This window comes from Oncorhynchus nerka, linkage group LG7, assembly GCF_034236695.1.
Source record: "Oncorhynchus nerka isolate Pitt River linkage group LG7, Oner_Uvic_2.0, whole genome shotgun sequence".
Taxonomy (NCBI): Eukaryota; Metazoa; Chordata; class Actinopteri; order Salmoniformes; family Salmonidae; genus Oncorhynchus; species Oncorhynchus nerka.
In genome coordinates this window covers 56021831-56160566 of record NC_088402.1, presented here as the reverse complement: position 1 = coordinate 56160566, position 138736 = coordinate 56021831, and the positions used below count along the sequence as shown (strand labels likewise).

Genomic DNA, 138736 nt, shown 5'->3' with positions numbered 1-138736 from the left:
ATTGATCATTAGAAAACCCTTTTGCAATTATGTTAGCACAGCTGAAAACTGTTGTGCTGATTTTAAAGAAGCAATACAACTGGCCATCTTTAGACTAGTTGAGTATCTGGAGCATCAGCATTTGTGGGTTTGATTACAGGCTCAAAATGGCCAGAAACAAAGAACTTTCTTCTGAAACTCGTCCGTTTATTCTTGTTCTGAGGAATGAAGGTTATTCCATGCGGGAAATTGTAAAAAAAAAACTGAAGATCTTGTACAACGCTGTGTACTACTCAATTCACAAAACAGCGCGAACTGGCGCTAACCAGAATAGAAAGAGGAGTGGGAGGCCCCGGTGCACAACTGAGCAAGAGGACAAGTACATTAGAGTGTCTAGTTTGAGAAACAGACACCTTACAAGTCCTCAACTGGCAGCTTCATTAAATAGTACCCGCAAAACACCAGTCTCAACGTCAACAGTGAAGAAGCGACTTCTAGGCAGAGTTGCAAAGAAAAAGCCATATCTCAGACTGGCCAATAAAAAGAAAAGAATAAGATAGGCAAAAGAACACAGACACTGGACAGAGGAACTCTGCCTAGAAGGCCAGCATCCCGGAGTCGCCTCTTTACTGTTGACGTTGAGACTAGTGTTTTGCGGGTACTATTTAATGAAGCTGCCAGTTGCTAATGATTTACAGGCCTCCCTGAGTTTTAATTCAGCATCTTCTTCTTTTTTTACTGCTTAAGATGGGGTTTGACGTGGTAGCAGACAGTGTTTCATCGCCATTTTGTATTTTGTTTGTGAAGAATTTCGTACCAGAACCCTTCTCACTGCAAGGTACCAGGGCATTCTTTTGGCTTGCTGCTTGGTTTGGGGTGTGAACTGTCTGCACTCTGCAGATGGTTGTTTTATGGACTTTCATGGTTTACAGTGTTTGTATGTTTGCTATCCTGAACCTCTTGAATCAATTGCTTGGATGTTTATTTATATGTTTGTATGTATATTCTGTGTTTCCCTGGCCATCTAGTTCATCTTAAAGTGATCGTTCAAATTCACTGTTTAGGCTGGGCATAGCAATTGCACCAGTTCCTTCCCATAGTATAATAGGGAAACACTAGCTAAGTAACAAGCTGTGCTGCTTATTGTTTCGTCAGATGTGAAATAATAAGAGAAAGGTCACGTCAATGGCTTTTCCAGATGTTAGTTTATGTTCATTAAGCAGTTAATTTTCCATCACTTGGCTAACGTTTCATCTTGTTCCCAAAGGATTGTGTAAGGGAGAGCCAGTCACGTACTGGACCAGCGACGATTAGTGAGGGGGAGGAGAAAAAGGAGCCGTCGGCTGAGAAGCCCAAAACTTCTTCCACCTCCTCTTCATCTGGCTTCTCCCTGGGCAGGCCCCAGGCCCAGCCCACTGCTGGGAGAATCTCTGGTGTTAATAATAGTCCTGTGTTCTGATGACTTGGGAATCCCAAGTGAAAGAAAAATATTATATTTATTGATTGACTAGTGCGCTGAGCCATACGGTATCAGATATGTCCATCCACGGCGGCCTGTCCTCGGTGCACTGCTCACTGGACCGGGAGGCTACCAGCTGATCCGAGGCCTGCTGGACAACAACCTGGGAGAGCCAATCAAGGAGTTAATTTGCGCATACAACCTACAGGACCCCAGTAACTATGTGAGTAAACACACACTCTACACTGTGGCCGACTGTCAATGAAAGACTATTAATTGACTAACAATGTTGAGAGGGATTCTTCCGAGTGACTCCACGTGTACACCAGCCTGTCCATCCTGGCGGATATGATGAACGTCAGTCTGGAGTTGCTGGACAGCCCCAAGGCCACTGGACAGAAACCATGCTCACTAGCCAGGTTGGTATTAACACCTCATTTTGACCACGGAGATATCAAGTGTTTGCTCTGTAGTTACTTTAGCAAATTACCAGGGTTGGGGACAAATCCTATTTATATTCAGTCGATTCAGGAAGTACATGGACAGTCCCAATTGCAACGTTCCTCACTGACGCGCTCTTCTCCTTCTCTGCAGGTTTGATTTCATAAAGTCCATGCTGCTGTTTGAGAGTTTCTCTTAACGGTTCCAAGTCTGTGAATCTGGTGTCTCACTCCATCTTGGCATATGACACCCGTAACACCTGGCCTGGCATGGATGCGGGCAGCAGTGCCAGGGACAAGCACAATGCATCCTGCAGCCAAGACAGGTGTCAATCGGGCCACCCTCCAGCTGGAGCTGCATTACAGGTATGTGACATGTCTGCAGATAACATTTCTCTGTGGTAACATGTATAAAGAAAATAACAGCAGTCTAAGCAATCTGTACCTGTATTGGCAAATGGGTCTTTCTATAAATTAGGGTACCCGTGAGGATTTCCTATACTGGACAACTTGTTACAATTATTGAAAAGTCATTGATAGTAATCTGCCACTTTTTTCATTTCATTATATTAAGATATAAGGGGGAACATAGCGATATTCAATACAATTCAAGAGTTGATATAAAACTATGTTTAACCGTTTCTCATGGTTGGTGTTTTGACGGACTAGTCCACAATCGTGTGACATACAAACATTAATTTTCTGTCCCTGCATGTATGGCAGTGTAAGTTGTCATTATGTCAAATACAGATGAAGTCAGAAGTTTACATACACATTAGCCAAATACAACTCCGTCTTTCACAATTCCTGACATTTAATCCTAGAAAAAATTCACTGTTTTAGACCCGTTAGGATCACCACTTTATTTTAAGAATGTGAAATGTAAGAATAATAGTAGAGAGAATGATTTATTTGAGCTTTTATTTATTTCATCACATTCCCAGTGGGTCAGAAGTTTACATACACTCCATTAGTATTTGGTAGCATAGCCTTTAAATTGTTTAACTTGGGTCAAACTTTTTGGGTAGAAGCTTCCACAAGCTTCCCACAATAAGTTGGGTGAATTTTGGCCCATTCCTCCTGACAGAGCTGGTGTAATTGAGTCAGGTTTGTAGGCCTCCTTGCTTGCACACGCTTCAGTTCTGCCCACAACTTTTCCATGGGATTGAGGTCAGGGCTTTGTGATGGCCACTCCAATACCTTGACTATGTTGTTCTTAAGCCATTTTGCCACAACTTTGGAAGTATGCTTGGGGTCATTGGAAGACCCATTTGCGACCAAGCTTTAACTTCCTGACTGATGTCTTGAGATGTTGCTTCAATATATCCACATAATTTTCTTTCCCCTGTCACGCCCTGACCTTAGAGATCCTTTTTATGTCTCTATTTTGGTTTGGTCAGGGTGTGAGTTGGGGTGGGCATTCTATGTTTTGTGTTCTATGTTTTCTATTTCTTTGTGTTTGGCCGGGTATGGTTCTCAATCAGGGACAGCTGTCTATCGTTGACTCTGATTGGGAACCATACTTTTCCCCAATTGTGTTTGTGGGAGGTTGACTTTGTTTAGGGCACTTAGCCTTTGAGCTTCACGGTTTGGTAGTGTTTATTGTACGGCGTCATTTTGATCATTAAAAGATCATGTACGCTCACCACGCTGCACCTTGGTCCTCTCCTTTCATCAACCATGACATCCTCATGAAGCCATCTATTTTGTGAAATGCACCAGTCCCTCCTGCAGCAAAGCACCCCCACAACATGATGCTGCCACCCCCGTGCTTCACGGTTGGGAGGATGTTCTTCGGCTTGCAAGCCTCCCCCTTTTTCCTCCAAACATAACGATGGTCATTATGGCCAAACAGTTATATTTTTGTTTCATCAGACCAGGGGACATTTCTCCAAAAAGTATGGTCTTTGTCCCCATGCACAATTGCAACCTGTAGTCTGGCTTTTTTATGGCGGTTTTGGAGCAGTGGATTCTTCCTTGATGAGCGGCCTGTCAGGTTATGTCGATATAGGATTAGTTTTACTGTGGATATAGATACTTTTGTACCTGTTTCCTCCAGCATCTTCACAAGGTCCTTTGCTGTTGTTCTGGGATTGATTTGCACTTTTCGAACCAAGGTACGTTCATCTCTAGCAGACAGAACGCGTCTCCTTCCTGAGCAGTATGATGGCTGCGTGGTCCCGAGGTGTTTATACTTGCGTACTATTGTTTGTACAGATGAACGTGGTACCTTCAGGCGTATGGAAATTGCTCCCAAGGATGAACCAGACTTGTGGAGGTCTACAATTGTTTTTCTGAGGTCTTGGCTGATTTTCTTTTGATTTTAGTGTAGTGTAACTACGTAACATTTCGAGTCTCCTTATGTTGCGTGGTGAAAACAGGTTTCATGGGCACACAAATCCCCCAAAATGTATGCCAGGGCACAAATAATAATAATAATCAATAATTTTACATATACAACTTCATCTGTTCATTTAAAAATTGTGAATAACTCAACACAGGTTAATGAGAAGGGTGTTTGAAAGGATGTAATAACTCTGCAATGTTGGGATGTATTGGAGAGAGTCTCAGTCTTAAATCATTTTCCACACACAGTCTGTGTGTGGTTGCAAAGGGCATCAGTGTCTTAACAGCGCGATTTGCCAATGCAGGATACTCTGAGCGCAGCCCAATCCAGAAGTCTGGATTGGTGTTCATCTCTTACACTGAGAAAGTGTAACAGCGTCAGCACTAAGCAAACTTAGTTTTAGTTTTTTCTAAAGTGTGTTATTTCCCACTGTAGATGTTGCGTATTACTCTACAGTAGAGCTATGTAAACACCATAATCAAGTTCAATTTAAGAGTTGTATGGGGAAGACTGCGACAGAGTTAAATCTTTAACACTTTCAAGTGTTCTTTTAACACCAGTTTAGAGGGGCTCATGTTAACTGAAAGTAGTGTACATTTAACACTTTCAGAGTTAAATATACACCATTGATTTTGCTGTGTGCTTAAAGGATGTCTAGTCCTAGGCCTATGTTGTTGTTTTCTGTAGGTGGAGTTGTGGGCCAATTTGCATATTCTTCTTAAGTACACATGTGGAACTGCATAAAAATCTTGATTTTTGTTTCAAACCATTTAGAAATGTTGATCCCAATGTCACATATAGGCCCCATTATTTATACAGTACCAGTCAAACGTTTGGATCCACCTACTCATTCAAGGGTTTTTCTTTATTTTTACTATTTTCTACATTATAGTATAATAGTGAAGACATCAACTATGAAATGACACATATGGTATCATGTAGTATCCAAAAAGGTGTTAGACAAATCAAAATAGATTTTTTACTTGAGATTCTTCAAAGTAGCCACCCTTTGCCTTGATGACAGCTTTACACTATAAAATGGCACCCTTTTCCCTATTAGCTAGGGCCTAGGGCTGTAATGATGGGCTCTGGCCAAAAGTAGTGAACTACATAAGGAATAAGGTGCCATTTTAGACATTACTCTTTAGGCCTCATGTAGACACAGGCACACACTTACTAATCATTCGCTTCTCCTCCCTCCTTCTTTCTCTCCTGTCAGGTCCACTAGGGACTCTTCCTGTTTCACGATTGTCCTCAACAACCTGTGTGTGTTTCTCATCTTTGATTGGCTCCAGTTGGTTCGGGACTTCCTGCGCATGCACTTGAGTAGGGGTGTGTGGTCCACCTCGCCAGCTCTGGCCCAGCGGCAGCAGTAACCCAGGCACCACGGGTGCTGTCATGCACTAGACAGTCAAGGGTGGCGTGTTCACCAAGAGGTCTACTGTGCCTGTCATGCAGGATCGGTACCCGGAGGTCAAGATCAACCTGGCGGGTGATAAGGAGCTACAACAGACACACACACACACACACACTGTCATATGTCTCTGGGGGTTTTTCTTAATTAAAAAAAATAATAATAATTTGAAAAGTAACTAACTGTAATTAGTCAAACTCTTAAACTCTCATTTTAATACATGTACAAAATTACCCTCTTTCCCTAAACATGATGGTCATGACATTTTGTACATGAAAGGGGAGGTTAACTTGGCCCCGCAGACAATCAATCTGAGATCGACTTACGTCTTTTGCTTTAACCCGTGTTGTACAACAGAGATGTCAATATTGTCAGGCACACATCAAGATACAAGAATCATTTGAATTGTCTCTCATAATCATGATTTTTCTAGTTGTATTTTATGCTACAATGTCACCACTAGTTAATAGCATTCATTGTAATAATAGCCATAATGATTATATAATGTATAATACATGTTTTGCTGTTCCCCAGGCACTGAGTTTGTGGTGGTGAAGGATTCGTCTTGTCTGGACACCAATGCCATCATTCTGAAGGGCACCACTGTACTCACCTACAAACCCTGTCTGCTTGACAGACCATTCTCTGCCAGCCTGGCCGGCATCGAGGTATCTGACCAATACTTTTCAGAACTGTCCTGAAACCGCTGGACTACTAACTCAATACAGAGCCCTTTGTCAATTTGAGTCCGTTTGTGTCACTATGGGTGTAAGTAACGTACAGTTAGAGGGCACAGAAGCTGTCACAGAAGTGATCATGGAAAAGATGGGGTTGGGCCCTCTTTCCAACTCTATGGTATACACAAGGCTGTTTGAAGCTGTGTTGTCATGTTTTGTGTCCTCCTTTCCATATCAAAGTGTTTTCCTGTCGGCTGGGCAGCGAGCAGCAGACTGCCTTGTCCATCATCGACCCGGTCAACGTGCAGGTGGAGCTGTGTGGCAGTCCCACCTACCAGAGCAGCTTTGGCCTCCTAGATGTCTTCAAAATGGCGGACCTCCCACCACTACTGGAGGTAAGGGTTCTGTCAATGGTGGGGATTGCAGAAAGGCCATATAAAGCACCTGTTTATTTTCTGTTTCGACACATTTTGCCCCATTTCATGCCTACTGAACATCACAGGAAGGCCAAAAAGATCATCAAGGACAACAACCAACCCGAGCCACTGCCTGTTCATCCCGCCATCATCCAGAAGGCGAGGTCAGTACAGGTGCATCAAAGCTGGGGACCGAGAGACTGAAAAACAGCTTATATCTCAAGGCCATCAGACTGGTAAACAGCCATCACTAGCACAGAGTGTCACGATCGTCATAAGGAGCGGACCAAAATGCAGCGTGGTATGTGTTCATGATGATTTTTTTATTAAAGAAAGCACTGAACACTGAATACAAACTATACAAAACAATAAATGAATAACAACCGTGACGCTATAATGAGAACTGTGCTGACACAAGCATCTAACATAGACAATCACCCACAAATAAACAGTGAAACCCAGGCTACCTAAGTATGATTCTCAATCAGAGACAACTAATGACACCTGCCTCTAATTGAGAACCATACTAGGCCGAAACATAGAAATCCCCAAAATCATAGAAAAAATAACTTAGACTGCCCACCCCAACTCACGCCCTGACCATCCTAAATCATGACAAAACAAAGGAAATAAAGGTCAGAACGTGGCACAGAGAGGCGGCTGCCATCATACAGACTGAAATATCTGGCCACTTAAATTAATGGACTTAATAAAGGTATCACTAGTCACCTTAAATAACGCCACTTTAATAATGTTTACATATCCTACATTACTCATCTCATGTGAATATACTGTTCTACACCATCTACTGCATCTTGCCAATGCCTATCATTGGTCACTTGAAATAACGGAACTTTAATAATGTCGACATATCCTACATTACTCATCTCGTATGTATATACTGTATTCTATACCATCTACTGCATCTTGCCTATGCTGCACGGCCATCACTCATCCATATAGTTATATGTACATATTCTTATTTCATCCCTTTACATTTGTGTGTGTATAAGGTAGTTGTTGTGAATTTGTTAGATTACTTGTTAGATATTACTGCACCTATGAGAAAGACACCTTCAGGCACAAGACAGAGGTCCTGCCAGGTATATCACCTCAGATGCCTACAGGGGTGTCGTAAAGTTATATGGTGAATAGTGTCCCATGATGCCCCCCCCCACACACACACTTTTAAAAAAGTACAACAAATGAGCTTTTCCTACTAGCACTGACTTTGCTGATAACTACACTGAGCAAATATAAACACAACATGTAATGTGTTGGTCCCATGTTTCATGAACTGAAATAAAAGTTACTAGAAATTGTCCATACACACAAAAAGCTTATTTCTATCGAATTGTGTATACAAATTTGTTTACAACCATGTTAGTGAGCATTTATCCTTTGCCAAGATAAGCTATCCACTTGAGAGGTGTAGCATATCAAAAAGCTGATTTAAAGAGCACGATCATTACACAGGTGCACCTTGTGTTGGGGACAATAAAAGGCCACTCTAAAAGGTGCAGTTTGGTCATACAAGAGTACAATTGGCATGCTGACAGCAGGAATCTCCACCAGAGCTGTTGCCAGGGAATTGAATGTTAATTTCTCTACCATAATCCGTCTCCAATGTTGTTTTAGAGAATTTGGCAGTACGTCCACCCGACCTCACAACCGCAGTATGATGATGTCGTGTGGGCGAGCGGTTTGCTGACATCAACATTGTGAACAGAGTGCCCCATGGTGGCAGTGGGGTTATGGTATGGCATTTTATCGATGGCAATTTGAATGCACAGAGATACTGTGACAAGATCCTGAGGCCCATTGTCATGCCATTCATCCGCCGCCATCACCTCATGTTTCAGCATGATAAGGCCACAGTCAACAGCCTGATTAACTCTATGCGAAGGAGATACTGACTGGTTTTCTGATCCACGCCCCTACAGGTACACGTAAGTGACCAACAGATGCATATCTGTATTCCCAGTCATGTGAAATCCATAGATTAGGACCTAATGAATTTATTTCAATTGACTGATTTCCTTATATGAACTTATATGACGTTTTTTATATGACATTTTTGTTCAATATACTTTAATGAGGGAAAATGTACTTGCTACGACTCTGTTGTCTCACCTAGCTATCCTAAGATGAATGCAGTAATTGTAAGTCGCTCTAGATAAGAGCATCTGCTATAGCTATTATGCTAAAATATTAATGTTAGCATTTCTATTTTTTTTACCACTACCTCCCTAGAAGCCTCTTTCTGTTTTTGTTCCTTGCCACATCCTGACCCATGAGTGTTCAAATAACACTGTTATAACTCAACAAGCAGATATAAGTCGCTCTGGATAAGAGCGTCTGCTAAATGACTTAAATGTAAATGTAAATATACATCACAGCTTGTTACCATAACCCTGGTATGATGTGATATGTTTTGTCCTCAGAGGGTCAGCTGACTCGGTTACAGGATCTAGGCTTCAGGAAGCAGGACTGCAAACGAGCCCTGATCCACTGCAACGGTGAGGAGGCTCTAGCTACCATCCTCTAACAATCTCCTCTCAGTAGGAATCAACGTGTATCTGCTTCTGTTATATCCCATTGGCCGAGTTCACCTTCTCGTGTCAGTTTGAGTCCCTTGCCCTTTATATATGCGGAAGTCATTTTCAGTCTGTATTTTTGGAGTTTGGATGAAAGCAACAGACAATCTGAAAACTCTGTCTGTTTTTATAGCTACATTCAAATACCATATTGTGTAATATAATGTTAGTGGTATATACTGTAGTATTAGTACTATAACAACAACTATATAGTATCTTCTGAGACCTCATTCTCCGTTGAACTCCAATGGCAGGGCTCTATGTGCTGCAGTGGATCGGCTCGACCCATGAGGGCAACAACAGCTTCACTTTGTCAGTGGGACTACGACCACAGAGAACTGTCAGGTGAGCATGCTGGTGATGAACACCAGGGGGCAGTCAGTCACAACATTTTGCTTTAACCCACGAGAGATCATGTAAAGATCTTAACCACTGTTCCATTGTGTGTGTGTGTCCATATCTCTGTGTGTGTCCGTTTTCATTTGCGTCTTTGTGTGTGTCAGGTTGGGGGCCCTTCATCGAGCCCTGGCCCTATGTCAGTCTGCAGGGTGCCTCCAGCCATCGCACCTCAAGATGGGCATCCACGCCAAGCAGACTGGACGTCAACATCACCTCTGTCCTTTTGGGTATGACCTGCACTGCCCACTATTTGGACACAGCGGATGCTTCTGACACGGCAGCCTATTCCCTATGTCGTGCACTACTCTTGACCCCCTGGTAAAAAGTATTGCACTATGTCGTGAATAGGGTGCCATTTTGGGCACACGAGTGTCTTTGCCTTCTTCACACCTTGTTTAACTACAGTGGGTTAGTCCCGGATATATGTAAGCGATGTATGTGTGATCTGTAGTGGTGGACTTGGATTTGAGCACAGATCAACCATTATATTGACCAGATATTCTAGTGGCCGCTCTAATAATTAAAATAAATATCTTACAAGATGGAAGGCAGTCAGGATGAGGCAAGATCAGGTGGTATCATTCTAGCCAATGAGAGGGCAGATGTGTGTGAACAGCTGGCACAACAGTTTCGTCTAGTTACCACAGCCACAAAGTCAGTATTTAAAAATTTGTTTTGGTTATATCCTAAAAATTCATTAAAACTAAAATGAGCTTTTTAGTTGTAATTTAAGGTTAGTCATAAGATTAGCAGTGTGGTTGAAGTTAAAATTGCAATCACATTTTAAGAAGACTAATTGTAGAAATAGTTAGTGTTTATGGCTTTGGCTGTGGTAACTAGTAACGACCAGTCACAACTCCGATATAAATAGTTTTTTTTCTCAAAGTTGTCGGTATGTCACATGGCCTACTTATATCACTGGTGACAACCTACTCATTACGTAACTTCTATTTGATCAAATAAGCCACAAATAGCAAATAAGTCACTATCATTTTTTTGTTAGCCAAAGTCAACACTCATTGACCTCCATGTAAAAACTCCTTGCTCACCAAAAAAACAAAAACCGCTCCACTTGCTGGAGAAGACAGATTTTTGGCCCAGTCATGGCTCTCACTTGGCTTCTTCCGCTCTGATTTGAGTTTCCTTCCTTGTTACTGCCCTCTTCTGGCTACACAGAGCAGTACAGCCTCGCCAAGAGCATCTTGGCTGTCTGACGACTGCAAGAAAGAGGAGCAGCCTCCCCAACCCTCGGCAGCCCTATCCTGGATGGGCTCCTCAGTGGACCCCCCCCCCCCCCCCCCTTAGATCCAGGTCTTTTGCTTGGTAGTATGACCACATAATATAAAATAAAACACACTTGTCATGGTTGGTATTAAAACATGTTTTTTTAGTACACCCTGACCTTTGCCCTCTCTTCTGACCCCAAGCACGCCTCTCCTCTCTGTGGTAACTGTCTCTCTCTGCTGTCAGGTATCCCTCTTGCCTACCACAGTCAGTTTGACTTGCCTTGAGCAGCACATTGACTCCAGAGGTACAGTCCATAGATCAGAGAGGGCAGCAGGTTGGCCTCCACCATAGAAATAGAATTACAAGAATAGTAATCTCTAAGTAGAATGGGTGGACCGGTGGCCAGGAAGTAGTCACATTATATTTATATGGTATCCACACCATGGCTTTTCCCATCTCAATGCTTTTCCTTTATCATGTGTGTCATTGCTATCCTTACTTAAGCACAGCGTTAATGCAACGTTATCACAGAGTGTTTTGTGTAACACTAGTGTTTCACGATTTTGTGACAATATTGGCAAATTTGATCCACTGTTAAACTGAAGTCAGTATAATCAGCATCCACGGAGACAGTATTTTATTGACCCCCCACTCCCCTCCCCTCCCCTCCCCCCCTTAGTTAGAACAGAGCTATTGTGTCTGGTGGTGCCGGAGTCGTGTTAGAAATATAGATCTGTTTATTCTCAGACTTTCCTTCTCTTTTCTTTTACTCTCTCTCTGTTTGTGTCATGTTGTTTCACCTCCCCCCCATTCAATGTCAATCTATATGAATCCAATCCATTGTGATTATCATTGTTTACCCGGTTTATGTTTGGAGCCAGGGTGTGCCTCCATCTCTGATCTAGGCACTGCTCTATGCTAACTGGAGACCAAAACTGAACGTGCAAGGTGAGATTGAGAGAACAAGAAATGTAGGGAGTTGGAGAGGTTTATCTTCTTGGTTGCAAAAAATACCATGGACCAAAGAGTAGGATTTAAGTGTAAATAAATATTTCTGCTTTATCCATGTGAACTGCTTGGTGACAGGTATGGTCATGTTGGTTGGCTAAACAGCATGCCTCCAGCTGTACAACACATAATGGAAAACTAACATTCGGAAATACGGACATTTGGCCTTGACTAATTATGTTAGTTTAATAGGGATTGTTGTGCATTCCATAAATGACATGTTGATGTGGATATCTGCATAAAAACACAAAAACATAATGTCATTGTGTTATATCATTTTAAATGCAATAGAAGGAATTCAAGTGAACACTATATTAGTTGTTTTTCGTTTTTTTATATTGTGAATTTCAGAGTCCAATCTATTGTTTAACATATAGGAAAGTGGATGAATGACAGTTTGAAGTTATAGGCCCGGTAGTAAAGAATACCTCTCTTTCCTCATCTGCTTCATAGTCAATAACACAGGTTCGCCACCCTCACCACCAACCCTACAAGATCAGTGGAGCAGTCTTCCCACTGATAATGTCATATTGCAATGTCATATTGCTGAGTCTACCATTAAAAATGTGCAGCCCAGGCATCCTACATTTGATCGGTGCGCCTTCCTGAATCATTGCATGTTGGTAACCAGAGTCCTCAGTTTCCCCACAGGGTGGCGCTGTCTCACAGTGGCAGTGCCGACCCCATATCCCACGTGCACAGCTCTGTCAGATGACAACCACATCTTCAGCCAGTGGCAAGAGGTGCTGCCTGGAGAGGTGATTTCCTTTGAGTTTGAAGCTCGAGAAAAACTCAGGCATAGGTATGGTTTGTGACACATCCCTGTTATTTTCATATAGGGAATAAAACCTAAAACAAAGAACAAAAAAGTCAAAGGACAAGAGAGCAAATAAGACTTTAAACTGGTGATCGCACACAATTCAAAATCCATAGCTATGAATGCCAACGCGAGAAACAAACTGCCTTAGACTGCACTGACTAAGTCACTCTGGATGTAAATGTAAAAATGAATGTGAACCTAGACTGGATATCTGTCTATATTTGGATTCTAAACTGTTGTTGGTTGTGTTTCTCTCTGCAGACATACTCACGAGCTGAAGCTGCTCCTCGTGCGGGTGGGGGGCTGGGAGCAAGTCAAACTCGTGTCCGTGGACAAAGTGGTCGTGTTCTATCGCTACGCCACCCTTCTTACACGGTGAGTCCTCAGGTCAAAGGTCAAGGGCTGTGGTCTTACTCAATTGTTTAAAAAACAGTATAGTTTATTCCGTCAACATTGCTCTCACGTTTCCTATACGGCAGTATCAGAATGCTGCTTTGTGCTTATGTTTTGCTGCTTTGTGCTTATGATTTATGATGTTTATTTTCTTTCTGTGGGCAGCCCTATCAGCAGGCCCAGCATCATACACCCACATGTCTATGTAAGTGTGCAAGCCAACAATTTTTTCCCATGTATTCCCTGCTCGGATATACAGTTGAAGTCGGAAGTTTACATACACCTTAGCCAAAATACATTTAAAATCAGTTTTTTCACAATTTCTGACATTTAATCCTTGTAAAAGATTCCCTGTTTTAGGTCCGTTAGGATCAGCACTTTATTTTAAGAATGTGAAATATCAGAATAATAGTAGAGAGAATGATTTATTTCAGCTTTTATTTATTTCATCACATTTCCAGTGGGTCAGAAGTGTATAAACACTCAATTAGTATTTGGTAGCATTGCCTTTAAATTGTTTAATTTGGGCCAAAGATTTCAGGTAGCCTCCCACAAGCTCCCCACAATAAGTTGGGTGAATTTAGCCCATTCCTCCTGACAGAGCTGGTGTAACCGAGTCAGGTTTGTAGGCCTCCTTGCTCGCACACGCTTTTTCAGTTCCCATTTGCGACCAAGCTTTAACTTCCTGACTGATGTCTTGAGATGTTGCTTCAATATATCCGCATCATTTTCCCACCTCATGATGCCATCTATTTTGTGAAGTGCACCAGGCTCTTCTGCAGCAAAGCACCCGTACAACATGATGCTGCCACCCCCGTGCTTCACGGTTGGGATGGTGTTCTTTGGTTTGCAAACCTCCCCTTTTTTCCTCCAAACATAACAATGGTCATTATGGCCAAACAGTTCCATTTTTGTTTCATCAGACCAGAGGACATTTCTCCAAAAAGTACAATCTTTGTCCCCATGTGCAGTTGCAAACCGTAGTCTGGCTTTTTTATGGCGGTTTTGGAGCAGTGGCTTCTTCCTTGCTGAGTGGCCTTTTAGGTTATGTCGATATAGGACTCGTTTTACTGTGGATATAGATACTTTTGTACCTGTTTCCTCCAGCATCTTCACAAGGTACTTTGCTGTTGTTCTGGGATTGATTTGCACTTTTCGAACCAAGGTACGTTCATCTCTAGGAAACAGAACGCGTCTCCTTCCTGAGCGGTATGACGGCTGCGTGGTCCCATGGTGTTTATACTTGCGTACTATTGTTTGTACAGATGAACATGGTACCTTCAAGCATTTGGAAAATTCTCCCAAGGATGAACCAGACTTGTGGAGGTCTACAATTTTTTTCTGAGGTCTTGGCTGATTTCTTTTGATTTTCCCTTGATGTCAAGCAAAAAGGCACTGAGTTTGAAGGTAAGCCTTGAAATACATCCACAGGTACACCTCCAATTTACTGAAATGATGTCAATTATCCTATCAGAAGCTTCTAAAGCCATGACATCATTTTCTGGAATTTTCCAAGCTGTTTAAAGGCACATTCAACTTAGTGTATATAAACTTCTCACTCACTGGAATTGTGATACAGTGAATTATAAGTGAAGTAATCTTTCTGTAAACAATTGTTGGAAAAATTACTTGTGTCATTCACAATAGTTTGTTAACAAGAAATTTGTGAAGTGGTTGAAAAACAAGTTTTAATGACTCCAACCTAAGTGTTTGTAAACTTCCGACTTCAACTCTATGTGTGGTTCCAGGCTCTAATATGCGTGTGATTCAAGGCCAGCATTTCCCAAACTAGTGGTCCTGATTTGAAAATGGGGTCGCAAGAGCAACTGAAATACAATTTGGTTCATAGAACCGGGGTTATGTCAGTAACCTCCGGTAGTTGCCAGATGCAGTTGTACTAAACAGAGCGGTTTCTGTTTTCTTCCGACAAATGTGCCTCTAATCTTTTGAACGGTGTAAGCTACAAAATATTATGACCCCATCACTGAAAGATAAGACTCTCAGGAACACATATGCGTCTGTTTCCCTCTGCCCACAAGCCTCATTAGAACAGAGTGGACAAGACTAGTCACTAAATCAGACTGGGGGGAAAAGATTATCAATAACGATGTTTTCTACTGAGATCATACAAAAGTATTGCCTGATGATCTTCTGAACTTCTCAATACCTTTGATGCATTTCTGTCAATTCAAGCCATACTTCCTTCAGCTTGAAATACATGTGGTTCTAGGCTCTGGTATGTGTGTGGTTCTAGGCTCTGGTATGTGTGTGGTTCTAGGCTCTGGTATGCGTGTGTGGTTCTGGGCTCTGATATGTGTGTGGTTCTAGGCTCTGGTATGTGTGTGGTTCTAGGCTCTGGTATGTGTGTGGTTCTAGGCTCTGGTATGTGTGTGTGGTTCTAGGCTCTGGTATGTGTGGTTCTAGGCTCTGGTATGTGTGTGGTTCTAGGCTCTGGTATGTGTGTGTGGTTCTAGGCTCTGGTATGTGTGGTTCTAGGCTCTGGTATGTGTGTGGTTCTAGGCTCTGGTATGTGTGTGTGGTTCTGGGCTCTGATATGTGTGTGGTTGTAGTTCTCAGCACTGCCACCAGTGCGCGTGGTCTTCTCCATCACCATGGAGCAGGTCCCGTACTGGGGGTACGCGCAATGGCATCGGAGTTACGCCAAATAAAAATGTGATTCGCATGTTTTTTTTATACAAAAAAATTCTTCACACTTTCAAACAGTCTATTTATATTTTCCAACAGGGCTATACGTCTGGGTGAGGTTTTTGTCTCGCCTGAGTAGCCTCGTTTCACTGCCCCCCAATTTTGTTTTACCATCTAGTGTTCAGTGAAATCACAACACAATGTCAAATACAGGTAGCCTAGTCAAATCATTTACATCCAGTCACATTAACTGTTACTATCTCGCGGGAATTCCACTAACGGTCCTTATGTAGCCAAACGTAGCTGCTGCTCATTCTGTTTGCTCGAAAATGGATAAATGGTTAAAAAAAAGTAAGGCTCGCGTCCATAGAGACACATACCACCTCTACTGGTAGTACTGCTACTACCAGCAGTACTACTACACCTGCACCTGTCGAAGACACAAGTGTTTCTGCTTCCACGAGCACATCCAATGCTAGCATCAGTTATTCTAAATTTGTTAGCCCAGCTAGCATGGACACTGACAGTTGTGAATCTGATGCAGCCTAAGAGCTACTGCCCCCTTACGCGGGAAAGAACCGATCAACAGACAGGGACGTTGGGCCATCAAACAGGCGCAAATATGTTAACTACATTGATTTGGGGTTCACTTATATTGGGAGTATTGCCTTTCCTCAGCCACAGTGTGTTATATGTGCAAAAGTACTATCTCACAACTCGTTGAAACCTTCACTCTTGCGCAGACATTTAATAAGCCACGGGAGTCTTTTGAGCGAGAATTAAGATGATTTTCAGGTAGTAAGACATGTATAAAAGCAACAGATACCATTAATAAGAAGGGTCCAGAAACATCTTATATGGTGAGCTACCGAGTGGCTAGGACAGGCAAGCCCCATACTATTGTGGGGCACTTAATTCTTCCTGCTGCCGCGGATATGGCTGGGACAATGCTGGGGGAAAAGGCAAAAAAATATATACAGACAATGTCTTCATCAAACAACACGGTTTTACGACGCATCAGTGGTATGGCAGGAGATGTTTTAAACCAATTACTGCTTTGCATACAAGCAAACCACTGGAAACCAGGACAACAGGAGAGGATATTTTTAAAGTACTGGACAGCTTTGTGACATCAAATGGACTTGTGGTCAAGATGTGTTGGTATCTGTACTGATGGCGCAAAAACCATGACGGGGAGACATAGTGGAGTGGTAATGCGCGTGCAAGCAGTTGCTCCCAATGGCACTTGGGTACACTGCAGCATCCACCGAGGGGCTCTTGCTGCCTAGGGAATGCCTGACAGCCTGAAAGACGTTTTGGACACTACAGTGACAATGGTTAACTTTGTTAAAGCAAGGCCCATGAACTCTCGTGTATTTTCTGCATTATGCAATGACATCGGCAGCGACCATGTAACACTTTTACAGCATACGGAAGTGCGCTAATTATCAAGGGGAAAAGTATAGACACGTTTTTAGAATTGAGAGACGAGCTTAAAGTTTTCTTTACTGACCATAATTTTCACTTGTCTGACCGCTTGCATTATGACGAGTTTCTCACACGACTGGCCTATCTGGGTGATGTTTTTTCTCGCCTGAATGATCTTAATCTAGGACTACAGGGACTCTCCGCAACTATATTCAATGTGCGGGACAAAATTGAGGCTAAAATTGAGGCTAAGAAGTTGGAGCTCTTCTCTATCTGCATTAACAAGGGCAACAGACTTGTGTCTTTCCATCATTGTATGATTTTTTTTGTGTGCAAATGAACTCAAGCTTACGGACAATGTCAAAAGGGATATAGTGAATCACCTGAGTGAGCTGGGTGCGCAATTACGCAGGTACTTTCCCGAAATGGACGACAGAAACAACTGAATTTGTTATCCCTTTCATGCCCTGCCTCCAGTCTAGTTACTGATATCTGAACAAGAGAGCCTCATCGAAATTGCGACAAGCGGTTCTGTGAAAATGGAATATAATCAGAATCCACAGACAGATTTCTGGATTGGGCTGTGCTCAGAGTATCCTGCCTTGGCAAATCGCACTGTTGGACTGATGCCCAACCATGTACAGTGCCTATGTGAGAGTGGATTTTCAGCCCTCACTAGCATGAAAACTAAATACAGGCACAGACTGTGTGTGGAAAATGATTTAAGACTGAGCTAGAAAAAAATGGCCACAAATTAATAAACATGGAGGAAGAGGATAGCTAGCTAGCAAACTAACGTTATATCCTGTCTTTTCAACAAGATGCAACTGTGACCACATTGATCATATGATAAAAAACGTAACTTTCCTATGCAGCAAAATGAACAATACACCCCTCCAAGAAAACATTGCTCCGGGGCATCTCTGAAATGTCACCCGATCTGCGATCAGATCCATGGCCAAAGCTTTGCATTTCAGTTTAGTCCGCACTCAGCTGACATAGAAATCTTCCCCAGAGCCACAGAATTACTTAACGCGCAGCCCCCCACAAACACCTTGAAAATTACTTGTTCCCATAGGCTTGACCTATTTATGACAGCATCAGTAGTTAGCTACCAACAGCTGGTAGACATGTTTACATCTATACTGTAGCTAGTTAATTTTATGATAGATGTAGCAAGCTAGCACTTTCACTTACCCGGTTCATTTCCATGCCAGTGATAATGCTCGGTCTCTGCTGGTTTCAGATACTTTAGAAGCCATGTTAAAACCTCTTAAGGATCGCACCCTTAAGGATCGGGTCTCTCCACGCTGGTCCAGTAGATGGGAACCTTGCAGAAAAACAGGCCCAGGCCTTTAGGCTGCGCTTGCAGCCGGCTTGAGGTCAGGTGGAGGTGCACCGTTTCTGCGTGGTGATCAAGAAGGAGAACTACCTGGACCAGCAGCCTGCCAAGATGGTGTCGAGTTTAAGCAGCGCTAAGCAGATATCCCGGCAGCCGGGCCACACCATTTACCTGCTGCTCACACTGGTGCTGGCCATCCTGATGCCCTGAGACCTTAACTACTACATCAAGGGTACCTCCAAGGGCTCCCTGAAGCCAGGCAAGGAGGCCATGCTGCACGCTGCAGACACCTCCCAGAACTTGGAGCTAGGTCAGTCACACCTCTGCCATTCTCATCTGATCACCTCTACACCTATTAAGAATCTCAATGGAATTAATAATATATCAAAGCCATATAATATAGGTTCACCAGTGCCAAGGCCCTGGGCGTTTGTGGGCCTTGAAGGTGTAAAGGATTGGTCAAAAAATCCTATAGAGGAAATGCAGCATAAATGTAATATATACACGGAACAAAAATATAAACGCACCATTTAAAGTGTTGGTCCCATGTTTTATGAGCTGAAAATAATTTTTTCTCTCCAATTTTGTACACATCCCTGTAAGTGAGCATTTCTTCCATCCACCTTAATCCATCCACCTGACCGGTGTGTAACGGTTTTCTTGGGTCGAAGGAGAGGCGGACCAAAACGCAGCGTGGTGATTATTCATGGTTCTTTAATAAAGACACTATACATGAATAGACTAACAAAACAAGAAATGTGAAAAACCAAAACAGCCCTATCTGGTGCAAACACAGAGACCGGAACAATCACCCACAAAACCCAACACCAAACAGGCTACCTAAATATGGTTCCCAATCAGAGACAATGACTAACACCTGCCTCTGATTGAGAACCATATCAGGCCAAACATAGAAATAGACAAACTAGACATGTAACATAGAATGCCCACTCAGATCACACCCTGACCAAACAAAACATAGAAACATACAAAGCAAACTATGGTCAGGGTGTGACACGGTGTGGCATATCAATAAACTGATTAAACAGCATTAACATTACACAGGTGCACCTTGTGCTGGGGAGCAATAAAATGCCACTTTAAAATGTGCAGTTTTGTCACAGAACACAATGCCACAGATGTCTTAAGTTTTGAGGGAGCGTGCATTTGGCATGCTAACTTCAGGAATGTCCACCAGAGCTCTTGCCAGATAATAGAATGTTAATTTCTCTACCATAAGCTGCCTCCAACATCGTTTTATAGAATTTGGCAGTACATCCAACTGGCCTCACAACCACAAACCACGTGTAACCACGCCAGCTCAGGACCTCCACATCCGGTTTCTTCACCGGCGGGATCGTCTGAGGGGCACTGGAGGGGTGCTGAGGAGTATTTCTCTCTGTAATAAAGCCCTTTTATAGGGAAAAACTCTATCTAATTGTCTGGGCCTGGCTCTCCAGTGGGTGGGCCTGGCACCCCCATCGCTGCACCCTTGCTCAGCCATGTGAAATCCATAGATTAGGGCCTAATGATTTTATTATATCAACTGAAATCAGTCAAATCTTCATCTTGCGTTTATACCTTTGTTCATTAACGTATAATAATATATATAGTGCCTTGAAAAAGTATTCACCCCCTTGTTCCGTTATCATAATTTGTTGCCTAGAGCCTGAAATCACACACTAGATGTTTTCCATTGTTCTATACGGCCTACTCCAAATGTTTTCACCCTGACCATGTCTGTGCCCCCCTCCTTCTCCTACTAGGTGGGCTGCCGGAGAACTTCCCTGTGTGTAAGGAGCTGCTTATTCCCCCTGGTACCCAGAACTATGTGGTGCTATACAACGTCAACAAACGCTTGTTCTGTCTCACCATCCACATCATCACAGGAGGCGCTCAAGATCCTCATCTCAGCGCCTTATTGGCTCTTCAACAAGACCGGTACTTACTCTATGCCTCCTTACAGACAGAACACGCACACATACACCCCGAAAAAACATATACATGCATTCATGTGCACGGTCCCACACACACTCACAGTGAATGGAATTACAAATATACAGTACCAGTCAAAAGTTTGGACACACCTAGTCATTCAAGGGTTTTTCTTTATTTTGACTATTTCCTACATTGTAGAATAATAGTGAAGACATCAAAACTTATTTGAGCTGTTCTTGTCATAATATGGACTTGGTCTTTTACCAAATAGGGCTATCTTCTGTATACTACCTTGTCACAACACAACTGATTGGCTCAAATGCAATAAGAAGGAAAGAAATTCCACAAATTGACTTTTAACAAGGCACACCTGTTAATTGAAATGTATTCCAGGTGACTTCCTCATGAAGCTGATTGAGAGAATGCCAAGAGTGTGCAAAGATGTCATCAAGGCAAAGGGTGGCCACTTTGAAGAATCTAAAATATATTTGAATTTGTTTCACACTTTTTTAGTTGCTATATGAGTCCATATGTGTTATTTCATAGTTGTAAAAAATAAAGTAAAACCCTTGAATGAGTAGGGTCTGTCCACACGTTTGACTGGTACTGTAGCTGCAAGCAGCAATGAACAGGGTACACAGGATGACAGAAAGGACACAAGATCAGTAGGATAACAAAGCGAGCACTCTGTCATGTAGGAACATTCATCCTTTATGTTCAATCAGTGAACGCATTACCATGTTTATCTCTCAATACCACAAGTGGCGGGAGAAGGAGAGCTTTGTACACGTCTCTGTGTTTTTTTTCCTCTGGTTGCACATGTGATATGCTGGTAGAAATGAGGTAAAATGGATTTGTTTCCCTGCATTAAAGTCCCCAGCCACTAGAAGCGCCACCTGGATTAGCATTTTCTTGTTTGCTTATGGCCTTATACAGTTTGAGTGCGGTCTTAGTGCCAGCATCGGTTTATGGTGGTAAATAGACAGCTCTGAAAAATATAGATTAATGCTCTCTTGGTACATAGTGTGGTCTACAGCTTATCATGAGATACTCTACCTCAGGTGAGCAAAACCTTGAGACATCCTTAATATTAGATTTTGCTCACCAGCTGTTATTGACAAATAGACACAGACCACCTCCCCTCGTCTTACTGGAGGCAGCTGTTCTGCCTGGCCGATGCACGGAAAACCCAGCCAACTGTATATTATTAATGTCGTCGTTCAGCCACGACTTGGTGAAACATAAGATATTACAGTTTTTAATGACCCGTTAGTACTGTAGGATAGTCTTAAACAGAGCTCATCCAGTTTATTCTCCAATGATTACACGTTGGCCCAAGGATGGATGGTAGAGGCAGGTTACCCGCTCGCCTACAAATAATCACAAGGCACCCGGGCCTGCGTCTTCTGTATCGGGGTCTCTTCATGCAAATAACGGGGATTTGGGCCTGGTTCGGTATCAGCAGTAAATCCTTTGCATCCGACGGATTAAAGGAAAAAAATCTTTATCTAGTTTGAGGTGAGTAATCGCTGTTCTGATATCCAGACGCTATTTTCTGTCATAAGTGATGGTGGCAGAGACATTATGTACAAAATAAGTTAAACAATGCGAGAAATAAACCCCACACAAAATAGCACAATTGGTCAAACGGAAGCCATCTCCTCCGGCACCATTACATGACGTAGTAGTCCTCCTTAATTACGTTGTCTCGCTGTTTCTCTCTGCATTCGATAGACTATGAGTATGACCTGAAGGCTACGCCTAATTGTTTTATGCATGGCTTTCACCCGATCAAACAATGAGTTGAACAGTGTTCTATCTCAAAGGGTTATTTGAAGCCTAAAAACGGTCACCAGAGGACTAATAATGAGAGAGAACAAACAATATCGATAGCCTATAGAAAAATCTAGTTTAAGCTAAACAAATTATCCATTCGGGCCGGGAAAATCCCTCCTTTCGAGGTTGAATACCAAATGGCCAATAACCTATCCTCCTAAAAGCTTTAAGATAAGTTCAAGTTATGAACAGTAGCTTATTTCCCAAATATTATATATGAAGGTATTATCCTAAAGTTGTTGTGACTTTCAAAAACAACAAGAATGTACGTTTTATAGGGGCTATATCATCGTATATCACAGTGCTTTATGGGTACATAGTCACGATAGGACAAAGGTTGATATCGCCCAACCCTTGTTCCCTTTTTTATGTTTGTATAATGTTTGCATTATAAAATGACAGTAGGTGTCGCAGTTTCAATACTACTAAGCTGAAATGAGGCAGGGCTAAGGTCTCCTCTCCATTGACGTGACACTCACACACACACACACACACCCACTCACGAGTTGTTCTGTGCGCTGAGGCTTTTCAATCACTTTTCATGAAAATTGGCCTCTGCTTGCTTTGATGGATCAGTGTGTATGTCTCAATGTTCTGTGGTTTCCAGGAAAGAACAAGGAACAGCCCAAAGGTCAGGAGCATTACAGTTGTATAACGACCTGATATAACTACTAGCTGATTCTAGGGCTGACCAACTCATTGATTGGCATTGAAAACATCTTAAGGGGGGGAATAAAGGAAAATAATGTACAGTTGGTATATTTAAAGGATACTACTGGGTATACAGAGTATAATGTCGATTTTTATAACAGCTCAGTAGATGTTCTATATGTTTTACATTTAGATATAAGTCATTTAGCAGATGCTCTTATCCAGAACAACTTACAGTTAGTGCATTCATCTTAAGATAGCTAGGTGAGACAACCACATATCACAGTCGTAAGCAAGGACATTTTTCCTCAAAGTAGCAAATTAATTAGCAACGTCCGAGCTAGTAAGGGGGAAAAGAGTCAAGTGTGAGTGCTAGTTTGCGAAAGGCTTTTACATTTTTTTTATGTACCTTCCAAAGACCAGTCTAATGCCCCAACCCTGTGGGCACTCTGCCCCTGAACAGTAATTAGTTGGTCTACATTACAATCAGATATGTCCTGGGGGGCACTGTTCCAAGCTAAAAGACTCATTCTCGTTTTGGAACAATGTATTGACCCACCCAGTCCAGAACCCAGGCATGCTGCCCCAGTCTTTTTCGCTCCCCTATCCTCAGCCAGCTCTCAGCAGGCCCCTGAAAGAGACAGACCACCACACTCCACCCTGCCAAACTGTGTCAACCAGCTTAGTTTCAGTCAGCTCTCTCTCTTTCTCTCTGTCTCTCGCTCTCCTCCCTCCCCCCCTCTCTGTGCTCTGTCCACTCTCACTGCACGGCAATTTACTCGGATTTGTCCCGCGGTATTGATGTCATAAGTGTCAGACAGCCAGTAAACCCGGTCACACAGCCCCTTTCCTAGCCCATGACCAGCTCATGGCACCAGGCCCCAACACCACACACACACACACACACACACACACACACACCGCTCGCCTCCTGGACCAGATTTCAGCTCTGCTCTGCAACTAACTTGCTGTTGCATATAGAAAATGGAATCACTGTGTCAGTCTATGCTTGGGAACACACACACAATGTGGCTGTGAGATCCTTACACTACAACGTTTCATATTAAGGCTTATCCACTCTTCTATTTCAATTCTGTTGACTGGTTGTAAACTTTGTAACTACACTGATAAAGGTTTCATCACAGCTACTCTCTTGGCAGTGTCTTGCAATGTTTGCTTTCCTTAAAATCAAGGATGACTTTTTCTCCCCCACTGACTTGACATAGTCCTCCCTCTGAAAGAAGACAAAGTGTTTTTAGCAAAGTCTTTCTTCCAATCAAAATGGTTTCCCTTGTAACCACTCGCTCTGTTTGCTGAATACAAACAAAGTAGGAGCCCCTGTGCGTGCGCACACACACACACACACACACACACACACCGTGTCCAGCTTCGAATAAAATTAAATAAAAAGCTTGCCTCCTAAAAATGATGTTAAACCAGTCATCTAATTATGCATCATTTCTCACTTGTGGCATTATCATCATATAGTTTATGTTGGGTGAGCAAGGCATCGACAGCCATGAACCATTGGCCTTACTGCTTCTTCATTCCCACTTGATGGTTTAACTCCTTTCTTTATGGATATATACACTGCTCAAAAAAATAAAGGGAACACTAAAATAACACATCCTAGATCTGAATGAATGAAATATTCTTATTAAATACTTTTTTCTTTACATAGTTGAATGTGCTGACAACAAAATCATACAAAAATTATCAATGGAAATCAAATTTATCAACCCATGGAGGTCTGGATTTGGAGTCACACTCAAAATTAAAGTGGAAAAGGCTGATCCAACTTTGATGTAATGTCCTTAAAACAAGTCCAAATGAGGCTCAGTAGTGTGTGTGGCCTCCACGTGCCTGTATGACCTCCCTACAACGCCTGGGCATGCTCCTGATGAGGTGGCGGATGGTCTCCTGAGGGATCTCCTCCCAGACCTGGACTAAAGCATCCGCCAACTCCTGGACAGTCTGTGGTGCAACGTGGCGTTGGTGGATGGAGCGAGACATGATGTCCCAGATGTGCCTTGCATTGTCTTGCATTAGGAGAAACCCAGGGCCAACCCCACTAGCATATGGTCTCACAGGGCGTCTGAGGATCTCATCTCGGTACCTAATGGCAGTCAGGCTACCTCTGGCGAGCACATGGAGGGTTGTGCAGCCCCCAAAGAAATGCCACCCCACACCATGACTGACCCACCGCCAAACCTGTCATGCTGGAGGATGTTTCAGGCAGCAGAACGTTCTCCACGGCATCTCCAGACTGTCACATCTGTCACATGTGCTCAGTGTGAACCTGCTTTCATCTGTGAAGAGCACAGGGCGCCAGTGGTGAATTTACCAATCGTTGTGTTCTCTGGCAAATGCACAACCCCCACCTGTGGACGTCGGGCCCTCATACCACCCTCATGGAGTCCGTTTCTGGCCGTTTGAGCAGACACATGCACATTTGTGGCCTACTGGAGGTCATTTTGCAGGGCTCTGGCAGTGCTCCTCCTGCTCCTCCTTGCACAAATGTGGAGGTAGCGGTCCTGCTGCTGGGTTGTTGCCCTCCTACGGCCTCCTCCACGTCTCCTAATGTACTGGCCTGTCTCCTGGTAGCGCCTCCATGCTCTGGACACTACGCTGACAGACACAGCAAACCTTCTTGCCACAGCTCGCATTGATGTCCCATCCTGGATGAGCTGCACTACCTGAGCCACTTGTGTGGGTTGTAGACTCCGTCTCATGCTACCACTAGAGTGAAAGCACCGCCAGCATTCAAAAGTGACCAAAACATCAGCCAGGAAGCATAGGAACTGAGAAGTGGTCTGTGGTCACCACCTGCAGAACCACTCCTTTATTGGGGGTGTCTTGCTAATTGCCTATAATTTCCACCTGTTGTCTATTCCATTTGCACAACAGCATGTGAAATGTATTGTCAATCAGTGTTGCTTCCTAAGTGGACAGTTTGATTTCACAGAAGTGTGCTTGACTTGGAGTTACATTGTGTTGTTTAAGTGTTCCCTTTTATTTTTTTTAGCAGTATTTTTTTTTAGCAGGTCTGCAACCCGGGCCAGGGAATGAGTTGAGCAGATTGGCCTGCTCAACTCATTCCCTGGCCCGGGTTGCAGACCTGCTACTGAGAACTATAGGTCTATTTGACCCGTTCCACATACATACCTAGTGCACATTGAGAACATTTATACCGTTTCTTTTATTGAGAGCTGTTAAAATTATTATGACAGCAAAATGTCAGAAAGGTGCGAATTGAACTCGGTCCAAGAAAATGTCGGTGTGCAAGTGTCATGTTGCAGCAGGTCACCTACACCTCATGTAAACCACCACTGAATATTTCCCCTGTTTCCTGCTGGTCTCGTTTCACCTGGTGAACCTTCACGCCTTGATCACACCAACGACATCATTGCACAAAATGGTACGCAGCCTTATCTGGATATGTGTGCCGCAAAAGTTCAACATTCACCTTCTGCCACCATTTCTGTCAAGTATACAGTTTGATAAATACGTTCGATAAATCCAACGTATGCACCACACAGAACACGGTCTCGTGTCCAATGGAACGCTGCGTTTGCCTCGCAGCATTGCGCTGCAGAAGCAGATGCAGCGTTACATTGGACACGAATGTACTTCTGGTGTACTAAAATGCAATGACGCTGTCGGTGTGATCGAGGCATCACCCACGTAGTGACTGACACGCCATAGGCCTTTTCACACTGCATTGTCCTTAGCCCCGGGATATCCTTATCCCAGGGCCAGTCAAAGCCTGGGGCTTTCTTAGCTTGTGTTCACACAAGCAGGTCTAACTGAAACCAACGGTCACTTTTCTGGAGTAGAATATTCAAATTAGGTAACGATGGAACTTTGTGATTGGCTAGCCCTGAAAAGTCGGTGCTAACCCTACTCCAGAGCAGGGCTAGCTAGACCTGGGCTAAGGTTGGTGCTAACCCATTTTAGAATCTGCAAGTGTGAACACTCTCTCTAAGCCCTGTGCTAAAAGCTCCCTTAGGCCAGGACTAATGAGACTCTTAGCCCTGGGCTAAATGCAGTGTAAACGCGGTTCATGTAATCTCTGAAAGCCCCCAAAACGTTCCTTTATCAACCCTCACCAACAGCCCCAGTTTCACATTATGTGTGTGTGTGTGTGTACTGTGCTCCTTCAGCATAGTAAGGGGGGGTGTAAACTTGAAAGCATCCTTCATCTTCTCACTCCCATAGGACACAGGTCTGGTAAGTGTATTTGTTTAGTTTCACAAAGAGTGGGAAGATAAGAGAGGAGGAGGAGAAAGTTGGCGCTGGCCTTCCAATGAACTCGCCGGGGACTTTGCTCGGTGGGGTCATCCCAAGTTCAGGCCTGGCGCTGGCTGCAGAGCGCAATGCGGCGCGGCGGAGGGCCCGGGTGTGTTTACACAGAACCCAGCCTCCTCTAGGGAGCTCCCTCACACTGCCTGTAACACAAACCCACTTCCATCAGGCACCTGCTGGGTGGAAGGGGGAATAGGGGAGGAGGGGAGCCTGGCTGGGCAGAGACAGGTCAGCGCTGGGGGAAGACGGGGGTGGGAAGGCACTTCATTCCACTCCACTCTAGCTGACAAATGACTCGCTGATGTATTGGCCAGATGGATGAGGCAGGCGCTGTGTAAAATCAGTTCTCTTCTCTCTCTATCTGTCTCCCCCAGGGATGAGATCCCCACAGCTACTGTAGAAATGTTTCACTCTGTGAGCTTGGGCACTCATATGTGACACTCATTTTGACTGTCTTTTAATATTGCCACTCAGCAGCAGCACATCTCAGGGAGATCACTGGTAATTATTGGTAATTATTTGACAAGGAAAGAAATAGGGCTTGGAATTTTCAGGGACCTCACAATACAATATTATCTCGATACTTAGGTGACAATACAATATCTATTGCGATTCTATATGTATCGCTATTCTATGTATTGCGATTTAAAACTGAGATTTTATTACGATTTGATGTTCCAAACAAATAGAAGATGGAAAACAAGCTATGGAAAGAGAAAAAACGAGTTTTGGCGCAGGTATGGCCGACTAACGCTAGCAAACGTTAACTAAATATCATTTTTTTAGTCGATACTTGAAGTCATATTATCAATATAATATTGTCAAAAATAATATTGCTATACTCTACTGTATCGATCCCTCCCCATCTTTAGAAAGAAATTGTTGACATTTTCAGTATGAGTTAGATCAGAGATGGGCAACTGGATTGCGGCCTTGTTTTAATAAAACATGTTTTTTAACTCAGTTGAGGTCTCAACTTACTGTTGCAAGTTAGAATAGTAGAATATACCAGGTACAATTTGGAAATTTGGTTGTGCATCAGCAATTTTTCTCTTGTTATGTCAGTCACTGATAGTCACTCAATTATCCCATGTCAGCTAACATTTTTTAGCTTGGTAAGTTAGTGGCGCGTCCAGCTATCTAAATTTAGTAATCATGGTCTAATTACCGGCCGGGGGCCACTATTGATTTGGTTAGTCCTGCTCACTCATGTATTTAAGAACTGCAAACATTTCTCTCCACCCTATGGCATAATTTGTAAAATTGCAGGAAATTGGCTGTAAAACAGCAACATTTTCTCTACTCCCCATGGCGAAATGTGTAGAATTGCACAAAATGAAGTCTAAAACCAAAACAATTTACTCTGCTGTCAAGGGTGCTGCTAAAATCTTTTACTTACAACTGCGTTTTCTCGCAGAGAAACTGCGGCCCCTCGTGATGAATTAAGATTTTTTTGTGGCTCCCCACCCCCATCAAAGTTGCACATCTGGTTTTGTTGGATGGCTTATTTGTCTTGTTGAGTTAGTATTTTTATAAGTTTGAAAGCGAGAGAGCCATCATGCCTGTGTGAATTGAAAGGTATTTGACTGAGATAAATGAGAGCCATTCATCATTCCACTGCAAGGCTGAGTCTGTGCAGACTGGAATGGCCAGCCAAAGTACACACTCAGCCAGAGTGCCCTGTGTGAGGGCTGCACTGGTCTAATGGCAGGCTACCTAGCGCATGGGCGCAAAGAGCTGTACTGTGTGGTCAACCTGAATCAGATTAGACTGCAGTGATAAAAGGTACATATTTTGAATACCTTTAAATCCTTTATGAATATAGAAAAAAAGAAGGGGGTTCCAAACTGAGCCCTGAGATACACCTTTTCTAAGAGGTGATACAGACATGATGCTGCATTTTCCAAGACTATTTCCAAATACTGCAATATAATATTGCAATACAAGCTTGAAATGAAGTGTGCTGTTATGCTTGCTATATAGCCTACCCTGTGAGTTTCTTCCTTCTCCGTAGTGTTATCTTGAAGGGCCACCATATTTCAGCTAAACAGTTGTTGTTATGCTAGCTAACAAACATGAGTATGTTAGAGTTGTATCTAATAAACCCCAGCTGTTTATAAAGAACAATGTCTCATTCTTTCAACACAACATTGACAACGAGGATAGCTATTCCTGCACCCGTCATCACCACCTACTGTATCTCTCTGCCTCTTCCGGACCGCTTTCAACACAACAGGTGAGAAAGACTTACTAGAATGACTCTATCTTCTTAGTTTGCAGGGACCTTGTCGGATGGGTGGAGCAAGACTATCAACAACCGACATCAGAGCAAACAAGAGTACATTCGTTACCAGGGAGCCACCAGCGGAGAGCATCTGGTGGCCGGGAATCATGAATTGGCTCATGGTATGTACTAATAATGTAGTAATACCACCACTGACTGTAGCTCGTATTTCACTTTCAATATGGGACTTGTATTTTATTAATCTAACATCAGATAGTCACAGTGGATCTATAATCTGTCAGAATGTGTAGTGCTGATCAGAGTCCCATTGTGCTGTTTGCGAGGAATCACACCTGGTTCTTCTCTGGTGTTCCACAGGTATCATCTGTGTTTTGACCAGCGTCATCACATCCACACTGGATGGGGTGAAGACCGAGGGAAGGGTCAGTGGCTTCTTCTCAGGCTTGGGGAAAGGCCTGGTTGGTATGGTAACCAAGCCGGTGGCTGTAGCGCTGGACTTTGCCTCGGAGCCAGCACAGACGGTCCGAGACATGTCCAGCCTCAGTAACCACAGATAGGTGCTTAAACCCAGGGAGACAACATATGTCATTAAAACATCCTTATAATGAGGCAGATTCAGACGCCCCTTTGCTACTATAACAGCATCCAGTCAGCTGGGAAGGGATTCCACTAGATGTTGCTGAGGGGAATTCCGTGGGACTTCCATTCAGCCGCAAGGGCATTAGTGAGGTCGGCCACTGATGTTGGGCGTTTAGGCCTGGCTCACAGTCGGCGTTTCAATTCATCCCAAAGGTGTTCAATGGGATTGAGGCCAGGGTTCTGTGCAGGCCAGTCAAGGTATTCCACAACAATCTCGACAAATACTTTCTGTATTTGTATCTGTACCTCACTTTGTGCATTGGTGCCTTGTCATGCTGAAACAGGAAAGAGCCTTCCCCAAACTGTTGCCACAAAGTTGGAAGCACAGAATCGTCTAGAATGTCAGTGTATGCTGTAGTGTAAAGATTTCCCTTCACTGGAACTAAGGGGCCTAGCCCGAACCATGAAAAACAGCCTCAGAATCATTATTCCCCATCCACCAAACTTTACAGTTGCCAGTATGCATTCGGGCAGGTAGTGTTCTCCTGGCTACCTCTAAACCAGATTTTTCCGTCGGATTACCAGATGGTGAAGCGTAATTCATCACTCCAGAGAACGCATTTCCACTGCTCCAGAGTCCCATTGCAGCGAGCTTTACACCACTCCACTTTACACTACACCACTCCACGCCGACACTTGGCTTTGCAAATGGTGATCTTAGGCTTCTGTGCGGCTGCTCAGCCATGGCAACCCATTTCATGAAGCTCTTGACGAACAGTTCTTGTGCTGAAGTTACTTCCAGAGGCAGTTTTGAACTCGGTAGTGAGTATTGCAACCGAGGACAGACAATTTTTTGCTAGCAGGACTGTTTTGCTAGCACAGACTGGAATATGTTCCGGGATTCATCCAATGGCATTGAGGAGTGTACCACCTCAGTCACCGGCTTCATCAACAACAATGTCATCCCCACTTTGACTGTACGTACATATCCCAACCAGAAGCCATGGATTAAAGGCAACATCCTCACAGAGCTAAAGGCTAGAGCTGCTGCTTTCAAGGAGCGGGACACTAATCCGGATGCTTATAAGAAATCCCGCTATGCCCTCAGATGAACCATCTAACAGGCAATAACACATGATTCCATATGTGTTATTTCATAGTTTTGACATCTTCACTATTATTCTACAATGTAGAAATTGTAAAAAAAAATAAGAAAAACCCTGGAATGAGTAGGTGTGTCCAAACTTTCGACTGGTACTGTACATAATTTGAAGAAAAACATAATTGTGGCAATTCATATCTTGCAGTAAAACTGCAAATAAGATTTACATTTCAAGAGAAGGCAGGTTAAATGTTAAGGCTTTAATGTTCTTTCACTTAGAAAATAGTCTGGATCATATAGTCCTAGTCCTAGACGATAACCAAAATGACTAACAATGCACTGAATTCATATAACTTCACAAATGTAAATTGTAAAGTCAAATCCTTCTTGCTTATGATAGTCCATCGTATTTGATGATGACTTCCAATCCTGAGTTAACAGTGAATTCGTTGGTGACTGTAGAGTCCAATCCGAGATCCACTGACTTTATATGCAGTCTGTGGTGGCGGGGGCAGGCATGGTTGCATGTCTCCTGAGCTGTTTTTGCTGTCTCTTTGTGCTCCTCTCCTCTTCCCACCTCTGTACACCGCTCTGGTAGAGCTGCCGCCAGGTGGAACGGTTGGCAGCAGCATCCTCCAGGTCTGTGGGTTCGATGTTGCACTTCTTCAGCAACAATTTTAGCTGGTCCTTGTAGTGCTTCATCTGCCCGCCTACAGACCGCCGGGCGCGATGTAGCTGGCCATACAGGATCTTCCGCTGCAAGTGCTCCTGAGATATTCTAATGACATGCCCAAGCCAGCACAGTTGGTGTTGGGTGACCATGGCCTCCATACTCTTGCAGGTGGTCTTAGCAAGTATTGCACCAGGTGATTAGCACAGGGTTGCACCAGGTGATTCCCAGGATGCGCTGCAGGCATCTTATGTGGAATTGCTTCACAGCTGTAAAGTGTGGGGATGCAGACAGCTTGATAGACAGTGACTTTGGTGGGGAGGATGAGATCCCTGTTTTGGAAGACCCTGCATCTGAGTTTCCCGAAGGCAGCTGATGCTTGCTTGATGCTATTTTGAATTTCGAGGTTGTTGCTGCCCAGGTATTTGAAGGACGGAACTATTGCCATTGATTTGTGTTCAATGGTGAAGACCGGCATGGTGGGTGGAGGACTACCACCTCTGTCTTGCTGGTGTTGATAGACAGGCCCATCTTGCTATAGACCCTCACAGCCTCTACAAGGATGGACTGAAGGTCTTCCGGAGTGTGGGTAACAAGAGCAGAGTCATCAACATACTGCAACTCAAGAACCCGCTCCGTCAAAACCTTGGTTGTTGCTTGAAGCCTCCTGATGTTGAATAGGTTTCCATCCAGCGTGAAGTCCACCGCAACACCACTGCTGTCCTCAAGATCCTTGTGGAGAAGCTGGGTGACACATAGGAGAAAGATCTTAGAGTACCGGTGCCTTCACACACCCCTGCCTCTCACCGACGCTTACTCCAAAGGGCACTGACTCCTGCCCTCCTATAGCCACCCAAGCCATCATGGAACTGGCAAAGGATGTTGACAAATTTGTCTGGACAGGCAAATGTTAGTAGAATGACCCATAGTAGTTCCCTGCTCACAGTGTTGAAGGCCTTGGAGAGGTCGACAAAGGCCATGAAAAGGTCCTGATGTTGTTCACGGCACTTCACCTGGAGTTACCTTACTACTCCTGTTCTTTCTGAAGCCGCATTGTGACTCTGGCAGCAGATTCTCTGTGATGTTGTTCACCAGCCTGTGTAGCATCACCTTGGCCAGGACCTTGCTGGAAAAAAACAGAAGGGATATCTCCTGGCTGTTGCTGCAGATGGACTTATCACCCTTGTTCTTATAGATGGTGACAATGTTTGCTTCCTGCCACTGTTGGGGAACGATCTCCCGGTCCCAAACCGGGAGATGTACTGGTGGGGCATTCTGGTGCAGAAGTAACCTCCCTTCTTAAGTAGTTCTGCTGGGCTGCTGTCAGCGCCAGGAGTCTTGTTGTTCTTGAGGGAACGGATAGCTGATAACACCTCTTGGAAGGTTGCGAATGGGTGGACGGACAGGCAGTTCTTCCAGGATGGAGTGGTCTGTAGAAGAATGCTGATTGAGTAGTGCTTCAAAGTGGTCAGCCCACCTCATCAGGATCTGGTTTTGGTCCTTCAAGAAAGTCAGACCATCAGCGGGTTTCATGGGGGTGATGGAGAGACTTCTAGGGCCATAGATAGCTTTAGTTGAGTTGTAGAAATTGTGCATGTCATTTTGTCAGCATAAATTTGGATTTTACTGTGCCTTATTCATCCACCATTCGTTCTGCAGAGCATGCAAAGTTGTTTGTACTTCCTTGCGCGATGCCCGCCATTGCTTGCGAAGGGTAGCAGATGTGGGGCTGTTGAGAGTAGTGCTTTGTTGCCTTTGTGCATATTGTCCAGTAAGGCTGTGATGGTGTCAGAGTTGTCATCGAAACAGTCCTAATGTTTCCTACCTCTGTAGCCAATGGAGTGAGCCACTGCCTGATAGAGCACTGAGCTAATAGATCCATGGGGTGCTCTGCGCTCAGAAGAGGCTCAGTCCCCTCAGCGTTTCAGCGACAGAGCGACAGAACTCGTCCCCTACTGCAGCTTTCTCAAGCGGGATACAGTGCAGACGCCTCTTACTGGACATCTGCAGGCATTGGGGGGGGGGGGGCGTATTCTCACCTGGAGTTTAGACGGTATCATACGGGATCCGTCCAGCATTCTGCGCCCCTAATGGCACATCGTATCAAATCAAATGTATTTATATAGCCCTTCGTACATCAGCTGATATCTCAAAGTGCTGTACAGAAACCCAGCCTAACCTAAAACCCCAAACAGCAAGCAATGCAGGTGTAGAAGCACGGTGGCTAGGAAGAACTCCCTAGAAAGGCCAAAACCTAGGAAGAAACCTAGAGAGGAACCAGGCTATGTGGGGTGGCCAGTCCTCTTCCGGCTGTGCCGGATGGCACATGTCAGCAGGACGTCATTAGTGTCAGAACGTCTCACTATGACGTAGTCAATCAGGTGCCAGTGTTTGGAGCGTGGGTCTATCCATGATGATTTACATTTGTTCTTCTGTTGGAACAAGGTTTAGTGACAATGAGATTGTGCGCATCACAGAGTTAGCAATCTCATTGACCTGGCCAACTCCATACCTACTCAGCACTCCACTCCATATCCTGTTGTTCTGTCCCACCCTAGTGTTGAAGTCACCCAGCAGAAAGATCTTGTAATTCCTGGGGATGCGGTGAAGGGCCTCATCTAGTGACTGGTAGAAGCAGTCCTTTGCCTCATTTTCAGATGGTTTGGGGTTTTAGGCTGGGTTTCTGTACAGCACTTTGTGACATCAGCTGATGTAAGAAGGGTGTTATAAATACATTTGATAGATTGAATTTGATTGATATGCACTGAGAAGACTAGCATAACACATCTTGGCTAGGGGGATACGGAGAGATATGAGTCTTTCACATATGCCGACAGGTGTTTCAGTGAGGCTTGGTAGGAGTCTGTTCTTAATTGCCATTCCCACACCGTGCCGATGTTGTCCACCAGGAGGGTAACCTTTCCAGAAGAAGGTGTAACCTTCTCCCACAATACCACAACGAATTTTCCAATCTGGGAGGTACATTTTTATAAGGTATTAATTCATTTCGCTGTGCATTTTCGATGGAATCAAGCCATTTAGAATGTACCAGAGGCCACCAAAATATAGGTAGTTTGGCAAAAATGATATAACCCAGGGGGCCAAACTCCTCTGGAACCCCCCATCAATCTAAACATCAATCTCAACCCCCCCCCCCCCCCCCCGAGCACTATACAGCTGATTCAAATAATCAAAGCTGATGATGAGTTGTGTATTTGAATCAGCTGTGTAGTGCTAAGGCAAAAAACGAATCGTGCACCCAGGGGGGGCCCAGGACTGAGTTTGGGAAACCCTGACCAAACGTAGCCGGCGTTTCTTTCTTTCTGGTCCTGACAAGAAAACAATACTGTCAGTAGAGGTTCTCTTCTCTACTGTTCAACCAGTCAAGCAAATGTGGAAGAGGAGTTGCGATGGAGTGTCGCCTTGTTAACGTCCAAAAGCGGAAGTCGCGTCACAGGCTCTCTTTTCCTTTCCCCTGAAAACCAGATGCATCCGGTTGTAAGATGCCCCGCTAAGGGTCGAGCAATTGTTAAATTTGACATAGAAAGGGTTTGAATCTTGCGGATGGTGCAGGGTTTCATCTATTTCTTCAGGATTTTGTGTGACCTCTCCGAGACCCTCTTGTGCTGTGAGAGGCTGCATTATAAAGCTCTGCCTTGAGACCAAAATTCACACATACTGCTGTGTGTGCACACCAACTAAACCCACCAGATGTGCTTGTAAATGCCACCTGCTGTTTTTAAAGGGGTCGGCTGGCTCGACGCTGGGTCAAGCCTCTCCCCCAATTAGACTCTATAGCGGCGCGGCAGGGCAGGTAACGGTCCTCACAGCCACTCTCTTTAGCTCACACATACACACAGTGTGACATCTACTGAGTGGGCTCAGCACTGTTACAGTGGAGCCTTTCTCTGCCCTCAATTTCCAGCTCTCACTGGTTTTAAAGCCACAGGCAGGTCATATTACACAGGCGGTCTGGGAGTTCAAGCCTTTTGTTCAGCATTTGCGTACAGTGTGTGTATACATTAGGCAGGCCAGGCAGACGGTACTATTTGTGTACTTGGAATGGTAAAGATAACAGATGGCACTCATGCGTGTCTCTGTGGGAGGTGTGTGTGGAGGGGGGGGACACGTGCATGTATAGGCTTGTTGACTATGAAAGGGTGTGTGTGTTTCTGTGTGTGTGGGAGGTGTGTGTGCTCGCATGTGAGGGGTTGATTAGTGACGCGGGTGTGTGTGTGTGTGTGTACAGGGAAAGCGAAGAGACCTGCAGATGAACTGTTTCTGTACTAGCGAGGCGCTATTCAGGAGAGGAGGGGAGGTATGGGAGAAGAGAGGGAAAGGACAGGAGTAGAGAGGAGAGAAAGGGGGGGATGAGGGAGGGGGAATCCGAAGCGTGCCTACCACAGTGTGTCCACGAGTTCAGCCAGAGTTCACCCGAGAGAATGTGCTAGAATCATGGGTCACAAAGGACACTCTGACCACTCTATCACACCCACTCATAACACACTCACACACAGGTAGAGACTAAACACACACACACACACTTACGTTTTCACACACACATTTATACTTACACTCTCACTTGCACATACCAACAGACTTGCATAGTCTCACACACACATATGCTCCCCCCGACACTATCATGCCTATTAATCAAGCAGTGATATTGATGTGATACCATCGCGTACAGAAGAAAAGCTGTGAAATTATCTAAGGGAATGATGGGGAGTTTACAGACAGTTCTCCCTACTGTAGTTGAGTTTCTCATCACATAACCTTCTTCACTGTGGCCATTGGCGTGGGATTTTAGAGGCCCTCCTGTTGGCTGCAGTGAATTTTCTTTGCTGTTTGAAAGCAAATTTCCTGCAATTCTACACATTTTTTCATGTAACGGAGAGAAAAGTGTGCAGTTTTAAATCTAATTTCAATGGCTAATTTCCATGGCTTATGCTATGAGGGACTCAAACATTTTAGAATAAAATCAACGAGGGCCCGGCGCATGCCATGACAAAAATACTCCTGAATGCATCATTTTTGAAATGATAGATTTTCCCTGACTGTCTAGCTTTTATTTCGTTGATTGTTAGTTCTAATAGATGGTCTTATTTAAATAAATAAAAATATATAGCTCCATTCTCTTTTCTACATACTTTATATCTGGTTTGTCATTTAAGTTTACACTGAAAACGTCCCCCCAAAATATATAGATTTGTACTTCATCACCGGTTGGACATAGGCAGTCCGGAAAAACATAGACAGCCAGCAGTACATGAAGCTCTCTCCCTTTACCCTCTGTATGACTGCTCAGACCACGTCTCCAGGAACACACACACACCAGGAAACAAACAAGTCAATGAGAAGCAGAAGTTGTTGGATGATCTGCGCTCCCCTGCTCTCCTGCCTCCTGCCTTGCTCATGAACCCCCCCCCACACACACACACACACACACTCTCTCTCTCACTCTCTCACTCACTCACTCACTCACACTCCCCTTCCCTCGGTCCTGGCAGCCCTCTAGAGCCAGCTCAATTACAATTCCCAAACAAAGGGGGAGAGAAGCACTCCTCACACCCCCTCAGCACACTGTCAACCCAGTCCCAGACATTCCTTCACTACAAATACACTACACTGCAATGAGAAGAAACAGAACATTTTCAAAACCCACAAATGGGAACTATATACAGTCATAATTGACCTAGGTAGCGTTGTTGGTGATCTGTTAGAGATGTTATTCATTTATTATCCAATGTCCAGAGTCATGGCATCAGATTTAGACACTTATTCAATCTATTCAACTGAACCAGGGCAAAATCTACAGTATGCACAAAGCAAACACAAGTTCACCTATTCTCTTTCTATCCCAACATTGAAAATGAGCATGGCAATAGCAGAGATTTGACAGTGAAACCACAGGGATGGAAAGTGAGAGGAGAGGAATTGTTTTATTTTGTCAACCCTGCGTAAGAAATACCAGACAGACATGCTAATGAGGTGTCTCGCCACAAGCCATCTACACACTGGTACGGAATGTGTTTTAGCATGATCACCATTCCACATCTCTAAGAGGATGGGGGTTATTCCACCAGCATTGCAAGTTATAAACTTCTGTATCTTCTAGACCAGGTATTCCCCCAGGGGTACGTGCAATTCAATTCAGAGTTGCAGAGAAAAAGCCATATCTCAGACTGGCCAATAAAAATAAAAGATTAAGATGGGCAAAAGAACATCCCGGACTCGCCTCTTCACTGTTGACATTGAGACTGGTGTTTTGCGGGTACTATTTAATGCTGCCAGTTGAGGACTTGAGGCGTCTGTTTCTCAAACTAGACACTCTAATGTACTTGTCCTATTGCTCAGTTGTGCACCGGGGCCTCCCACTCCTCTTTCTATTCTGTTTAGAGACAGTTTGCGCTGTTCTGTGACGGGAGTAGTACACAGCATTGTACGAGATCTTCAGTTTCTTGGCAATTTCTCACATGGAATAGTGTTCATTTCTCAGAACAAGAATATACTGACGAGTTTCAGAAGAAAGTCTGTTCCTGGCCATTTTGAGCCTGTAATTGAACCCACAAATGCTGATACTCCAGATACTTAACTAGTCTAAAGAAGGCCATTTTTATTGCTTCTTTATTTAAACAACAGTTTTCAGCTGTGCTAACATAATTGCAAAAGGGTTTTCTAATGAAAAGGCAATTAGCCTTTTAAAATTATAAACTTGGATTAGCTAACACAACGTGGCATTGGAACACAGGAGTGATGGTTGCTGATAACGGGCCTCTGTATGCCTATGTAGATATTACATTAAAATTCAGCTGTTTCCAGCTACAATAGTCATTTATAAATGTTGTAACTTCTTAGGGATAGCGGGCAGTATTCGGAAGTTTGGATGACTGAGGTGCTGAGGTTCAAAATAGAAGCCACTTCCTGGTTTGATTTTCCTCAGGGTTTCGTCTGCAATATCAGTTTTGTTATACTCACAGACAATATTTTGACAGTTTTGGAAACTTTCGAGTGTTTTCTATCCTAATCTGTCAATTATATGCATATTCTAGCATCTGGTCCTGAGAAATAGGCCGTTTACTTTGGGAACATTATTTAAACATAAAAACATAAAAATAGTGCCCCCTAGCTTCGAGGTTAACAAGAAGTTAAGCTTTTAAACGATGTAAGACACTCGTATTTTAATGAATGTTTAATATTATGAATTTTGAATTTCGGGCTCTGCAATTTCACCGGATGTTGTCGAGGTGGAGCGCTAACCAACTATACCTCTCTATCATGCATGCCATAACAAAACACACTTGAGCCTAATGCTGTTCAGTGTTCATCTTGCCCAGACCACACTTCTTTCTGCCCAATCCCACCAATACCCCTAGCCTCCTAGGCACTTGAGAGAATGGGAGAAGTGTGTAACTAATACAGCACAAATTCCACCCAGCCTTCTAGATGGCATAGTGGAGTTATTAGCATATGCATGAATTATCCATCCGATCCTCTCTGAACTACATGAAGTGCCTATGGCCAGGGGCAATGTGGGAGACTGGGCAGTGCTGTCTCCTGGAGGAAAACGACTGGAGTTGGTTAGTGTGTGTTTTTGTGCTGGGCTAGGGCCTGAACTCCTGACAGCAGGCTGGTCCTCCTCCAGGCCCCTGAGCCTGAACCAAAGCTACACTGCCATTCTAGTCGACCTGGCTTGTCCTAAGCTATTCACACTGATATGAAGCTGTTGAGCTGTGGTTTTTCCCCCCAATTTTTCACCTGTGGCTGACATCGGCCGGCGCCTCTCTCCGTCTCTTTGTCCACACACACCCACCTACCTACCCAGCCAGCCAGCCAAAGGAGCCCTACAGCCCCCTGGTTCCCGGCGCCCAGCCTTCCCACAAGCTCCCATTCCACCTTAGCAGCGGCTCCAGCTGCAGACATCCTGGAACCTGTCTCGCCCCAAGAAAAGCAAACCCCCGCAGCCCAGCCCAGTAGAGCAGAGCAGCACAGTGCCGTCTTTGTAAATTCACTGAGCCCCATTGGTCCCTAATCAAAAGACTGCAGCCCGGGAAGATTCAAGCCAGATGTGGGAATTCCAGCCGGGCCTGGGCTGACTCTGGCAGCCAGGAAAAAGAGGGGGTGATGAGGGGGGGTCGTCTGAAGGGGAAGTGAGACCAGACCTGGGCCTGGCACCGGCCGGCTGGTACTAAGGCACTGTATGACCTCTTCACCTCTCAACAGCCTCACAGGTCCTTTCCAGTCGGAATCAGTCTCAACTAGTGCTCTATATACCACCTTACGCACTGTGTTGAGCTGCCATGTTGACCTAACATATTGATACTCTGTATTTGACTGCTATGTAACGCTGCTGTGCTAAGCTGTTATGTTGATGCTGTGTATTTGGTTAAAGCTGCTATGCTGAGCTTTTCTTATATTGATCCTCTGTATTTAGCAGCTACACTGACTACTGCTGACGATGCTCTGTGTTCCCACAGAAGGTGGAGAGTGCTGCGGGTGAGGAAGCCGCGCTGCTGTAAGGGACCCCAGGGCCTGCAGGCCCGCTCCTCCACCCAAGCCTACGGACAGGAGCAGCTCTTCCACCTCACTGACAACATCCACTCTGAGTTGTGAGTCACACTCCTGCTCTGAGCTCCCAGTTAAGCCACTATCTGGCCAGTCACAGTGGCCACAGTGTGTGCAGGATTTTGTTTCCAGCCCAGCTCTAACACACTTGATTCCACTCATCATAGTATTTCATTTAGACCACGATGAGTTGGTGAGTCAGGTGGGTTAGTGATGGGCTGGAACAAAAGCCTGCTAAAGGTGTTTGAAAAAGACAGCTGAAGGTTTGGAGAAACAGCCATCTCTGATTAATATTGCGTCACATGGAAAAAAGTTGAGTTATATTTCGAATGAAATGTACGTTTTAAGTTCATTAATACATATTTAGTTTTTCTAGAGTGAGAAAGAGACATGAAATCCCTGGCACAGACGGGGCACTAGCCTGTATCCAGTATCTCCGCTGGGCCTGAGAGCATTTGTCACCTCACAGGCTAATAAATCCAGAGAGCCAACAGAACCCTGTCTCTAGCCCCTTACCTCTGACCCTAGAGGTGTTAACCAGCCAAATACTCAGCTCAGCCTCTGGGCTTTCTGGCCCACACTTCACTCTTCCAATGGGACTGCTGCTCACACCATGTTTGTTTACGTTAGCATGTGTGTGTGCATGTATTTTACACGGCTCATGCATGTGTGCTAGGGTATGTGGCAGGGTCTACAGACAGTCACGGACGACAAAGGGAAAACCAGACACGTCGCGGACACAGACGTCTTGCTTCCAGACAAGCTAAACACCTTTCTTCGCCCGCTTTGAGGATAACACAGTGCCACCGACACGGCCCGCTACCAAGGACTGTGAGCTCTCCTTCTCTGTGGCCGACGTCAGTAAGACATTTACACGTGTTAACCTTCGCCCAGACGGCATCCCTAGCCGTGTCCTCAGAGCATGCGCAGACCAGCTGGCAGGAGTGTTTACGGACATATTCAATCTCTCCCTCTCCCAGTCTGTTGTCTCTACTTGCTTCCAGAAGTCCACCATTTTTCCTGTACCCAAGAAAGCCAAGGTAACTGAACGAATTGACAATCGCCTCGTAGCACTCCTGTCATAATGAAGTGCATTAGGGCTCCCGAGTGGGTCAGCGGTGTAAGGCACTGTATCTCAGTGCAAGTGGCGTCACTACAGTCCCTGCTTCAAATACAGGCTGTATCACATCCGAACGTGATTGGGAGTCCCATAGGGCGGCGCACAACTGGCCCAGCGTCGTCCAGGGTAGGCCGTCATTGTAAATAAGAATTTATTCTTCATTGACTTGGCAGAGTAAATGTTTTATTTTAGTTTTTATTGTCAAGGGTCATATCACCTCTACCTTACCTGACACCCTAGACCCACTTCAATTTTCTTACCACCCAAATGGATCCACAGACGATATAATCGCCATCGCACTACACACTGCCCTCTCTCATCTGAACAAGAGGAATTCCTATGTAAGAATGTTGTTCATTGACTATAGCTCAGCATTCAACACCATAGTACTCTCCAAGCTCATCATTAAGCTCGAGGCCCTGGGTCTGAACCCTGCCCTGTGCAACTGCGTCCTGGACTTCCTGACAGGCTGCTCCCAGGTGGTGAAGGTAGGAAAAAACACCTCCACTTCGCTGATCCTCAACACTGGGGCCCCACAAGGATGCGTGCTCAGCCCCCACCTGTACTCAGGATGCATGCTCAGCATCAGCAGTGGCGTAGCCATGCCCTTCCCAACAGAAGCCTATGGTAAGGCTTCCACAACCCTATAAGAACTCTTCTGTAGTGTTAATACAATTATTAAGACCATAATTCATTATTATTTCATTCATTTATGCACATTCTAGCCTATAATGTCCAAGAATTATGTATTTGTTTTACTTTTTCCCTCAGAAACAAAAGTATTTACTTTGCTAATATTGCTAAGGATTTTCATAGGTTGCCACAATGCTAAATCAGTCAAATTTTCCCTAATGTCCTCATAGGTTCATGTGAAGAGCGAGAATCTTGCTGCGAAAATCTCTCAAGAAATCAACTATGCCAAGAGACTTTACTATGAGCAGCAACTTATGAGACTGAAGACTGCATTCTATTGCACTCATAAATGACTCATGTAAAGAGTGGCACATACACATATTCTTCCTGTTTCTGCCCACTAAAGTATGGTCGTCTTTAATTGGTTGCGATAACGTCTGAAGATATGATCCACTAGAGCAGTGGTTCCCAAACTTTTTATAGTCCCGTACCCCTTCGAATATTGAACCTCCAACTGTGTACCCTCTAGCACCAGGGTCAGTACACTCTCAAATGTTGTTTGCCATCATTGTAAGCCTGCCACACACTATACGATACATTTATTAAACATAAGAATGAGTGTGAGTTTTGCCACAACCTGGCCCGTGGGAAGTGACAAAGAGCTCTTATAGGACCAGGGCACAAATAATAATATAATAATCAATAATTTTGCTCTTTATGTAGCCATCTTACATACAAAACCTTATTTGTTCATCAGAAATGGTGAATAACTCACCACAGGTTAGTGAGAAGGGTGTGCTTGAACGGATGCACAGAACTCTGTTGGGTTGTATTGGAGAGAGTCTCCGTCTTAAACAATTTCCCACACAGCCTGTGCCTGTATTTAGTTTTCATGCTAGTGAGGGCCGAGAATCCACTCTCACATAGGTGGTTGCAAAGGGCATCAGTGTCTTAACAGCGAGATTTGCCAAGGCAAGAAACTCTTATCGAGTCCAGAAATCTGGCTGTGGCTTCTGATTTAAATTACATTTTCACAGAACCGCTTGTCGTAATTTCAATGAGGTTCTCTTGTTCAGATATCAGTAAGTGGACTGGAGGCACGTTATCATGCAAGCGGTCAGACAAGTGAAAATTATGCTCAGTTAAAGAAAACTTTAAGCTCATCTCTCAATTTAAAAAAATGTGTCTATACTTTTCCCCTTGATAATTAGCGCACTTCTGTATGTTGTAAAAGTGTTACATGGTTGCTGCCCATATCATTGCAAAATGCATAAAATACACGAGAGTTCAGGGGCCTTGCTTTAACAAAGTTAACCATTTTCACTGTAGTGTCCAAAACGTCTTTCAAGCTGTCAGGTATTCCCTTTGGCAGTGAAATGAGGCTACTCAGGCGAGGAAATAATCAGGTCCGGATTGGCCACCGCTGCACCTCTTTCAGTAGCACAACATAGTTTAGACTTAGAGGGTCCAACATCCCAAGAAGCACACAATTTTAACAGTACTTTTATTTTTCTTTGCAAACGGGTGTTTTAATGACTGTATATTTAGAGCACAATATGATGAATGTAAGATGGTGCTGGAGCAGAAGGCAGATGATTTACGTCCCACAAACCAATTGTGTTTTTTTGTTCGTTTATCTGGATTGTTTATTACTTTATTTTGTACATAATGTTGCCGCTACCGTCTCTTATGACCGAAAATAACTTCTAGACATCAGAACTGCGATCACTCACCACGGACTAGCAGAATCCTTTTTCTTCTTTCACGACTCTGACGAGCCCAAAGCGGAGGATATACGGCTCCCTCGAGAACAGACCCCGACCCCCGTGATCTCTGTGAAGAGGAGGCAGAGAAAGAGGGGCTGCCTTCTGAGAATTCGAAGGCGATCGAATAAACCCCGACTTCCCTCAATTCTGCTAGCAAATGTGCAATCTTTGGACAATAAAATTGAGTTACGTGGAAGATTACACTACCAACGGGACATTAAACACTGTAACATCTTATGCTTCACGGGGTCGTGGCTGAACGTTGACAATATCAACATACAGCTGCTGTCTGGTTATACGATGTACCGACAGGATAGAACAGCGGTGTCTCGTAAGACAAGGGACGGCGGACTATGTATTTTTGTAAATAACAGCTGAAGTCTCGAGCTATTGCTCGCCTGAGGTAGACTATATTATGATAAGCTGTAGACCACACTACCTACCGAGAGAGTTCTCATCTGTACTCTTCGTAGCTGTTTTACATACCACCTCAGTCAGAGGTTGGCACTAATACAGCATTGAATGAGCTGTATTACGCCATAAGCAAACAAGAAAACGCTCACCCAGAGGCGGCACTCCTAGTAGCCAGGGACTTTAATGCAGGGAAACTTACATCAGTTTTACAAATTTTCTATCAACATTAAATGTGCAACCAGAGGAAAAATAACTCTGGACCACCTATACTGCAGACACAGAGACTCATACAAAGCTCTCCCTCGCCCTCCATTTGGCAAATCTGACCATTATTCTATCCTCCTGATTCCTGCTTACAAGCAAAAATTAATGCAGGAAGCACCAGTGACGAGATCAGTAAAAAAGTGGTCAGATGAAGCAGATGCTAATCTACAGGAGGACTGTTTTGCGATCAAGATTGTGTGATCACGCTCTCCGCAGCCGATGTGAGTAAGACCTTTAGACAGGTCAACATTCACAAGGCCGCTGGGCCAGACGGATTACCAGGATGTGTACTCCGAGCATGCGCAAACCAACTGGCAAGTGTCTTCACTGATATTTTCAACCTCTCCCTGTCTGAGTCTGTAATACCAACATGTTTTAAGCAGACCACCATAGTCCCTGTGCCCAAGAACACTAACGTAACCTGCCTAAATGACTACTGATGCAATCTCTTGCACTCCACACTGCCCTTTCCTACCTGGACAAAAGGAACACCTATGTGAGAATGCTATTCATTGACTACAGCTTAGCGTTCAACACCATAGTGCCCTCAAAGCTCATCAATAAGCTAAGGACCCTGGGACTAAACACCTCCCTCTGCAACTGGATACTGAACTTCCTGATGGGCCGCCCCCAGGTGGTAAGGGTAGGTAACAACACATCCGCCATACTGATCCTCAACACAGGGCCCCCCCCGGGGTGCGTGCTCAGCCCTCTCCTGTACTCCCTGTTCACTCCTGACTGCACGGCCAGGCACGACTCGATGACACAACAGTGGGCCTGATCACCGACAACAACAAGATAGCCTATAGGGAGGAGGTCAGAGACCTGGTCGTGTGATGCCAGGACAACAACGTCTCTCTCAACGTGATCAAGACAAAGGAGGTGATTGTGGACTACAGGAAAAAGAGGACCGAGCATGCCCACATTCTCATCGACGGGGCTGCAGTGAAGCAGGTTGAGAGCTTCAAGTTCATTGGTTTCCACATTACCAACAAACTAACATGGTCCAAGCACACCAAGACAGTCGTGAATAGGACAAAACCTATTCCCCCTCAGGAGACTGAAAAGATTTGGCATGGATCCTCAGATGCTCAAAAGGTTCTACAGCTGCACCATCGAGAGCATCCTGACTGGTTGCATCACTGCCTGGTATGGCAACTGCACAGCCTCCGACCGCAAGGCAATACTATAGCTATGTACATATCGAGGGTGGAGAAAAAATATAATAACAATTATGGAGGTTTACTTGAAGTGAAATGCTGTACAAAACTGCCATTAAAATGTTTTTTATTTTGTGTATAAAAGGATTTTCGAGTTGAATTAATTGCACTGACACTTAGTTGGGACACACTGGCTGCTCTCGCTCTCCAACTGGGCCACACCCACCACACAGGGAAGGCAGTCGGGAGAGCTGCCACTCAAGTCCCTAGGCTTTTACAATCATGGGTATCTGTATGGTTTTGGTCACCCTTTTATTGAATAAATGACCTTGTACTTTTTATCCTATTTCTTCTGAGAGCTCTAGGTGTTGGGAATGTGTTCCTAAAACATTGAGTTTCTATCTACTGTCATCAGACCAGGGGCCTTACACTTCAAAGCTTGTGAAAGGTGGAGGACTTGAACCTATGGAGGAGGAAGGAGAGTGAATGGATGACTTTGCTTATAATAAAGCACCACAACTGCAGTACTCAATACTATGGACCGTCTGTGCTTGTCACTGAACCAAATGTCACAATTTCCATATCTAGTGCACCCTTATTGTTTATTCACCCAAATTAAAGGCACAATCTAACTTTCATTTGCAGTCAAAAGTGCTGTCTCTGCACAAATTAAAGACCCACCCCAGCCTCTAGGACCTCATTTATCACCTGATTTACTTAATAAATGGCACATCTCAATAGGGGGTCCAGGTATCTCATGACATGGCACAAGTGAGGGGCTGGGCCTTCCCTTTTATGTCCTCTATTTTTTGTAATTTTTTAAAACTAGGCAAGTCAGTTAAAGAACAAATTCTTATTTACAATGACGGCCTACCAAAAGGCCTCCTGCGGGGACGGGGTCCTGGGATAAAAAATATTGGACAAAACACACATCACAACAAGAGAGACAACACAACATTACATAGTACAACAGTACACAACAGACCAAAGACAACAAAACATGGTACAAGAATATTGGGGCACAGACAACATCACAAAGAGCAAGAAGGTAGCGACAGCAATACATGGCGCCTCTATCGTTCCAGCCAATGACATCAGTGTGCACCCATCAGACCAACTTCTTGAATTGCAATCTCCTTGAATTTTGCAGTTGTGTCTAAAAAACACTTGCTCACTAATAGCTTTTTTAGGGCTTTTAACAGCACCTCCCCCAGTTTCATAGTAGCAGTGATATGTTTGGGGGCTTTCAGCCCACCCAGAAGGGAGTACTTCATTATTCAATCATTTCAATGCAATAATAACAAAATTCAAAAGGCACTCGTACATCTGAGCAATTTCTTTTGCAGGTGCATGGTAACAGTTGGACAAGATGAGGGAAAAAGGAAACCTCACACGGCTCTTGATAGTATCACTGATCTTTAATAAGCTTATGTATCGGCCTCACGTAAGCTTATTAAACATCAGTGATGCTATCAAGAGCAGTGTGTGGTTTCCTTTTTCCCTCATCTAATACAACAATAACGCAAAGAGACAATTTGACCCTATTCAAATGATGACTATAGGTTGTGCTCTCCAACCTCAGTCTCCGTTAAGCTGTTACTGAAGTCGACTCCTCTGAAGTCCTTGGCCTGTGCTCCACCATCCCTCTTCTTGATTGACAAGTCGGTGGAGGCATGCCGTCTCCCCCTTGCTGGGGGCTAGTAGCTTGTTTGTCTCCTTGACTCCCTCCCAAGGGGACATGCTCTGCCTTTGTGATGGAGCAGTCGCCATGCCAACAAGGTGAATGGTTCTGAAGTTCTTTATGGTGGAGTTAACGTAGAGATCCTATTATGTTACTGATATTCTAATTCCTAATTCTATGGGTGTTATTGTACATTGTTTATATTTGGGTCACAGAACAATAAGGGCCCATTCCCTGAAATTAAAAATGATATATGCCTTTTAGCAGATATACAGTTCCTTCAGAAAGTATTTATATCTCTTGGCTTATTCCACATTTTGTTGTGTTACAGCCTGAATTCAAAATGGATTAAATCGATTTTTTTCAACGCCATCTACACACAATACCCCATAATTACAAAACTAAAACATGTTTTTAGACATTTCAGCAATTTTATTGAAAATGAAATGCATAAATATTTAATTTACATAAGTATCCACACCTTGGGCAGCGATTACAGCTGTGAGTCTTTTCACGCCTTTTGCCCATTATTCTTTTCAGAATTCTTCAAGCTCTGTCAAATTGGTTGTTGATCATTGCTAGACAACAATTTTCAGGTCTTGCCATAGATTTTCAAGTAGAATTAGGTCTCTCAGGAACATTCACTGTGTTCTTGGTAAGCAACTCCAGTGTAGATTTGGCCTTGTGTTTTGGGTCCTGCTGAAAGGTGAATTCATCTCCCAGTGTCTGGTGGAAAGCAGACGGAACCAGGTTTTCCTCTAGGATTTTGCCTGTATTTCCGTTTCTCCACAACTCCTCAGTTTTCTCCTATCACAGCCATTAAACTATTTTAACTGTTTTAAAGTCACCATTGGCCTCATTGATTTCATTGAGAAATCTGAATTAGGAAGTTCTCCTTTATCTTTGTAGGAACTGGGTGTAATTGATACACCATCCAAAGTGTAATTAATAACTTCACCATTCTGAAAGGGATATTCAGTGTCAGCTTTTTTTAAATATAGGTGTCCTTATTTGTGAGGCATCGGAAAACCTCCCTGGTCTTTGTGGTTGAATCTGTGTTTGAAATTCACTACTCAACTGAGGTAGTCATTCAAAAATCACATTAAACACTATTGTTGCACACAGAGTGAGTCCATGCAACTTATTATTTGACTTGTTAAGAAGATTTTTACTCATGAACTTAATTAGGCTTGCCTTAACAAAGGGGTTGAATACTTATTGACTCAAGACATTTCAGCCTTTAATTTTTAAATAATAATAAAAATGTATAAAAACGAAATTACACTGACATTGCGAGTTGAGAAAAAAATCTAAATTGAATCCATTTTAAATCCAAGCTGGAACACAACAGAATGTGGGAAAAGTCAAGGGGTGTGAACAGTGGCGATGTGTCATTCAACGCAAAAAAAAAAAAAATGTGTTGTTGCCTGTTTTGCATGTTATTTTGGCATTAGTCACATCAGTTTGCAAACAACGTAAAAGAATAAAAGAATAATTAGTTAATAAAGCAGCATACAAACATGGTCTCTTTTTTTCTTTCTTGATCAAGGCAGCTCCAAAATGTAGGTGTTTCAGCCTAACTCAATGCTTTCTGTGGTGGTGGGGCAGCCAGCTGAAAATATGGAGTGCAGGGGTTGGTAATCTTCTCTAGTTGTGCTGTGATTTGGCACAGTGTTCAGTCAGTCATGGGTCACTACTTCACCTCAAAATCTACGGGGAGAGCTCGAAAATTAGACTTACATTAGAAGTGCCCTTCCAAGAAGGCTCAAGGTCATTGGCAACAGATAGAATTATGTCAAATCACGTTATATGTACCATAGCTTTGAATGGACTGATCATGTCAACATCATACTTTCAGACTGATCATGTCAACATCATACTTTGAAAATCTTATCTAGCAAGCTAGCAGTCATCATGAATGAAGTTGACAATCTACTGGCAAATCCTTTTCAACCCTTGTCATGAAAATAAATTATAGATAAAACATGTTGGTGCTCATCGGTCATTGGACATAAACATTACACAACAAGTTGGAAATCGCAAATTCAACAATGAGTGGTTTGGAGGAATCAGTGACTAACTGCAAGCATTGCAAAGCAATGACTAGCCTGCTATTTAGTGGAGCGGGTGTGTGGTGCACGTCTGGGTTTAAGGGTCTCTTTTCCAAGCTTAAAAGGATAAACATTCAACATTGGCCATGCTGTCAATCCAGCATGACTTCTGCCACATTCGAAACAACTAGAAACTCTGAACTGGGAAATCTCAGACTTTAGTGAGTTCAAGACAACTGGGAACACTGAAAAAAACTAGATCCGACTGGGAAAATAGGTTTTGAAAGGTCATCCAACTCGGAATTCCAAGTTGGGAACTCGTGCCTCTTTCTAGAGCTCTGACCTGAAGATCACTGACATCATGGTGCAGCATTATTTTTTTCAGAGGTCCCAGTTGTCTTGAAAGCATCATAAATCAAGAGAATGACAGACTTTTATGATAACATTTCCCATGAAGGGCCTCCGTGCCACCTTCCTGTTCAAGTGAGCACAGCACAACAAAGTCCAAAAATGTATTGTATGCTGCTGCATAAATTATGTAATATTCCCGGGAGATATGTATATTGTAACTAAGAAAGTAATCCTAAGTGTATGTTGTGTAGTAAGCTGTTAGTAGCCCATGTGCCTCACCCTAATAATTTGGTCCCTTTCCCCCTCATAACTTAGCCTACTGTTCTGACTTGGTGGTGCACATTTAGCCTATAGCCTGTTGTAGTGAAATGTCATCATCGAATATTGTACGAGCTTTCATTGTCTTCTTATATTCCCCCTTTATTTATCGCATGGTTCTGACTTGGTGTACAGGGAGAATACTGGAAGAACGGCTCATGTTCTGAATTCTGTCGCTGTACATTTCAAAAGTGCTGAACAAAGGTGCTGAACAATAGTTATATTGACTATGTCTGTCCTAGCTCGCTTATTAATGTCTTAATCAAAATTATGGATTGCCTCTTATCCAGTGGTCGTCCCCTTATGCCATAGTTTGTACATCTAAATTGTTGGTAGAAACAACACTTGTTTAGGCAAGTCAGCCATATCAGCTATGTTTTTTAAAGGGAAGTAAATGAGGCTGAATGAACTGTTTTGCTGCCAGACAAGGCTCTGCTGATAGCCAGGTGTAGCAGTGGTAAGGTGTTGGTACTGCTGTTGGGATAGCTTTATGTAGGCCCTAACAGTTTGCGGGCACCATTTGTCACCGTTATAGTGCAATTTATGTATTGTTTAGTGTTGTGTTGTGTATTGGCTTTTCTGGGATGCATAAACATTTTTGTGGGGGAGCTTGCCCCACCAAGATTTACATGCTAAAATCGCCAATTGGTGTGAATACTGTATAATGGATCTATATATATATATATATATATATATTCAAATAAATGCAATTTTTCTGGCTCGCAAATTGAATTGGACAGGAGGCTAAAGCACTGGTATACAGTCTTTGTTCAGTCGCTGCTGTCCTTGTCTCTTCCTAAGGTTAGAAACTGAGATGGGGAAAGGACTGCCCCTTCCATGATCTCGCCATCACGGTTGACAACTCCATTGTGTCCTCCTCCCAGAGCGCTAAGAACCTTGGCGTGATCCTGGACAACACCCTGTCGTTCTCAAATAACATCAAGGCGGTGGCCCGTTCCTGTAGGTTCATGCTCTACAACATCCGCAGAGTACGACCCTGCCTCACACAGGAAGCGGCGCAGGTCCTAATCCAGGCACTTGTCATCTCCCGTCTGGATTACTGCAACTCGCTGTTGGCTGGGCTCCCTGCCTGTGCCATTAAACCCCTACAGCTCATCCAGAACGCCGCAGCCCGTCTGGTGTTCAACCTTCCCAAGTTCTCTCACGTCACCCCGCTCCTCCGCTCTCTCCACTGGCTTCCAGTTGAAGCTCGCATCCGCTACAAGACCATGGTGCTTGCCTACGGAGCTGTGAGGGGAACGGCACCTCAGTACCTCCAGGCTCTGATCAGGCCCTACACCCAAACAAGGGCACTGCGTTCATCCACCTCTGGCATGCTCGCCTCCCTACCACTGAGGAAGTACAGTTCCCGCTCAGCCCAGTCAAAACTGTTCGCTGCTCTGGCCCCCCAATGGTGGAACAAACTCCCTCACGACGCCAGGACAGCGGAGTCAATCACCACCTTCCGGAGACACCTGAAACCCCACCTCTTTAAGGAATACCTAGGATAGGATAAAGTAATCCTTCCCCACCCCCTTAAAAGATTTAGATGCACTATTGTAAAGTGGCAGTTCCACCGGATGTCATAAGGTGAACGCACCAATTTGTAAGTCGCTCTGGATAAGAGCGTCTGCTAAATGACTTAAATGTTAAATGGGAAACAATCTTTTTCCCATAATGCCCTTCATCCTGGAACATGCTTCAAAAGATATTAAAGTTAGGGGAGTTAGTGTCCTTGCCTGTTTTGATAGCTGCAGTTGTTTCTAATCTTCAATTGTATCTGTAACTTGTAACACATTGTCTTTTGTGTGTATTTTGTATTTTTTCTGTAATATTTTATGTACACGCTGCTATTTCCCTGTTTTGCCTCTTCTTGCCAGGTCGCCCTCACAAAATAGGTTTTTAACCTCAAGGGGTCTTACCTGATTAAATAAAGGTAAAAAATATACATAAAAATCTCTGCGGCCGTCCATTAAATGTCAAAATCCTGTTGTGGCCCTCCAGACAAAAAAGTTTGCCCACTCCTGGCCTAATTTTTAATAAGTCAAAGGTTAAGCTCGACTTTCTAGGGGGGTGGCCCATAGAGAGAATTGCGCAGCACAAGTTCCAGAAAAACAGTTGCTTTCAAACTATGGATTTTGTCGCTAATAGAGATAAGACAGTAATTCTGCTCATAAATTATGCATGTATGAACTACACGTGGACACATCCAGCCCAAAGTGGGAGGTTTAAAAAATACTTAGTAGTCGCCAAAGTTCCGGAGCATGTCTTTAAGGAGGTTTAGAAAGAGTCTTTGCAACGGATCAGACCGCAAACCCCTATTGAGCCCCCATGAAGCTGCGGTGATCTAAAACAGACAGAAAATGTTGAATTAAAAGATTCCCGGAACTGTGAGACACGATCCTTTGCTCGTTTGGACTTCCCTGCCTCTTTTGCTGGAGTTGCTGAAGTCTTTTAAAGCCAGCTCAATCAAATCCACGGCCAGGGTTTCAGTGTGTTTGAGCAATAATTGGATGCAGGCTCTGAAGTCTGTCTGATTCCAGAAGCCATGTGATCATGAAAATGTATACAAATAGATCTTGGACAATTACGAGGACAAGTTTTCATTACATTTGAATATCAGATGAATGTTGTAAGAGAACCTGTGTTACGGAGAGAGAGAGAGAGAGAGAGAGAGGCCCTGAGTTCAGTGCCTCGCTTTCTCACATGAAGGCTGCTAGGAGCCTTTGCATACCGAGGTAATTGGTAGTAATGGAGGGGTTTCACAAATCATTTGCATCAACAGAGAAATTGAGGTAGTGGCAAGCAAAATCTCTCTCTCTTTACAGAGGGCAGCAGCACCAACTTTAGAAGAACCCAAGTCAATGTATCTAAAGCCTAACTTGGAGGATGGACATTTTTTATTGGTGCATTGTCTGTCACGTGCCACGGTGTATGCTGTTTGCTCCCTTCCTTGCACACAGCAGCATCCCCCTTCTCTAGTTTCACAAGTCGGACAAGACTTTTGTGAATGTTAAAGACTGGTAATTGATGCACCTCTCGTCCACCTGAGTCTCCACTCAAGAGAGCTGCCTGCCTTCCAAGGCCTCAGGGTGAAGAGTTCAGGACAGGGGGAATCTTCGGTCTGTCCAACCACCTCCTCAAATCTGTCTGCTGTTTGGCTAACCTTGCTATGAACTCACCCCCTGAGATTTGACTAGTCTTCTCCAACACACACTCAGAGGTTGGGCCATTACATTCTGAAACTTTTCTAGTCTAAAACAATCACTTTATCACTTTTGTATCTAATTGGCCAAAGTAGTATTATAGTAATGGATGAGCCTCCCCTGCATTTGTGCACATAAATATAACCAAGTGAATTTGTTTTATCAAATAACTTTGACAGTTTTTTGCCCACAAGAATTCTTTGAACAAGATTTGGATACATCATTGTGCGTAAATTTTAATGTTCAACATCTACACCTGAATGCTAACCACAATAACCACTAACGCGTAACCTGAATGACTGCCCTTACCCAGCAAAGGCAAGTTATTAACAGAACGTAGAAAAACTGATATTATTGGTCTCTGTGTTCCAGATTGATAACCGCACTAAAGAAGATTAAAAGATGGAGCTGAGAGGGAAGTGTGTTCAGGAGGCACGGTATAGGATCAAATACATTTTCTCCTGTTGGTCAGATGAATGATGATTCTCAAAATGTTGATTGTATTGCCTGTGTCCCCCTTCAACCATGGGTCTTCCAATGGAAGGAGCTTCTCCGGTACGCTTTCCTATGGAGCTGAGAGAGTGTTATGACAACCCTAACAAAGCGAACAATGAGCTCACAATTGGCAGGGCTGCAGCACAGGAATGTTGACCATGAGATGGCTGGAGGCTTTGGCAGAACACGAACAAGCACACGGAGAAGACTGGATCTGTCTACACACACACAGACATCACACAATAATAAATGTATAATAAGTATTTAATACAGCATTTTACACTATAGGGGAGAACCTGCATCCCACTGCTGGCTTGCCAAAGCAGTGATTGGGGACATCGTCCTATGTAGGGTGCTGTCGTTTGTTGGGGTGTTAAAACGGGTGTCCTGACTCTCTGAGTTCATTAAAGAGCCCGTGGCACTTATTGTAAGAATAGGGGTGTAAACCCCAGTGTCCTGGATAAATTCCCAATCTGTCTGTCATACCATCATGGCCACCTAATCATCCCCGGCTTCCAATTGGCTCATTCATCCTCCTTCCTCTCCTCTGTCACTATTCCCAAGGTCATTGCTGTAAATGAATATGTTCTAAGTCAACCAACCTGGTAAAATAAGGATTAAATATAAATGAACTGAGGGGAAAGTAACACTTTTGACTAATTACCCAGAGATCGATAGAAGTAGAGAGACCCTTTATGACAACCAGCACCTTTAGACATGATTCATGCCCTTGACTTATTCCCACACGTTGTGTTGCAGCCTGGATTTTAAATGGATTTAATTGAGATTTGCCACTGGCCTACACACAATACCCCCTATTGTCAACATGGGAATTCTGTTTTTGTTAAGGCAAGCCTAAGTATGTTCAGGAGTAAAAATTTGCATGGACTAACCCTGTAGGCAATAATAGTGTTGAACATGATTTTTGAATGACTACCTCCGTAAGGTCCCTCAGTCGCTACAAAGATACAGGCGTCCTTCCTAACTCAGTTGTCAGAGAGGACAGAATCCGCACAGGGATTTCATCATAAGTGCAATGACTTAAACGGTTTAATGGCTGTGATAGGAGAAGCCAGGATGGATCAACAACATTGTAGTTACTCCACAATACTAACCTAAATGACAGAGTGAAAAGACAAAAGCCTGTACAGGATTAAAAAATATTTCAAAATATGCATCCTGTTTACAATAAGGCACTAAAGTAAAACTTCAAAATATGTGGCAAATTAATGAACTTTATGTCCTGAATACAACGCATTGTGTTTGGGGCAAATACAACACATCACTGATTACCACTCTTATTTTCAATCATGGCGGCGGCTGCATCATGTTATGGGTATGCTTTAAAAATAAACTAAATAGAGCTAAGCACAGGCAAAATCCTAGAGGAAAACCTGGTTCAGTCTGCCTTTCCACAGACACTGGGAGACAAATTCACCTTTCAGCAGGACAATAACATAAAACACAAGGCCAAACATACACTGGAGTGGCTTACCAAGATAACATTGAATGTTCCTGAGTGGCCTAGTTACAGTATTGACTTAAACAAAAACAAAAATTGGCTTGAACATCTATGGCAAGACTTTAAAATAGCTGTCTAGCGATCAACAACCAACTTGAAAAGAGCTTGAAGAATTTTTTTAAAGAATGTGCAAATATTTTACAATCCAGGTGAGCAAAGCTTTTGGAGCGACTTACCCAGAAAGACACGCAGCTGTAATCGCTGCCAAAGATGATTCTAACACGTATTGACTCAGGGGTGTGAATACTTATGTAAATTAGATATTTAATTTTCAATACATTGTCAAACAGGTCTAAAAACATGTTGTTTTCACTTTGCCATTATGGGGTATTGTGTAGATGCGTGAGCGAGAATATTTGAGATGTAATCCATTTTGAATTCAGGCTGTGGAATAAGTCAAGGGTGTGAATACTTTCTGAAGGCCCCGTCTGTGCTCTACCATTAGCAACTGTAATTTCATTTTTAGACGGCACTAAGAGCTACACAACAGGTGCTCAAGCTGCGACGTTAATGTTTCTAATGTGCAGGTTATTCTTGAATTACAGTGGCATTTGGCCAAGGCATTGGAGAAAATTAACTTCATTTTTCTAGTTTAATGTATTTGGGTACATTTTCCCCATTCTAAATAAATTAACATGGTAGATTTTACAAATTTTACCATCACGTTAACATTGTGCCATCAGGTGGATTATTAACACCAAGGATGGTAAAACCAATGAGACATTTTAGGTAAATAAGGATTTTCTGACATGGAGGCCACAAATGCTCAAATCTAAAGTGAACAATCCTTTAAAAATAATATGATTAATTATTTTGCTCACAATGTTTTTTCCCCCTTCATCTAAACACCAACTGACACTGGATTTAGACACACCAAGTTAACAATGGAATCCGTCAATTTATGACATACTATAAGGGTGTGATTAGCTAAGAGTTCTCTTTAATATAGACCCTTCCCCGATAACAGTTTGCCACTGAAGTCCTTGTTAATCTTTGTAATGAGTGATTTTCAAGGCGGTAACACCAATGACATGAAACTGAGTGACACGTTATACTAGTAAAGAAAATAGGTATTTAAATAGCCTTTGTTTTAATTGATCTATACAATATATTAAATAGTTTAGTTCACTTTCTAGCATTCATAATAATAGATAGATACAGCATCTCTAAAACACTACAATTCTACACATCACTAGTGGGACAAGCCAATTTGCATACACAAAGTACTTTAAACAATGCCTAAACCCACAGTTCTGCAGGATAAAGGACTTGCATTATGTTCTACCATTTATAAACAGTTCAGTATATACAAAAACATTTATGATGTGTAACTATGTCATTTTATATGTGTTTTTCATGGTTGCAAAGGCAAGCGATGCAAATGCCACCGCAATTCAAGAACGACCAGGGCAGTACTCGTGCCTGGCTTCCATTCCTATGTCCGTCCCTTGAAGGTGTCCATGCAGGTGTAGCACCCTGAGAAGCGATGGATCTCCTCCAGGGCCGCCTGAGGCAGGAGGCTGTTGGAGAAGAGAATGGAGCATGTTTATCTAACAGAGATAGATCATTGAACCACACTTAGATGAAGGTGAACTTTGTCTGAGACCTGAAGACTTGTGTTAGCTCCCCAAGCTAATCCCTAGGGCTTTAGTTCAGAGGGCTAACACAGATGTTGGCACTCAGAAGACCCAGTGTCACCGCCTCATCTAACTTAGTAGTAGGCTACTCTGGTGTCGTGCCTGGGATTCGGTTCCCCTACCTCTTGAGGATAACGAGAGCGTGCATGGTCCATGGTAAGTAGACGAACGGCGTGTTGGTCCGGACGGCATCCACCGTCCGCTGGGCCACCAGCTCAGGATTCAGCGGTGGGAAGAGCTGAGGGAATCTGGGGGATGAACACATTACAACACTTTACCTTCACTTCACTTTTATTTAACCCTGTAAGTCATATTGTCAAATGTGTCTTGGTGTATTTCTTTCACAATATCGATTCATTCTTCCTGTTACTGATGTGTGAATGGGATTGGTCCGTGTAGACATTCCATTCATTGCTTTCTATGGAACCTCTGAGTCCATGTGTCAATTCTGTGTGCTGACTGTGCTTACTGGCTGACCCACTGTAAAACAACTAGAGTGCCATATATGGTAGACTCAATATATGGTAGTACCAATGTATGGTATCCCATGGTGGGCACACTCACCTGACTTTCATGCCCTGAAACATGTCTGTGTTGGTGTGGAAGGGGAGCACGGTGGTGCAGCCCACCCCTGGGCAGTCCAGCAGGCCCAGGGTCAGGCTCTCCATGAAGGCCAGGGATGATGCCTTGGAGGTGCAATAATCTATGGCCCCCGGGATGGAGGACAGGGACAGGATGGAGTTGATGCACACCACGTGGCCATGGCAAAGTTCCAGAATGCGGGGTAGGAAAGCTTTGGTGGTCTGGAGAGAGGGAGAGAGAAAGAGAGAAACATGACCGTCTGCACATTGTTCTGCTCCACTCACTACTATTCCCAAGCCATTCATTCACACTTCTCTCAAAATGAGTTCCCTTCCTACCTTTAGGAATTCGCAAGAGGAGGAGAGGAGTTGGAGCACTCAGAGGGAATTGGGGAACCGAACCTGTTCCACATCCCATCAGAGCAAATCAGAAGACAAACTCCAACATCATGAGATCCTTCTAACAGTGTCAGCAAGCTTTCTCAGGTACCAGCATTTGATTTCAGATCTATTGATTCTTTAATTATTTTTATTTAACCTTCATTTCAAACAGGGAGTCATATTGAGACCAGTAGTAGATAGAGTTCTAAAAACATAACTTCTCCCCTTCATATATTGTGGTATCAACATAGTGGGGCAAAAAAGTATTTAGTCAGCCACCAATTGCGCAAGTTCTCCCACTTAAAAAGATGAGGCCTGTAATTTTCATCATAGGTACACTTCAACTATGACAGACAAAATGAGAGAAAAAAATCCAGAAAAATCACATTGTAGGATTTTTAATGTGACTGGTACTGTATGTATATATATATACACTGCTCAAAACAATAAAGGGAACACTAAAATAACACATCCTAGATCTGAATGAATGAAATATTCTTATTAAATACTTTTTTCTTTACATACAGTGCCTTGCGAAAGTATTCGGCCCCCTTGAACTTTGCGACATTTCAGGCTTCAAACATAAAGATATAAAACTGTATTTTTTGGTGAAGAATCAACAACAAGTGGGACACAATCATGAAGTGGAACGACATTTATTGGATATTTCAAACTTTTTTAACAAATCAAAAACTGAAAAATTGGGCGTGCAAAATTATTCAGCCCCTTTACTTTCAGTGCAGCAAACTCTCCAGAAGTTCAGTGAGGATCTCTGAATGATCCAATGTTGACCTAAATGACTAATGATGATAAATACAATCCACCTGTGTGTAATCAAGTCTCCGTATAAATGCACCTGCACTGTGATAGGTCCGTTAAAAGCGCAGAGAGCATCATGAAGAACAAGGAACACACCAGGCAGGTCCGAGATACTGTTGTGAAGAAGTTTAAAGCCGGATTTGGATACAAAAAGATTTCCCAAGCTTTAAACATCCCAAGGAGCACTGTGCAAGCGATAATATTGAAATGGAAGGAGTATCAGACCACTGCAAATCTACCAAGACCTGGCCGTCCCTCTAAACTTTCAACTCATACAAGGAGAAGACTGATCAGAGATGCAGCCAAGAGGCCCATGATCACTCTGGATGAACTGCAGAGATCTACAGCTGAGGTGGGAGACTCTGTCCATAGGACAACAATCAGTCGTATATTGCACAAATCTGGCCTTTATGGAAGAGTGGCAAGAAGAAAGACATTTCTTAAAGATATCCATAAAAAGTGTTGTTTAAAGTTTGCCACAAGCCACCTGGGAGACACACCAAACATGTGGAAGACGGTGCTCTGGTCAGATGAAACCAAAATTGAACTTTTTGGCAACAATGCAAAACGTTATGTTTGGCGTAAAAGCAACACAGCTCATCACCCTGAACACACCATCCCCACTGTCAAACATGGTGGTGGCAGCATCATGGTTTGGGCCTGCTTTTCTTCAGCAGGGACAGGGAAGATGGTTAAAATTGATGGGAAGATGGATGGAGCCAAATACAGGACCATTCTGGAAGAAAACCTGATGGAGTCTGCAAAAGACCTGAGACTGGGACGGAGATTTGTCTTCCAACAAGACAATGATCCAAAACATAAAGCAAAATCTACAATGGAATGGTTCAAAAATAAACATATCCAGGTGTTAGAATGGCCAAGTCAAAGTCCAGACCTGAATCCAATTGAGAATCTGTGGAAAGAACTGAAAACTGCTGTTCACAAATGCTCTCCATCCAACCTCACTGAGCTCGAGCTGTTTTGCAAGGAGGAATGGGAAAACAATTCAGTCTCTCAATGTGCAAAACTGATAGACATACCCCAAGCGACTTACAGCTGTAATCGCAGCAAAAGGTGGCGCTACAAAGTATTAACTTAAGGGGGCTGAATAATTTTGCACGCCCAATTTTTCAGTTTTTGATTTGTTAAAAAAGTTTGAAATATCCAATAAATGTCGTTCCACTTCATGATTGTGTCCCACTTGTTGTTGATTCTTCACAAAAAAAATACAGTTTTATATCTTTATGTTTGAAGCCTGAAATGTGGCAAAAGGTCGCAAAGTTCAAGGGGACCGAATACTTTCGCAAGGCACTGTAGTTGAATGTGCTGACAACAAAATCACACATTTGATTTCCATTGATAATTTTTGTATCAACCCATGGAGGTCTGGATTTGGAGTCACACAAAATTAAAGTGGAAACCCACACTACAGGCTGATCTAACTTTGATGTAATGTCCTTAAAACAAGTCGAAATGAGGCTCAGTAGTGTGTGTGGCCTCCACGTGCCTGTATGACCTCCCTACAACGCCTGGGGATGCTCCTGATGAGGTGGCGGATGGTCTCCTGAGGGATCTCCTCCCAGACCTGGACTAAAGCATCCGCCAACTCCTGGACAGTCTGTGGTGCAATGTGGTGTTGGTGGATGGACCGAGACATGATGTCCCAGATGTGCTCAATTGGATTCAGGTCTGGGGAACGGGCGGGCCAGTCCATAGCATCAATGCCTTCCTCTTGCAGGAACTGCTGACACTCCAGCCACATGAGTTCTAGCATTGTCTTGCATTAGGAGGAACCCAGGGCCAACCGCACCAGCATATGGTCTCACAAGGGTCTGAGGATCTCATCTCGGTACCTAATGGCAGTCAGGCTACCTCTGGCGAGCACATGGAGGGCTGTGCGGCCCCCCCAAAGAAATGCCACCCCACGACTAACCCACCGCCAAACCGGTCATGCTGGAGGATGTTGCAGGCAGCAGAACGTTCTCCATGGCGTCTCCAGACTCTGTCACGTATGTCACATGTGCTCAGTGTGAACCTGCTTTCATCTGTGAAGAGCACAGGGTGCCCGTGGCGAATTTGCCAATCTTGGTGTTCTCTAGCAAATGCCAAACGTCCTGCATGGTGTTGGGCTGTGAGCACAACCCACCTGTGGACGTCAGGCCCTCATAGAGTCTGTTTCTGACCGTTTGAGCAGACACATGCACATTTGTGGCCTGCTGGAGGTCATTTTGCAGGGCTCTGGCAGTGCTCCTCCTGGTCCTCATTGCACAAAGAAGGAGGTAGCGGTCCTGCTGCTGGGTTGTTGCCCTCCTACAGCCTCCTCCACGTCTCCTGATGTACTGGCCTGTCTCCTGGTAGCGCCTCCATTCTCTGGACACTACGCTGACAGACACAGAAAACCTTCTTGCCACAGCTCGCATTGATGTCCCATCCTGGATGAGCTGCACTACCTGAGCCACTTGTGTGGGTTGTAGACTCCGTCTCATGCTACCACTAGAGTGAAAGCACCGCCAGCATTCAAAAGTGACCAAAACATCAGCCAGGAAGCATAGGAACTGAGAAGTTGTCACCACCTGCAGAACCACTCCTTTATTGGGGGTGTCTTGCTAATTGCCTATAATTTCCACCTATTGTCTATTCCATTTGCACAACAGCATGTGAAATTTATTGTCAATCAGTGTTGCTTCTTAAGTGGACAGTTTGATTTCACAGAAGTGTGATTGACTTGGAGTTACATTGTGTTGTTTAAGTGTTCCCTTTTTTTGAGCAGTGTACTTTTTTGCCCCATTGTAATGTGGAAAGATGACTCTTATATTTCAAATAACTGAAACATATCCAAATTCATAAAATGCTTCAATACATAAAACAAGCCATAACGAATTAGTACTTTCCTGTATCAACATACAGTACTAAAGGAAATATATTTTTCAACACTCACCCAGAACTGGCCCAGTGTGTTGATGTGTTGAGTCTTCATCAGGGCATCATCGTCACTGTCCATCAGACTCTTCCCATGAACCACTGCTGCATTATTCACCAGAATGGTGACGTCACCTACCTAAGAGACAAAAATAAACATTCTGTTAAAAGGCTTACCTCAGTTTTATTACTTTGTTTCCCTTTGTATTAAATTGCAAGACTGATAAGTGAGCGATAATTATGTCTTATTTGAATCCTTGTTAAGCCTATCGAACAAGTGGGACAGTAGCGTCCCACCTCGACAACAGTCAGTGAAATTGCAGGGCGCCAAATTCAAAACAGAAATCCCATCATTAAAATTCCTCAAACATACAAGTATTATACACCATTTTGAAGTTAATCTTCTCCTTAATGCAACTGTGTCAGATTTCAAAAAGGCTTTACGGCAAAAGCACACCATGCGATTATGTTAGGTCAGCACCTAGCCACAGAAAAACATTTTCCAGCAAAGGAGAGGTGTCACAAAAGTCAGAACTAGCGTTAAAATGAATCACTTACCTTTGATGATCTTCATCTGATGGCACTCCCAGGTCTCCATGTTAGACAACAAATGTTTGTTTTGTTCGATAAATTTCAGCTTTATGTCCAAATACCTCCTTTTTGTTTGCGCGTTTAGTCCTGTAATCCAAATGCACAATGCGCGGGCACTTAGTCCAGACAAAAAGTCAAAATAGTTCCATTACAGTTCGTAGAAATATGTCAAACAATGTATAGAATCAATCTTTAGGCTGTTTTTATCATAAATCTTCAATAATATTCCAACCGGACAATTCCTTTGTCTTTAGAAATGAAAGGGAACTCGCGCTCACGGCCTCACGCGTGACTAAACTAAAGGCTTTACAACCAGACCACTGGTTCAAACAGCTCTTATTCGCTCCCCCTTCACAGTAGAAGCCTGAAACAACGTTCTAAAGACAGTTGACATTAGTGGACGCTTTAGGAAGTGCAATATGACCCTATAGACAAGGTATAATGGTTAGGAAATTACTTGAAAAACTACAAACCTCAGATTTCCCACTTCCTGGATGGATTTGTCAGGTTTTCGCCTGCCATATCAGTTCTGTTATACACAGACATTATTTTAACAGTTTTGGAAACTTTAGAGTGTTTTCTATCCAAATATATATATTATACGCATATCATAGCTTCTGGGCCTGGGTAGCAGGCAGTGTAAATTGGGCACGCTTTTCATCCAAAATTCCAAATGCTGCCCCCTACCCTAGTGAAGTTAGACATGCTCTGGAACTTTGGTGACTAAGTGTTTTTTTTAAACCTCCAGCTTTGGGCTGAATGTGTCACTGTGTAGTTCATACATGCATAATCTATGAGCAGAATTGCTGTCTTACCTCAATTAGCCACAAAATCCCTAGTTTGAAAGCGACTTTTTTTGGAAGCTGTGACATTTTTTATTTTATTTTCTAGCCCTCGCCATTTGAGTGACAGGTAGGAAGATGCACACATAGCAGAGAGAGCCATGACGTGGTGCATATATCTGCACATACCTGACTGACGTAGTACACAATTTTCATGGACTACTTTGGTCGTGAGCTCTACTTTCAGAACTACTGGCTAAAAAGTATACAAAGTACCAGAAAATCTAGTGACTCCCCATCCCGCATGCAGGAGCGTAATCGTCGCCTGACACTAATTAGCATAACGCAGCGGACATAAATATCCCTAGAAAATACTCCTATTCATGAAAATCACATGAAAATCACAAATTAAATATATTGAGACACAGCTTAGCCTTTTGTTAATCACCTTGTCATCTCAGATTTTCAAAATATGCTTTACAGCCAAAGCTAGACAAGCATTTGTGTAAGTTTATCGATAGCCTAGCATAGCATTTTGTCCAGCTAGCAGCAGGTAACTTGGTCACGGAAATCAGAAAAGCAATCAAATTAAATCGTTTATCTTTGATGAGCTTCGGATGTTTTCACTCACGAGACTCCCAGTTAGATAGCAAATGTTCCTTTTTTCCAAAAATAATATTTTTGTAGGCGAAATAGCTCCATTTGTTCTTCACGTTTGGCTGAGAAATCGCCGGGAAATTGCAGTCACGAAAACAGAAAAAAATATTCCAAATTAGCTCAATAGCAACAGAAACATGGCAAACGTTATTTATAATCAATCCTCAAGGTATTTTTCAAATATCTATTCAATAATATCCATCGCAACAATTAGTTTTTCAGTAGGACCGATTGGAGTAATGGCTACCTCTGTATTTTACGAGAGAATCTCTCTGGCAGTATCAAGTGACCACTTGCGCAATGTAGCCGCTTACGGGTATTCTTCAACATAAATGCGTAAAACTACGTCACAATGCTGTAGACACCTTCGGGAATACGGAGAAAGAGTAATCTGGTTGATAGCCCATTCACAGCTCAATAGGGACTCATTGGAACGCAACGCTTTCAAAACATGGGGCACTTCCGGATTGGATTTTTCTCAGGCTTTCGCCTGCAACATCAGTTCTGTTATACTCAGACAATATTTTCACCGTTTTGGAAACTTTAGAGTGTTTTCTATCCTAAGCTGTCAATTATATGCATATTCTAGCATCTTGTCCTGACAAAATATCCCGTTTACTACGGGAACGTTTTTTTTCCAAAAATGAAAATACTGCCCCCGGGTCACAACAGGTTTTAAAGCTGATACATCATACATCCCTGTAAAACACTGTACAGTGGAAGATCCCAAAGGCAACCTTCGAAAGACTGGTTGGACTAAATGATATAGGAACTGGGTTGTTCATTTGGCTGGGGCTACAGGATATCGGAGGTTCTCTACAGTACCTTCTCTCGGACCACCTTGGCCTGCTTGTACACCTCCTCGCGATTGGCCACGTCACACAGGAAGTAGTGGCACTCAACTCCGGTGGTGAGAGAGATCTCCTCGCAGGTCTCCTTCAGGCACCTCTCAGTGCGGCCCCACAGGATCACCTGACAACAGGCAGACAGGGGCGAAAGGTCAAAAAGAACAGTCTATTGGCCTGAGACTGGGAATGCATATTTGGACTTCTTTTCCCCCCCTTTTCTCCCCAATTTTCATGGTATCCAATTGTTAGTAGTTACGATCTTGTCTCATCGCTACAACACCCATGCGTCCTCTGAAACACAACCCAACCAAGCCACACTGCTTCTTAGTACAGCACGCATCCATCCCGGAAGCCAGCCGCACCAATGTGTCGGAGGAAACACCGTGCACCTGGTGACCTGGTTAGCGTGCACTGCACCCGGCCCGCCACGAGTCACTAGTGTGCGATGAGACAAGGATATCCCTACCGGCCAAACCCTCCCTAACTCAGACGACGCTTGGCCAATTGTGCGTCGCCTCATGGACCTCCCGGTCGCGGTTGGCTGCGACAGAGCCTGGCCGCGAACCCAGTCTCTCTGGTGGCACAGCCCTAGACCACTGCGCCACCCGGGAGGCCACTTGTGTCATCTTGTAGGAATCACAAATAAAACAGGCTTTCTAGGCGGCAAGAAAAGTGTGTTTTGTAGATTAATGATCATTGCATGCATTTCTTAAACCAGTGCTCAGGTAGTTCAAGGTATGAAATTATATTCTATTACGTTAACATCTTTCCCATCTGTCTGAGATTGCTGTGCATTGTAAAGTGCTATATCTTGAATGGCTCATGGAGGAGGCATTGGCTAGAGATTTTGAGCAGACACAAGTTCTTTGATTTGCAGTTTGAGTGAAAACCAGAGACAAAGATCTAATATCCGTCCCCAGAGGGACCCCGTACACTGATAACCTTGGATGTCTAACTACTGGCCCCACTACACACACACACGACACGCATGCACAGACACATTCACCAGACTCTCACACAGACACATAGACAGAGATAACCATCAGATCATTTTACAACAATGACAAATGCGTCGGTGATAAAAGGAATATTTTCACTGAACCGAACTGTGCCTTCCACTACCCTGTCAGTGAACTTTCTTGTACAGTCACTGGGGACCCGGAGAGGCTAGAGTTGAGGTTAAAAAGTCAAATATCATTGTAGCACTACGGAGCCAACCGCCCAACCTGTCATCAACCCATTGTAAAGCACAGGGACTGAGGAAACACCTGTGTTTGTGTGCCTTTACAATCAGGGACTGAGGAAACACCTGTGTTTGTGTGCCTTTACAATTAAATGAATGGGGAAGGGAACACACTACACATCATACATCCACCAGGTCAGCTAGGGGGCGAGAGGAGTTCAGGCTCCGTTCCACTAGCCTACTTTAGTGAGTACTTGTGCTTTCCCAATTACATTTCACATGGAAAACAAACACACCGAGAGAGACTGATAGACACGTTTTTAATAGAACTGAAGCTATCCAACAATACAATAGGTTTTGAAGTTGTGCTTGCATCAAATAGAGTATAAATTATAAAACATCTCCAAACAGCTCTTTCTTCTCCCCAACTTTCACATGAGGTAAAATGTTAATGGATTCTTGTTCATATTCTATTTTTTTTTAAACAAGATTACATAAACTGTACAAAGTGATGTGAGCACGCTACAGTGGTGGATGACTGTTTTGCAGTAGATTGCTTTTCCATTGTGCGTTTATCATATTGATGATATGCGCAATGACGCACAAATGCATAATAGCGCACAGGGATTGTTTACCTTTTTTGCCCCATGTTTTGCGAACTCTTTCCCCAAATGCCGACCGATGCCCCGTCCACCGCCGGTGATCAGCACCACCTCTCCACGTAGGTCCTTCCGTCTGCTCGGGAGCAACAACCCAAAGCATGCTTTTAATATGCAGAAGAGGATGTTGAACGGGAAAATCAAAGCGTGTCCCAAGTTATTTAGTTCCATTACGACTTTGAGGTATAAAGATGCCTTTTTCTGAGAATACAATTGGACTATCCACATAGGCAATGTACACCTTCCCAAAGTGCGTGGATGCCAGATGTTGGAATTTTAAGTCTTCTCCATAACACTACCCCTCTACGACAGAATTATCATCACTCCAGTTTGAGGTTGACACATAAGTCTCTGTTATAATAGGCACAGTACGAACATGCAGTGACAATAGCTGACATTGAGTGCCAATGCCAACCATGCGTGCGCCAAACAACCAACAATATTTGGATTTTACGTCTTCGACTATGTTTAGCCTTTTCAATCCCAGCACTGTCTGACTACGGGTATGACTACAATATGGCTTTATATAGCCCATTAATGTTGATTGACAGTTGTTGGAGATTAAAGTCCCTCCGATTTAACTGTGAGTTAACGGCTGTTGCTCATTTTCCTTCTCTCCACCCCCAAGAGAGCTGCGAGAGGAGAAAGTCGCATGGGGAAAAAGTATGAATTGCAGAGGACAGGGGTTGCATGATCAAGTTTACAACCACCACTGTATTTATGTTGTGAATTGCCAATAGGCTGTCATAACTATATAGAAGTTGCCTATGTGTTATCTGTAGCCTATAATTGAAATTGCCTTGTGTTTGAATACACTGGTGATTATCCTGATGAAAACAGCTTGGCTGTCGAAACGTTGGTAATTACATTTTTGCATCTGAGGTCCTAGAGTGTGAGTCTCTCTAATTTTCAAGTTTTCTACTCCGCTAGCCAGCACCTCGCCTAAATAGGTGTGCGTTTATTTTTCTTCTAGATATCAGTAATGCCATAAAGATCGTGTTTTAAGGTGACAATATTCAACATGAGATCATTTTGAAATCTCATCTGATTGTAGGCTCAAGTTCCATCATATATCTCTATTCCCAGGACAGCACATATTCAAACAATACCTGTTTGGTCACATTGGCACCTTAACTCAGATTTGGTGTCGGTAAAATAAACTGGGCTGTGTATTCAAGTAGGGACCATTACCGCAGACTGTACATTTCTCTTAAAAGAATTGCAAGCATTTCAGCAAATCGAGAAAAAAAAAAACATATCGCTCCTTATCTATGACTCTGAACAAAAATACATTTCAAGGACATTTCTTCCAACCAAACATTTATTTTATCCAAGGACTTGCTGACCAAGATATGTCAAAACATGTCATAATGTATGTGTTCTGACCTTCAAATAACAGGAAGATGGGGAAAAAGCATCTAATGTGGGCCAGCCCACATAAACTTGGTTAAAATTACCTCTAACACAGGTTGGGGTCTACTATAAAACATAACCACTGTGATAGTTGGTCATTGGATGTTGAAAAAACCAAAAGGGAAGAAGCAGTTAGGCAGGCAGAATGACAACATAAAAGCCTAGAGAGTTAGAATGTATGTAGTTCTCATCTTCTTTCTGACAATGTTTTTCTTTTCCTAAGCTGCTTTTATGAAAAGAGAACAGTGCCTCAGCTCCAGTAGCTGGAACTGCAGATGGGGAAGTGAGCGACAGAGGAGAAACTCAAGAGACTAGTGAGACTGGAGAAGGGCAGGGGTCCATTTAGCTGTTCACGTCATCTCCCATGTCACGGCTAACATTAACAGCATGGTGGTCAGCTCCAGTGCCTCATTGCAATAGGCTGCATCTGCTAATAGAAATAAATAAGCGTTAGTTCATCTTTAGTAGAAGGACTTATGTTGACCTTGCAAAGAATTGAGTTTCCTTTTGTCCATTCTCTCTATGCATACCGACAAAATGTTGTCTCCCCTTCTTAAGTCTTGGGTTTTCTGTAAAAACAGAGAGAATAAAGTAAGTCATATGGATGAGGAGAGGGGGTAACTTGACATAGAGAACCCTTGACATAGAGAACCCACACACCAAACACGATGAGCCGCGTGTGTGTGTCAGTGGATCCCAGAGGGTTCTGGGCAGTGCATCGGAACATGGAGCCGTTGAGCTCGGCTGGTACTCTCTCAAGCACCAGCTCCCTCCCATTATGGTCCTCTCTCCCGTCCAGCAAATTACCTCCCACCCTGGTCCAGGTGAACAGTGGCTCGGGGAACACCATATTCTGAAGAGTGCATGGGGAAAAGCATCCTTTGTAAATAATGTGTGTATGAGATTGACTACACTATAGAAGGACTGCACATAATCACTGATGCACAAATCACCTTGCATCCCAAATAATTACTCTGTGATCAAGATTATCGATTATGTGCCTTGCCAGCTCATCTTACTCAAACTGATCCCATCAAACACGCTGAATGACTTTCACCAGTTAGCTGTATTCTATAGTCATAGAGCGACACCTGTTGGTGAAATGTTATACTTTTGAAGAAGATTCGCTTTCAATGATTGTGATATGTGGTTGTCTTTCCTACTACAGTTGAATGCACTTATTGGTGCAAATAGCACTTCTCATGTACTCACCCCTGTGGAAGAGATCTGGAGGCCCTGAACTGTAATGCGGACAGTGTCTCCTACTTTAGCCTTACCAGGCGACATGGAGAGTTTGGGGCCCCTGGGAGCAGCTAAAGGGAAATAAAATATAAACAATCAATGTTTTTATCTGATCTAATCTTTAATATTTTAACAAAATTGTCACCTCTACATTTTGGTCATTTAGCAGACGCTCTTATCCGGAGCGACTTACAGTCGTTGCAGTCAGTAACAAATCACTTCTATTCTTTTTTCCTTATTTGTCACAAACTATTTATAAAGAAATAAATGCAACAAGTCATCTATACTGAACAAAAATATAAATGCAAGATGCAATTTCAATGAGTTACAGTTCATATAAGGAAATAAATAAATTAGGCCCTAATCTATGGATTTCATGACTGGGCAAGGGCATAGCCATGGGTGGGCCTGGGAGGGCATAGGCCCACCTACTTGGGAGACAGGCCCAGCAAATCTTTTTCCACACAAGAGGGCTTTATTACAGACAGAAATACTCCTCAGTTTTATCAGCTGTCAGGGTGGCTGGTCTCAGACAATTCCGTAGGTGAAGAAACCGGATGTCCTGGGCTGGCGTGGTTACACATGGTCTGTGGTTTTGAGGCTGGTTGGACGTACTGCCAAATTCTCTAAAATGACGTTGGAGGTGGCTTATGGTGGAGAAATTAACATTCAATTCTCTGACAACAGCTCTGGTGGACATTCTTGAAATCAGCATGCCAATTGCGAGCACCCTCAAAACGTGAGACCTCTGTGGCATTATGTTGTGTGACAAAACTGCACATTTTAGAGTGGCCTTTCAAGGCCCCCAGCACAAGGTGCACCTGTGTAATGATCATGCTGTTTAATCAGCTTCTTTATATGCCACACCTTTCAAGTGGATGAATTATCTTGGCCAAGGAGAAATCCTCACTAACAGAGATGTAGACAAATTTGTGCACAACATTTGAGTTTTTTTCCAATGTGCATATGGAAAATTTCGAGGATATTTTATCAGCTTATGAAACATGTGACACTTTACATGTTGCATTCATATTTTTGTTCAGTATATATTCTCTGTATAACGTGCACAAAGCTTTCAGCAAATGAGTCCATTTTGTATATGAGCATGACAGTCTTGGAATAGCTGTTTTTGATGATGAAAAATCTCCACTATATCTAGTAATCCACTCATACTTACGGATATGAGGTTTGCCATGAATTCATCATAAACTGATGCCCGTGACTGTACTGCATACAGAACATATTGTGGGTAGGTGTGTGTGTGTGTGTGTGCTTATGTGATTACATATGTAACGGTGTAAAAAAATAGCTGATCTGCCGTGAAATTTCTAATGCGTTTCTAAGGAGAACTAATGGATGCTCTGAACAAATACTCCATTAAGGATCATCCTCATTACGTGAGTCATCACCTCAAAATAGTCGCTCGCTGCTGCTGGATCCTGAGCTAAAGCATATGAGTACCGTATACTCCTGTAGTTAGCTGATGCTTTGGGCTGGGAAGTGATTGTTTTCTGTCATTACTGAATGCATTACCTCTGAGTATGGTTGTGTGCGTATATATATATATATATATATATATATATATATATACACACACACAGTGGGAAGAACAAGTATTTGATACACTGCCGATTTTGCAGGTTTTCCTACTTACAAAGCATGTAGAGGTCTGTAATTTGTATCATAGGTACACTTCAACTGTGAGAGACAATCCAGAAAATCATAGTGTATGATTTCTTTAGTAATTAATTTGCATTTTATTGCATGACATAAGTATTTGACACATCAGAAAAGCAGAACTTACAATTTGGTACAGAAACCTTTGTTTGCAATTACAGAGATCATATGTTTCCTCTAGTTCTTGACCAGGTTTGCACACACTGCAGCAGCGATTTTGGCCCACTCCTCCATACAGACCTTCTCCAGATCCTTCAGGTTTCGGGGCTTCGTTGGGCAATACGGACTTTCAGCTACCTCCAAAGATGTTCTATTGGGTTCAGGTCTGGAGACTGGCTAGGCCACTCCAGGACCTTGAGATGCTTCTTATGGAGCCACTCCTTAGTTGCCCTGGCTGTGTGTTTCGGGTCATTGTCATGCTGGAAGACCCAGCCACGACCCATCTTCAATGCTCTTACTGAGGGAAGGAGGTTGTTGGCCAAGATCTCGCGATACATGGCCCCATCCATCCTCCCCTCAATACGGTGTAGTCGTCCTGTCCCCTTTGCAGAAAAGCATCCCCCAAAGAATGATGTTTCCACCTCCATGCTTCACTGTTGGGATGGTGTTCTTGGGGTTGTACTTTAGACCAAAAAGCTCTATTTTTGTCTCATCAGACCACATGACCTTCTCCCATTCCTCCTCTGGATCATCCAGATGGTCATTGGCAAACTTCAGACGGGCCTAGACATGCGCTGGCTTGAGTAGGGGGACCTTGCGTACGCTGCAAGATTTTAATCCATGACGGCTTAGTGTGTTACTAATGGTTTTCAATGAGACTGTGGTCCCAGCTCTCTTCAGGTCATTGACCAGGTCCTGCCGTGTAGTTCTGGGCTGATCCCTCACCTTCCTCATGATCATTGATGCCCCACGAGGTGAGATCTTGCATGGAGCCCCAGACCGTGGGTGATTGACCGTCATCTTGAACTTCTTCCATTTTCGAATAATTGCGCCAACAGTTGTTGCCTTCTCACCAAGCTGCTTGCCTATTGTCCTGTAGCCCATCCCAGCCTTGTGCAGGTCTACAATTTTATCCCTGATGTCCTTACACCCTCTCTGGTCTTGGCCATTGTGGAGAGGTTGGAGTCTCTTTGATTGAGTGTGTGGACAGTTGTCTTTTATACAGGTAACGAGTTCAAACAGGTGCAGTTAATACAGGTAATGAGTAGAGAACAGGAGGGCTTCTTTAAGAAAAACTAACAGGTCTGTGAGAGACCGAATTCTTACTGGTTGGTAGGTGATCAAATACTTATGTCATGCAATAAAATGCAAATCAATTACTTAAAAAATCATACAATAAAATGCAAATTAATTACTTAATCATACAATGGGATTTTCTGGATTTTTGTTTTAGATTCCATCTCTCACAGTTGAAGTGTACCTATGATAAAAAATTACAGACCTCTACATGCTTTGTAAGTAGAAAAACCTGCAAAATCGGCAGTGTATCAAATACTTGTTCTCCCCATTGTGTGTGTGTGTGTGTGTGTGTATATATATATATGATGTATTATTTATTTATTTAACCTTTATTTATCTAGGCAAGTCAGTTAAGAACAAATTCTTATTTACAATGACAACCTACTGTCACGCCCTGACCTTAGTTATCTTTGTTTTCTTTATTATTTTGGTTAGGTCAGGGTGTGACGAGGATGGTATGTGTGTTTTTGTCTTCTCTAGGGTTTTTGTACATCTATGGGGTTTTGGTATGTTTAGGTAAATGTAGGTCTATGGTGGCCTGAATTGGTTCCTAATCAGAGGCAGCTGTTTATCGTTGTCTCTGATTGGGAATCATATTAGGTTGCCATTTCCCATTTTGGTTTTCTGGGTTATTGTCTGTGTAGTTGCATGTCAGCACTTGTTGTAATTAGCTTCAAGGTTGTTTGGTTATTTTGTTTAGTGTTCTTCGTTTATTAAAGAAGAATGCATTCTTATCACACTGCGCCTTGGTCTCCTCTATATGACGAACGTGACAGAATAACCCACCAAAAAAGGACCAAGCAGCGTGAAAGGGAGGAACAGCGCTTTGTGGAAAAATGGACCTGGGATGAAATACTGGACGATAAAGGATCTGGACTTGGGAGATTTTGGCAGGAGAGGATCGCCTATCACGGAGGCAGGTGGAAACTGTGCAGGAGGAACGGTGAAGTAAGAGCAACAACGTCGGGGAGGTAGGACACAGAAATCCCAAGAATATTTGTTTTGGGGGGGGCACATGGAGCAGTAGGCGAAGTTGAGGGGTGAGTCTGAGATTGTCAAGGAGTTATTGGACAGATTGGAGGAGAGTGAACGGAGGGGAGATTATGAGACATTTGAGGAGTTGTCGATGAAATTGGAGGAGAGTGAAGAGAGAGAGCTGTTGGTTTGGCGTAGTATGCACGGCATTCGCCCTGAGGAGTGTGTTAGCTGTCCGATGCCACCTGTGTCAGTTCCTCGTACTCATCCTGAAACATGTGTTAAAGTTTCGGAACAATTGATGCCGGCTATACACACCAGGTCTCCAGTGTACCCTCACAACCCGGTGTGTCCTGTTCCTCCTCCCCGCACTCGTCCTGAGGTGCATGTCACCAGCCCGGTACCACCAGTGCCGGCACCACACACACCAGGACTCCAGTGTGCCTCCAGGGTCCAGTACGCCCTGTTCCTGCTCCTCGCACTAAGGTGCGTGTCCCCAGCCCGGTACCACCAGTGCCGGCCCCACGCACCAGGCCTACAGTGCGCCTCCCCAGTCCGGGGCCTCCGGCGACGGTCCACACTCCGGGGCCTCCGGCGACGGTCCACACTCCGGGGCCTCCGGCGACGGTTCACAGTCCGGGGTCTCCGGCGACGGTCCACAGTCCGGAACCTCCGGCGACGGTACACAGTCCGGGGTCTCGGCGACGGTACACAGTCCGGGGTCTCCGGTGACGGTCTACAGTCCAGAACATCCGGCAATGATCCACGCAGCGAGGGTCCCCAGCCCGGGGCCTACGGCGAGGGTCCGCAGTCCAGAGCCTTCGACGATGATCCACGGGTCAGTGCTACAAGAGCGGACTCAGTGTAAAGAAGGGGGGCAGCGTCCAGAACCAGAGCCGCCACCGAGGTTAGATTTTGTTATTTTGTTAGTTTGTTTAGTGTTCTTCGTTTATTAAAGAAGAATGTATTCATATCACGCTGCGCCTTGGTCTCCTCTATACGACGAACGTGACACCTACCCCGGCCAAACCCTAACCCGGAAGGCGCTGGGCCAATTGTGCGCCGCCCTATGGGACTCCCAATCACTGCCGTTGTGATATAGCCTGGAATCGAATTGCACCACTCGGGAGCCATAATCCCTCAATTCAGAGTTTTCAGACAGCATGGACATTTTCCATGAATTCAGGAAATAATGTAATCCTATAGTGAATTTGGACTTTAACTAATATTTTGGAAATGTCTTGGAATATAAACCGGGTGGTTCGAGCCTGAATACTGAAAGCCATGGAATGCTACGAGTATGATTTTTTTTTTTTAAAATACTTTTTACTGTTTCAATTATGTTGGTAACCAGTTTATAATAGCAATAGGGCGGGGGTTTGTGCTATATAGCCAATCTACCACTGCTAAGGGCTGTTCTTACGCGCAACGCAGAGTGCCTGGATACAGACCCTCGAGCCTTATTGCTTAAATATACCATGGCGTTGTTGAATATTTATTTCTGATTGGTTTGAAGGGCATTCAAGAGTGCATTATTTTCCTATTATGCACAGTATATTTGCACGGTATAATTCAATGGCTATAGTTCATTCTTACATGTTCTATGTTTGAGCTGCTTTTGAAAGCAAAAGTCATATTGAAAACATTGGTATTGTTGAATTAGATTTTCATAATGGCAAGCTAGGACTGATGGTTTGATTTGTTAAACTCTCAAGTCTGTTTGTTTGGTTACCACGGCAACTACTGTAGCTGTCTAGTAAACGTGTAACGCTAGTAACACCTAGCTACTTCAGTGGATGTTGAACACATTTCTACCGGAAAATGAACACATTCTAGCTGCAAATTTATTAAATTATAGCCATGGTATATTAGGGATAATCAACTCTGGGCTCTATGTGTTCTCTGTAAAATAATGCAACTCCGTGCAAGGTCAGTCTACAGTCTTGTCCAAAAGTTTTGAGAATGACACAAATATGAATTTTCACAGTCTACTGCCTCAGTTTGTATGATGGCAATTTGCATATACTCCAGAATGTTATGAAGAGTGATCAGATGAATTGCAATTAATTGCAGTCTCTCTTTGCATGCAAATGAACTGAATCCCCCAAAAACATTTCCACTGCATTTCAGCTATGCCACAAAAGGACCAGCTGACATGTCTGTGATTCTCTCGTTAACACAGGTGTGAGTGTTGACGAGAACAAGGCTAGAGATCACTCTCATGCTGATTGAGTTTGAATAACAGACTGGAAGCTTCAAATGGAGGGTGGTGCTTGGTATCATTGTTCTTCCTCTGTTAACCATGGTTACCTGCAAGGAAACACGTGCCGTCATCATTGCTTTGCACAGAAAGGGCTTCACAGGCAAGGATATTCCTGCCAGTAAGATTGCACCTAAATCAACCATTTATCAGATCATCAAGAACTTCAAGGAGAGCGGTTCAATTATTGTGAAGAAGGCTTCAGGGTGCCCAAGACAGTCCAGCAAGCGCCAGGACCATCTCCTAAAGTTGATTCAGCTGCGGGATCGGGGCACCACCAGTACAGAGCTTGCTCAGGAATGGCAGCAGGCAGGTGTGAGTGCATCTGCACGCACAGTGAGGCAAAGACTTTGAGGATGGCCTGGTGTCAAGAAGGGCAGCAAAGAAGCCACTTCTCTCCAGGAAAAACATCAGGGACAGACTGATATTCTGCAAAAGGTACAGGGATTGGACTGCTGAGGACTGGGGTAAAGTAATTTTCTCTGATGAATCCCCTTTCCGATTGTTTGGGGCATCTGGGGAAAAAAGCTTGTCCGGAGAAGACAAGGTGAGCGCTACCATCAGTCCTGTGTCATGCCAACAGTAAAGCATCCTGAGGCCATTCATGTGTGGGGTTGTTTCTCAGCTCACTCACAATTTTGCCTAAGAACACAGTCATGAATAAAGAATGGTACCAACACATCCTCCGAAAGCAACTTCCCCCAACCATCCAGGAATAGTTTGGTGACGAACAATGCCTTTTCCAGAATGATGGAGCACCTTGCCATAAGGCAAACGTGGTAACTAAGTGGCTCGGGGAACAAAACATCAATATTTTGGGTCCAAGGCCAGGAAACTCCCCAGACCTTAATCCCATTGAGAACTTGTGGTCAATCCTCAAGAGGCGGGTGGACAAACAAAACCCCACAAATTCTGACAAACTCCAAGCATTGATTATGCAAGAAAGGGCTGCCATCAGTCAGGATGCGGCCCAGAAGTTAATTGACAGCATGCCAGGGCAAATTGCAGAGGTCTTGAAAAAGAAGGGTCAACACTGCAAATATGGACTCTTTTCATCAACTTCATGTAATTGTCAATAAAAGCCTTTGACACTTATGAAATGCTTGTAATTATACTTCAGTATTCCATAGTAGCATCTGACAAAAATATCTAAAGACACTGAAGCAGCAAACTTTGTGAAAATTAATATTTGTGTCAAACTTTTGGCCACGACTGTAAATATTGTTTCTGTTTTCAAGGAGACATTAGTATTTGGTATCCAGCTGATTTTCATGGTCAAACCAGTTTGGGAGCCTGGTATCTGAGTAAGGTAGAAGGGCATGCTCTGGTCTGGTACCCACACAGAGTGACCTCAGCCTGCATGGGCATGGACAGAGCTGGATGCTTGACCTCGCAGCTGAACAGGGCGTCGTTGTCCAGTTGGGGGTTGAGGCTCCAGGTGAGCATGGCTCTGACCTCCATGGTGCCATCGCTGGAGACCTGCCGCCTGTGCTGGAAGTAGTAGAGTGGGTCTGTGCTCTGTACCCAGCGGGGGAACTCCCGGCTTACCACCGTCTCTGGGATCACCTCCGTGGTGGTGGGGCTGGGCTCAGACCCCTCCACACCGCCACGCTCTCCCAGGGCCCCTGGTCCCTCCCCGGCCCCTCCTGTCTTCCCTGTCCCTCTGGTCCCAGGGGTGTCATGGTCCAGATGGGGGGGCTTCCCCTGGTCCTGGTCCAGCAGGGAGAGGGACTTCTTCAGCTTGGTGTCATCCAGATCTCTGCTGATCAGGGGCCTAGAGCCCCGTAGACCTGCCAGGCCCCTTCCCTGGGACTGGCCCCCACCACCCTCCATAATAGAGGGGAACACGTCGATCAGCTCGCTGTCACGCTTGAAGTACACCTGAGAGGGGAACAACATCGTAAGAGCCCGTAACAACCAAGAACACTAATAATTTCAACAGTGCAGTGACTGTTCTTACTTCAAAATATATTCTAGTGGGAGTACTTTTGAGTAGTTTGCATGTGGGTAACCGAGGAACTCAACTCTTCTTTTATATCGAGGCCATCAGTCGATTCTTGTAAAAATGTCAATTCTGAAAACGCTTACCTGTACCTATGTTCGTCCTTTAAAACTGCAGTCCTTTCGCGGGGTCCTGAAATTCATACTTTTAATAAAAACATTTATCAAATACAACCATCAACTTTTTCCTCATTGCTCGTACTACTTAAACTGAGATTCAGTTAGACTTGTGCTATCCAGTATCCTTGGGAAGTCCCTACCCCATTGAAGTTGACATTTTAAGTGGTTAAGGTAAGAGTTTAAGTTAGGGTTAGGTAAGGTTATGGTTATTGATAACTACTTAGGGAAGACATTCCAAATACTGTTCTGGTTCTTAATATACTTCAACATTCTATTCCTATTTATTTTGAAAGTGTTACAGTTGAAGTCGGAAGTTTACATACACCTTAGCCAAATACATTTAAACTCCGTTTTTCAGAATTATTTATTTCAGCTTTTATTTATTTCATCACATTCCCAGTGGGTCAGAAGTGTACATACACTCAATTAGTATTTGGTAGCATTGCCTTTAAATTATTTAACTTGGGTCAAACGTTTCAGGTAGTCTTCCACAAGCTTCCCACAATAAGTTGGGTGAATTTTGGCACATTCCTCCTGACAGAGCTGGAGTAACTGAGTCAGGTTTGTAGACCTCCTTGCTCGCACACACCTTTTCAGTTCTGCCCACATATTTTCTACAGGATTGAGGTCAGGATTTGTGATGGCCACTCCAATACCTTGACTTTGTTGTCCTTAAGCCATTTTGCCACAACTTTGGAAGTATGCTTGGGATCGGTCCATTTGGAAGACCCATTTCAAATCAAATCTGATGTCTTGAGATGTTGCTTCAATATATCCACAATTTTCCTACCTAATGATGTCATCTATTTTGTGAAGTGCACCAGTCCCTCCTGCAGCAAAGCACCCCCACAACATGATGCTGCCACGCCCGTGCTTCACGGTTGGGATGTTGTTCTTCGGCTTGCAAGCCTCCCGCTTTTTCCTCCAAACATAACAATGGTCATTATGGCCAAACAGTTCCATTTTTGTTTCATCAGACCAGGGGATATTTCTCCAAAAAGTACGGTCTTTGTCACCATGTGCAGTTGCAAACCGTAGTCTGGCTTTTTTATGGCGGTTTTGGAGCAGTGGCTTCTTCCTTGCTGAGCGGCCTTTCAGGTTATGTCGATATAGGACTCAAATGATTTCAATAAGCCTATCAGAAGCTTCTAAAGCCATGACATCATTTTTGGGAATTTTCCAAGCTGTTTAAAGGCACAGTCAACTTAGTGTATGTAAACTTCTGACCCACTGGAATTGTGATACAGTGAATAATAAGTGAAATAATCTGTCTGTAAACAATTGTAGGAAAAATGACTTGTGTCATGCACACAGTATTTGTCCTAACCGACTAGGCAAAACTATAGTTGGAAATCTGTGGAGTGGTTGAAAAACAAGTTTTAATGACTCCAACCTAAGTGTATGTAAACGTCCGAATTCAACTGTAGTTAGAATATTGAAATCAGTCCTCCTTGTTCTTGGGTATTACTGAGAATATCTTTCCGTAGATGGTGAGGCTTGTTCCTCCAAATAAGATGATAAAGAATCTTATCTAAGTCCTTTAACATTTTAGGGGGTAAGTCAAGTGATAGAGAGACATAAACCGACCTGGATAAACAGACCTGGATAACCATCAGCTTTGGACAATAAAACCTGACCATATTATGAAATATCTCTCAGTAACCAGAGTTTCAATTTCTTTTGTTTACTCAATAATTGGGTTAAAGTTTAAATTACTCCTTTGTTTTTCATCATTGCATATAACAATTCCCCAGATAAATTACCTTATCTTTAACTGGGATACCATTTACTTCCTGTAAAACACAGTCCTTGAGTGGAAATAAGACTGACTAATTGATATATATTTTCAAGTCTGAAACCAATAACAACTCTTCAATACAGGAAACTGCTTTAGAAAACTCCTTCCTGTCTCTCAAAAATATGGTGATATCATCCAAGAGCCATAATTTGAGTAACCAATAAAAATACAAATGGACTAATTGGCCAGCCCTGCCTAATGCCACACCCAATATCAAATCTTTGGGATGTCCAGTGAGCTAATTTCACAGATCTAGTACAACTACGGTATAGTTTGGACTACTTATTCTTTTTAAAGTCACTAAACCAAACCCAATAAAAAGATTGCTTTGAACATAAACTCATATGCTACAGTGTCAAAAGCTTTATAAAAATCAACAAACATGAGAAAACTATCAAGGATGAGGTCTTAATAGTCAATCATATCTAAGATCAAACTGAGGTTACTTCTAATGTGTCAGCCATGCATAAAACCATATTGTTCTTCATCAATTATATGATGTAAGCCTTGTTTCAACCTCTTAGCAAATACATTGGCAAATAACTTTCCATCATTATTCAACAGGCTAATACTTATTAGGTTTGGGAATCAAACTAATTACATTGTGCTTTAAGGAAGCCGGTCACTCCCCTTTTTCTTGGAACATAGCACGAATGAAATCAATCAATCAATCATTGAATGTTTTATAGAACTTGCTTGTTAAACCATACTTTCCAGGGGATCTATTGTCCTTAAGGCTTTAAAATTCAATATTTTATCAAAATTTTTATAACTCATCACAAATATCCCTGAAATCATGATCTATCTTCTGAGCAGTGTTTGCTACATTGTCTAAGAAAGAATCCATATTGGAAGTTGACTGGGCTGATGTATAAATATTCTGATAAAACTTGGCAACAAACTGAGATTTCTTTTGGATTTTCATTGGGAGAATTATTGATCATTCATTAACATTTACATTTCGCCTGCCATTTTAAAAAATTAATTCAATATTTTGCATTTTTCTCTCCCTCTTCCATCCATTTTTGTCTTGATCTTACAAACCCCCCTGGGCCTTTTCCTTGTAGATACAGTAACTGCATTTGCAGTGATGATAGCTCCAGTAATTCCTGATTAGTTAGATCATTTTTGTTGTTGTTGTATAATCCATTATTCCCTTGATGTTATATTCTTTCTCTCTCTTGTCACAAGTAATTTCTTTCCCCATTGAAAAAGCCAAAAACCCTTATCAAATTTCATCAGTTCCCAGTAACTTCCAAACGTATTCATAACACACGCACGGTTCTAATATTTATCAAATACAATTGTATTAGTCACATGCGCCCAATACAACAGGTGTAGTAGAAATGCTTACTTACGAGCCCCCAACGAACAATGCAGTTTCAAAAAAATACAGATAAGAATAAGAGATAAAAGTAACAAGTAATTAAAGAGCAGCAGTAAAATCGCAATAGTGAGACTATATACAGGGGAGTACCGATACCGAGTCAGTGTGCGGGGGTACAGGTTAGTTGAGGTAGTATGTACACATAGGTAGAGTTATTAAAGTGACTACGCACAGATGACAACAGAGAGTAGCAGTGGTGTAAAGATGGGGTGAGAGTGGGTGGAGCACTGCAAATAGTCTGGGTAGCCATTTGACTAGATGTTCAGGAGTCTTATGGCTTGGGGGTAGAAGCTGTTTAGAAGCTTCTTGGACCTACACTTGGCGCTCCGGTACCTCTTGCCGTGCAGTAGCATAGAGAACAGTCTATGACTAGGATTGCTGGAGTCTTTGACAATTATAGGGCCTTCCTCTGACACCGCCTGGTATAGAGGTCCTGGCTGGCAGGAAGCATGGCCCCAGTGATGTACTAGGCTGTTCGCACTACCCTCTGTAGTGCCTTGCGGTCGGAGGCCAAGAAGTTGCCATACCAAGCAGTGATCTGAGGACCCATGACAAATATTTTCAGTCTCCTGAGGGGGAATCGGTATTGTACTGCCCTCTTCATGACTGTCTTGGTGTGCTTGGACCATTTTAGTTTGTTGGTGATGTGGACACCAAGGAATATTAAGCTCTCAACCTGCTTCACTACAGCCCCGTCAAGGAGAATGGGGGAGTGCTCGGTCCTCATTTTCCTGTAGTCCACAATCATCTCCTTTGTCTTGATCACATTGAAGGTGAGGTTGTTGTCCTGGCACCACACGGCCAGGTCTCTGACCTCCTCCCTATAGGCTGTCTCATCATTGTCGGTGATCAGGCCTAACACTGTTGTGTCATCTGCAAATTTAATGATGGCGTTGGAGTCGTGCCTGGCCATGCGGTCATGAGTGAACAGGGAGTACAGGAGGGGACTGAGCTCGCACACCTGAGGGACCCCCGTGTTGAGGATCAGCGTGGCAGATGTGTTGTTACCTACCCTTACCACCTGGGGGAGACCCATCAGGAAGTCCAGGATCCAGTTGCAGAGGGAGGCGTTTAGTCCCAGGGTCCTTAGTGGGAAAGGGCAGTGTGGAGTGCAATAGAGATTGCATCATCTGTGGATCTGTTGGGGCGTAATGCAAATTGGAGTGGGTCTAGAGTTTCTGGGATGATGGTGTTGATGTGAGCCATGACCAGCCTTTCAAAGCACTTCATGGCTACAGACGTGAGTGCTATGGGTCGGTAGTCATTTAGGCAGGTTACCTTAGTGTTCTTGGGCACAGGGACTATGGTGGTCTGCTTGAAACATGTTGGTATTACAGACTCGGACAGGGAGTTTGAAAATGTCAGTGAAGACACTTGCCAGTTGGTTTGCACATGCTCGTAGTACACGTCCTGGTAATCCGTCTGGCCCCGCGGCCTTGTGAATATTGACCTGTTTAAACTTCTTATGGCTGCAATCCCGTTACGGGAGCGATTTGACAATAGCCAGTCAAAGTGTAGGGTGCCATTTTCAAAACATCAAAAATCTCACATTTAACATTCCTCAAACATACATGTATCTCATACCATTTTAAAGCTATTCCCGTTGTTAATCCCACCACAGTGTTTGATTTCAAATATGCTTTACAGCAAAAGCACCACAAACGATTGTTAGGTCACCACATAGCCACAGAAAAACACAGCCATTTTTTTCAGCGAAAGAGGAGTTTCAAAAGCAGAAAATAGATAAAATTAATCACTAACTTTTGATGATCTTCATCAGATGACACTAATAGGACTTCATGTTACACAATACATGTATGTTTTGTTTGATAAAGTTCATATTTATCAAAATGAGTTTACATTGGCGCGTTACATTCACTAGTTCCAAAAACATCCAGTGATTTTACATAGCCACATCATTCAACAGAAATACTCGTCATAAATGTAGATGATAATACAAGTTATACACATGGAATTATAGATATACCTCTCCTTAATGCAACCGCTGTGTCTGATTTCAAAAAAACTTTACGGAATAAACCAGCCATGCAATAATCTGAGATGACGTCAACATAAACAAGAAATTACATGATAAATATTCCCTTACCTTTGATGATCTACATCAGAAAGCACTCCAGGAATCCACAGGTCCACAATGTTTGTTTTGTTTGAAAATGTCCGTTATTTATGTCCAAATACCTTGTTTTGTTAGCAAATTTGGTATACATATCCAAACGCTCATACTGGTCAGCGTTATATCAGACAAAAACTTCAAAAAGTTATATTACCGGTCGAAGAAACATTTCAAACTAAGTACAGAATCAATCATTAGGGAGTTTTTAACATATAGCTTCAATAAAGTTCTGCTATCATTCACTCCCACAACACCATAGATGTCTCATTATAATTTCTATTGATGGTTGACATCTAGTGGAACCCCTAGGCGGTGCAACATCATTAATATCTCAAGGGGATTTCATTGGGGACTCTGGTGAATACATACAAAGCTCAGATTTTTCATTTCCTGTTTTGATTTCAACTCAGGGTTTTGCCTGCCATATGAGTTCTGTTATACTCACAGACATCATTCAAACAGTTTTAGAAACTTTAGAGTGTTTTCTATCCAATACTACTAATAATATGCATATATTAGCAACTGGGACTGAGGAGCAGGCCATTTACTTTAGGCACCTTATTCATCCAAGCTACTCAATACTACTCCCCAGCCATAATAAGTTTTAAAGGTCTTACTCACATTGGCCCACGGAGAGGGTGATCACCAGCTGTTCCAGAAGACTGTGTGTTCTCATTCATGTTTCAGTGTTATTTGTCGCGAAGTGAGCATATAAGTAGTTTAGCTCGCCTGGTAGGCTCGTGTCACTGGGCAGCTCTCGGCTGTGCTTCCCTTTGTACTGGGTAATGGTTTGCAAACTCTGCCACATCCAACGAGCGTCAGAGCCGGTGTAGTACGACTTGATCTTAATCCTGTATTGACGCTTTGCCTGTTTGATGGTTCGTTGGAGGGCATAGCGGGATTCCTTATAAGCTTCCGGGTTAGAGTCCCGCTCCTTGAAAGCGGCAGCTCTAGCCTTTAGCTCAGTGCGGATGCTGCCTGTAATCAATGGCTTCTGGTTGGGGTATGTACCTACAGTCACTGTGGGGACAACGTCATTGATACACTTGTTGATGAAGCCAATGACTGATGTTGCGTACTTCTCAATGCCATCGGAGGAATCCCGGAACATATTCTAGTCTGTGCTAGCAAAACAGTCCTGTAGCTCAGCATCTGCTTCCTCTGACCACTTTTTATTGATCGGGTCACTGGTGCTTCCTGCTTTAATTTTTGCTTGTAAGCAGGAGTCAGGCAGATAGAATAATGGTCAGATTTGCCAAATGGAGGGCGAGGGAGGGCTTGTATGCGTCTCTGTGTGCGGAGTATAGGTGGGCCAGAGTTATTTTTCCTCTGGTTGCACATTTAACATGTTGATAGAAATTTGGTAAAACAGAATTAAGTTTCCCTGCAATAAAGTCCCCGGCTACTAGGAGTGCCGCATCTGGGTGAGTGTTTTCTTGTTTGCTTATGGCGGAATACAGCTCATTCAACGTTGTCTTAGTGCCAGCCTCTGACTGTGGTGGTATTTAAACAGCTATGAAGAATACAGAAAAACTCTCTTGGTAGGTAGTGTGGTCTACAGCTTATCATGAGATACTCTACCCCAGGCGAGCAATAGCTCTAGACCTCCTTAGATATCATGCACCAGCTGTTGTTTACAAAAGTACATAGACTGTCGCCCCTTGTCTTACCAGACGTCGCTGTTCTATCCTGCCGGTACATTGTATAACCATCCAGCTGTATTTTGATATTGTTGTCGTTCAGCCACGACTCCGTGAAGCATACGATGTTATTTGGTTTAATGTCCCGTTGGTAGTTTAATCCACTGAGTAACTCGTCAATTATATTCTCCAAAGAGTGCACGTTTGCTAGCATAATGGAGGGAAGTGGGGTTTTATTCGATCACCTACGAATTGTCAGAAGACAGCCCGACCTTTGATCTCTCTTTCTCCACCTTCTCTTCACGCAGATCACAGGGATCGGGGCCTGTTCCAGAGGAAGCAGTATATCCTTTGCGTCGGGCTCGTCAGAGTCATGAAAGGAAAAAAAGGTCCTTGGTGAGTAATCGCAGTCCTGATGTCTAGAATTATTTTTGGTCATAAGAGACAGTAGCGGCAACATTCTGTACAAAATCAGTTTTAATAAATGTTACAAACAACGCAAACAAACTAACAAAAAAACACAATTTGCCGGGGGCACGTAAAACGTCTGCCTTATTCTCCAGCGCCATCTGGGGAAGTAAATACTCTGAAGCAGCAGTTACACAACACTGAAAACGCAAGTCGCAAAGCTGCAACAACCTTCCGCTCGGCCTCCGGGACTGTTGGTCTGCAAATGTCCTTCACCTTTGCTTTGATGTTCTCTTTTTGTGATTCCATAAATTTGAAGATTCCATCTCTGACTGTACCGGTCAGTCTCGTTAACCTTTGACTCTATTTCTGTGAATTTCTTCTCCTGCTTTGCAACCTGTTTTCAGTGTTGCGTACTGCTGCTTCAGAGTATTTACTTTCTCAGCATGGTAATCAATCGTTTTCTTCAGGTTAACGATGGTGACAGTGTTCTTTTTCACAAAGTCCATGATGTCATCTGCATTCTATTTGATGTTAGCCGTGAGGATGCAGACGATAATGTCCTGTAGCTGGCTCATTGATGGTTCACTCTCTGCCTCTTTGGAAGTTGCTCCTTGTTAGTGGTATTCGGGTATGAATCACATTCACCCCCCTTTTCTACACTACAACCATATGAATGAGTTTCAGCAATGCCTTTTTCTCCTTGAAAGTCGCAGCATCCATTATCTCAGCGACAGTTTGGTTATGTCCTGACTCCATGCTGCTAGCTGAAACTTTTCGACAGCTACTATAGTTAACTTGTTCGTTGGAAATCATCAAATTATTTACATGACTTGATTAATTCAACTTATTTGAAATAGCTACACTGTATGGCTATATATATTTATTGAGTTTAGCAACTGCAGCCTACATTTATAAACTTTGTGTGAGAACCCTAAAATTGTTCCTTAGCTAGACATTTTGTAAGGGACAAACATAGTGTAACGACCCTGGGTTTATAAGAGCGCATATCAACTCTGCCACTTGAGCATGTTTTTTGTGGCACAGTCGATAGCGCGCTGGACTTCGGGCTAGAAGGTGCTCCCAGCTGTTTCATTACAATAGGTACAGGTAACTGTTTTCAGAATTTACATTTTTACAAGAATTGACTGATGGTGGCTCAATGTTGTTGCTAGCAAATCGCAGTACCAGTTATCAAAACACAACACCGCCTCGATATAAGAAGAGAACGTAGTTGAGCGTTCCTCAGCTAGCATGTGGGCAAACTCACCATAGGGGCTGGCTTTCCTCCCATGACGATGCAGATTAGAGTGAAGTTCTGGGCCTCGTAGCGATTGAAGGGGGCCGGGCAGTCTGCTGCCACTACAGAGATGGATTTAGGAGGCACTATGGAGGAAAAGAAGGAGCCTGGGACTAAAACGACAAAACCATCCACAAATAGGCAAAGTTTGTCTAGTATTTTCAGTTACCACCCCCCAGTTTTTTCCCGAAGGGCAACTTTAAAAAAAAAACTAAACTAAAACATGTTTTTCATGTCTGTACTTGATGACAGAAAGTCGTCTTCTGTGCATTTCCTACATCTCAACAGTAGAGGGAGGCAGGTGATAAAAATGCTGCTAGTGGTGGTAATGAAAACGGCTAAAACACAAAAGAATCGTGGATGCAGGAGAAAGTCTACAAAACCTTCCATCCACAAAATCCTATCCAATACCACATGATCATATCTATATAACACGAATTCTCTTGAATTGTACCCATGACAGTGAGCACAATGGTGCCTGAGGCTAAGACCACCCTGTCTCTAGAGGCCTTGTCGTAGATCCCCACATGGCACTCATATGGTCCATCATCTTCCATCTGCACCTCAGGAAGCCTGGCAACACAACAGCAAACCCAGAAAGATAACACAAGTACAAGATAGGGGTTTTACAGCACTTTTCCATACACTCAAAGCCTTTATAAGATCAAATAAAAAAGGCAAGATAAGCCTACACTTGCATGTGAAAACACTGACCAATGCTCTTTTTCTTGAGGCTGCAGACTACTGGTCAAGCTTACCGGACAGTTGATTGGTAGACCAGGTCTTCTCGTCTGCGGAAGTCCTCCATATGGGAGAAGTTGCTGTTGTACATGGCATCGTAGGTGAAGATCTTCTGCTTGGCACTGCCACCCTCTGTCACCTAGAAAGTGAAAGAATACATCACACACCCTGGGCATGTCAATAATAAACAAGCTTTCTATACAAAACTATCAATGCACACAGTTATTATTTTCCAATTCATGAAGCCCAGAGAGCTTTGAAGCCTCTTCTTTTATCCGTTTAGTTAGTTGTTACAAGATGTGAATTTCACAGTGTGGAGTTAATGGGAATTTGAAGTGAATTTTCACAAGGAGCTTATAATAATAATTTAACAAACCTTATCAAACCTAATAGCTCTTCAGAAGTCAGATAGCTTGCTATGTACTGTATCTAATGCTCTGTCTCTTCTGAACAAAGCTTTGACGCATGTGTCAGCGTTTTTAATTGAATTGTCAATGGAAAACGGTAGATAACAATGTCGGTCTAGTCAAAAGCGTCTCATGTAAGTAAACACACCATACGGTTCATTCGGGGACATCGAGGCAACCCTACTCACCCGAAACCACACAATCTCTCGCAGGTTGCCATCTGTCCTGAAATTGCACTTGAGTGTCACCGTGTCTCCAATGACAATGGGAGGGAGGGACTCAAGAGTGACCGTTAAATAGCCTGTGGTTCAAAGACGACAAGTAAAATATCTGTTACACACATTTCTCCCCACAATGTGTAGTCCACTCCCTTCTGTGAAACCCATAGCATAGACCAGCGCAAAACATGCTATAGGCATTCATTAGACATAGAATAGAACAACTTTATGATTCCTGATGGCAAAATCAAAGATTGTTACTATACTTCTCAAATGACCATAGCTCCCTCTCTCAGTAACACTGGGAATCAAACCTTACCGGCTAGCTGTAATGGATTATTAATAGTGCATTATCAAGGTTATGTGGCCAAAGCATAATCTGTTTTTGTCTCATGAGGGCAATTACAGGTTGGGATAGCAATATAATGTGCACCCTTTTTCCCCCTTTACTTTAATGATTCATTATTGGCTTGTTCATTCATTAATTGCAGTGCTGATTTTACACACATTTTCAGAAATGTGTCTTCACATGGTATTAAAATGTTTATCTTACCCGTCCACTGTGTCTGCATTGTGACCACATTTCATGGTCCCTCCCTGTATGCAAATGATTTCACAGCTATTCTTTCAAAAATATGATTTATTTGAAGACATATTGGCATAAGTCAATGGTAACACCTGTCAATGATTTTATAGGGCGGGATAATGGTGAGTTAAATGGTTTCACTGTCCAGATCTGTCTACACTTGTAAGATATCCAGAGGTGGTCAGGAAGATCTAATCACAATAAGATCATAATGCGTCTCTTAATCATCTACACCTGTCTAAAAATGTTGGCACAATCAGAATGTGGACAAGAGCAGGACAAAGGATGCATGTTAAAACCAGTGGCACCACTAGTGCATGTTGATGGTACTCTTTTTTTCTCCCATTGGTGTGGTCTTAGTGTGTGCTAAGTGCTGTGGCTCTGTCGGGGTAAAAAGGTCAGAATGATGAATTAAAAGCCAACCTGTCTCCTAAACAAGTCAAGAGAGGATATAGTGCTTAGAAGCACTAATCTCTATCTCTACCCTGCACAGGCATCTGAGGCCACAGAAACCTAGTAGCGACCTCATTCTCTGAGAATATATACACTGTAATGAATGATATGTTTTCATTTGCACTTTCATAAGCGCATTCTGTGGCAGAAAGAATCACAACTAGCTTTACATTAAGTAAATATTGTGAGTGTTGTAGGCTGCGTTTAGACAGGCAGCACAATTTTGATACTTTTTTTCACTAATTGGTCTTTTGACCAATCAGATAATCTCTGAAAAAAGAGCTGATGTGAAAAGATCTGATGTGATTGGTCAAAAGACCAAATAGGCTGCTTTTATATAGGGAGCCCAATTCAGATTTTTTTTTTTTTAATCCCACTAATTGGTCCTTTCACAATCAGATATTTTTCAAAACTGATCTGGTTGGTCAAAAGACTAATTAGTGAAAAAAATATCAGAATTGGTGCTGCCTGTATAAACGTAGCCACGGTGTTATATAATAATGCCAGTGTAGCATTCCAGCCCCTCCCTCCCACCTTGGCCTCTACACCCTGACATCATGGTGGATTATTTTTCACCATGTTTTTCCCGCTAATCCCCCAGCTTTTCATCTACAGACCCAGCCATTCGGCACATCGCTCTGCCGTCCTGCTCCAGATACTACATGGATGGGAGGAGAGGGCTGGAGGGTCTTGTGCTACATACTCACATTAAAAACATAAAAAAATAAACAGCTGCTCCTTGGAGAAAAGAGTGCTGACACTCAACTCTGTAAGCGTGAGTCCTGTAGGTGAAGGCAAATATTTTTTAAATCGGGTGTTTTCATGATGTCCGTCAACAACATTTCCTAAAGCGGCCATTCCACTAAGAATCTACAATCCAAATCATGGTCGTATTCGATTATATGGTGATCGGAGAATTAGAGCCTGGCGTTGTTGTGAGTCTTGATTCTTCTGAAAATGGGCTCACTCAAGGCATAATGTGGTTGATCCCAACAAGCATTAACTCAACTACTGGCAATGGGAAGGGAGGGGTGAATAAAGAACAGAAAGAAAGGCAGCAAGGAGATGACTATCTCTCTCTTTCTCTCTCCCACTCACAGACCAAGTTGATCTCACGAGCCGCTGGAGGTGGAGTGCCATTCGTCTGGCAAGCAAGACTAAAGACCCAGACACACACACACACACACACACACACACACACACACACACACAGATGCTTGAAATAGTACATATCCTCAGTGTTTTTGTTGCTGGCATTGTGTTAGGGCCTAGAGAGCCTTGGGGCAGTGGAATTTAATCATTTTAGAGGACAGATTACCTGTAAAATGGGTCAGCCAAACAAACAGCCTTTATCCCTCAGATAATCAATCAAAAAAATCTAGATTGAGTAACTAGGATTGTGACATCATAGCCTCACTGGCAGCAGGCAACGTTTGTTTACATCAAACATGTATTAATATGAGCACTCAATGTACAGACACTGAAGCAAATCTCCTCAAAGACAAAGATCTTCAACTAATCCTTTTGGATGGCTGTCAATGCCTTGACACTGTTTGCAGTCAATCTAGGCTACTGTGTAATGAGTTTCAAACATGTAATCAAAGAACATCTACACCCTATAATCATTGGAAAGTTAATTCTGCAGAGAGCTATAGCCTATCACATAAGTATGTGTCTGTCCTGCATGTGTGAACAAAAATATAAATGCAACATGCAACAATTTCAAAGATTTCACATGACTGGGCAGGGGTGCAGCCATGGGTGGGTTTTGGAGGGTATAGGCCCACCCACCTGGCAGCCAGGCCCAGCCAATCAACAACAAAAAAATTGACAACAGAGGGGCTTTATTACAGAAAGAAATACTCCTCAGCACCCCCGCCAGACCCCCCCACCCCCTCCCTTCAGATAGGAAACCGGATGTGGAGACCTGAGCTGGCGTGGTTACATGTGGTCTGCGGTTGTGAGGCTGGTTGGAAGTAATGCCAAATTCTCTAAAACAACGTTAGAGGCAGCTTATGATACAGAAAATGAACATTACATTCTCTGGCAACAGCTCTGGTGGACATTCCTGCAGTCACCACGCTCCCTCAACTTAAGACATCTGTGGCATTGTGTTGTGTGACAAAACTGCCCAATTTAAAGTGGCCTTTTATTGTCGCCAGCACAATTGTAATGAGCTTGCTGTTTAATCAGCTTCTTGATATGCCACATCTGTCAGGTGGATGGATTATCTTGACAAAGGAGAAATGCTCACTAACAGGGATGTAAACAAATTTGTGCACAACATTTGAGAGAAATAAAGCTTTTTCTGTGTATGGAACATTTCTGGGATTTTTTATTTCAGTTAATGAAACATGGGACCAGCACATTACATGTTGCGTTTTATATTTTTGTTCAGAGTATATATATGTATGTGTATCTATATATGTACTGTATGTGAGTATATATATTTAGGTGAAATAGTCTACCGCATTGAGCTTTAGAAATAAAATAAAAACGTTTTAGCTAATAAGAACAAAATGCTCCTTATAGTATAAAAAACAGACTTACCAACTGCTAAATCCAAAATATATACGATGAGACATTGAGAAAAAGCACAACTCATCTTCCCCGTTAGTGTGTGAGGTCAAGGTTACATTCCATCTACTTTTAGGCGAAAAATCACCGATAATGTGTCATCCACCGTGTCTGCTGCACGGGGTCGGGTGCCCTTTCGGAACGCTTCATTCTGCACCGGAACGCAGACCTACTTTTCTGTTTCTATCAAGCGAGCAGTGAGAAAAATATGTCCTCTTCCCGTTATTAACTCCTGAATAGTCAGAGGATTAAAAAAGGAACAGATTTGAATGAACTCTCTCAACACACGCCACACGCTTAATAAGAGCGCGCACACAAGAACAGATAGGCGCGCCAAATCCTATCAGGACACAGACAGTTGCCTCATGTTAGTGCTATGAAATATAGGCAAAATAGCTCATTATTCGTTTAGATTATTTATTTGCATGAAATGAAATAAAACGTTGGCTACAGTATAAAATATGGACATACAATGAGGGGGGGGGAAAGCATGTAGCCCGCTCTGTGTCCAAGATAACAGTATCTTAGCTTGTACCTCAACTGCCTCCCCAAAGTCATTCACTGAGTTTGCAAAAATCCCAAATTAGCAAAAACGAAGAGCTTGAAGACCATGAACTATTTATTCCATTAACATGACACTGTAAAATGAACTGTCCAATAAGTATCTTCAAATAAGTTCCTTCAATAAACAGTGTGTTTATTGAAATGGAAACCAGGACATTTAAAACAATTCTGGCAGAATAAAAGGACAGGACATTATTACACAGAGTATGTTGATCATCAAGTTGATTTATGACAAATTGTATATGTAGAATTCCCTTTCTCCCAAAAGTGGGATACATATCAGTGGTGTGCTGTACCTATATTTTACATTAAGTTCACTGGTAACACTTTCCATTAGTGTACACTGTAGCCCTGTCCTGCAGTCAATCACCAAAAGCGCCCTCTTTGGCCTCATGGGTGGAATTGTATTAATATTTTTCATAATTTCATAATTAATAAAGCTTTTTTTTTTTTTTTTTACTGACAAATCCGATCTTTCTATGTCAAACAGTTTTGTTATATTTCAGTCTTCTGTGATGTATACAAAGTGTAATATTAGGATGCAAACTCAAAATTTGTAATGAGTCCTGTGTGTAGCTGGTGAGGGAGTCAGGCGCAGGACAGCAGATACGAGTAAATAAACGTGCTTTACTCAAAAAACAACAACATACAAAGTAACATCTTGAGCACACACAGACGGACCGAAATTACAAATAAACAATCACTCACAAAAACCATGTGGGGAACAGAGGGTTAAATGATGAACAAGTGATTGTGGGATTGAAAACAGGTGTGTGAAACAAAGACAAAATAAATGGAAAATGAAAAGTGGATCGGCAGTAGCTAGAAAGCCGGTGACGTCGACCGCCGAACGCTGCCCGAACATGTCAACTCTATATCTGACATGGTACAGGTGTCTTCTTTTTTTAAGCCCATAAATGTGTGTGTGAGGTATATACTTTTTTTCAAAATAAATTTGTTTAAGACTAGCAAGAATCACAATGATTTAGTTAAGTGGTTGTAAATGTTTTATAAGTCATTTATACACATGCCTCCATACACCCTGCCTATACAATACTAGCTGTCATGTTCTGTGTTAGCAAAACACATGATCCACTGGCAAAATGAGTGAAATAGAAAGACAACAAGCAAATCCAATCTTATGTTCATAACTGTCACTTTTCAATTAATTGTCAATTACCCTTTTTCTAAGAACACGCTTAAAATGTATGCAAAGTCATATTGGGTGAGCCTCCTCAAATCACATTTGACAAGATCCCCGGGTCTAGATCTGCCAGACTGAAGCAGCATCTGGTTGGAAGAGTGCATGTTAAGAGTTTAGAGTTCCCTCAGATGGGACTATAACGTTGCCCCGGGCCTGAAACATGTCAGAGAGTTTGAAGCAGCAGCACACCACTAGACTCCATCCAGAGATCCAACCACCAAGGTAGTAGAGGAATGTACCATAGTGTATAGCCCTTCCTGAAACAGTCTAGTCTACCATCCTGAAATATTTTGCTTAATAGTGTCTCTTCTTACTAGAGCACGCAATACATCAGGTGAGTGGGAGGAGCCAGCTCTCACAACATCCAAGCAGACTTTTTCTCCTCATGGGCTCACTGCTAGTGGGAGTTGCCAAACCATGAGCGTACTTTCATCTGGGACCCCATTGGCTGCTGCAGTCCACTCCCTAAGCCTACGGGACCCCCTGTGGCAGCCGAGGTCACCTTGACTTTCCCGCTCTCCTCCCTGGCTGGGGGCTGCCCCCGCACCCGGAGCAGTCCGGTTGAGCATGTCTGAGGACAGGGTGCTGGAGGTGGCCACAATGAGTGTTTAGAGACGTCATCCCTTTACTTGTGGGACAAACAGCACACAAGGCCTCGGTTAGAAAACACAGGTTGATTGGTGGGGGGGTGGGTTGGTTGGTTGGACACAGTCAAGATGGCGCCGACAGAGAGGGCTGCCTCGCTTATAGTTCTTAGGAAACTTTGCAGATGTTTTTTTTAATGTATTATTTCTTTCATTGTTAGCCCAGAAAATGTTATGTCTTATTACATACAGCTGGGAAGAACTATTGGATATCAGAGTGGCAGTAACTCACCAGCGCTACCAGCATTGCAACCAGGAATACGACTTTCCCAAAGCGGATCCTTTGTTCGCACCACCCAGGGCAATTGAACTGATTCCAGAGACCGACCCAAAACAACGCCGACTTAGGAGGTGCGCACACCACCCACCGCTTCCGAGTATATTACTCGCTAATGTTCAGTCCCTGGATAACAAAGTTGATGAGATCAGGGCAAGGGTTTCTTTCCAGAGACATCAGGGATTGTAACATACTCTGTTTCACAGAAACATGTCTCTCTTGATATACTGTTGGAGTCAGTCCAGCCATCTGGATTCTCTGTTCATCGAGAGAACAGGAATAAACATCTCTCCGGGAAGAAGAAGGGCGGGGGTATATGTTTCATGATTAACGACTCATGGTGTAATTGTGATAACATACAGAAACTCAAGTCCATTTGTTCACCCGACCTAGAATACCTCACAATCAAATGCAGACCATATTATCTCCCAAGAGAATTTACTTTGATTATAGTCACGGCCGTGTACATCCCCCCTCAAGCCGATACCACGACGGCCCTCAAGGCACTTTACTGGACTTTATTCCAACATGGAAACCATTTATCCTGAGGCTTCAGTTATTGTAGCTGGGGATTTTAACAAAGCAAATTTGAGGAAAAGAATGCTTAAATTCAATCAGCATATCGATTGTAGTACTCTGCTAAAACACTAGACCACTGGTACTCCAACTTTATCCGGGATAAATACAAGGCCCTCCACCGCCCTCCTTTTGGCAAATCTGACCACGACTCTATTTTGCTCCTCCCTTCCTATAGGAAGAAACTCAAACAGGAAGTGCCCGTGCTAAGAACTATTCAACGTTGGTCTGACCAATCGGAATCCACGCTTCAAAATTGTTTTAATCACGCGGACTGGGATATGTTCCGGGTAGCTTCAAAGAATAATATTGACAAATTCACTGAAACGGTAACTTAGTTTATCAGGAAGTGTATAGGAAGTTGTACCCACTGTTGTACCCACTGTGACTATTAAAACCTACCCTAACCAGAAACCGTGGATAGATGGCAGCATTCGTGCAAAACTGAAAGCGCGAACCACCGCATTTAAACATGGATAGGTGACTGGGAATATGGAAGAATACAGAGTAGTCATTCCCTCCGTAAGGCAATCAAACAGGCAAAACATCAGTATAGAGACAAAATGTCACACTGCAACGGCTCAGACATGAGACGTATGTGGCAGGGTCTACAGACAATCATGGACTGCAAAAGGAAAACCAGCCACGTTGCGGACACCGACGCCTTGCTTCCGCACAAGCTTAATACGTTCTTTGCCCGCTTTGAGGATAACACAGTGCCATCGTGGCCTGCTCTCCTTCTCCGTGGCCGATGTGAGTAAGACATTTAAACATGTTAACCCTCGCAAGGCTACCGGCTCAGACTGCATCCCTAGCCGTGTCCTCAGAGCATGCGCAGACCAGCTGGCAGGAGTGTTTACGGACATATTCTATCTCTCCCTCGCCCAGTCTGCTGCCCCCACATGCTTCAAGATGGCCACCATTGTTCATGTACATAAGAATGCAAAGGTAACTGAACTAAATGACTATTGTCCCGTTGCACTCACCTCTGTCATCATGAAGTGCTTTGAGAGACTAGTCAAGGATCAAGGATCATATCACTTCCATCTTACCTGTCACCCACAATTGAGAGCATCCTGTCGGGCTGATCACCGCCTGGTACGGAAACTGCACGGCCCACAACCGCAAGGTTCTCCAGAGGATGTTGCAACCGCGCAATGCATCACCGTGGGAAAAATACCTGCCCTCCAGGACACCTACAGCACCCGATGTCACAGGAAGGCCAAAAAGATCATCAAGGACAACAACCACCCGAGCCACTGCCTGTTCACCACGCTATCATCCAGAAGGCGAAGTCAGTACAGGTGCATCAAAGCTGGAACCGAGAGACTGAAAAACAGCTTCTATCTCAAAGCCACCAGACTGCTAAATAGCCATCACTAGCACAGAGAGGCTGCCGCCTAAATACACAGACTTGAAATCATTGGCCACTTTAACAAATGGAACACTTGTCCCTTTAATAATGCCACTTTTAATAATGTTTACATTTGTTGCATTGCTCATCTCATATGTATATGCTGTATTCTATACTATTCTACTGTATCTTAGTCTATGCCGCTCTGACATTGCTCGCTCGTTCATATATTTATATATTCTTAATTCCATTCCTTTACTTGGATTTGTGTGTATTTGGTATATGTTGTGAAATTGTTAGATATTATTTGTTGCTGCACTGTCGGAACTAGAAGCACAAGCATTTCGCTACACCCGCAATAACATCTGCTAACCATGTGTATGTGACCTATAACATTTTGGTTGATTGATTGGTTTTATTAGAAAGTTATAACTCAATACAGCCAGTCACACCAACGCAAGAAGAGTCTTGATATCTGCCACACCACCTTTGAATCAGCTGTTGTGTTGTCAGAGGAGAAAAGCATGCACACATTTAAAAACAATATATTACTTGTCCTTTTATCTATGAAATGTCTTGCACAACTAACCTAATTCGTTTTCATCACTTTGCACATTTATTTTGGGATCCACCCCTGTAAACGTAATATGCCTGATGACGCGAGTGGAGAAGAAGCTTCTCATTTCATACAAGCGCATTTTCGTCCACGTTCACTCTCCTTGCCGCCTCTCCTTGATTACCTTTGACCTTCTTCAAAAGGAGCCGTGAGGACAGAGGAGAGAGGACGAAGGAATTTAGCAAATCTAATTGAGAAAAGGCCATAGTCTCTATTCTTTTCCTATCCTTCCCTCCCTCCCTCCCTCCCTCTCCTTCCCTTTCCTTCAGCCCTGTGTAAATGAGGGTGTATAGAAGGATGTGTTTTGCCCACCTGGAGGTGGAAGCTGGAGCCCTGGATGACGATGACGAAGTTGGCACAACTGGCTCACAAAGTGTTCTCCAGGATTAGGAGGGTGCGGATGGGGCCACTGCCCACAGTCACATCTGCTTTAGGGAGTGCTAAATCGTGGAAATTGATGGTTACAATTGAGATCACCTGTGAGTTTAGCACCCACATCCCTGGTTCGCTCCTTTTTTCAGTTCGCCGCAGCTAGCGACTGGAACGAGCTGCAAAAAACATTCAAACTGGACCGCTTTATCTCCATCTCGTCATTCAAAGACTCAATCATGGACACTCTTACTGACAGTTGGGACTGCTTCACGTGATGTATTGTTGTCTCTACCTTCTTGCCCTTTGTACTGTTGTCTGTGCCCAATAAGATTTGTACCATGTTTTGTGCTGCTACCATGTTGTTGTCATGTTGTGTTGCTACAATGCTATGTTGTTGTCTTAGGTCTCTCTTTATTCTCTATGTAGTGTTGTGCTGTCTGTCTTGTCGTGATGTGTGTTTTGTCCTATATTTTAAAAACGAAACAAAAAAATTATCCCAGCCCGTCACGCCTTTTGCCTTCTGCTAGGGCGTCATTGTAAATAAGAATTTGTTATATAGAGAGATTACCTTGTGTTAGTACACTGGCCACTGCTCATTGCAATAGACCCATCCTGTTAATTTGTATTACCTTGATTATACGAGAAAATAGCTGTGATGTAAGATATGACTGTGTGATTATACAGTTGGTTCGCCGTCTCACCTCCACTCTTCCGAGCATAAACGGCAACATTTCCATTCCCCAGCCCAGCGAACAGGAAAGAGGCAGAGTGTTTCAGGCACAGAACTGGACAACTGTCTGGGTGGGAGAAGGTCAGAAGGCACTGGGTGGCCGTTTCCACACTAAAATACACATGGATCCTGGGAAATGGAGTTAATGAGAAATAGGGTGACCTCAAGGGCATTTAAATATTAGGTACATGACAATAACATGAGCAAACATGAATTCTACTGATAGAGTTGTGTGTGACAATACATGCCACAATGAGCTGAATGCTTAATGTTAAGTTTGACACTTTTTTTCCTGATTTGTTGGTTCCTTGATGGGGAATAGTGGATAAACAAATGCATAAGGTGCAGCATAAAAAATACTGCCATTTTTGTTTGTACTACAGTGTACATGATGACTCACTTACCATCCTGTAGGCCTACACAGATGGTGTTGCCAGAGCTGGCTGTGTTCTTTGCAGCAGCGTCTGAATCCTCTTCCTCTTGGGTGGGACAGGGGCTCCATCATGTGGTCCAGAAACAGGACTGGCAACACCAGCTGGACGTGTGTGGCGTGGACTGGTTCAGAGAGAAGATTTCCACTTGACCGTGGTTGCGGTCACCTCCACTGGCCACCTGGTCATTACAGATAGAGGCTGTTAATGGGCCGACCAGCGATTGATCACAGGTCTTATTCGTGACGCTAGACCCTCTGAGCTAAAGAGCTAAAGCTAAGGCCTAGGTTACTTTATCACATGAACCAACATAGCTCATTGAACCACCTTCATTACACTTCCTACCACTAACCTAACCTCCTCCTCCTCTCCGCAGCTCAGTTCAGTCCTGGAATCTATTTACAGTTTGCAGTGTTTACCCGGAGATAGCCCTGCGGTAGAGATGTGCTGGCTGCAGAGAAGCCCAGCAGGGCACAATGGACCGGGTGGTGAAGGGCCGTCTTCAGCTGCAGACAACACAACAAATGCTCAGTTTTACAGACCTACTGTAATCACTACTCAGTTATAGCAAAGAGGATTGGAAATGCATAGTAAGTGTCTCTGGTTATGTGGATAAAGGCAGTATTCTACATTATAGGCAATATATTGCATATTACAGCTGCATTTTCATTTTTTATTTGGTTGGTTACCAGAATGTTCCTTTGCCTCAATACGGATGTTGAATAATGACCTGAGGAAATGGTTTTCCTTTGACATTATTAGAACGTCTCTGCAACATCCCGCTTGACTTCATGTTCAGAGGACATCCAATGCTCTACTCAATCCAAAATAGTTACCAATTCCATATTCCAGGACAAGTAAAAAATAATACTCATCTCACACAGGAACGGTGCTTTCGTGAAAACTAGGAACTCTGGAAAAAACTAGTTCATATAATGACATCAGTGATCTTCAGGTTGGAAAGTCAGAGCTCTAGAAAAATTCCCAAGTTTCCAACATGGAATTTTCCAGTTGGATGTCCATTCAAAACTATTTTTCCCAGTCGGATCTAGTTTTTTTGTAAGTTCCCAGTTATCTTGAACGCACTGAAGTTGGAAGTCGATTTCCGAGTTCCCAGTTCAGAGTTCCAAATTGTTTTGAACGGGACAGAATAAAGCACAATGTTTGTTTCTCACGACATCCTTAAAGACCCAGTACAGTCAAAAACATGATTTCCCTGTGTTTTATATATATTTACACACTATGAGGTTGGCATAATACTGTGAAATTGTTTAAGTTATGATACTGCCCGTTTAGTGTAAGAGTTGTTTGAAAAGACTGCCTGAAATTTCTACCTGTTTTGATGGGATGGAGTTTTGGCCTGCCTGGTGAATGAGTTAATAGACCAATAGGAAAGAGAGTTCCAAACATCTCTGCCAATAACAGCTAGTTTTCAGTTTTCCCCTCCCCACTCAGACCAGAGAAATTGCTCTTTGCTAAGAAGACAATTTTAGTAAAAAACAATCTCAGCAAGGTACTTAATTGTTACCCAGAAATGATTTGATATTGAGATAAAAAATGACTGCATTGGACCTTTACCATTAGAATTCAAATGAGATTTGGTTCTGGGTGCTGAGATTACAGGGTCGATTCAAAAAATAAGTAGTGTAACTTGTAACTTAGTGTAATTTTAACATTCTGTCAGGACGAGCACATGTTCAACATAATAAAAAAACATGGTTTCCCATCTCAGGAGGTAAAATAAAAAAATACTGTATTAAGTGCCAAATAAAATAACTGGGTTAACGATTTCATCTTAAATCAGCCATCAATCCCCGTGTGACAGGGGGAATGGAAGCTTGTCGTATGCAACAGGGAGGGGCAATTGAATGCAAGCTTCACAAAACTTTTGAATTGTTAAAACATTTCTAGCCTGTCCATCTATGGCAGGTCTGCCCAATTCCAGTCCTGGAGGGCCAAAACACTTCTAGTTTTCATCCTTTCCTTCTAATCAGGGACTAATTCAGACCTGTCACACCGGGTGAATGCGATTAACTACCACGTAGATACAAAAACCAGAAGCACGTTATGCACGACCCACTCAGTTTTCCACAAAACAGAAAATGGCCAAAAAGAGTAGAACCAACTCACCTGCTTTTACACTATGATTTGACTATTAGATGTTCAATGTTTCTTTTGCAAAAAATTATTTTATATTTTACTTTCACCATTATAAAACGAGAGTTCAGTTCATGTTACAGGGTTGACCTTAAAACAAGGGACTGTTGTTGTTTTTTAACCTTAAAATGAATCACTAATCACCTTAAATAAATAATGATCTTCTGAAATGACTTTGTCAGACCAACAAAATAACTAGGGCTTTACAATAATGGTGAAAACTTAATGTTGCGGTTAACCGTCTACTGCAGTAGGCTAAATCAGGGTCACACAGAGTGTTTCTTGGTAGTCTTGGATGAATCTACTTTGAAACAAAATGATCTACACATGGTTATGGGCTTTAAAAAAAGAAGACACCTGTACCATGTCAGATATGGATGTTGAGTTTGCATCCCAATATTATATCACAGAAGACTGAAATATAACAAAACTGTTTGACGTAGAAACACTAGACTTTCAGGGTAAAAAAAATAATAATTCTAATCGTGAAAAATATTAATAACATTCCACCCATGAGGCCAGTAGGTCAGTTGACTGCAGGAAAGGGCTATGTGGGTTAAAGTTTTCCGAACGGTCATAGAGAGCACACAGAGGGACATGTCAAAATGTTGGATATTTAGCACTTTAGCAGATTTATTGACTTTTTCCATGTGGTCTATATTAAAAGGGCACTTTATTTAATATAACAGGCTTTTAAAAAATCTAATATTGCTGCACAATTTCTATCAAAGGGATGCAAAAGGGACTCATTTTGTGGAACGAACCTACACTCTGGGTGGCAGATTGTTTTGTTGAATACTAGTATTGAAACATGCATTTATATTTGCAGATAAAGACAAATGAGATATCCGATGAGGTTTGATGGGACGAGGCCGATGGTATTAGACGAACAGGGATAACAAAACAGACATAGTGGGGTTGAGCTGCAATATGATTACACACACTCACACACTCTGGGTATCAGTCAGAATGAAGACATATAAAGAGTTTGGTCACATTACTAAGCTACATATGGATGAAAATTGGAACATTGTAGATCAAACACAGGGACAAGTTCATCATCTCCAAGCACCCTGCAGTGGTTCGCTGTCTCCAGGTAACTGGCCTCTGCCACTGCTTCTGCATTTCCATACAAATTGTGTAAATGTATTTTCCTTTGAGCTTGCCATCCATCGCACACAATTTCTCCTTTCAGAGACGGAGGCATCTGAATTTCAAATAGTTAAGATGAAGGGAATAGTGGTGTCCAGTATGTAAGAGGTCGGAGGAGCGGAGGGAGATGGAAAGAACACTGGGCTGCATCCAAAATAGCATCCTATTCCCAATATAGTGCACTACATTTGACCAGAGCCAGCGCACTATACGGGAATACGGTGACATTTTGGACGCAGGCTGGTCTGTGATTTACTGTTTACTTGTAATGTATGCAGGAATATGTATGCAGGAATATTTGTGGGACATGGGCCATCAGTCTTTCAATCTCAATTTGTAAAGATTAATTTGAATACCATCCAGCATTTGCCTCGCTTTATGGATTATCGTCAGGACTCAATGGCCTCAGCCGAGTCACTAGAAATAAGGTGCTTACCCTTTGATCTCTCCTCTATCCCTAGACACAGAGACTGTGAAAGAGGGGAAACTGAGAGAGAGTGTGTTGATACGGTATCGGCAGTATATGTGTTGAAAGGGGGAGGGGAAACACAGATTATCACTACATCTGACAAATGACATGACTCCAGATTGAAACAAGCCATGTCATTCATTTTGTGGGACTTCCGAGGCTGTGGGGGATTCCACTTTGCTCAAACAATGAGAGAGAATAATGATAGCATCCCATCTCCTCTACAGGACACACATAAGCATGCATGAATGCATGAGGGCACACACACAGGCTTACTTTCACTTTACACAAGGTTTCCTTTCATCTTAACTGCATTATTCTATTATAATGAGTTAGTTTTGCACATTCACAGAGCCAACAGTGCATATTTGATATCCTTTTCAACATCCTTTGTTACTTTAACCCTGCCAGGCAAACTATGTGTTAGCGCGGCATAATAACTGGAAGAGCACATAATATCTTTCATCTTAACATACCTGCCTTTTACTCGGTAAAGAGCTATTTTGTAACAGCTTGAAATACTGCTTTAGGATATAGTGCTATTTTTTGCCCCTCGGGGATATATGTAGGTAAGACCAAGGTCTAAAAAATAAAAAAATCATCAATCAACACACAATACACCATTGTGACAAAGCAAAAACAAGTTTTTAGATTTTTTTTGTGTGCAAATTTCTTAAAAATAAAAACAGAAATACCTTATTTACATAAGCAGTCAGAGCCTTTGCTATAAGACTCGAAATTCAGCTCAGGTGCATCCTGTTTCTATTGATCATCCTTGAGATGTTTCTACAACTTGATTGCAGTCCACCTGTTGTAAATTCAGTTGATTGGACATGATTTTGAAAAGGTACACACCTGTCTATATGAGGTCCCACAGTTGACAGTACAGGTCAGAGCAAAAACCAAGCCATGAGGTGGAAGGAATTGTCCCTAGAGCTCCGAGACAGGATTGTGTCGGGGCACAGATCTGGGGATGTGTACCATAACATTTCTGGAGCATTGAATAATACAGTGGCCTCCATCATTCTTAAATGGAAGAAGGCTCTTCCTAGAGCTGGCCACCTGGTCAAACTGAGCAATAAAGGGAGAAGGGCCTTGTCCATGGCGGTGACCAACAACCCTATGGTCACTCTGACAGAGCTCCAGAGTTCCTCTGTGAAGATGGGAGAACCTTCCAGAAGTACAACCATCTCTGCAGCACTCTACCAATCAGGTCTTTATGGTAGTGGCCAGACGGAAGCCACTCCTCAGTAAAAGGCACATCTGTAAAAGGCACAACAGTTCGCTTGGAGTTTGACAAAAAGGCACCTACTAAAGGACTCTCAGGCCATGATAAACAAGATTCTCTGGTCTGATGAAACCAAGATTGAACCCTTTGGCCTGAATGCCAAGCGTCACTTCTGGAGGAAACCTGGCACCATCCCTACAGTGAAGCATGGAATGGCAGACTGGGAGACTAGTCAGATTGAGGGAAAGATGAACGTAGCAAAATAGAGTTCCTTGATGAAATCCTGCTCCAGAGCGCTCAGGACCTCAGACTTGGGTGAAGGTTCACCTTCCAACAGGACAATGACCCTAAGCACACAGCCAAGACAATGCAGGAGTGGCTTTGGGACACGTTTCGGAATGTCCTTGAGTGGCCCAGCCAGAGCCCGGACTTGAACACAATCTAAAATCTTTGAGACCTAAAAATAGCTGTGCAGCGACGCTCCCCATCCAAGCTGACAGAGCTTGAGAGGATCTGCAGAGAAGAATGGGAGAAACTCCCCAAATACAGGTGTGCCAAGCTTGTAATGTCATACCCAAGAATAATTGAGTCTGTAATGTTGCCAAAGGTGCTTAAACAAAGTACTCAGTATAGGGTCTGAATACTTATGTAAATGTGAGTTTTTTTATTTGTAATACATACGCAAAGATTTAGAAAATTTTGCTTTGTCATTATGGGGTATTGTGTGTAGATTGATGAGGAAAAAATAAAATTTAAGTAATTTTAGAATAAGGCTGTAACGTAACAAAATGTGGAAAAAGTCAAGGGTTTGAATACTTTCCGAATGCAGTGTTATATATATATAAAATGCAAGAAATAACGAAGGGTGTTGTTTTTATATATATATATATATATATACTGTATCTCAGGAGGTTGGTGGCACCTTAATTGGGAAGAATGTGCTCGTGGTAATGACTGGAGTGGAATTAGTGGAAGGGTATCAAATACATCATACACATGGTTTCCAGGTGTTTAATGCCATTCCATTTGCGGCTGCAAGTTGCTCTGAATAAGAGCGTTTGCTAAATGACCAAGTAAAAAATGTTCCTCTGGTAATTTAGTGGTCTCTTAGATGAGCAAGGACTGCTATTCACCTCGTGTGAGTGAAGGATTCCATTTTCTTTATCAAACAGCTTCCACAATCTTATCAGTCAATTTGGCTGACTTGTCCAGCTCAGCTGCCAGGAAATGTTAGAGATATCGACACTGACTGAACGAGATGTAACCTGCTAATCATAGCCTGCGACACACAAAAGAATCCCAGTCACACTACTCTAATTGCCAATTATTCTATTTTTTCTGCTCTCTGTTCAAGTGCAAAACGACCAATGTACCAGATACCTTCAGAGGAACTCAAACTTAATTTCTCACTTTACTTTATTACAGTGTCATCTGACCCTAATTGTTTTCTTCATAAAACCATAAAACATATCTTTCTGTTGTCTACGATCGCTTTCCTACTCTCTTAAATGGCATCATTTTGCTGTCAAAATATGTCCACTCCACCACTGAGCTTCCTCACAGCTATAGCTGCTTACCTCTAGGTCTTGAGTTTTGGGGGAAAAGATGGGGAGTAGTCAGGCTAGAGAGTGACACCAGAATGAGGGTCTAGTCTTCACATCATCCTCCGCACATACCCAGCCCGGCGTGTTCTCTTCCCCTTGGTCAAAAGAGATACGTTTACCTGTACACCTCTACAACATCCATCAGTGGGCAAAACATTTACGATGACCAATATGCGACAAAGCTTAAATATGTATTAGGTCTGTATTAGGAGTGGGCTAGCTAAGCTCGCAGGCTAGCTATACTGTTAAAGATTCACCCAGGAGATCTTGCTGAGGGGACTGGCGCTGTTGGAAAACCATTAAACTGACCGGCCGTCCAGATCCGAGGGACAATCAAATAAATGCTTTAACATATAGGCATACAGGCTCACACGTGTCTGCAAACAGACATAAACACACAATCACAAGCAAGAATGGTGCAGATGGGAATGGAGAGGGGCTTTATGAACATCCAGACTACACTCCAGGTCTCCCTGACCTAGCCCTGACCCTGCATTCTAGGGCTATGAGCTAGTGGATCATGTTGCTAATGCTGGACCTTGGATTGCTTTAGTAGAGAATGAGTTTCCATCAGAAACATGAAAAAAAGTATTAACTGCCTATTTGGCATTTAAATGATTGGCTGTAGTTGTAAAGGGCACCAATATTCCAATATCAAACCACACAGGAATAGACTAGCCACAGCTTGGCAGTAGACTAAGAATGTGCCAGTCCATGCCACCCACTCCAAGCTGCCCTGCCATCTGCCACCCACCTAACCAAGGGAGGTCCCAAAGACCAACCACCCACGCACACACATAGTAACACAAGGAATAAATACACAATGAGTAACGCTAGCTTGGCTACATACATGGGGTAACAGTACTGAGTCGATATTCAGGGATACAAGGAAATTGAGGTACATATGTACATATAGGTAGGGGTAAAGTGACTAGGCAACATGATAGATAATAGACAGTAGCAGCAGTGTATATGATGAGTGTGAAAGTGTGTGTGGCGAATGTGTGCCTGTGTGTACGTGTTATGTGTGTGGGAGTGAGTGTGTGTGTGTGTGCGTGTGTATGTGTTGGCGTGTCAGTGTAAGTATGTGTGAGTGTGTAGTGTGGGTAGAGTCCAGTGGGTGTGCATAGAGTCAAAAAGAGTTAGTGCAAAAAGGGTCAATGCAGATAGTCCTGATAGCTATTTAGTTAGCTATTTAGCAGTCTTATGGTTTGGGAGTAGAAGCCTTTTGTTCGCAGACTTGGCGCTCCGGTACCACTTGCCTTGCAGTAGTAGAGAGAACAGTACATTTTTTACTTCCTCTGACACCGGCTGGTATAGAGGTCATGGATGGCAGGGAGTTCGGCCCCAGTGATGTACTGGGTTATATGCACTAACCTCTGCAGCGTCTTGCGGTCGAATGTCAAGCAGTTGCCATACCAAGTGGTGATGTAGCCAGTCAAGATGCTCTCAATGGTACAGCTGTATAACCTTTTGTGGATCTGAGAGCCCATGCCAAATATCTTGAGGGGGAAGAGGCATTGTTGTACCATCTTCAGGACTGTGTTGGTATGTTTGGATCAAGATAGGTCCTTAGCGATGTGGACACAGAGGAACTTGAAGGTCCACTACAGCCCTGTCAATGTGAATGGGGGCGTGTTTGGCCCTCCGTTTCCTGTAGTACACGTTAAGCTCCTTTGTCTTGCCCAAGTTGAGGGAGAGGTTGTTGTGCTGGCACCACACTGCCAGGTCTCTGACCTTGTCCCTAAAGGGTGTCTCATTGTTATTGGTGATCAAGCCCACCACCGTTGTGTCAAACTTGATGATGGTATTGGAGTCATGCGAGGTCACGCTGTCGTGGGTGAACAGGGAGTACAGGAACAGACTTAGCACGCACCCCTGAGGGGCCCCCGTGTTGAGGATCAGAATGGAAGATATGTTGTTGCTTACCTTCACCACCTGGGGGTGGCCCGTCAGGAAGTCCAGGATCCAATTGTAAAGGGAGGTGTTCAGTCCCAGGGACCTTTGCTCATTGATGTGCTTGGAGAGCACTATGGTGTTATGTACGCTGAGCTGTAGTCAATGAACAGCATTCTCATGTAGGTGCTCCTTTTGTCCAGGTGGGAAAGGGAAGTGTGGAGTGCAATAGAGATTGCGTCATCTGTGGATTTACATGGGCAGTATGCAAATTGGAGTGGGCTTGTTGGTGTTGTTGTGAGCCATGACCAACCTTTCAAAGAATTTCATAGTTACAGATGTGAGCGCTATGAGGCATAGTCATTTAGACAAGTTACTTTGGTGTTCTTGGGCACAGGGTTGAAACATGTAGGTATTACAGACTGGGTCAGGGAAAGGTTGAAAATGTCAGAGAATACACTTGCTAGCTGGTCAGCCCATGCTCTGAGTATGCGTCCTGGTAATCCGTCTGGCCCTGTGGCCTTGTGAATGTTAACCTTTTTAAAGGTCTTACTCTCTCGGATACGGAGAGCGTGATCACACAGTCATCCAGAACAGCTGATGCTCTCATGCATGTATCAGTGTTACTTGCCTCGAAGCAAGTGATGTTGTAGCTGTAGAACCTTTCGAGGATCTGAGGACCCATGCCAAATCTTTTTAGTTTCATAATATATAGGCTTTGTCGTGTGCTCTTCACGACTGTCCTGGTGTGTTTGGACCATTCTAGTTTGTTGGTGATGTGGACACCAAGGAACTTGAAGCTCTCAGCCTGTTCCACTACAGCCCCGTCGATGAGAATGGGGGTGTGCTTGATCCTCATTTTCCTGAGGAACACAATCATCTCCTTTGTCTCAATTATTTTGAGGGATAGGTTGTTGTTCTGACACCACCCGGCCAGGTCTCTGACCTCCTCCCTATAGGCTGCCTCGTCGTTGTCGGTGATCAGGCCTACCACTGTTGTGTTGTCTGCAAAAGTAATGATGGTGTTGGAGTCGTGCCTGGCCACGCAGTCGTGGATGAACAGGGAGTACAGGCGGGGACTGATCACGCACCCCTGAGGGGCTCCAGTGTTGAGGATCAGCGCGGCGGATGTGTTGCTACCTACCTTCACCACCTGGGGGCAGCCCATCAGGAAGTCCAGGATCCAGTTGCAGAGGGAGGTGTATAGTCCCAGGATCCTTAGCTTAGTGATGAGCTTTGAGGGTACTATGGTGTTGAACGGTGGGCTGTAGTCAATGAATAGCATTCTCACGAAGGTGTTCCTTTTGTCCAGGTGGGAAAGGGCAGTGTGGAGTGCAATAGAGATTGCATTATCTGTGGATCTGTTTGGACACAGATTGGAGTGGGTCTAGGGTATCTGGGATAATTGTGTTGATATGAGCCATTACCAGCCTTTCAAATCACTTCATGGCTACGGACGTGAGTGCTATGGGTCTGTAGTCATTTAGGCAGGTTGCCTTAGTGTTCTTGGGCACAGGGACTATGGTGGTCTGCTTGAAACATGTTGGTATTACAGACTCAATCAGGGACATGTTGAAAATGTCAGTGAAGACACCTGCCAGTTGGTCAGCACTTGCCCAGAGCACATGTCCTGTTAATCCATCTGCTTACGGAGAGCTTGATCACACAGTCGTCCGGAACAGCTGATGCTCTCATGCATGCCTCAGTGTTGCTTGCCTCGAAGCAAGCATAGAAGTGATTTAGCTCGTTTGGTAGGCTTGTGTCACTGGGCAGCTCGCGGCTGTGCTTCCCTTTGTAGTCTGTAATAGTTTGCAAGCCCTGCCACATAAGACGAGCATCAGAGCCGGTGTAGTACGATTCAATCTTAGCCCTGTATTGACGTGTTGCCTGTTTGATGGTTTGTCGGGGGGCATAGCAGGATTTCTTATAAGCTTCCTGGTTAGAGTCCCGCACCTTGAAAGCGGCAGTTCCACACTTTAGCTCAGTGCGAATGTTGCCTGTTATCCATGGCTTCTGGTTGGGGTATGTACGTACAGTCACTGTGGGGACAACGTCATCGATGCACTTGTTGATGAAGCCAATGACTGATGTGGCGTACTCCTCAATGCCATCGGAGGAATCCCGGAACATATTCTAGTCTGTGCTAGCAAAACAGTCCTATAGCTCAGCATCTGCTTCCTCTGACCACTTTTTATTGATCTAGTCACTGGTGCTTCCTGTTTTAATTTTTGCTTGTAAGCAGGAATCAGGAGGATAGAATTATGGTCAGATTTGCCAAATGGAGGGCGAGGGAGAGCTTTGTATGCGTCTCTGTGTGTGGAGTTATTTTTCCTCTGGTTGCACGTTTAACATGTTGATAGAAATTTGGTAAAACAGATTTAAGTTTCCATGCATTAAAATCCTCGGCCTCTAGGAGCGCCGCCTCTGGGTGAGCGGTTTCCTGTTTCCTTATTCCCTTATACAGCTGACTGAGTGCGGTCTTAGTGCCAGCATCAGTCTGTGGTGGTAAATAAACAGCCACGAAAAGTATGGATGAACACTCTCTTGGCAAATAGTGTGGTCTGCAGCTTATCATAAGATACTCTACTTCAGGTGAGCAAAATCTTCCTTAGATTTCGTGCACCAGATTTACAAATATGCACAGACCCCCCCCCCCCGTCTTACCAGAATGTGCTGTTCTATCTAGCCGGTGCAGTGTATATACCGCTAGCTGAATATCCATGTCATCATTCAGCCACGATTCCGTGAAACATAAGATGTTACAATTTCTGATTGTCCAATTGTCCAATGATTGCATGTTGGCAAGTAATATTTCGGTAATGGTAGCTTTCCCACTCGCCTTCTGCGGATCCTTACGAGGCACACCACTCGGTGTCCTCTGTACCTGCATCTCTTTCTCTTGCCAATGACGGGGATGTTGGCCTTGTCGGGTGTCTGAAGTACATCCTGTGCGTCCTGCTTGTTGAAGAAAAAATCTTAGTCTAACCCGAGGTGAGTAATCACTGTCCAGAAACATTACAAAATAAGTTACAAATAATGCAACAACAAAAAAACACACAATAGCACAATTGGTTAGGCGCCCGTAAAACTGCTGCCATTTTTTCCGGCGCCATTTTAACAGCTCAGTGTGAATGTACTTGTCGGGCTTGCCTGTAATCCATGGCTTCTGGTTGGGATATGTACATACTGTCACTATAGGGACAATGTCGTCAATGGACTCATTAAAGAAGAGGTGACTGATGTAGTATACTCCTCAATGCCATTGAATGAATCCCGGGAACATATTCCAGCCTGTGTTAGCAAAACAGTCCTGTAGTTTAGCATCCGCTTCATCGGACCACTTCTGTATTGAGTGCGTCACTGGTACATCCTGTTTGAGTTTTTGCTTGTAAGCAGAAATCAGGAGGATAGAGTTATGGTCAGATTTTCCAAATGGAAGGCGAGGCAGAGCTTTGTATGTGCCTCTGTGTGTGTAAAGGTGATCTAGAGTTTTTTTCCCCCTCTAGTTATACAGGTAACATGCTGCTAGAAATGAGGTAAAGCGGATTCCAGTTTTACTACATTAGAATCCCCGGCCACTAGGAGTGCCGGCTCTGAATGAGCATTTTCTTGTTCCCTTATGCCCTTATACGGCTTGTTGAGTGCTGTTTTAGTGCCAGCATCGGTTTGAGGTGATAACTAGACAGCTACAAAAAATATAGTTGAAAACTCTCTTGGTAAATAGTATGGTCTACAGCATATCATGAGGTATTCTAATTAAGGCGAGCAGAATCTCGAGACTTAATATTAGAGATCGCGCACCAGTCTTTGTTGACAAAGAAACACGTCCCACCACCACGGATCTTACCAGACGCTGCTGTTCTGTCCTGCCAAGGCATGGAAAACCCTGCTAACTGTATATTATCCATGTCCTTGTTCAGCCATGACTCCAAAAAGCATAGTATATTAAAGTTCTTAATGTCCTGTTGATAGAATAGTCTCGACTGGAGCTCGTTCTGTTTGTTCTCCAACAATTGCACATTCGCCAATAGAACAGAGGTTGATTCTCTCGTCGCCATAGTGTCATCAATGTGCTGTCGTTTTTTTCTCTTCCGAGTGTCAGGATTAGAGCCTGATCTAAGGTGAGCAGTATGTTCTGTGCCGAAGACTCATTGAAGTAGAAGTCTTCGTCCAGATTGAGGTGAGTGATTTCTATTCTGATGTCCAGAAGCTTTTTGGACATAGGAAACAATGGCGTAAACATGAAGTAGAAAAAAGTTAAGATCAGAGCAACAAAAAAAACACACAAAATAGCAGAATTGGTCAGGAGTCCATAAAACGGTGGCTATGCATTCTAGCGCCATCTTTCGTCACATTTGTGTACCCCTTTTAACTTCCAGCCGCAGGTGGTACTTGTTGGCACACTGGATCTCGTCCTCTTTGGTGCGGATGAGCCTCTGCATTGCTAGGCACATCCTGCCCTACTGTTGTGTTCAGATAAAATATATATATATTTTACCTTTATTTAACTAGGCAAGTCAGTTAAGAACAAATTCTTATTTTCAATGACAGCCTAGGAACAGTGGGTTAACTGCCTGTTCAGGGGCAGAACGACAGATTTGTACCTTGTCAGCTCGGGGGTTTGAACTTGCAACCTTCCGGTTTCCAGGCTACCCTGCCACCCCGGGAGGAAATGGTGGTAGAGGAATGGTATCACATAATAAACATAATAACTGTCAAGGTGACACTGTCTGTCCAGGAAGCAGTGTTGAAAAGTAAACCTTAATGCGTGTCCATGTGTGTCTAACCTGGTAGGTGCCTTGTAATGTCCTGACTAGCAGGGTGATCTGTTCAACAACAGGCAGGTCGTATTGTAGCTACTCCAGCTCCTGGTACAGTCAGGGAGGGACCAGGAACACTTTACCTGGCACACACAGTCATATCTTTATCATCGGTGTCATCATCATTATCATCATCACCACCACCTTCATCGTCATCATCACTATCATCCATCTCCTCTTACGCCTCCTAAAGCAAGTTTCAATGTCACGTGCACAAGTACAGTGAAATGCCTTTCTCGCAAGCTCTGAAACCAACAATGCAGTAATCAATATCAAAATGCACAAAGGGCTGTTGTGGGTGAAGGCTTTCTCAAGCCAAAGAGGTACAGTAATACATCTGATTCAACTAGTTTTAAGTCTTTCTTGAGGAGTGGACTGTGATTAGTTGATCAGCGGAATCGGAAGGCTGGAGCAAAAGACTACACCTACACCTGCTCTTTGCGGATAAGATAGACAAAACATCCCTGTAACTGTCCCTGTCACCATCATTCTCTGGCATTTCAAGAATTAGTAAATATCCTGCTGGGATTCTCCACCAAAACACGTCCACACATCAACAGTAAGTTACCTCCAAATGAGACTGAACCTCAAAATAATACAGGGATGTTTATCTCAGACATGTGAGACTCTAGGGAGAACATCTGACATACTCCCAGAGGGTTACATGTAGCCTCTATTATCACTCAATTAGGGCAATAAAGTCTTTAGAGATTTAAAAACGAGTCAGTTCTTCCCAAGCAGGTAGCGGTAGAGACACACTTGCTGAGCTCATACCCAGATAACTGACAGGCTAGTATTAGTTGGAACAAGTGCTTGGAGATAGAGTGGGAAGGCTTGCTTTTTCATAGCTTACAATGGGTATTTTGTCTTGAATGTGAAGGTGAAGGTGTACAATGCATTTAATTTGAATTGGACGAATTTAATGTGTTTTTACCTGGAACATTAGCAACGTTTGCCCGTTTCCCTGTATCTTTGCGCTGAAAGCTCTCCTGTCCCACCTCTACTACCTGCGTCTGCAGCAAGGGGGCGCTCCACTTCACTGTGTATTTAGGACCAATAGTAACTAGGCTGCTGATATCAGGGGTACCCCTAGTTGAAGAAACAGCAACACATTTCAATGGCCTGAAGATAGAGACGGATAGAGGTGCACATGCCCCAGAGCCTGTTTTCAATAGTATTTCCCATGCTGTCCTAGAAGCCATCATTGCAAAGATAGTGCCCTCTCTTTTCCATATCTATTGGCCTGAACAAGATGCTGGACAAACATTGAGGGCTCTATTTTAACAAACCTAACACAATGGCAAATCTTAGCGCTTGAATTAACACTATATGTCTTGGGGTGTGTCAGAAATATCTTTGCTATTTTCACTGCGGGAATTATGAGCACAATAGCTGGCGGTGGAGCTGGCGTTTTGATTAATAAATAAATTGTGTAATGAGCGATTGCCTCTGACCCTATTATGGGGGCTTAGTCACTTGCTTACTAGTGCTCTTCCATGCCGTCCCTTGGAGGGGTGTGTCACTTGAGTAGGTTGAGTCACAGACTTGATCTTCCTGTCCGGTTTTCCACCACCTCGGGCTTGTGCGGTGGAGGAGATATTAGTGGGCTATACTCAGCCTTGTCTCAGGGTAGTAAGTTGGTGGTTTGAAGATATTCCTCTAGTGGTGTGGGGGGCTGTGCTTTGGCAAAGTGGGTGGGGTTATATCCTGCCTGGTTGGCCTTGTCCGGGGGTATCGTCGGACGAGGCCAGAGTGTCTCCTGACCCCTCCTGTCTCAGGATCTATGCTGCAATAGTTTATGTGTTGTGGGGCTAGAGTCAGTCTGTTATATTTGGAGTATTTATCTGGTCTTATCTGGTGTCCTGTGTGAATTTAAGTATGCGCCCTCTAATTCTCTCTCTCTCCCTCCCCTCCCAGAGGACCTGGGCCCTGGGGCCATGCCTCAGGACTACCTGGTCTGATGACCTGGCCTGATGACTCCTTGCTCCTAACCCTAACCCTAAGGACACACTTCAGATATTGCCACCCTCCCTTCTCAGCGCAAGTGAGCTCATATAAGACAGGTAAATTACCAACTCTTGCGCAAGTATTTGAAAATAGCCCAGCGCAGGTTGATATTGCCAACGAGCGTGCGTGTTACAATTGCGCTGGCATAACGCCAGCCAAAAATAGAGCCCTCTATGTAAGATAATGCATTCAGCAATTGAAAAATCATCCAAATGTGTCAGGGCTCTTTGAATCAACAATATGAAAGGGGGTCAGGAATACATTGTAATTACAGTCCTTCTGATCAGTTGAATATCTCTCCAAACAGCGGACCCCCTACTGATTTTTGGGTCACATTATTATTCATATATTCCCCATAATCATGCATGGGAAGCATTGTGAAACATTGCGATCCCTTTCACAAGTTAAGGGCAAAGTTGGCATGAGGCATGAGCTGAATCAAGTTGGGTGCAATGAATAATTTGTGAGGTTCACTGATCAAAACGGAAGATTTTAAGATGTGATGTTGGGTGAAACTTGGGGAAATCTTGACCTTTCTTCGTTAATGACACTATCCAAATATTTACATATTCTTAATTCCGTCCCTTTACTTTAGATCTGTGTGTATTGTTGTAAAATTGTTAGGCATTACTTGTTACATGCACCCCTTCTGAAAAAACCTACACTCGATCCCTCCGATGTCAACAACTACAGACCAGTATCCCTTCTTTCTTTTCTCTCCAAAACTCTTGAACGTGCCGTCCTTGGCCAGCTCTCCCGCTATCTCTCTCAGAATGACCTTCTTGATCCAAATCAGTCAGGTTTCAAGACTAGTCATTCAACTGAGACTGCTCTTCTCTGTATCACGGAGGCGCTCCACACTGCTAAAGCTAACTCTCTCTCCTCTGCTCTCATCCTTCTAGACCTATCGGCTGCCTTCGATACTGTGAACCATCAGATCCTCCTCTCCACCCTCTCCGAGTTGGGCATCTCCGGCGCGGCCCACGCTTGGATTGCGTCCTACCTGACAGGTCGCTCCTACCAGGTGGCGTGGCGAGAATCTGTCTCCTCACCACGCGCTCTCACCACTGGCTTCCCCCAGGGCTCTGTTCTAGGCCCTCTCCTATTCTCGCTATACACCAAGTCACTTGGCTCTGTCATAACCTCACATGGTCTCTCCTATCATTACTATGCAGACGACACACAATTAATCTTCTCCTTTCCCCCTTCTGATGACAAGGTGGCGAATCGCATCTCTGCATGTCTGGCAGACATATCAGTGTGGATGACGGATCACCACCTCAAGCTGAACCTCGGCAAGACGGAGCTGCTCTTCCTCCCGGGGAAGGACTGCCCGTTCCATGATCTCGCCATCACGGTTGACAACTCCATTGTGTCCTCCTCCCAGAGCGCTAAGAACCTTGGCGTGATCCTGGACAACACCCTGTCGTTCTCAACTAACATCAAGGCGGTGGCCCGTTCCTGTAGGTTCATGCTCTACAACATCCGCAGAGTACGACCCTGCCTCACACAGGAAGCGGCGCAGGTCCTAATCCAGGCACTTGTCATCTCCCGTCTGGATTACTGCAACTCGCTGTTGGCTGGGCTCCCTGCCTGTGCCATTAAACCCTACAACTCATCCAGAACGCCGCAGCCCGTCTGGTGTTCAACCTTCCCAAGTTCTCTCACGTCACCCCGCTCCTCCGCTCTCTCCACTGGCTTCCAGTTGAAGCTCGCATCCGCTACAAGACCATGGTGCTTGCCTACGGAGCTGTGAGGGGAACGGCACCTCAGTACCTCCAGGCTCTGATCAGGCCCTACACCCAAACAAGGGCACTGCGTTCATCCACCTCTGGCCTGCTCGCCTCCCTACCACTGAGGAAGTACAGTTCCCGCGCAGCCCAGTCAAAACTGTTCGCTGCTCTGGCCCCCCAATGGTGGAACAAACTCCCTCACGACGCCAGGACAGCGGAGTCAATCACCACCTTCCGGAGACACCTGAAACCCCACCTCTTTAAGGAATACCTAGGATAGGATAAAGTAATCCTTCTCACCCCCTCCCCCTTAAAAGATTTAGATGCACTATTGTAAAGTGGCTGTTCCACTGGATGTCTTAAGGTGAACGCACCAATTTGTAAGTCGCTCTGGATAAGAGCGTCTGCTAAATGACTTAAATGTAAATGTAAATGTACATATTACTGCACTGTTGGAGCTAGAAACACAAGCATTTCGCTACATGTATGTGACCAATAACATTTGATTTCATTTGATTTGGAGAGGACAGAGAAAAAAAACATTGGTTCACATGAATATGCAGTGTGGCTAACATTCTTTCAACATGACATTTGACAGTATGCCTCATCCATAGAGAATCTATTTCTATGGGTGCATCCTGGTAGTGCAGACTCACTTGACACTGATGTTTGCACAGATGAGGGTGTCGTTACGGAGGAAGACATTTGCGCTCCTTGGACTTGAAGACCTGTCCGTATGTACGTAAGACCTGTCCTTACGTACACCATCTCAAGCAGCACCTCGCACAGTATCAGCTGCCTCTAGTCTGAGTTAAAGAGCTGTAGAAGGGACAGGGAACATTAAACCTGTTATTAACACAAAGGATTCCCCCAAGAGATCTGGGTTTCCACCTGACATGCTTAACAGAGCAAGCTACTGTATACTATGCCCGTTATATGCAGTGGTGGAGAGTACTTAAGTAAAATACTTTAAAGTACTACTTAAGTAGTTTTTGGGGTATCTGTACTTTACTTCACTATTTATATAACTTTTACTATATAACTTTCTACTTAACTTTACTTAACTTTTACTTAAGTTTTATAACTTTTACTTCACTACATTCGTAATGAAAATAATGTACTTTTTACTCCATACATTTCCCTGACCCCTAAAAGCACTCATATTTTGAATGCTTAGCAGGAAAGGAAAATGGTCCAATTCACGCATTTATCAAGAGAACATCTCTGGTCATCCCTACTGCCTCTTGTCACACCCTGACCATAGTTTGCTTTGTATGTTTCTATGTTTTGTTTGGTCAGGGTGTGATCTGAGTGGGCATTCTATGTTGTGTGTCTAGTTTGTCTGTTTCTGTGTTTGGCCTGATATGGTTCTCAATCAGAGGCAGGTGTTAGTCATTGTCTCTGATTGGGAACCATATTTAGGTAGCCTGTTTGGTGTTGGGGTTTGTGGGTGTTTGTTACACCAGATAGGGCTGTTTTTGGTTTTTCACATGGCTTGTTTTGTATATTGTTCATTTATCATCTTCATTAAAGATGTATCACAATAACCACGCTGCGTTTTGGTCCACCTCTACTTCAACAGAAGAAAGCCGTGACACCTCTGATCTGGTGGACTCACTAAACACAAATGCTTTGTTTGTAAATGTCTGCATGTTGGAGTGTGCCACTGGCTATCCGTACATTAAAATAACAAGAAAATGGTGCCGTCTGGTTTGCTTAATATAAGCCATTTGAAATGATTTATACTTTTACTTTTGATAGTTAAGTATATTTAAAACCAAATACTTTTAGTCTTTTACTCAAGTAGTATTTTACTGCGTGACTTTCACTTCTACGTGAGTCATTTTCTATTAAGAATTCTTTACTTTTACTCAAGTATGACAATTGGGTACTTTTTCCACCACTGCTTATATGTTTTGAGAAGCTCTATAGCTTTTTATGTGTTCCTCTTCTCTCACATGATATGTTTATTGTTGCTTATTACTGAATATTTTGCATGTAAAAACAATCTAGATGTATACAGTATATAAATCATGAACAGCAGGCATTATACATGTATTATCTTTAAGTTGGTAACACTTTATTTAAACCCTGCAGGCGGTATGCATTATTATGCTGTTACAATGCATTGTAAAACTTATCATGAGCATCTTGGAACTAACCTTTAGCAGCAGGATAAACTGAGGGAAGCGCTGGATTGGTTTAACCATAAAGCCATAAAGCATGATTCTCTCAGGACTGAACGCTTGCATCTTATGTAGGGTAACAACCACAGGGCCTGGCTCAACAGAGTCCATTACATCAGATCGCAGTCAATAGAGCATGCTATATATGGCAGTCTGGCGTTGCCGAACACAAATTAAAATGCAGGAAGAAACCTTGTATGGCTGGCGACAATCTGACTGACTGTTTCACCAAAAGCTGCTAGAAAACGAGGAATGCAAATAGATAATGAGCTATGAATGCGAATAGATATACTGTATCAGCAAACATGTCTACAGCCTTGGGAGAGGAAAGAAGACTAATTCATTGTAAACAGACTGATCAAATAGGAAAGCGTAGCCCACCTACAGAAACTCCAGGAAAGCTGTCTTGGAAATGCAGGCTTTCTTCATGAGAGCGTTTGTGAAGTTGTTGACACAATTGCTGTACACGTCTAGTTCTATTGACCTGGAAAACTGTGGAGAAAAATGGATTCAAAATCCAGTCATGTACTATAAAATCAGTGGAAGGATACATGGAAGGAAGGGGTGGGGGGGGTTGCATTTTCAAAGTATCCCAAAATGAGTGCCTCTTGCGTCCCTTTGAAATTTTAAGTATAAATTGTGCACCAATATTGAAAGCCTATTATATTAAATAAATAGTCCTTAAATAATGTTTCTGAAGTATCAACACTCTCCGTCAACCCTGTGTCACTTCTAAGAAGATTTTAACCCACTTATTACCATAATTTCTCCAAGTTTCACCATCATTGTAAAGCCTAGTTCTTTTGTTGCTTTGTCAAAGTCATTTCTGAAGAATATTATTTACTTCATTACGTCTATCCCTAATTGTAAGGTCAATCCTGTTATGTGAACTGAACTCTCGTTTTAATATGGTGAAACTAAAATATTTTTCTAAAGAAACATTGTACAGCTAATAGTTCAATGATAGAGTAAATGCAGGTGAACTGGTTCTACTCTTTTTGGCCATTTTCTGGTGGAAAACTGAGCGGGTCGAGCATAACATGTCAACCTTGTTACCCATAGATAGACAGGCTAGAAATGTTTTATCATTTTTTGTATTCAATTGCCACTGCCTGTTGCACACAACAAACTTCCATAACAGCTCAAACTGGCTCTAACCAGAATAGAAAGAGGAGTGGGAGGCCCCGGTGCACAACTGAGCAAGAGGACAAGTACATTAGAGTGTCTAGTTTGAGAAACAGATGCCTCACAAGTCCTCAACTGGCAGCTTCATTAAATAGTACCTGCAAAACACCAGTCTCAACGTCAACAGTGAAGAGGCGATCCGGGATGCTGGCCTTCTAGGCAGCCTCCCTCTTGCTCAGTTGTGCACCATGGCCTCCCACTCCTCTTTCTATTCTGGTTAGAGCCAGTTTGCGCTGTTATGTGAAGGGAGTAGTACACAGCATTGTACAATATCTTCAGTTTCTTGGCAATTTCTTGCATGGAATAGCCTTCATTTCTCAGAACAAAAATAGATGAGTTTCAGAAGAAAGTACTTTGTTTCTGGCCATTTGGAGCCTGTAATCGAACCCACAAATGCTGATGCTCCAGATACTCAACTAGTCTAAAGAAGGCCAATTTTATTGCCTCTTTATCAGAACAACAATTTTCATACTTGCAAAAGGGTTTTCTAATAAACTTGGATTAGCGAACAACGTGCCATTGGAACACAGGAGTGATGGTTGCTGATAATGAACATCTGTACGCCTATGTAGAGATTCCATTAAAAAATCTGCCCTTTCTAGAATAGTCATTTACAACATTAATGTCTACACAGTATTTCTGATCAATTTGATGTTATTTTAATGGACTTTTTTTTATTCTTTCAAAACCAAAGACATTTCTAAGTGACCTCAACCTTTTGACCAGTAGTGTATATTATTTGTATTTATTTTTGCTAAAAATGTGGAGCTCAAAACAGGCCTACCAATGATGGGTTGCCAGTGTATAAACAGCATACTAGTCTTTTCACATATCAGTGGTCAAGGCAGATAAGATACGGTAAAGGAACCATTTAGGAAAAATGGGACACAGCTGCTGTCTTTCTGTACTCTACCATGATGCGGTGCCTTGAAGTCACAGCTGCACATGGACAGATCCTGCTTGGTCTTGGCACAGCGCTCCTCAGTCACCGCAAGTTCTGATAAAGCTAAAGTCATAGCCATAACAATGACTCACGATCCCACATGCAAGTTGGAAGAACAGGTGAGCGGGCAGAATAGCTTGAAGGAAAGAGAGAGGAAAGAGTAGGATAGAGTCAGGGCAGAAGCAAGAAATGCAAACAGGGTTGACGAAATTATGTCAATTGGAGGTTGATTTGTTTTAGAAAGTGCAGAGAAGCTCAAATGTACACCTTCCTCTCACTCTCCTTAGATAGTCATTATATAAAGAAATTGGTCCTACTTTGGTTCCATGGTATTCAGGAAAATATATATTTTGAATTGTCTTTCCTTCAGCAAGCAAAGACAAGTCATTTGTGTTGCCCTCCTTTACAATAGACAATTTCCCCTTGCTCCTAAGTATATATATATAGTTTCAAAACTCAAATTAAAAGTTGTTTTTCCCTGTTTAAAAACATGCATATCATCGACACCTCATATTATAGAAACCAGCCTGATCATAACCAACACAGACTCAGAGGAGAAATAAACTTTAGCAGCAAATCAAATCAAATTTTATTTGTCACATACACATGGTTAGCAGATGTTAATGCGAGTGTAGCGAAATGCTTGTGCTTCTAGTTCCGACAATGCAGTAATAACCAACAAGTAATCTAGCTAACAATTACAAAACTACTACCTTATAGACACAAGTGTAAGGGGATAAAGAATATGTACATAAAGATATATGAATGAGTGATGGTACAGAGCGGCATAGGCAAGATACAGTAGATGGTATCGAGTACAGTATATACATATGAGATGAGTATGTAAACAAAGTGGCATAGTTAAAGTGGCTAGTGATACATGTATTACATAAAGATGCAGTAGATGATATAGAGTACAGTATATACATATACATATGAGATGAATAATGTAGGGTATGTAAACATTATATTAGGTAGCATTGTTTAAAGTGGCTAGTGATATATTTTACATCATTTCCCATCATCTCCTTAGTTTTGTTGACGTTGAGTGTGAGGTTATTTTCCTGACACAACACTCCGAGGGCCCTCACCTCCTCCCTGTAGGCCGTCTTGTTGTTGTTGGTAATCAAGCCTACCACTGTTGTGTCGTCCGCAAACTTGATGATTGAGTTGGAGGCGTGCGTGGCCACGCAGTCGTGGGTGAACAGGGAGTACAGGAGAGGGCTCAGAACGCACCCTTGTGAGGCCCCAATGTTGAGGATCAGCGGGGTGGAGATGTTGTTGCCTACCCTCACCACCTGGGGGTGGCCCGTCAGGAAGTCCAGTACCCAGTTGCACAGGGCGGGGTCGAGACCCAGGATCTCGAGCTTGATGACGAGCTTGGAGGGTACTATGGTGTTGAATGCCGAGCTGTAGTCGATGAACAGCATTCTCACATAGGTATTCCTCTTGTCCAGATGGGTTAGGGCAGTGTGCAGTGTGGTTGAGATTGCATCGTCTGTGGACCTATTTGGGCGGTAAGCAAATTGGAGTGGGTCTAGGGTGTCAGGTAGGGTGGAGGAGCAGCAGCAGTAGGAGGAGCAGCAATGTGTAGATAAAGTCCCAGAGAAGAAGAAGAGGAATCATGAGAGACTGCTATAAAGTCCCAGAGAAGAAGAGGAACCAAGAGAGACTGCTATAAAGTCCCATAGAAGAAGAGGAACCAAGAGAGACTGCTATAAAGTCCCAGAGAAGAAGAGGAACCAAGAGAGACTGCTATAAAGTCCCAGAGATGAAGAGGAACCATGAGAGACTGCTATAAAGTCCCAGAGAAGAAGAAGAGGAATCATGAGAGACTGCTATAAAGTCCCAGAGAAGAAGAAGAGGAACCATGAGAGACTGCTATAAAGTCCCAGAGAAGAAGAAGAGGAACCATGAGAGACTGCTATAAAGTCCCAGAGAAGAAGAAGAGGAACCATGAGAGACTGCTATAAAGTCCCAGAGAAGAAGAAGAGGAACCAAGAGAGACTGCTGACAAAACAACTAACTACTAAACACACAGCAAGGCAGTGCATTTAAACTAGCTGTGTACATATGCTCCTCAGTTTAAGATGAGTGTGTGTTTATTAACCCAACTGTAGTTGAATTAAACACTCATACCTTTTCAGTGGAGGCTGCTGAAGGGAGGACGTCTCATAATAATGGCTGGAAGGGAAACCATGTGTTTGATGTTGTTGATAGCTTTCCACCTATTCCGCTCCAGCCATTACCACGTGCCAGTCCTCCCCAGTTAAGGTGCCACCAACCTCCTGTGGTTTGTAGAGTCAAGTGTTAGCATATTACACCATAGGGCTACTAGTAAAGTTGGACATGCATACTAAAATGCTACTACAACCAAAACCTCTATTGGTTACAATTTGGGATTGAAAAGTGATGTGCATTTGACTTTTCATATGATATTTGAGCCTACATAGTACTGCTATATTTTGAAAAAGACATAGCAACATACCATAGAGACCAGTGGAGGCTGCTGAGAGGGAGGACGACTCATAATATTGTCCGGAATGGAGAGAATGGAACGGTATCAAACACTCCATTCCAGCCATTATTATGAGCCGTCCTCCCTCAGCAGCCTCCACTGATAGAGATGTACAGAGATTGCAATATTGCAACTGTCCCATTATGTTGTGTGCGAGTGCACAAGCAGTACCATTTTGAAGTAGTTAGCTGAAAGGGTACGTACTGCCACCTGTAGTGTGTTGTTTGAACAGGTATAAAGCCAAGATTAGCGATTTACTGCCACCTGCAGTTATGGAATGTTTGCTCACGAGTATAATTAATTGGTTGATCCATCCTGATGACCCGGATGGAATTATGTGATCCTTCCTTAACCCATAGGAAGTTCTACCCAGTTGACTACTTCAAAATGGTGAAAGTTCTCAATGGCGCTGCCCATGCTAAAACAGGCTTTTGGGCACTTGAGTCCTCAATACATGTCCATTCAACAAACAACAATGCTTACATTGACGCAACAGACATCCTTGGGTGTCATTAAATAATTGTAGCACCAAGTTATGTATAGTATCAAGGTCTGAATAACACATACAAAAAAATATAGAGATTGCAAAAGCAGCTGAGTATACAAAATAAGAGCCCTCCCTATCTTACTACTGCTGTGGGCCATGCAGGGTCCTGACTTTGGTCCCGCTGTCTGACTGCTCATCATAGCTCTCAAACTCACTGCCGCTCCAGCTGTTGTTGGTGCCATGATGGTCCACTTGCCTCTGAACGTTCTCATAAATGCAATCTGACACACAACTGGGGAGACATTAATCACATACATTATTTTCTCGCAGACATGCATCTGCAGATGCACACACACACACATGTATGCACACATGCGTGCACTTACACACACACATATGCACACGCACACACCACTGTATGAGTCCCCACCTTCCACAGGAGAGAGGAGGCTCTCACAGGGCACATCATCATAGTTGACCTCTGGACGACTGGTCCTGAAAATGACGTCTGGACTGGTCATGTAGGGTAGGTCGGGCTATTCAGGATGTCATAGCGGCTGGTCGGATTGGTTGTGATGACGTCATCGGGGCCAGTGGGGCCAGGTGGGCTGTCTGTGCAGGCCATATCATCTGGACTTTGCAGGCCCTCCGGACTAGACACGTTTTCATTTTCAGAACTTGCTGCATCACCTGGACTTCCTACATCAAGCGTGGGGGAGGTTTCCCTGCAAGAGAGCAGTGCATCGTGTAATCAAGGTATGAAATTATTGTTATTTTCAATACAATCAATCTCATTTCGGGCTCAGTTGTTGTCAATTTGCAGTGTATAAATGATCAGAATTATCTTCCAGCCTCCAGACCATCTGCTCCGACAGAAATCGTCCCCCGGCTGAATCTAGTTGCCTACCCCTGAGTTAGAGCATGCTACATTGGGCACTACTACCACTCCCCAGGGTTTTTAGCCATGGGTGATTAGCTAAGTAAAAATAGTGACTAGCTAAGTAAACAGATGCAAATTGTGGGTTACAGGTCAAGAGAGGACTTTCAAGGTTACTACAAGATTACCAATGCAAGGTCAATCTGGTGTACAATCCCACTGGATTTTCCACTGCAATGGGTATCGTGGGAATTTCTACCCAGCATCAAGAGCACTTACAGACAGGAGACTGAAAATCAAAACTATCCCTACAGCCCTGAATAGTGTGGAGAGAATTAGCTTTGGGCCCCTCAGGTTTGAGAGAAAGCCTGTTTCCATGTGGAAAAGTCTGCCCTATCGCTGAAGAATAGGGTTAATGTCCTGGTCAATATAGCATGGTCAATAAATGCACTCCTATTACAAAGGTGAAGGTGACAGCAGTCTCTTGCCCCTATAGGAAATCAAGTTGTATCTCTCCATATGTAGGATCATAATTTGATCACTCTTTTGTTGCTGAGAATGATCCTGTACTGCAGGAAATGCAAACTTGTAGTGCATTTGAGTTTTAAAAAGGCTTCTAAAGTTTGTAATTTCCACTGAAATTTCAGACTTGATTTGCCCTAATGAAAAATGTATCACCCCAACAAAAATATCCATCAATTATAATCCACTGAATAATTTGCATTTCCTGTTGCTGCTGAATTATTTTTCCTATTGTAGCACACTGGCTCAAATTAAGATCCTACATCTGTAGCTCTATAGTACTTGCATGTTTTGTATCTATATCAGGGAGTATTCCATTTGCAAAGGGGTGTAATATGTCAAATATCCAATAATTGTCACACCCTGATCTGTTTCACCTGTCTTTGTGCTTGTCTCCACCCCCCTCCAGGTGTTGCCCATCTTCCCATTATCCCCTGTGTATTTATACCCGTGTTCTCTGTTTGTCTGTTGCCAGTTTGTTTGTATTGTCAGGTCTTACCAGGGGGCTTTCCCGTCTTCCTTTTTGTCAAGTTCTGTTTCCTCGGTTCTGACTATTCTGCCTGCCCTGACCCCGAGCCTGCCTGCCGTCCTGTACCTGTTTGACTCTGACCTAATCACAAACCCCTGCCTTTCCTCAACCTGCCCTTTGCCTGTCCTGTGTTTACAATAAATAATCTGAGAACTGTACTATCCGCCTCCTGTGTCTGCATCTGGGTTATATCCTGAGGCGTGATAATAATGAGGTTGGCTACTTTACCCACCAACAAAGACTATTATTAATTCCCAATTTCACAAAGTTACTTCACAATAACAATGGTCAATTATTTTCTAAATGAATTTGGCAAGGCCGACATTGGGTATGATTTTGCTACACTGTGTAGGGTTGAGGTTGAGATGATAGTGACAGAGACAGGTTGCTTATACTAGAGGAGCTCAGGACTGTGGATCATGTAGGGCGGCTAGACTAGTCTGGGGTTTAGTAAACGTTTATGCAGTCGCAGAGTGAGCTCTGACACCACACTGAACCACTCCTTGGCTTAGGTGGCTCTGTACGGTGCTTGAACTGAACAAATAATGCACACGCTGCTGTGAGGAAACACACCACTGAGCTCACACACGCACGCAACTGGGATATCTCATACACTTCGCTCGCTCGCATGCATGCACGCACACACTCCCACATGACTGAGATCACACGTGTAACTGAGATTCTCATTGACATGCACACCAGTGGAGGCTGCTGAGGGGAGGACGGCTCATAATAATATCTGGAATGGAGTCAATGGAGTGGTATCAACAACATCAAAGACGTGGTTTACATGTGTTTGATACCATTCCATTGACTCCATTCCAGACATTATGAGCCATCCTCCCCTCAGCAGCCTCCACTGATGCACATGCACGGCTGAGAGAGACCCCGCTGTGTTCTAAATGGGACTTGTAGCCTGTCATGTACTATTATATTTAAATAGATGTTTCCTGTTTTAGAGCAATGAATCGTCTGTACTTAATTGATACAGCTTTGATTTGTCTGCATTTGATTGATAAGGCATCCATTTCCATTCCTTTGATGAGGATCTGATTAGTCCTGGTTTGATTTGTTCAGTGTGATTCTGGGCTGGTGTCCCAGGCAGTGCTGATGTCGTGCTATATTTGTGATTGTGCTGCTTGTAAATCTGTATGATTGTAAAAGTAGGGGAGTGCCCAATGTGTGACACCACAGCCCTGCTGGAAGATGGTCACGAACCTGTCTGAGTGTCTATGCGGTCAGCCTTTTTTAAGACAGAGGTGTACTAGCACTCATTCACAGAACCTACAGGATATGGCATTGACAGACACAAGGCTAGATATTGAGTAAACATAACAATGTGATCAAACAAAGCTTCGGACGTCATTGATGACACACTGCTTCAAAGTTAGCTGCTTAGCGATTGCGACGCAGTCCTCGGAGCTCCAGTATCAAATGTAATATCACTAGTAGTCTCCTTTATCAATGTTTATAACCCTGACAGTCATTCTGAATGCAGCTTGCGGGTGACTGAAAATTCCAATTGTTGGCTATCCTAACTCAACAGGAATTACACATCACTTTGTAAGCCAGCATTATGTGTCTTGATGTGGCATGTAAACAAAGAGTTTCAGGCCACTGTATTAGCGTAAAACTAGGCCTCAAAATAAGGCCTCATGATATACACTACCGTTCAAAAGTTTGGGGTCACTTAGAAATGTCCTTGTTTTCCATGAAAACATACGTAAAATGAGTTGCAAAATGAATAGGAAATATAGTCAAGATGTTGACAAGGTTATAAATAATCATTTTTTATTTAAATAATAATTGTGTCCTTCAAACTTTGCTTTCGTCAAAGAATCCTCCATTTGCAGCAATTACAGCCTGGCAGACCTTTGTCATTCTAGTAGGTAATCTGAAGAGACTTCACCCCACGCTTCCTGAAGCACCTCCCACAAGTTGGATGGCTGCTCCCAGAACAGCTCAATAGGGTTGAGATCCGGTGACTGTGCTGGCCACTCCATTATAGACAGAATACCAGCTGACTGCTTCTTCCCTAAATAGTCCTTGCATAGTTTGGAGCTGAGTTTTGTGTCATTGTCCTGTTGTAGGAGGAAGTCCACAGGGTATGGCATGGCATTGCAAAATGGAGTGATAGCCTTCCTTCTTCAAGATCCCTTTTACCCTGTACAAATCTTCCACTTTACCACCACCAAATCACCCTAAAACCATCACATTGCCTCCACCATGCTTGACAGATGGCGTCAAGCACTCCTCCAGCATCTTTTAATTTTTTCTGTGTCTCAAGAATGCTCTTCTTTGTGGTCCAAACACTTCAAACTTAGATTTGTCTGTCTATACACTTTTTTTCCAATCTTCCTCTGTCCAGTGCCTGTGTTCTTTTGCCCATCTTAATCTTTTATTTTTATTGGCCAGACTGAGATATGGCTTTTTCTTTGCAACTCTGCCTAGAAAGCCAGCATCCCTGAGTCGCCTCTTCACTGTTGACATTGAGAATAGACTGACGAGTTTCAGAAGAAAGTACTTTGTTTCTGGCCATTTTTAGCCTGTAATCGAACCCACAAATGCTGATTCTCCAGATACTCAATTAATGTTAATTTCTCTACCATAAGCCGCTTCTCATTTTAGAGAATTTGGCAGTACGTCCAACTGGCCTCACAACCGCAGACCACGTGTATGGCATTGTGTGGGCGAGCGGTTTGCTGGTGCCCCATGGTGGCAGTGGAGTTATGGTATGGGCAGGCCTAAGCTATGGACAACAGACACAATTATGTTTTATCAATGGCAATTTTAATGCACAGGATACCGTGATGAGATCCTGAGGCCCATTGTCCTGTCATTCATCTGCCACCCTCACCTTATGTTTCAGCATGATAATGCACGGCTCCATGTTGCAAGGATCTGTATACAATTCCTGGAAGCTGAAAATCCCAGTTCTTCTATGGCCTGCATACTCACCAGACATGTCACCCATTGAGCAAGTTTGGGATGCTCTGGATCTACGTGTACGACAGTGTGTTCCAGTTTCTGCCAATATCCAACAACTTTGCACAGCCATTGAAGAGGAGTGGGACAACATTCCACAGGCCACAATCAACAGCCAACTCAATGCGAAGGAGATGTGTCATGCTGCAAAGGCAAATGGTGGTCACACCAGATACTGACTGGCTTTTAGTATCTATCTTAAGGTATCTGTGACCGGGCCTCCCGGGTGGCGCAGTGGTTAAGGGCCACCAGAGACTCTGGGTTCGCGCCCAGGCTCTGTCGTAACCGGCCGCGACCGGGAGGTCCGTGGGGCGACGCACAATTGGCATAGCGTCGTCCGGGTTAGGGAGGGATTGGCCGGTAGGGATATCCTTGTCTCATCGCGCACCAGTGACTCGCGTGGCGGGCCGGGCGCAGTGCACGCTAACCAAGGTTGCCAGGTGCACAGTGTTTCCTCCGACACATTGATGTGGCTGGCTTCCGGATTGGATGTGTGCTGTGTTAAGAAGCAGTGCAGCTTGGTTGGGTTGTGTATCGGAGAACGCATGACTTTCAACCTTCGTCTCTCCCGAGCCCGTACGGGAGTTGTAGCGATGAGACAAGATAGTAGCTACTAACAATTGGATACCACGAAATTGGGGAGAAAAAAGGGGGTAAAAAATAATCATAATAATAAATCAAATTAAAATAAAGGTATCTGTGACCAACAGATTCATATCTGTCTTCCCAGTCATATGAAATCCATAGATTAGGGCATAATGAATGTATTTCAATTTGACTTCCATATATGATCTGTAACTAAGTAAAATCTTCGAAATTGTTCCATTTATATTTTTGTTCAGTATAGTTAGTTTAGTTTCACCTGACCGGTAACTTAGCAAGTAGAGTAGGGAACTATGGAACATTCAGCGATGTGAGGTTATGAGGTCAAATCCCGTTGAAGGCACATTATTTAAAAAATGTTTTATGTGAAACCAAACTTTCTGCACTGTTGTTAAATTGTTTTATTTTATTTAGTATAGTATAAGCTTATATGTTAAGCATCATAAATAATGCCATAGATTCCTTTAAAAAAAAAGTAAACTTGAAAGCAAAAAAGTGAAGAATGATGTAAACCTGGTATTCCAACTGATTATAGGCTACTATTGCCAATACCGCTGCGCAATTGAGTTTTGATGAAAACAGTGGAGAAAGAAAATGTATATATCTGATAATCACAACTTACTATTTATTGCTGACCAGCAAATGTCACTCAAGTGAATTGTGCACAGATAATGAAGCTATGAAGCTCTGAGTAATTAACCATTTTCCAGCACAGTTTGGTGAAAGCCCCGAAACCTTCAGAAATCCTCAGGTTCACATCACTAGTGGAAACACACCAATAGTGGGAAAATGCACATATTTTCTTTATGCAGATTTTAGAATATGGGTATGAAAATGTGTCGCCAATTGGATGGAAACCTAGCTATTGCCACTAACAAATGCAGTCATGGATGGTAACTCTACAATTCACTCGAAAATGCAATGAACACTAGGAAACTATATTGGAGGTGTGGCTTAGTCGGGGCATAGCTTTCAGTTAGTTATTTTTGGCCACCCGTGAGTGGAAGTGTTGTATCAGTTTAAGTGGTCTATCATTATGTTAATACACTGACAAAGTGTAACAGTGTCAGCACTAAGCACAGTGTTAATTTAACGCTGAAAAGTGTGGACCCATATACACACTGGCCCAGTCTTAAAAAACTTTTAGTGTTGATTCAACACTGTAGAATTTTCTGTGTGAACAACTCCCTCACATGCTCTGTAATAGTTTTGACACTTCATGTCTCTCAACCTCAAAACTACTCTGTTTTCATCTGAGGCTGTAGAGGCTACATGTACAGTACAAACACAAACACAAATAATAATAACTTTATTTGTATGGTGATTTTTAATACAAGTAACTTAGTGCTTCCAAAAAATAAATAAAATAATAAAAAGTACGAAAAAAAAAAAAAAAACAAGAGGAAAGAGAAATTAAGAAAAAAAAAATGATGAATTAAAATCATACATTGAAATCATACATTAAAAGCGTGTCTCCAGCAAGGATATAAAAAGAGGCACTGAATCTGCAAGAAAGTGACATTTGCTGACCATTCCAAAGTCTAACCCAAATGGCAAATTCCCAGTCTCCTTTAGGTCTCAACCTAGACTTTGGTCAACAGTGCCCTGCCAGAGGATCTCAGGCTGCGTCTTGGCTCGTGGGGATATAAACGATCTGAGATATAGGATGGTGCTAAACCAAGCCTAGTCTTAAACGTGATTAATACCATTTTAAAATCTATTCTAAAAGTGACTGGTAGCCAGTGTAGAGAAGCTAAAATAGGTGTGATATGGTTTCATTTCCTGGTGCCTTGGGGTTCTATGTATACCGAGCTGTAGCTTTCTGAACTTACTGTGGACGATGGAGTGATTTCTGACTGAGACAGCAAATAAAAACATAGAAACAACGTTTCTCTAGATCAATGACTGAGATAAAAATACTTGACTTTAGATATATTTCTTAGATGATAAAAGCAGGACTGGACAACCGTCTTTACATGCAGCTCACGGTTTAGGTCAGGGTCAAAGAAGACACCAAGGTTTTTGGCCATATGATTTACATTTGTGGACAATTGACAAAGGTTATCTACAATCTGAGTTATAGCATGGTGGGGGCCAAATACAACAACCTCAAATCTTTTTTTAATCATTTAGCTGGAGAAAATTGTCAGACCACATTTGCTGTCATCAAGACACTTGTGATGGATAGCTACGCTAGCTTGGTCACTGGGTCTGATTGGTTAATAGAGCTGCATGTCATCCGTATAGCAGTGAACCTGAATGTTATGATTGCAGATGATACAGTATCACCAAGGGGAAGCATATACAGTTGAAGTTGGAAGTTTACATACACCTTAGACAAATACATTTCAACTCAGTTTTTCACAATTTCTGACATTTAATCCCAGTAAAAATTCCCTGTCTTAGGTCAGTTAGGATCACCACTTTATTTTAAGAATGTGAAATGTTAGAATAATAGTAGAATGAAAGATTTATTTCAGCTTTTATTTCTTTCATCACATTCACAGTGGGTCAGAAGTGTACATACACTTAATTAGTATTTGGTAGCATTGCCTTTAAATTGTTTAACTTGGGTCAAATGTTTCGGGTAGCCTTCCACAAGCTTCCCACAGTTACTACTGACAGAGCTGGAGTAACTGAGTCACATTTTCTATGGGATTGATGCCAGGGCTTTGCGATGGCCACTCCCAATACCTTGACTTTGTTGTCCTTAAGCCATTTTGCCACAACTTTTGAAGTGTGCTTGGGGTCATTGTCCAAATGGAAGACCCATTTGTAACCAATCTTTAACTTCCTGACTGATGTCTTGAGATGTTGCTTCAATATATCCACATAATTTCCAGTCCCTCCTGCAGCAAAGCACCCCCACAACATGTTGCTGCCACCCCCATGCTTCATGGTTGGGAGGGTGTTCTTCGGCTTGCATGCCTCCACCTTTATCCTCCAAACATAACGATGGTCATTATGGCCAAACAGTTCTATTTTTGTTTCATCAGACCAGGGGACATTTCTCCAAAAAATATGATCTTTGTCCCCATGTGCAGTTGCAAACCGTAGTCTGGCTTTTTTATGGTTTTGGAGCTTCTTCCTTGCTGAGCGGCATTTCAGGTTATGTCAATATAGGACTTGTTTTACTGTGGTTTCCTCCAGCATCTTCACAGGGTCCTTTGCTGTTGTTCTGGGACTGATTTGCACTTTTCGCATCAAAGTACGTTAATCTCTAGGAGACAGAACGCATCTCCTTCCTGAGCGGTATGATGGTTGCGTGGTCCCATGGTGTTTATACTTGCATACTATTGTTTGTGCAGATGAACGTGGTACCTTCAGGCATTTGGAAATTGTTCCCAAGGATGAACCAGACATGTGGAGGTCTACCATTTTTTTCTGAGGTCTAGGCTGATTTCTTTTTATTTTCCCATGATGTCAAGCTAAGACGCACTGAGTTTGAAGGTAGGCCTTGAAATACATCCATCCATACATCCAATTGACTCAAATTATGTCAATTATCCTATCAGAAGCTTCTAAAGCCAAGACATCATTTTCTGGAATTTTCCAAGCTGTTTAAAGGCACAGTCAACTTAGTGTATGTAAACTACCCATGGAATTGTGATACAGTGAATTATAAGTGAAATAATCTATCTGTAAACGATTGTTGGAAAAAGTACTTGTGTCGTGCAGAACGTAGATGTCCTAACCGACTTGCAAAAACAATAGTTTGTTAACAAGAAATTTGTGGAGTGGTTGAAAAACTAGTTTTAATGACTCCAACCTAAGTGTATGTAAACTTCTGACTTCAACTGTACAGGGGAAAAAAGATGGGGCCCAGAATTTACCCCTGAGGGACATGATAGTGAATAGGTGCTGGGGACGATACTGAACCACCCACGCTCACTGAAAAACGTCTGCCACATATACATGACCTGAACCAGTCGAGAGAAACGCTGGAGATTCCCAACCACCTCTCCAGCTGGTCAACAAGGATGTTATGATCAATTGTGACAAACGCAGCAACTAAAATAGAGAATGAATCGGTAGCCAACAGAAGGTCATTAATGACTTTCAAGAAAGCAGTTTCCGTGCTGTGAAGTGTGGGGAAGCCCGACTGGAATTTTTCAAATACGTTTTTCATACTCAAATTAGCTACCAATTGCTTGAAAACAACAGTTCATTGCATCCTTGCAGTTGACTGTTCTGCCATAAGATACCTGAGTGTGTTACATTCCTCAGAAGTATATGGCAGATCCAGACATGCAGTACAGACTGAGTCAACACCATCGTGAGATGGGCAAGGCAGTCAGGGACCTTAAACACAAATAACACAGGATGACTAGCTGCTCAGGCATAATATATCATATATACTCTTACAATCAAAATGGCTCCCAACACGGTGGACCTTTTCATTCTAAAGACACACCTACAGTTTGACTTACTAACTAGGGCCTTGAGCTAGCCTACAGCACCAGGTCCGGTCTAGTAGGGCTTTCTCACTGACAACAGACAATTGACTTGTGAACCCTCTCAATCACGTGTGAATGTCAAAAACAAGACTACATGGTGAGGCAGCAGCAATGATTCCACCGGTGGAATTAGGGTGACCACATCTAAAATGCCCAAATGCAGGACAAGGGAAAGATTCTGTGGGACATTCGCGGAACAGGGGACAGAATTCATATTTGGGGCAGGTTATAGGATCACGTTCAAATGGTGTCATAGTTCTGCTGTATGAAGGTCACTGCCTGTTAAAAGGGCAACCCTTAGTTGCTACATCAATTTTTGGACTTATAAATGAATGATATGTACCCATTGATTCGTGTAAATGCCTCATGAGCATTGTTCAGCTGTCGTACCCCATCAAAACCCAAAATATAACTTGTTTTATTGACTCCAATGTTTGTAAACAAACTACATGTAAACAACCTAAAAACATGATTAAAACTATTGACATCATGGATGGTCAGCCCTTGCACTCATAGCGTAGTGGATGGATTCGAGAGGGGTTGCATTTCTCAAGCCCCATCCCTCAGTTTTTTACTGAAACTGTGGCGGGGAGGACACTTTGTTAATGTTTCAGTTAAGGATTGCTGCTTCAAACACCTTTAATAGAGTCATAGTGTTATTATATGGTGCAATCCTCTAGTGAGTGAGTTACTTTTGTGCTGTTAATATCAAGCAAAGTTGAGAAAAAAATTCTTAGTATTGCAAACAAAAATGATGATATTGAAGGCAAAACATAAACACAAAAGGTATTGATAGCAAAACTAAATATTGCAAGGAGTTTCTTTCAAAATGTGAGAACAAATGAACGTATATGGATGCCCCAAAAATAGTTTCCAGTGATTTTTTTGTATGATAACGCAATGAAATAAAACGTCTTTGGTTATGTTACCCTGACCTTTGCTTTTGCTGCCTTTTCTTTCCAGTTGCAAGTTTTGGCACATTCCAACAACATAGTACCCTGTATCCCACTGCTGGTTTGCCTCTGAAGCTAAACAGGGTAGGTCCTGGTTGGTCCCTAGATGGGACACTAGATGTAGGTGAAATGTACATATGAAACTTCACACACGTCCGACAACCACGTGTCTGATTCGTGAAGATTCCCCCCCACCACCCCCCAAAAAATGTAATGTTTTTTTTTTTATATAAGGGCTCTCTCTTTCTCTCTGAACAGTCAAAGGGAGTTAACTTCAGGCATTTGAAGACCCACTGCAGTATTGCAGAATTATGTTTTTCCTCTTTGTTATCTACATCCATTTCAGAATGCACATTTCCTCGCAATTGGTTGCTCTGTAAGCCAATCAAATGCATCAGGTCACTCTCCTGAAATCTGGAGGTCACCCCCCACCACACCACAGGAGGTTGGTGGCACTTTAATTGGGCAGAACAGGCTCATGGGAATGGTTTCCATGTGTTTGATGCCATTCCATTCACACCATTCCAGCCATTATTATGAGCCATTCTCCTCTCCACTCACTAGTGGGGTCGAGGCTCTATTGCAATGTGATGATGCAGAGTGTAATGGAGAGACACAGACAATGAGGTCTCACCACCTTGTTCTCGATAAAGACAGTTTTAGCTTCATGAACTTAGTGCAACTCAGCCTACCCTATCATACAAATCTAAGGCTGTTTTGCCCCCCATTTTGTTTTTACATTGTCTACAATGTATAGCTCCAAATATGTTTCCAACGATCATGTCAGTCTATTTGACCTTCAGGCATTCTGAATTTCAGAGTGGTTACCTAAGCCCCATCCCTAAGCGTACTAGCTTAGCAAACAAAGTGGAAGGGTCAGGCTGTTGAAATGAACACTTTCAAGTATGTAATTCACTGACATTTAGTAATGAGCTCCAGTCAAAGATTTCCTCTTTCATCTGTAGCTCTAGCCTAGATAATACAAAAATGTGCTTTTGGATGGTATGCACATCCCCGTCACAAGAGGGCGACATGATAGTTTGGTCGCTTTATGGGTTGTAGTCTTCTTGACATTTTCCAAGTCCCATGTATTTCTATTTTGTAGTACCCGCCAGGCCGGCATGTCACGTCTCGGCACATATTCACATTTTAACAAAAAAGACAGACGACAAAGGGGGAGGGCTCATAGCGATAAAGCAGGCCATCAAACAAAAGACGTGTAGTGTAGGCCAGACATCCACAGCAAAAGAATCCCAGGTAAACATTGAAACATATACTGAACAAAAATATAAACGCAACATGCAACAATTTCAAATATTTACAGTTACAGTTCATAAATTCATTAGGCCCTAATCTATGGATTTCACATGACTGGGAATACAGATATGCATCTGTTGGTCACAGATACCTTTTTTTTTTTTAAAGTTAGCGGTGTGGATCAGAAAACCAGTCAGTATCTGGTGTGACCACCATTTGCCTCATGCATGCAGTGCATGCTACACATCTCCTTCGCATAGAGTTGATAAGGCTGTTGATTGTGGGCTGTGAAATGTTGTCCCAGTCCTCTTCAATGTCTGTGCCAAGTTGCTGGATATTGGCGGGAACTGGAACACGCTGTCGTACACCTCGATCCAGAGCATCCCAAACTTGCTCAATGGGTGGTGATGTCTGGTGAGTACGCAGGCCGTTGAAGAACGGGGACATTTTCAGTTTCCAGTAATTGTGTACAGATCCTTGCGAAATGGGGCCATGCATTATGCTGAAACATGAGGTGATGGCGGCGGATGAATGGCACGACAATGGGCCTCAGGATCTCGTCACGATACCTCTGTGCATTCAAATTGCCATCAATAGAATGCAATTGTGTTCGTTGTCCGTAGTTTACGCCTGCCCATACCATAACCCCACCACCACCAAGGGGCACTCTGTTCACAACGTTGACACCAGCAAACCGCTCGCCCACACGATGCCATACACATGGTCTGTGTTTGTGATTTTGGAGGCGGCTTATGGTAGAGAAATAAACATGACATTTTCTGGAAACAGCTCTGGTGGACATTCTTGCAGTCAGCATGATTTTGCATGCTCACACAAAACTTGAGACATCTGTGGCATTGTATTGTGTGACAAAACGGCACATTTTAGAGTGGCCTATTATTGTCCCCAGTACAAGGTGCACCTATGTAATGATCATGCTGTTTAACCAGCTTCTTGATATGCCACGCCTGTCAGGTGGATGTATTATTTTGGCAAAAGAGAAATGTTCACCTACAGGGATGTAAACAAGTTTGTGCCATGTCTGGGGTATTTTATTTCAGCTCATGAAACATGGAACCAACACTTTACATGTTGCGTTTATATTTTCGCTCAGTGTATATGTTACAACTTTTATCACAAGCTGTAACGTATACATAAGGGAGAGTTATGGCTTTTTGCATTATCCAACTGTAGTTAATTATAAATGTAGGCAGTACTCACGTGGTTTCATCGAGCCGGAGACTGCAGATTCTTTTGTTCAAAAAAATCCATCAAAAAAAACGAGGAAGACGGACAGACACGAGAGAATCAGGAAATCCTTCTGCAGACGTTAATTAGTCGCCGAATTAGAAGTCAAATAATCGGAACTCAAGAGGTTTAGCAACTTTTAGTTGGAGAAAGCGAAAGTTTTTCATCGGTGTATTAGCTAGCTAACGTTAGTTAACGTTACCCAAGGTTTGTGTCTTTGTTGAGATATCGATAGCTCACACTAGCTGGCCTTAGTTAGTGACGTTAGCTGGCTAGCTAAATTAGCCAGCTAACTAATTCATTTTTTAAATCCAGTGAAACCGTGCACTGTGTAGCTATTTTCGTATTTTCCCGTAGTTTAATAGTTGTCGGTTGTTCAGTAGGTAGTAGCCTCAGATTATGTTAGCACAAAGATAAAGAAATGCGGACAACTGAGTGCTAGAATTCATTACTAGCGCGAGTTGCTATGTTAATCGTGCCTAAGATAGGTGGCTTTCTAACTTGTGTGTACTTGGACTTGAATTTAACGTGTAAATGACAAGCCATTTACGCATAGGTTTCCTTTGACTGTTGACATGTCTTTCCTCTCAAGAGCATTGCGTTGTCAGCAATTCAGCAATAATAGTTTGGTTTCGGTTGTATTGAGATCTAAATGCATGTCTGTGTTTTCACCCCCACTTTAATACAGATATTTTGACAAACATGCCACGCAAGAAGGTAACAGAAGTCTCAGGGAATGGTGGGATCAAGAGGAAGAGGGCAGGAGGCAAAAAGAAGGAACGGGAGTTCAGCAGTGATGATGAGTTTGACGATTATGAAGAGCAGGAGAACACAAAGAAACCTGGCAAGCCTGCTACAAAGTCAGGCCTTCAACCAGTCACTGTCGCGGACGATATCAAGGAAAAAATAGTAAGTCCTCCTGACCTGCATGAGGTTGTCGAACATTGTTCAGATAATCAAGGGAGTGGGTTTGTGATGTGACTATATAGAATTGTGGTTAATGTGAATGAAGAATGTAACAACATGTTATTAGTCACTTGTAAATCAAGGGTGCTTATGCAGTGCTAGAACAAAACATCAGGAGAAACGTTAAGATAAAGCTGATCCCTGTATTTTCATTTCTATAGAAACTTGACTTACCTAAAGTCAAAGGTCAACTGCTCATTTTCGGCGCCACCAACTGGGATCTCATCGGAAGGAAAGAGGTGCCAAAAGCACAAGGTATAACCCTGCCCAGTCCTGTACATTGCTGTATGCAATACTCCACTTGGTTGTCCCTCAATAGCACTCGTGCTACCAACTTTGAAAGTAGTTTTTCCTGTCTTTCTACTGACAATCTTGAAGCAATCCTCATAATTGACTGCAGTATTGAACTGTTCCTGTTTCTTATCAAATCAAACTTTAAAGTGCATTTACAATCGCAGCAGACTTTACGTTAAAATTGTGGTGTGTGGGGTCTCGCAGCGGCCTTCAGGAACCTAGGCCAGAACTTGTGGGGTCCTCACCGCTACGGCAGCATGAGTGACGTGCAGGTCAGCAGTGTGGTGTCTGGGCCGTGTGCTGCCCACAGCCTCCTAATCACCACTGAGGGCAAGCTCTGGAGCTGGGGTAGGAATGCTATACTGTAATAGCTCATAGTTTGTACTTGTATGTATATGTTTCATAGATGTAATCATTCTAGCTTGTTTGAGTCCAGGAGAAAGGATCAATATTGACTTCTTTCTCCCTTTGTCAGGTCGAAATGAAAAGGGTCAGCTGGGTCACGGGGACACCAAGCGCCTGGAGGCCCCAAAGCTGATTGAGGCCCTCGCAGACGAAGTGGTGGTGGCTGCAGCCTGTGGACGCAACCACACCCTGGCATTGACAGAGGGTGGCACCGCCTACTCGTTTGGAGAGAACAAACTGGGCCAGCTGGGCCAGGGCAACCAAACAGATGCAGTCCTCAGTCCAGCCCTGGTAAGCAACATCAACCTCATTATTCATCAGCCTAATTATTGTGGCTGATTTATTATAGGTTTAATATGGCCACATGCTGAGCCTGTGCTTATGAAAGCTTCTCCTTTCCCCTCTCAGATCCAGTACAATGGGCAGCCCTTGGTCAAGGTGGCGTGTGGGGCAGAGTTCAGCATGGTGGTGGACTGCAAAGGAAACCTCTACTCGTTCGGGTGCCCAGAGTATGGCCAGCTAGGTATGTATGCAACTAATGAGCAGGACTGGACAGATTTAAAATGTTAAAATGTTTTTCTAATGACACATTTTAAAGATTCACAATGACCCCTTCAAAAATCTTTCTAGATCAAACACCTGCATTGCACTTATTTTTGTTTTGGGTCACAGGACACAACTCTGACGGCAAGTTCATTGCCCGCGCCCAGCGCATCGAGTTTGACTGTGAGACCATTGCACGCCGCGTGGCCATTTTCATCGAGAAGAGTAAGGACGGCCAGGTGACGCCTGTACCTAACGTGGTGGTCCGAGACGTTGCCTGCGGAGGCAATCACACGGTGAGGAGGGAAGACCAGGGCGCGTATTCAGTCTTGGAGAACGATCAGTTTGGCCTTTTTAGATCATAATGAATAAAATGACATGTACATGGTGGACCTGATTCTAGATCAGCACTTCTACTCTGAGACACTTTATAAATACAGGCTCTGATCCCTATTGTCACAAATACCCCTTGAGCCAGAAATGTGCATTTTAGAAATAGAAATCAAGCAATGATCTAGAGCTTTATGTCTCGCAATAGTGTTTGTGTATATTAGTGATGTTAGCGCGAGGTGTGTGTGTTTCCAGCTGATATTGGACTCCCAGAAGCGGGTGTTTTCCTGGGGCTTTGGTGGTTATGGACGGCTGGGTCACACGGAGCAGAAGGACGAGATGGTGCCCAGACTGGTGAAGCTTTTCGACTTCCCCGGGCGCGGGGCATCCCAAATCTACACTGGCTATCAGTGCTCCTTCGCTATAAATGAGATGGGTATGGGACACAATGCTTAACCCCTTGAATGTCGCACTGATGAGTAAATCTTTTTAGAATTATTTGATTTATTACCCCTAT

General features: G+C 43.3%; 4 protein-coding genes and 1 pseudogene across 8 annotated transcripts in view; 2 read left to right on the top strand and 3 right to left on the bottom strand.

Moving 5' to 3' along the window:
- The first annotated feature begins 12580 nt into the window (after positions 1-12580).
- LOC115132786 (uncharacterized) lies at positions 12581-46374 on the top strand. 2 transcript variants are annotated; one of them, XM_065020651.1, is made up of 8 exons: positions 12581-12765; positions 13045-13158; positions 13342-13381; positions 20359-20533; positions 29596-29728; positions 29925-29989; positions 40396-42230; positions 42467-46374. In XM_065020651.1, exons 1-5 carry the CDS (start codon positions 12581-12583, stop codon positions 29715-29717), a joined length of 636 nt encoding a protein of 211 aa, XP_064876723.1. In that variant the 3' UTR covers positions 29718-29728; positions 29925-29989; positions 40396-42230; positions 42467-46374. The 2 variants fall into 2 exon arrangements, with proteins under 2 accessions (XP_064876723.1, XP_029521385.1); XM_029665525.2 differs by having other exon boundaries at positions 40396-46374.
- Positions 46375-56122: 9748 nt separating this feature from the next.
- On the bottom strand, positions 56123-67135 carry LOC115132008 (short-chain dehydrogenase/reductase 3-like). The gene is made up of 6 exons (XM_029664168.2): positions 66498-67135; positions 64657-64803; positions 61821-61940; positions 57666-57904; positions 57224-57349; positions 56123-56984 (listed from the first exon to the last, which is right to left on the bottom strand). The coding sequence occupies exons 1-6, from the start codon at positions 66747-66749 to the stop codon at positions 56900-56902; spliced, it is 969 nt and encodes a 322-aa protein (XP_029520028.1). The 5' UTR covers positions 66750-67135; the 3' UTR covers positions 56123-56899.
- A 668-nt stretch (positions 67136-67803) lies between these two features.
- LOC115132007 (immunoglobulin superfamily member 21-like) lies at positions 67804-91349 on the bottom strand. 4 transcript variants are annotated; one of them, XM_029664165.2, is made up of 10 exons: positions 91071-91347; positions 87452-87564; positions 86874-86995; positions 86570-86688; positions 86086-86201; positions 76668-77208; positions 69147-69247; positions 68595-68787; positions 68465-68503; positions 67805-68361 (listed from the first exon to the last, which is right to left on the bottom strand). In XM_029664165.2, the coding sequence occupies exons 1-10, from the start codon at positions 91123-91125 to the stop codon at positions 68285-68287; spliced, it is 1476 nt and encodes a 491-aa protein (XP_029520025.1). In that variant the 5' UTR covers positions 91126-91347; the 3' UTR covers positions 67805-68284. The 4 variants fall into 4 exon arrangements, with proteins under 4 accessions (XP_029520027.1, XP_029520026.1, XP_029520025.1 ...); XM_029664163.2 differs by having other exon boundaries at positions 67805-68364; positions 91071-91346; XM_029664167.2 differs by lacking the exon at positions 68595-68787 and having other exon boundaries at positions 67804-68361; positions 91071-91349.
- A 1913-nt stretch (positions 91350-93262) lies between these two features.
- On the bottom strand, positions 93263-123216 carry LOC115132006 (rho guanine nucleotide exchange factor 10-like protein; annotated as a pseudogene).
- Positions 123217-135681: 12465 nt separating this feature from the next.
- Positions 135682-138736, top strand: part of LOC115132005 (protein RCC2 homolog) — a 5424-nt gene continuing 2369 nt past the window's right edge. Inside the window, exons 1-8 of the mRNA XM_029664162.2 lie at positions 135682-135888; positions 136370-136590; positions 136809-136902; positions 137146-137289; positions 137417-137637; positions 137755-137869; positions 138019-138185; positions 138475-138655. Coding sequence (XP_029520022.1) covers positions 136384-136590; positions 136809-136902; positions 137146-137289; positions 137417-137637; positions 137755-137869; positions 138019-138185; positions 138475-138655 — 1129 coding nt within the window. The 5' untranslated portion in view covers positions 135682-135888; positions 136370-136383. The remainder of the gene's footprint in view (positions 135889-136369; positions 136591-136808; positions 136903-137145; positions 137290-137416; positions 137638-137754; positions 137870-138018; positions 138186-138474; positions 138656-138736) is intronic.

Bases quoted from the DNA above. Each gene is read 5' to 3' on its own strand.
- LOC115132007 (XM_029664163.2), bottom strand. From the start codon at position 91,125: ATGAGTTGTGCTTTTTCTCAATGTCTCATCGTATATATTTTGGATTTA. The intron at 87,565-91,070 runs GTAAGTCTGTTT...TTTGAACCACAG, and splicing joins TATTTTGGATTTAGCAGTTG to GCTATTTAACGGTCACTCTT. The intron at 86,689-86,873 runs GTAAGCTTGACC...TTGTGTTGCCAG, and splicing joins GTCTACCAATCAACTGTCCG to GCTTCCTGAGGTGCAGATGG.
- LOC115132008 (XM_029664168.2), bottom strand. From the start codon at position 66,749: ATGTGGATAGTCCAATTGTATTCTCAGAAAAAGGCATCTTTATACCTC. The intron at 57,350-57,665 runs GTGAGTGTGCCC...TTCATCCCCCAG, and splicing joins TTTCAGGGCATGAAAGTCAG to ATTCCCTCAGCTCTTCCCAC. The intron at 56,985-57,223 runs GTAGGGGAACCG...CTTCTCCAACAG, and splicing joins GCTCTCGTTATCCTCAAGAG to CCTCCTGCCTCAGGCGGCCC.
- LOC115132786 (XM_065020651.1), top strand. From the start codon at position 12,581: ATGTTGGTAACCAGAGTCCTCAGTTTCCCCACAGGGTGGCGCTGTCTC. The intron at 13,159-13,341 runs GTGAGTCCTCAG...TTCTGTGGGCAG, and splicing joins TACGCCACCCTTCTTACACG to CCCTATCAGCAGGCCCAGCA. The intron at 13,382-20,358 runs GTAAGTGTGCAA...TTCTCCTACTAG, and splicing joins TCATACACCCACATGTCTAT to GTGGGCTGCCGGAGAACTTC.